Source organism: Perissodus microlepis, chromosome 1 (assembly GCF_051167445.1).
Source record: "Perissodus microlepis isolate ML-2025 ecotype Zambia chromosome 1, ASM5116744v1, whole genome shotgun sequence".
Classification (NCBI taxonomy): Eukaryota; Metazoa; Chordata; class Actinopteri; order Cichliformes; family Cichlidae; genus Perissodus; species Perissodus microlepis.
Window position 1 is genome coordinate 14,678,051 of NC_140461.1, and position 117,214 is coordinate 14,795,264.

Consider the following 117,214-nt stretch of genomic DNA (forward strand, 5'->3'; position numbering starts at 1 on the left):
ATTATTTTGCTTTTGGATTAGTGTTTAATAAGCTATTGTACCATTTCTTCTAAATATAATTCGTGCTTGGGCTTGTCTTCCCCTTTTTTTCTCTTTCTCGCTCTCTGTCGTCTCTCAGGTAGAGAAGTGGGGCAGCCTTTTGGTTTGCCCACCCATTGGCAGGTTTTCCAGTCTTTTCTGCCAGATTGTTGCCTCTTCTGTGGCGGTAATCAGGCTCTCCATTAGAGGACATGGTGCCGGGGAACCAATGGGACCCAGTCAGGTTCAGCCTGAATTAGCCACATACGTTCTCGTGGGGGCCCACCACCTACAGGAGGAGCCATAGGGTTTTGTTGCTTTGTGGATTGAGCAGTGGTTGAAGTCAGATGCCCTCCCCCCCACTGGAGAGATTAAGTCTCCCAGCTGGATAGGAAATGGATTGGTGTCCATCCAAGAGAGCTGGAGGAGCTGGCTTTGGAGAGGAACCCAGACCTCAATGAGCAACAGAAAACAGATGGATAAGTGGACAGATGGGGGCAGGAGGACCATGAGAGAGGAGGCAGAAATCAGAGAAAGGGGAAAAATCTGAGAAAAACTGGAGAAAGTTGAATAGTGAAGCCAAAACAAGAGCCAAAAACGCAACAATACCATAGAATACAGAATATAAACCAAACACATTGCCAACATTTGTTTTTTTTGATTACAAACATTTACTTCTTTACTGACAAAAAGTACTAATGACTTATAATACTTATACATGACTTACATAATACAATTCATAATTGTTGGTTAAAAAGACACCTTGTAGGGGATGTGTGTTGTCATTTATCTGTTTCCTACATACTAGTTGAAGATGAATATTCTCCACTGAATTAACCTGCTGCTGATACACTGTGCTCAACAGGAGCAGAAGATTATATGACACTGTCCATTCCACTACTATAAAACTTTTTTAAAAGAATGAACCAGCCTTTGTTTTGTACATCTTGTTAGTGTTCAAGCTTTATTTACCAAATTTTACTCTTATTTTCTTATTTGTATTTTTAACCCATTTCTTCAACCTCCAATATTTTATTTAAGATAAAGATGATTATGCCTAGTAAACTGTAGATATGTCTGTAGTGTAGATCTGTTTTGGATTGTTATATTGTTGTTGTACTTCCGTGTATACTTCACAAATAAAGGAATAAAAAACATCCCATGTGTGTGGAGGATCTGTTCAGTGTCCATTCCTGTTGATAAAATCTGGGGTCACATAGATCAGGTCCAGTGGATGGTGCTGTTACACCCACAGTTATTTTGTGGCTAACTCTCAGCACTGCTAGCAGTTACCGTAGTTTGTTATAAGCATGTTACAAAACTGGAAAAAAAATCTCAAGGCACCCTTTAAACTCTGGGGGTGCAAATAATGATAATAATAATAATAATAATATATCAGAAATAGCAGTGCTAGGAGGCCCAGCTAACACAGTGAGGCTTGATTAGCCCAGCAACCAAAGGTGTAGGCAGCAAAAAGGCCTGTTTAGTTGTTGAGGTTACCTGTATAAACAATTTTCACCTTGTATTAGAAAATCGGTTTAATAAATTAATGTTGTTAAAGCACAAATATTAAAAATGACTTTGTGGTTGTTTTGTTAACTGTGTTCCACAAATCCTAATTAACTACCATATTGTTTTAAAGAAAGTTAGCTAGAGCATGTTAACAGTCTCAAATCAAGTGTAACTCACCGAGGACAACAGCCGCCAAACTCGCAAACATAAATTTGTTCTGGAAAACATAGTTGCAGCAGTTCCTCCAGTTTCTGCAAAAGTTTCTGACGTTAACCTCTTCCCGAGTTTCCTCCATTTTTGTTGAGCTCAACTAGCTAAAAGAAGGATTAGCAAACTATGAAAACGGTTGATCTAGTTTGTCCTTTAACGGCCGAAGAGCGTGATGCCTTTAGCTTTATGTTAATGTCGTTTTAAATAAGCAGTAAGTTGCATGAAAATAAGCAACCGGTGTATGTGTGCATATTTTTAAAAAGAAAAACACCTTTTGGTTTGACTGGTGTCTCTATACATATTGCTTCTATGTGCAATTTGGGACCATGAAAACTTTAATGAATTTATAATAAAATAAAATTAAAAATTAACTATTGTTACAACATAGAGATAAACACTTATTGTTATTATTTGTTTAGTTATTTTATTGAAATGGAGAAACTTTCACCACATCTGGCACACTAGCATTTTGTTGTTCTCCTTAAAAAAGAAGCCAAAGATGGAAGCTCCCATAAAAACTCTTTTAAATGAATATAACATGTGGCCTAACAAGGAAGAGATGTTCTTTGTTTTTAAACAAAAACAAAAATCTGTGAGAATAAAATAAGAGACTCAAATGATCCATAAAAATGTTTTTAGTGGGACAAAATTCATGCACACAACTGTGGAATTTCATTCATCTGTTTTATAAGATTTTTCTGCAAAACCAACAGGGGAAAAAAAGACATGATTATTCATATCATGCTTACAGATGAAACATCTGTACCAATCGTTGCATCAAAAAGGGGATACTGACAGCAGTAGCACAAACTGCGGGGCAAAATAATAAAAACAGAAACAATCTTCGGCCTAGATGATGGTGTTCAGAAGCATTTGGGAATACATTTTTCTGTGGAATCAGGTAATCTGATGCAAGCTGACAACATGGAGGGGAAAAAAGATGCATTTGTTTCTCTTAGCCACTTACATATGAAATCCCTAATTTTATTGTAATTATAAATAATTAAACTCATCTGAAAGATTAAATAAGATGATTTCTGAGCGATCATCATCTGAACCAGCCAGATGACATGTGCAAATAAAAACAAGAGTGAGTCTGCTACCCCCTATGTCCTGGAAAAATATCCCCATATCCTTAAAAATCAATCATCAGGGTTTTGTGAGTGACATAAAGGACAGAGAATATTGTTTTGTCTATTAGGGATGCTTAGGTAAGGTAGGAATCGAATTGTCCGCCTTAAACAGAGATTTGCTTTCTTCACTTCCTGAAAAGATTTTAGGATATGTGGTTTTTCCAGGACTTTTATGGCATCCACTACTACAATAACCAAAAAGAAAAACAACCAATAAAGAAAACACCAAACATTGCATGTACACATTGAAATAACAAGGCAAAATTGAAATTAAGCTGTAAAACTGATTTCAGTAAGACTAAAATGTGCTTTACAATGAGCAGAACATAAGAGTTAAAGCACTGGGGTGTGAGAATAAAGGGTTGGTTTCATTCACAAATTTCTCTCCATGTCAAACCAGGACTCAAAGTCATCAACTGAAATGGCAAAAATGTTATCTAGTGGACTATTACGGAAGACTGAGAGTAGTTAAGTTATTTTGGAAAATAGGAAAAAAAAAAAACCCTGAAAAGATAACAGAGATGCCCAGAATCCCTAAAAACACACAGGCAGACAGTGCTTCATATGATCCCATCAAAACCAAGGCCTGAACAAATTACATACACTGAGCAATTATTGTTTTCCACGTAATTATAAAAAGGTCTCCTTGTTTACTTAAATATTTCCACACCCACTTAGCAGTCGAGTGTTTTCTGTTCAAGTGGTCTGTGCAAATATTTAGTGGATATTTTGTTTTATTAAATCAAGTCTGCATTTAGAACTGAGAGAATAATGCCTGTAGAAATATTGCAATATCTTTAAAAAAAATTGTACCGATCTTATGTGCAACAAGTTAGATATCCATTCAACAATATGTACAGAGGCGCACTGTGTTTCTGTACATGTGCTACACAGTGACAGATCTGCCTCAATTAAGTCCGTAAACTGATGTCTGCTCACTGTTAACCCGCTGTTGGTATTTTACACAGAAGAGGGTGGCAACAGGACAACCACATCAAATATGTACAAGGAGAAATAGAAAGCTGCACAGCTAACAAAGATGCAGGACTCAATCCATGAAAAAAAACAAACCCAAAACAACACCTTTAGGTTTTCAATTACAATAACTTTAGCATATTTGATAAAGGCATTCAAAATTTTACCTCTAAACTTTGAATATTTTCCAAGTTACAGGTGCTTGAAAAACAGAGATAAAACAAATAATTTTGAACCTATTTCCCCACCATTTTTAGCCCTCACAATATATATCTACATTTTTCATTCATAGCATGAAGGCAAACATTTTGCTTACCCTTCATTTAAATACACTAAAGTCAATGCAATAAAAAGGACATGTGAGGGGGGTCGGAGGGGGTCAGGAGGGTCATTTTTTTGACTGATTTATGCTATTTTCCTAATAGAACATAGTTGATGTGACTGTTTCCCATTAGCAGCTCAGTTATGACAAATACCAAAATACCCCTTCCTCTCAGCATATTTTCTGACAATATTCAAATATCTATACATTCATTCAAAACTTTAAGACATAATTAAGACATAAAGATTTCATTCCAAGTAGGAGACCACAGAAAAATTTGTTCTTGATAAAATTTTAAAAAAGAAAGAAAGAAAGAAAGAAAGAATAAAAGAATAAAAGCAACAGCAGTGGTTGCAATGTTATTAAAAATACCCACTGGGCCTCTTCCCATTTGTGCAGTGTGTCGAGGGCATCTATGTGCTCCCTAGTTAACAAACTGCATGTGTGTCTATGCAATATTTACATTTACATGTGTTACGTGTCTCAGGGAACTGATTTTGGGAGAGCAGTGTGAGCAAGTTTGTATCCAGTCATGGTTGATTATCTGTCAGTAATTTTTTAAATGGAAGTATTCTAGCTCTCTGCAATTTTATTTTTAGCTTGATAAATTAGTACATATTTAATTTGGAAAAGATTGTGAAGGGCTGCAGTTCAGTTATTTTTCTGTTCAGAAATAAAACTGACAACGTTATTTTGCAGTCTCACTCTGTCTGATCACCTTTTCAATCTAGTGTTTTAAAGAGACATTCGACCTATGACTGAGTGAACTCTGGATCTGTAGTCACAGAGCATTAAAAATGCAGTGGAGCAGGCTTAGAAACGCCAGCTGTATCTGATATAGATGTTCAGACAATAACAGTCACTTTCCGCAGATAAATAACAGATAAATAGGGACTGCCTGGCACCATGACCACAAAAACATTGTTTCAGGAAGTAGCAGAGACTACATTGAACCTACAGTGACAAACACTAAGGTCAGTGGCTCCACATTTTCTGCTATGACCCAGGAGCAAACCAGTGTTGGATCTGAGCTATCCCACGCTGTATCTGGTTAATGTAGAAGTCTGCATTTCTGGAGAAGTCCTGACAGACCGAAGACTGGGCATCGCCCAAAGCACAGTAAAGGGCGGTGCCCCCCACACTGATAAAAACAGTAACCAGGCAAAGCAGGAAGAGAAGCAGGCAGGAGTCGCCACTGCCGACATCTACAGAGAAAGAGATACAGAGAGTTATAGAGATAAATACACAGGATTAATGTGTGCTGGAAATTTGCTGGAATTCGTCAACTATTTTAAACACTCTCACAATGGACTGCCACAGCTGGTGTAATTTAACCTGTCCAGTATTAGAAATGCAGCCACTGCTCTCTTACACTATTTCTGTGTTTATAGAGCGATACGAAACTTTAACCGTCAACAATAAAAGACAAAAAACATACCAGGCTCATAGTGGTCATCAGGAACTTTAAAGCGGACACGTCGTTTGGCAGTGGGTTTCTCAGGTCGAGGGTCTGAGCTAGAAGAAGCACTCACGTCGTCTACGCAGACCTTTCGCTTCTTTAATATGGAGACAAGGCCAGAGGCGGGTGATACCTGAGAAACATAAGAACAACCAGAAATGTTAGCCTGGGTAGACACATCAATCAGTATAAGCACAACTTATATTTACATCATTAAATCTTTTCATACTCTCAGACTGAGTCTTACAGAGCGTGCACCACACCAGCCATGTCCACCAGGTGGCAGCACACCACACAATCAGCAGTGCTGAGTTTTGAACCTCTTTGTCAGTGCTTCCTTGTGACAGAAGTTAAGCACATTAGAGCTTAGATGTTGCCAAATACAGTGCAAAAGCTGTTCAAATATAGATTACAGTGGCAAATTAATTTTCATCCAGCAGTTGTACTTATCGATGAGGTAATAATTATGTCATCCAAAAGGGTGTGGTTCATGTAGGTCAAATGTTACAATTCTGCCATGAATGATAAATGTCTCTTTTCATATCACCCCCACAGATAAGCAGTTTTTATTTTTATATGCATTATTTTTGGTGCTGGAACAAAAAGACATTGTATTAAATCAAACTAAAAAAAACATAACAAGGTGTTGCCCTCACTACTGCCTCTGTTTTTTCTTGGTGGAGAGTAGTTAAATGTCAAACTGGGTTTCACATCAACAAAATAAATCCATCATGGGTATCAGTAATGGTTAGGCAATGGCATTAGCTTTGTTTCAACATAGCAACATGCCTCTGATAATGGAGGGCCTAGAAGGGCAAACACAAACTGAGTCAATCCACACAGATGAGAATGTAAAATGTCCAGCAGACAAAATCTGTTTACAGCCTGGTGTTTCCACCTAATTTAACCTTTAATAACACTGAACACAGATGCATTTTTTAAATTCAGCCTTTAGGGAGAAGTTAAGTTGCTGATTTGAATGATAGGAATTACATGACAATAACATGCCTTTCTTTTCATCCTATTGGACTAACAGAGTGTCCAAAAATTATCCAATTTAAGTTAAATGCCAGCATTACATTTGTATATTACATAACCCAATGTACAAAGGCATCTGTATGTGTGCAATGCATCTGTACATTCTATCAAACTAAACTTGCTAGCATTAACTGATGCTTATAATACGCCACACTGTTTTCCAAATTTGCTCAGCGCTGGTTTCATCAAATCAAGATCTCAAAAAGCAGGGGGTGATTTGATGGTCGCCATGTCCATCTTTAATATACAGTCCATGCAAAGTCACTGAAGACATAAGGAAATAGTGAATCTACTAACAACATGTACTCACCTCCTCTACAGTGATGAGTTTTGCCATTGCATCCAAAGAGGGAGCTTCTCTAATGATGTCAGCTTGGTCTAGATCATAGTCCTCCTCCTCTTCCACTTCCTTCCTCTCTGCATGTGGTTCCGGCTGCTTCACGTGAGCCTCGTGAGGAAGGGTTACCTCGTGGTGCAGGGAGGCTTTAGTGCTCTCCTGCAGTAATAGGATACAGATATAACTTAAATGTCAATATACAGTTATGAAGCTGTAATCCATTTTGTTGCTCTGCTCTCTGGTGTAACACACTCTGCTGTAACACTGACTGAGGCCTATGAAAGCAGTGAAAACTGTTCCATTTGTTTTGTTTTTGAATACTATTGTCCCCATAAACAAAGACAAAGGAGGCTGCATTTGCATTAAAACAGGTTTTCATGTTTGATCTTATTTTAGAAAATACAGAAACTGAATTGGCCAACACAAAGTACCAAAAGCAATGCAAACTTCATCAACGGAAGAAAACAGGTACTGACTGGGCCTTTTAACAGTGATACATTTTAGCAACCAAACAAGGAACTCCTAGATAATATTAATAACAGATACTGACTGAACTGTGTAGTTCCTTTAACTGTTTCTTTAAATATATTTAATAAAAATATGTTAAAGCTAAATGAAGTGAGTCTTAAGTAGCCAAAATCATATATACCTGCGTCTCCACATGTAGCCTCTCCTGAGCTCGGGCATCCTGATACAGCTGTTGTATCTCCACCTCTGCCCTGCTGCACACAGTCTCTACTGGGAGAGTTTTCTGACTCACGGAGGACACCCCTTCCCTTTTCTTCTCTTCCCCTTCTTCCTCCTCTCCCTCATCTTCCATTTCCAAAGCCTCCGTTGCCTCTTCCACGTCACCCCCCTCTTCTTGCTCTTCTGCCTCTGTTTCCTGTGCTGGACCTAAATCTTGTCCCTGCTGCTCTGCAGGTTTGGACTGATCCAACTCTTCAGCTGTAGAGGGGTGCAGCCCGTTTCCTGAAATGGTGCATCCTGCCCCTCCTTCTGCCTCTCTTCCCTCTCTGTCGTTGCCTTGCTCATCAGTGAGCTGAGATCCATGGAAACCATTTCTCCCCTCTGACTCCATTGGTGGGTGTTCCCTGTCCTTGCCGGAGATCTCAGGGGAACTGAGACCATCAGTCAAATTAACGGAGGGCATGACTGAACAAGAGGTGTCTTCGGCTCTTTGCTCCATCCCTCCTTCAACCTGATGGTCTGCATCAGAGAACACAGTTTTAACAGAAATGAATAAAACCAGGCATCAGTAACCTTAAAACCAACTTAAGACCAACCCAAAGCCTCTAATAAACTAATATAAATACTCTTAAATAAGAATAGACTTTAAGTGTATACTGAAGTGGAAGCTCCTTGTATCTGACTTTTTACCTTAGAGTAATTGTTTCTTCAACAAGAATTCAACAACAGCTACACTAAACAGGTTTTCTTGATCTGATAACAACATTTTTATCCTTGCATTGTATCTCCTGTTTGAGTGTGTCACAATCGCAACTATGTCCAGTTTCTCTCTTTTCAATAGGATGATGTCAATACTTTGGAAATGACAGTTTTTAAATTTAAATTAATTCCTAGGACCTTTTGAAACACAGTAGAAGCAGAATAGAGATTTCTGCTTTTACAATTTAATCTGCTTTCAAAATGTTTGAGGAAGAAAAGAAATCCTAAAAATGGGAACACTTGTATGATAGAAACACTTGTATGTCACACACACACACACACACACACGCACACACACACACACGCACTTTTTGAAATTCACACAGTAAAAAGTTAAACTAGGCCAAACTTTACCCTAATGTCTTATTAATAACACAACAGTAAGTTAAGAATAATACTTTAAAGAGAATTTAAAGAGAGCCACTAGCAACATAACAGTGGTTATTCATATCATAGCTTAATACCAAACAGCATTCAAGTTAAATTATAACCATGCAGCTAATAGTCACTGACCTGACGTACATGAATGCAGAGCACCAACTTCTTCAAATTCAGCTCTCACGAAGTTCAGAGAAGCACACTATTTGAAACCGCATACACAAATTCTTATTAAAAAAATAATACATGTGTAATTTGTAACTTTATTTAACATTGTATTGTTGATCAATGTTACAAATTAAACACAGAACACGACAATGTGCGCCCTAAATACATAAAATGGATATTTCACTGATATCGCTCAGTCTGTGCAAAATACACACAATTTGCACATTCGCTACCTGTCACTGACACACATACCAAAAATTACAAATGTCTTACCTCAGCATCTCTACTCCTTGGTCTATTAAAAAAAAGGAGAGAAACAAAGATATACGGAGCACTGACGATTAGTTCTTGTTTTTAGTAAATGAAAAGGCAAAATATGGATGACCCTTCTCTACTCTCAGTCTAATATTAGCCTGGACACATTTCCCTTGCTATTACAACGTGTGTTAGTAATACTGCATGTTCTTCTGTGTGTGTGTGTGTGTGTGTGTGTGTGTGTGTGTGTGTGTGTGTGTGTGTGTGTGTGTGTGTGTGTGTGTGTGTGTGTGTGTGTGTGTGTGTGTTAAGCAGAGTGAAACCCTAGCAGTGTGATGGCTCAAATGTCTGAAAGTGCAGCAGCAGCAGCGGACAGGGGCCATATGTTTTATCTATCACTGCAGTGCACATCACACACTAACATATTCATGCTCATAGTGATTCAAGCAGACACGTACATACACAGTCATATAATGCAAAAGGCTGTGTGTCCTGCAAGCATTCTACTCTGAGTAAAAAAGGAAACAGCAAGAAGGGGTTTCATTTCTCTGGTGAGGGACACTTGCATGAGCCAATAGCACTGCAGGACATATTTTACACAGTCCTCCGCTAATAAAAAAAGAACTCAAACAAAACACACACTCATTATCACAGAGGCGCAGATGGTAATAATGTCTGCGCCTCTGATTTGGAATCAACTGATAATTGTATTGTGAATTGTACTGCGTGTACTGGCTGTGTTGTTATTGAGTTTTTGTGACATCATTGCATCGTCTAGACTTAGCTGACTAGATCAATCAGGGCTGATGTAGTTCTAAACAGAACACCTAGTTTAGATGACATCAAAGACGAAGCTAAAAATACAAATATCATGAAAAGAAGTGCATACTGACCGATTGTGTGTCTGGCAAATGTGTTTAAGACTGTCCAGATGTTGAGCTGCCAGGTCAGAGGGCGTCGTTTTAAACTGACTCTCTAAGATGGAAGAACACACAGAGATAGAGTTAGTACCAGCGTGTTACTAGCAATATATGCTACGTAAGAAAACAAATAAAAACGGGCTTATAACTCTAAATGTGACTTGATATTATGGTGACTGAATCTATATTAAATATGTATTACTGTATATGACTGAGGTTTCCTAAATTCCATGACAGTACAGACAATGCTCCTGCTCAGCTCAACCAGGACACATGTGTGCCTACTCTTCAGTGCTTAGGTTGAGGGCAACTAGACTTTTTTTAATGTTCATGAAAATGTTTTGCTTCCCTTTCAAGAACCTCCTTCACTTCTGTACAATCCACCATATTGTATTAAATATGCAGATAAGTGTACTTATACGTTAGAAAAGCTAAGTCTTTCGAAAAGTTTAAATGCTTTAGTGAAATGAGACATAGATTTAAATTTAAAAAGACGCCAATTTAAATTACAGCTCTCTTCCCATTTTTTTTTTTTAGATGAGTCTGCCTAAAGCACTGCTCAGAGGCATTACCAACATGGCTCCTGAGTGGCAAGACCTGTTCTTATGAGGACTTTAAATCATACTGTGAGGCTGTTTTAAGCATGCTTGTTGATGCATGCAGTGACAAACACAATATTCAGTAATACAGCAACCTTGCATGTCTCGATGTTCATTTTTAAATATTATGAGCACTACTTCATCACAGCTTCTTCCCTGATGCTTATGATTGAAGAAAGTGTTTATTACTAGCATGACACTACAGGTCAACAGGTGTGTGCATTGTGTGTGTTACCCCACTGCTGCTGAAGTGCATTCAGGTTATCCAATACTCTCTGGTGATAGTCTCTCTCTAGCTGGATGCACCATAACGCCCGCTGGTCTGAACACCACAGGTTAAGAAATGTAAAAAATAAGTAAATCAAAATGGCACACATGCACATCATCACACCACACTGGGAACGCTGAAAATTGCAGTAACTTTTAAACTCTTGTGGCTATCTGTTTGAAAACCATTAGAGTTGACAAAAGGGTATTTCTGAAGAAAAAAAAAAGGACGACAGAGAGACAGAGAGCGGAGGAAGGAGAGGAAGGCCACGAGAGACAGAGGGGGAACGCAGTGCACGATTCTGTCTCATGTTTATGGATATGAGCAGCGAAAACACAATCCTTCTTTGACGTGGCTCAATGCTTTCTCTCTCTCTCTTTCTAACTAACCCTCTATACATGCATGACATAGCTAAGCTGGCTTCCCTACTCTTTGACTCTTTCTGGTTTTCCCTCCCACTGTGTATCTTTCATCAGATTAAACCTCCAGTTCTTTCTCAGTCATGCTCTTCTGCCTTTCATCTTCCTCTTACTGTTTTACACTCAATCGTCATTGACTCCAAGTGCATTTTTGAGTTTTCTGTCGGTGAAGTATTCACTGTGTACATGAACTTATACAGTCCACGTCTTGAAAAACAGGCCAACTGTCTGCACAATGAACCACTACAATAATAAGCAACCATAATGAGCATTTTCAATGAGTATGCAAAAAAAAAGACAAGAAAATGAAGAAAACATAATTATAAAATACAGACTTGACACTCAAACAATCCTGAAATTAAACTGTAGTAATAGTAGAAGTTCCACTGCTGCAAAATTAGCAAAAAAGAAATTTAAGTGGTTTTTAATCAGGTTTGAATGATTCTGAATTCTGAATATGCTGTTTTATATCACAGCGACCATTGAAATTAAAGTCATTTCACAAATGCTTCAATAACTAGAAAAAAGCATAAAAATGGCTGACACGTGGCGAAACTTGCTTCTTTCTTCTTCTTTTTTAACTAAAAGTACTCTTCTTATCCCTCAAAAATCTTATGGCGTCATGCACTAGCGTAAAAATGATCAGCCAATTAGAATTAGAATTACAATGCTATAGTTTTTCTAACTCTATAGTATGTTTGTGCTTAGAAACTTGGATGCAGCACATTGACAGATAGAGCCTGGTCAGTGCTCTGTATACGGTTTCTTTGAAGAGGCACAAATACACAGCAATGGTAGCCCAGATGACAAGTTTTGTGAAGTTGGGAGGCTGGTAGAGATGCTATAACTTCATGAGTGGGAAATTTGACCCAAGTGGGTGTTCCCATTGAAAATTATGACTCAGAATTTGGGATTTCCCACTTCAAATGTGTGAGCTGCATGTGCAGCAGACTGAGGTCAATAAAAAATTATTACTAAATGAAAGACTGAAAGATGGTGAAAGACTTCCCATTTATTCATAAATAACTTGTAAAAACAATGCAAAAATGTAAACTAGTAAAAACTCATCTGTCCTTCTCTGAAAAGTATACTCTTCCAGCATTACATTACATTTTTCTTGTCATGTCATGAAAGGTGACTGAAGTTTAAAATTTGGAGCTAATCTTTCTTTGTGTTTATCTACCTCGTAAACCTTAAGGCTTTCTTTGAAAGCCAGCTCAGATTTAAGCACGATTTCACTCTGATTCCTCCACACTTCCTCTTTTCATTTTTGCCTCATTTAATCTGTCTCTTCCTTCCTTCTTACTGTTGAGTCACATCTGCCCGGACAAGCAGGCAAGAAGCACACAGGAGAAAAGTGTGAGAAACATTTTGCACAAGTCAAAATAAAATCTTGGCCACCCCATCAACACACCAACAGGACCACAAGGATACAATCTCCATGAAGGACAAAGGCCTCAGCAATCTGTAGAGAGAGAGATTACAGCTTTTAATAAAGTGCATGTCGAGGAAACGGGTTAAATTGGGGTTTAAAACCAGACTGAAACTAATCCTCACGTAGAGGGATTCCTCAACATGACACAAGTGTCAAAAATTTCCATATAGAAAACTAGAAAAAAAATTATACAAATATGTAATTTAGAAACACAATACAGTACAGAGCTGTCCTTCTACTGCAGCAATAAATTCTATAATCATTAACCATGCCAATGAAGAAAAACATATAATCTGCTCTTTGTGACACACAACAAAGTAAGCTGTTAGGTCAGTCACACAAGTGAGTGAAAATGAGAGAGAAAAGAAAAACAGCAAGGAAGAAAAAACGAGAGACCATGGTCGACACTCTACCTCTTTTCAGTGTCTCTTGTTCAGCTGATAACAGAACAGGAGAAGTGTGTAAGAGAAAGAGAGAGCGCGAGAGGAGGAGGAGGAAAGGAGGGCACAAAAAGCTCTCGCATTTCTAATGAAGTGTGGGGTGGTGACGACTCAGTGACCTTTTCTAGGTAACTGTGCCGGGATGGTTTAGATACAAGAGGAGTTTAAAGCTGTTTCCAGTCTCCTCTGCAAATAACCATCTGTTGCACCAAAAATACGGATCAATTTAAAATGGATTTATTTGTCCCAACATCAATTATGACTAATATATAACATATTCACTGACATAAATAATTAAAATATACTTCTCCTTAAGTTTTCATTGTTCTACTTTGTGACCAAACAAAGAGCGTTTAAAGATTATACATATACTGGACTGTCTAGAAATTACTCCAAGGATGTTTCTCTGTGGTTAACACACACACAGTCATCTTTAGACTTTGAGCCTCATTTTTTTCTCCTCATTGCTCGCTGCTTTCCTTTTCTGTTTGTTGTCCTACAATTCATATTTATGCTAATGACGCTGGTTTCAAAGCTGGCAGTCATTCATGACCCCAGCCTTTCTCTCCCTCCCTCATTTTTACACCACCAATGATGTAAATCTCCCACTACAGAGGCATGTTTGCTATGCCATTTCTCCATTTGTCCCTCCCCAACAAAGCCAGAGTATGTTCCCCTTTAGTAATTCTGTTGATCTGTCAGCAGGGCAACACAAAAACCAATAAAGTGGTGCATGACCATTGTGGCAACACCAGATATTGCTCTTTAGAATTATGGGATAGGGTAAAGGACTTAATGGAGTACTGCACTCTTCAAGCACCCTTTCAGTTTGCCAATCCAGTTTTATCTTAATCAGCAGCTAAAACTTTGAGCGGCTTTATAGTTTATAAATTGAACAAAGACAAATTTAAGATGTTTAAAATAGTAACTTCTATAATCATTTTCCCAGTGGGTGTTATTTTTGTAATGTAGACAAAAGGTGTGTGCTCATGAATGAAGTGACATTAAGTGTGAGCACGCCCATGAAAAGCCTAGGAACTTTTCCATAGCAAGTCCAAAGGGGTAGCGATGCCCTGATTGACCAACAAATGACCTGAATTTGCAGATTCTGAGCATTCTCAGACCTGACTGCTGATCGGCCAGTCAGCGTCACGTGTCCAATGGCATGCTAGTCCCTTTCATTTATGTGTGATTGTCGTGTACACACTCACAGTCATCTACTAACATGTTGTGGAAGCTCTTCACTGTAAGCGAAGACACAAAGTTCACCAAACTAAGGTGTAGGGCGACCACCACAATAACATTCGTACCAACAAACCTAATCAGACTAAAGAGGCTATCAAAGGAAAGCTATCCAAAGCTCAGAAACAGCCACAAGCCAGCAGCCTCAGTATGAGCAACAGATCAAAGCAGTAGTGATGAAAATGACAAAAACCGAGTTTATCACTTCACCAGATGCCCCGATATCTGGAGAAGTAAGAAATATACGGGTGATGTAAGTAGCTGATATTTGTTTTGCTATATAAATCTGTTGCGTCTGCTTTCGTTTGTTTTGTTCGTAGGAAGCAAAACAAATGGTCCCCAATTACTCACTGTGAATGGTTTTGACCTTTACCTGATCCATTCGTACACGGGCGTGATCAGTCTCAAACTTTGGACTATGTAACTAGCAGGGTAAAGGCCACTTAATGTTTGATCCACCTGCTTCTTCACTGCAACTGCCAAGAAGTGATGTCAAAAAAAGTTTGAGGCTCCAGTGAATGTGTGAACGCAGATGTAGACACCTGTTTGCCTGGAAGTAAAAATAGGCTGGGTGTGCCTTTTAGAGATATTTAATAATCAAACTGACAGAAATATTCAAACATTCACACACCCCCAGGAGCCGCATGTTCAATCATGCAGGTCTGTGAGGGAGCATCTATGAAGATAGAAACACTCAGGATTTGTGTGTTTATCTACTGTGCATGAAGCTTTTTAGTGTACTTAAATGCATACCTGAATTTTAGTTTGTGTGTCACTGAAGACACCCCTGCTTTAGTGTACAAAGTGCCACTGCAATTATGAGGTTGAGTGATTTATTAACAACTGTGAGAGCAAAAGTTTAGAGAGACTCGAATGAGAGAAAGCAACAAAGTATTTAAGAGCAGTGAGTTCAAATGAGACACAATCAGTGATGGTAAGTGGCAGTAGTGTTTGCAGTACCTGGTGAAGGGACTGTGGAAGGTGGCTGTCATCGCCTCTTTGTGCCAACTGCTCAAGGGACTCCAACAGAGCACAGCCTGGAATAGATCCTGAGGCACAGGCGGGAACTGAGAAACAAGTGGCCACTGGAGTGGAGGTAATGTATTCCTGATTTGATAATGAAGGTCCTGTGATGGAGGTGGAGTCTGTTCCAGTAGTTGTAATCCCCATGGTGAAGTTGAGGGGCTCTTGGGATGCACTCACAGCGGATGAGGCAGTGGAAGTGTTAAACTTTGCTAACTCAGTTAACGTAAATGTCTCTGTAGCTGAGGTGTTATATCCTGCATGTGAACCAGTAGACCCTCTAGCACCTTTTGGCCCACAGTTTAAGGCAGGCTCCGTGGATGAGGTAAGTTGTTCTGTAGTGAAGTTTGTATTTTTTGCTATTCTTTTAGGAGTTTCTGTGACACATGTAGGCTCAGTGCCTGAGGTTAATATTTGCGATGTACAATCCATCGGCCCCGTACTGAAAGCAGATCCATGTGTGCAGGTGATAGACGCCGTGAAGTAGGCACCTGATCCAGTTTTTGACATACGAGTGTCCATTTCAGCATCATTCTGGATCGATTCCACTGAACTGATGGGATATACGGTTTCTGGACTGCCCGCTGGAATGACTGGGGATGTAGGCTCTGGACTGGTTCCAGGACTAAAAGGATAAGGATTCTCCAACATGCTCCCTGTGGATGTAAATAAAGACATTAGCAAACAGGAAGAAAGATAAGAGGAAAACAGACAATTACTGAGTAACTGCAAATATGCCAGTGTGTAAAGAAATTTAAAATCAACACGTTCCTCCAGAGAAGCAAACTGATTATGAGTATATAACCACAGTCATATTTTAATCACTTCAGAAGACATTAAGTTCCTTGAGACTTACCCTAATGACTTCTTCCCTAATCCTAATCTTAATTCTAACTCTAAAGACAACCATATTATTATTATCTTATTAACTGAGTCTTCATCTTAAAATTTAATGATTGACATTATAGGAACTGTTATATCCTTACAAAGCAACTATATAAACAGACTGTTTCCCTACAATTTACATAATACAAATACATTATGGCAATATATTATCCCTGTTATTATTCCATCAGTGCATGAACACACCCACCCACACACACACAGTTGTAGATAAGTCAATGCTGGCTGCTAGCAGGCCTTAAGGCTTACAACCAATAAACACACAAATGTAAATATGGGAACTGTGCTAAGCTCACAGTTTTGCAGTGGCTTGCCGACACAGCTGTTTGTGTGTTTGCAGCATGTGTGTGTACGCCAATGCAGGAGTGAACAGGAGTGAACTTGTGAGCTATCAACTGGTGTTACTCTGTTTTGACACAGACAGTGGCAGAAACTTTAAGTGTGCTTATGCCTTACTCTCTATTTGGAAGAGGATCATCTATTCTCTAATGTTAAGGCCAAGGCACTGTCTACTACACTTCATAGTTCTTATTTCCTTTTGTTTAATGTGAGCCATTTGATTTATTTCACTTTACTGTATTCTACTACACTTTTCACACAAGTTTTGTATTTTATTTAATATTTTTACTTTTACTTGCCTTTAAATTTTCTATTTAATTGAACTCTTGTTGTGTAGTGTTACCCTTATTTCATGTTTTGTTTTATATATTATACTATTTTTTAACATTATTTATTTGATCTATTCTATTGTATTTAAGCAATTTTGGGATTCAATATTTTGGCTTCTACTTCTTTTGTCTTTCTCTTAACTTATTCCTCTACTCAGATACCCTCCTCAGGCAAAAGGCAGGCAAAAGACCTGCAACTGACAAATAAAGGCTATCTCATCATCATCATCATCGCTCTACATGCAGCCGCCCTCAATTAGATTTGTTCAGGTTCTCTTTCTTGAGTCACTTTTTCTAGTTACATGATCAATGACATCATCACCCCCAGACAGACTGACCTCAATCCAATATGCTGACCACTTAATGCATTACACAAAAGGCATTTAAACAGTAAGCCTGATCCTGAGCAGAACGCTGGATTCTTCTTGAATTGTTACGCAGTAATACTTCAAACACAGCCTCTACACATTAATATTACTGAGTGTTTAGTTAGCATTTGTGAAGAAGTGTTGCACACCTAGCATTTACATGCTGAGATTGTAGGCAGGAAAACATTTAACAAACTAGATTACACTTCTAATTAAATAACTACTTTTTATAATACTTAATTTGCGTGTCACACTGTAAACTGGAATTTTTTTTAATCAATTACGTGCATAACTTAAAAAAAAAAAACATTCCTGGATTGTTAACATGTTGGAATTTTTGTATTTTTTTCATTATTTGTTAAGTAGCTACTTTAAACAAACTGAAGGATATACTAGTGGCTGTGATTTGACCTTTTGGGAGTAGACACTGACTTACATTAGTGTGGCCAGGTTTTAAAGTTTAATAATAATTTTTAACAGTAAATAGAAAAAAAATCTGTAAAAATAGACTAATGACAGCAAAATCCCCCAAAAAAATATAAATAAAATGTATCCTCTTTGTTCTGATTTTTCATTTAGTCACTCCCTCTGCCTACAGTCTTGCTTCCAGCAGCAGCATGCTGCGTTACCAATTTTACTTGAGTGATGCCTCCACTGTGATGAATCCTGTTTAGACCTGAAGTGCCTTCCTGGTGAAGGCTGAGGACACTGTTCTCAGGAACAGAAATAAGATTCTGTGATTATGTGTGCAGCTCATTGAGTCTCCTACCAGTTTCTGAATATGAAGAGTCTGTCATGGGAGTGTCTGGAGACTGGCAGCGATTTAAACAGCTCGACTCCGCCGATTCCTCCTCGTCATCGTCTTCCTTCATCGCTTCATCAATATCATCTTCCTCTTCCTTCTCTTGGTTTCTTCCTATGCATCCCTCCTTTCCCAGTCCTATTTCCTCTTCCTTCCCATTGTTGTTAAGAGCGATTTTTTGGATGGAACCACATCTTCCCTCATCCCCATTTTGTGAAGGAGAGACACTTTGAGTTTGCGTGAGCGTGTTTGTCTCATTGAGGTTTCGGGTTTGAGCAGTGAGGGCTTCAGAGTTGGGTAGGTTATCACAGAGGTCCACCACGCCCCCCTGAATCTGTGACATTGCTCCACCCTCCCTCTCAAACTGATCTAAGAGGATAAAGATAAATCAAAAATCAGCTGAAATTCTTACACAAAACAACTGAATTCTGCACAGTATTAACCTCTACACTGGTTCATCACATCCAATTTGTTGAACTTGTTGGACAAGAAAAAAATTTAACATTCATCACCATGATCCATTGAGCTCCACCCAAACAATGCTTGACCTTTGAGTTTGAGGGCCAGTGCCACCTTTTGGAACAAGCCCTTCTTCAAGCCTGCAGAGATAAGGGAGACAAGACAGAGAATAGGCATAAAGTTAAAGACGCAGAGACCATGTTAAACTCCACTGACAGTGAAAGCGAGGAACGGCAAAGGGATAGACACAAACAAGTTTGTCATCATTCCCAAAGATTCAAACAAGCCATACGGCTTAAACAGGAATGCGTCAGATGCAACACTCCTGTGTACACCTACGTGTACGGTGGTAGATTAGATGAGTACAAACAAATACACTCATTTACATAGCGATTACATGATATGAGTTGGAAGACTGTTCCCTTTAAGAGACAAAAACCTGACAAAAAAGCTGAAAACTTCAATAGAGAAATAAAAATGTATCCTGCCACTGGGTGGCTTGAACTCAAGATCTCTTCCAGGGCCTGCTTCTCGTCCTGCTGAGGTAACAGACTTCATGTATCACTGGGTTTATAATGCTGACATCAGGAGCAGACTTAGGGTGCCTGTTAACAGCCTGACAAATTATTTTTGCCATGCAACAGATGAACAAAGACCTGGATAAATGCAGCTTAAAGTTGTTGTTTATATATTTTTTTTTTCAAAATGAATTAATGAAAAAGCTGGTAATACTAATGTGTGTTCGTAGAGAAGACGCATTGCTGTCCATTCACAATATGACATAATTTGGTTATTAAGCCATCCAAACAAATACAGCTGCATTTAATTCCTTCATTACAATAATCTGATCTACACCGCACACTTTGTAAGACACAGCCTCTAGGTCTCTATGTGGAAACTACAAATTTGTTTGTCTATGGTTCATTTATTGCCCTTGTGCTGTGACCAGTTTTGATCCACAACACGACATCTGGGTTTCAGCTATGAGAAAACTCTAGAAAGAAAAAATGCCCAACTAGGGATTTAAATGCTAAATTATTAGGATTAAGGTGTAAAAATCTCACAATCTGACGGTCCTTCAAATACCAATTAAAATTGGACAACAACTGAGACACCAAGCGCAGACTAGAAAAAGAGAATAGAAAAGACACAATAACATTTACACAAGAGCCGGAACAAATGGAATAAAGGATAAATATCCCAATCCCATAACATATTTCTCTGCAAATCAAGCTGCAGAGAAATCCAAAGAATAGTAACACTACAAATGGCCCAAAAGAATGACCCCTTTCTGACAGCGTTTTACAGATTTCTGGTTTATTGTTGTATGCACTTCTGAATCGATGTACAGTGGCAGGCGACTTAGTTTTACTAGCTTATGCATTTTTAGACTGGAACTAGACAAACAGGCATGTGTGACTCATATATTTGTTGTTACTTTGCCATGTTTTGACCACAAATAACAGTATTGTCTGCAAACAAAACAGCCTCTAATACTTGTTTCGTACCCTTCCTGTTTGGCATGTGTTTCAACTACAAGCTCAATACAACCAATCTCTGGATATTACCTATACTCTTTAATGTCAACATAAGAGGTCAGCATTCAAATACTGTGAGAAAACAACTCACACAGAGCAAAAGTACTGATAAATTGACATTATTAGATGATCTAGAGTCAGGAAGTGTGAATAAGGAGCAAAAACTGACTACGAGAGAAAAAGTCTGATAAAAAGCAAAAAGAAATTTTCAGCAAATTTTCTTATTATTTTCATATATATATATATAAAAAAAAATGGCTCCCCTTAAGGCATTACTGGATGGGCAGCAACTTTGCCTCTGGTCACCAACCAACATTTTTCACAATTTTTTGACTCAGCAGAAAGATAAAATCTCAAACCTCAACAAAATGGCTAATAAAAGCCTATCTCAGTGGAATAAGGCTGTCCTGGTTTCCTGCAGCACTAATTATTCTTCCTGTAATTCTGCATTACTCTGGCAAAGACCAAACATTTAGAGAGTTAAAAGGGAATGCGTGGATAGACACACCAAACATAACTCTGATTCCCGTCTTCCATGAAATTCCTCATGGACGTGTGTGTAAAATATGGTAACAAAGAAGAAGCATGAGTGAACCAATCAGCACCGCGATGTGCTTTCTACAGATAGAGGTGAAATCCTATGGGATGCTGCACCACCTTGTCTTTATGTTGCATCCGCTCTGTATATTTAATCAAGAAAAGAAACCTTCTGTATGGGAAACAAAGTGTGCTTTAATATCTCTAAAAATAATAAAACTCCTTAAAATCACACTGAGACACAAACAGCGCTGTTACATAATTGTTGAAAGCTCTGAATGTCCCTTTGGTATACAGCGTTAATGCCCATGTACGGTCTTAATGTTTTCATGCTTCAAACAAACATCTGAGGCATTAAAAGATAAAACAATCACCAACCTAGAGAGAAACATGGATAGCTGATGATGTTAAAAAAAAAAAAAAGAGTTGCCTTTTTTTAATCACTATCTGTTAATGCACCTCTCCCACTGAGTCATTTAGCCATAAAACCATCCATCCTCTCCTCCTTTGTTTGGGCCTTACTTCACAGGGGGACCATGAATTATGAAAGACAAACGGAAAAGGGAATTCAGCCAAAAGGACAAACACAAAGGTGTAAGAAGACACAGACCCTGTCCTGTGAAAGGACCACTGCAAAGACATGAGACCTGCAGCAGTGATAGAGACAGGGGAGGCAGATAGCCAATTATGTTGACCTATAGGTTTTGTATACAATGTAGCTAAATGCATCTAGTCACCAAAAGTTGGGGATTAGTGCTGGCCAGTTTTCCAGTGCAGGGCAGCAGTCTCTTTGACCTGCGACTGAAACACTTTAGGGACCAGCCCAGGCCACTGGATAGATTTTCAATGGAATTGTAATAATTTCCTTTCGTTCATTGGTTACCTGTTGGTTAATAATTTTAGAATGGACTTTAAGGCTTTTTTTAAGAAGGCCCGCTCCGAGCTTGTACAGAAGTATATTTCAGATCTTCTGACACTACACACCCCTCATCATAACCTCCATTCTGGCCATCCCACAATTTCGGCTGAGATCAACAAGGGTAATCGAGATTTTTCTGTTTGAACAACTATTCTTTACAAGAACCTCACTGTCATCTTTTAAATTGCTCTAAATGACATCTTTTTATAAGCAAGCTTTTCCCACTATGAGTTATCATTTTATCATTTTTAATTTCTTCATTATTCCTTTATTTGCTTTTAAACCTACTTGCTTTTTACCTATTATTCATTTGTAATTGCATCTATTTCCCCTTTAGGTTTGTGCTGCACATGTTTCCCTTTTATCTTTTCTTAAGTGTTTTATTTGTCGTTTGTTTCCTAGCTTGTCCTGTAAACCTTTTTATTTTTGAAGGTGCTAAATAAAGACAAAATGCTTATCAAGATGCAATTATTACTTAGTATTATTTCTAAATAGAAAGTTAAAAGTATTTCCATAGGTTTTTATGAATTGTTTGAAATATAAACAGCACAATAAAATAGTTCTAAATACAAAACTCTACATGTGTGTGTTTTGTTCCTTTTTTATTTTTTTAGATAAACTTTGGTCTGCAATGCATTTACTTTTTAAACGTATCGCATCCTATTGATCATTAGTTCGTTTATTTGTTTTTTAATACGTTTTCCTCGGATTACATGGGGGGAAAAGCAGGTCTGGGTCGCCTTAGCGATTTGTATATGTATATATGTGGCCCTATAGGTGAAAATGAGTTGGACGAGCCTGCTTTAACCAATGTGTTGTTAGCAGCTAACCTAATTAAACCTAGCTCGACAAGTTGGTTAATATTATACTCCCAGATATTTAAGCTAATGTTATCCAGGTAAGACGGAAAATAACGTGGAGCACATGAACTGCCAGCAGACAGGAACAGTCACTTCCCGTTTTGACGCGGACTTCGTAAAAATGAACTGATTAGCAATTGTAAGTTGGTTAATTAACCGAATATTAGATGGGTTCGATGACAGGCTAGCACACGTTAAATGTAAATTAGCTCGGTGGCAATGGTTACACTTGATTTGATGTTAACGTTACGCTTCATTGCGGGCTAGTGCCGCTTCGTCAAACTGCTCGAAAATGAGAACAGCTTATAACCAACTGTTTGTGTTAGACCCACAGACTGTTAATATGCAGTAACTAGTTAGACCCGTTTGCTATCGATACTTGGTGCTGAGGTGACAAATTGGTTTTCGTACATGTTGCTATTAAGCTAACGTCAGCTAGCGCAAGCAGAGTACATTAGATCACCTTTGAAACGCACACATACGTTTACGTTACATAAAGGAGCTTGTAAGCTAGCTTTTAAAATCAGCTGACATTAGAAACAGCGGTGGCACAGAAGAGAGACATGACACTTACGGCTGAAAAGGGTGGCCGAACGATAAAAACTAACATCTGACACCTTGCCGGAGATGTTGTGAAGACTGTCACCCACAGGCAGCAGCAGCCAGGGGTCGTTGCTAACGCTGTCATCGTCGGGCCTGTGCTGCATTGTCGCCATCTCGTGTCTTTTCATTGTTAGCACAGACAGCACAGTTCTATCCACTATCTTCTGCTCTTGTTTTCATCCACAGCTACCAGACTGCATCGAACTGTAGACTCGGTAATAAAATAAAATCTCTTGTACCTCGTCCTACACAATGAGAAAAATCCCCCTGAAATATCTGAAATAGCAGCTAACATTTTTATGTTATTGTGATAGATGAAAAAGTATGCGCACAAAAAGACTGACGCTTTTTGCCATAAAAAAACAAAACAAAACAATTTTAACTTCAATTCATGCTCATCAGTTGGGAAAAAAAATACTGTAAAATTATTTATTTCATAATTGTTTGGTTTTTTTGCTACAGATGTATTACATAAAACCAGACACTTGTATGAGGTATTAGCACATTATTGTATAAACAAAACTAAAATCAACAGGTTTTCAATGATCAGGATAGCAAAGTAATTAATTTAGTCAGTCCAAACCATCTACACTGGTCCAAAAATAAAACACTTAAGTTATTTTTTTTTCCTCCATATATGAAAATTCTGATTTAATGATCAGTTTAGAAATCATCACATTCACAGCTCACACAGTCCTGAAAACATGGCATTACACACATTTTAGCTTATGGACTTGCAACTGATTACACAAAAATATACAAGACAGACGCCACTCCTTGATTATGTATCAAAACCTTGGGGGTTTTGTTCAGTAAAACTGCAGCGGTACTAGTCGTCGATTACAGCACATGCAAAATTAAGAAATTTTGTATCCTCTTTTGAACGAACCCATTTGGGTGTTAAGAGAGATTCTGGTAATAATGCAGAAACTTAACTGTTAAGACAGTTTTTTACTTTTAATTACAGTAGCATTTTTCCCCTTCTCTCATTGCTAAAGACCAAGTGTCATATTTAAGTGAGTTTCTCTGAAATCGCGCCTCTTGGGAATCTCACTTTATCGAAACATTTACTTGACGTCCTTCATCCGCGGCCCTGAAGTTTGTCACAGTCACGTTTAAATCATTTCAGTAACAAATACAACTGTGATAACATCACAACTGCATCTCTAAGTTCTGCCACATATTATATTATTATCATCATCATCTATATTACATCATCAGTATAGCACACGTGTTTGTATGCACACTGTAAATCTATACATATATGGTCTGTTTGTCTAGGTTTTAGCCCCAACCCTCCCTCTGTGTGTTCTCCAAGATTTCTTCGTAAAGCCAGCTCTGTGTGAATTCCTGGCTCTTGTCCATCAGCTGGAACAGTCTAAGATACTCCTCTGGAAAAACGTGGCCTGTCAGTATGTCCTCCGACATGCCCATCTCTGCTAACAGTTTACTGCCACTGTCTGGTGACCAGAGACTAGAAAACAAAAAATAAGAGACACAGTAAGCAATAGCAAAAGAAGCTTAAAACCCACTCACCAATGATTGGCAGCTCACAGATTCTGTCCACTGTTGCTTTCTTTAAATGGAAATGGTCCTAACTTCTGTAAGAAGCACTAAAGGCATGGTGTATTACAGTTGAAGAGACTGCACAGATAATACTTGCTCAAACTGTCCTAAATGTTTCCCCCTCTCAAGATAAAAACCATCCTGTGTAGCTTATAAATCCTGGAACTGCCCAAATATTTGAAACTTTCAAAGACATTTAAGACTTTGACAAAGATTCTGCAGAAACAGATATCTCTGGATTCAATTATGGTACTTTTCTAAGGTAAGAGCATCCACCCTGGAATAATCAAATAACCAGTACACTTTGGTTCATGGTATTAATAGCACTAAGGCTTGTTTTGTTGAATTGGAAAGAACATTGGCAACAAAAGAAGCTCTCAAATGTGTGGAAATATAGGGTTTTTTTCAAAGTAACTAGACCGGTGTTAAACTGGTGTGTGTACAGTTGTTACAGTAAGAGCACATCTCTAATACATGTGCAATATTTTGGCTATTTAATCTCAACAATTCAGTGTGTGCACTGCTTACTTGAGCCTGTCAATGAGCTTGACCTTCCTCTTTGCCAGACACTGTTTGATCATCATCAGTAGAGTTGATGCGTTGGAGGGAGTCAGTCCTGCAGAGAACAGATCTGCCCGTGGGCGCAGACGCACCAGGCACAGGTGATCATTTGGAAGCTGAGGAGAGGACGAGGGGAAATGTCAGTGCGCCCCAGGGCAGCTGTGGCTACAATTTAGCTTGCCATCACCAGTGTGTGAATGGGTGGATGACTGAATGTAGTGTAAAGCGCTTTGGGGTCCATAGGGACTAAGTAAAGGGCTATACAAATACAGGCCATTTACCATAAATATAAAATACAATCAAGGTTACCCAATTACCGTTATTGAGCCTATTCCCTTCCTTACCTTGCCTTTAGAGCTAGGTACGCCTTGCCTTGATGACACCACAAATGACTCCCACGGCGCCTACACAGAGACAAAAATAACAAACATTTCTATAAAACATCTGTTTAAATCACTGGTTTTTGCACAACTGCATTAACAGAAAGTGCTCTGCCTCATACGGTACCTTGTGCAGTAGCTCAATCTCACAGGCCATCTGCCAGAGGACGCCAAAGGCTCTGTAGTACATCATTTCACCAGGACGCGCCACCAGTTTCTGATGGAGAGATAACCGTTGTTGGATATTTTACACAAGGATTAAAGAAAGTCAGATTAATGAGTGAGCAGACACTCGTCGCAACTACAGGTTGTGTTATCAGCATGAATATGATAATGCAGGGAAGACTAGTACAGATGCAACTTAGCTTAAAGCTGCCCCTGAAAAACATCAGGAAGTACAAGAATATGTTTAATCTACATCATCCATCCAATTAACACAAAAATACAGGCTAATTTGTACTCTAACACAGTCATTTCTACACAGCTTAAAATACTGTTGTTCAATTACCAGGTATTCCTTCTCGCTTATGAAGAGGTTGAGCTCTATTCTTCCATATCTGTAGACAGACAGCCGCTCAAACAAAGCATAAACCATCTTCAGCAGCATGCCACGCTCATTACGCTGCGGCAGGATTCCCACCACCTTCACTGGGATGTCTAGACAAAGGCATTTTACCAAAAGACAATCTTTAATGGGCTGGTACAAAACTACTTCGTAAACAAAGTATGAGCTTATTTCCTTTTTTTCTTTTTTTAATATTTCAAAAAGTTCCTGTTATGAAATTTTTACATTTTGTCTGCTCCAATTAGGATTCAAGGCACTATTGAGCACAAAAGTAAGTAGTTTGCAGTGAGAGGGGAAGGATAAAAATCCTTTGTTTTTTCCTCACCGTCAGTCCAAGCAGATTCTGAGATTCCCAGGTCAGTGAAGAGTTTATCGGTGAACATAGCTGGGGGTTTCACATTGCCAAGACCAATGGGGTCTAGTTTAAAGTAGTCACAGTGAACTACTTCCAGCTGACCATCAAGCTGGCTTTCTAGCTCCTAGAAAGGGGAACATTTATTTGTGTGGATTATACATCAACGAGAAATATTAACTGGTGACATATGACACTTTACAATTTTTAGGTTAATACAAGGGACTTCGTAAAGATACAAAAAGCAGATGGAGACGAGGAGATGTTAAAGTTACCTGCAGGTCATGTAGAAAAGACCTATCACCTTCAAGAGCAACAACTCTCTGAGCTCCAGCATTTAACAGAGTCCTAGTCAATACCCCAGGACCTGAAAAAGGCAAGCACAAATGCATCAATAATAAGAATGATATATTCAAATGCTACACTAGGCGTTTAAAAAACTTACAAAAACAAACAAACAAAAATCATCATCTGTGCAGAGATGGAAGAATGCTGCCCAACACTGTAGAGATAAACCCATACCTGGATTACATTCAAAGATAACAGTTTTAGCATCTTGTAGATCAGGTCCTAGATGTTGTGCTACCAGATTAGCCAGGTCCGGGTCCACTATGAAGTGTCTGATTTTTTTGCAGGCCTGAGCCCGTCGTACATTCTCCTCTACCTCCCCAAGGTCCAGGAAATCATACTGGCACAGAGGACGACACTGGCCCTGTAAGAACACACAAATGCACACAGTGGGTCAACAGCACTGTCAGTATAAAGAGCTCAAGTTATACTAAAAAAAACTTGAGTTGTTTTCATTATTTTATGAAGAAGAAAAAAAACAACTGATGTATGCATGCATTTTCCAGGAATGCATACTTTTTTGTACACATTGAGTGGATCAAGTAGCCTTAAACAGCTACAACAACCTCAAATCCAGCAAAATATGCTGATTTTGTGCAGATTGTATTGTACCTACAGGAATGCAGATACTGTCAGATAATAGCAGTAAAAAATAAAGTTGATCATAGACCACAATGCTACATATAAGTATAATAGATACAAGTATGAAAGTGAAACATACAATTACAACCAATATAAATGCAGTATACGGCTATCGTCTTCAATCAGAGCCGAAATAAATTATCTACCTGTACAGCTACAGCAGACAGGTTCCTGTGTGTGAGTGCAGAAGAAGGGGACGTCCTTTCTGAATGGGGCTGTTGAGAGTTTGGACCAAGTGAGGGCCGACCGGGACCCAAAGACAGGGAGTCCAGACTGTAGGCCCTCCTTTGAAGCACAGACACACCAGAGGCACAGAGGCTAGAGGGACCCACAGGGGTCAACACTGCCTTGCTCAAACAAGATTGACCTCTGACAGTATGGCAGCAAGCAGAGCGGAGCAGTAGCTCCACCACTCTGCAAATCTGGGTGGACATGGTGGATGACCTTTATGAGAGGCTACAGCACAGAAAGAGAAAAGAAGAATCACAATAACTATAATGACATGAAATATTATTAAAGGCAATAATACATTTGATTTTAGGGCACACTCAAGGTCACCTTATGCAGAAGAGTTAAACACATAAGTATATAAAAAAAGAAAATATCAAATCAATAAAACAAGTTAACATATAAAAAGGTGGAAGACATGAAGAGTAAATATGCTCGTTTAAACAGGTGCATTTTCAGACAGGAAAGGGAATGGCATGGATGGACTTCAGAGGAAAACCAAAGTAATGAGTTGCAGTAATCGATGCGAGACGTTTCCAAGGTCTGAACACTCAGGCTCTTAACCCCACAGGGATGGAGGAACTGAGAAGTTTTCAAAGGGGAGGGAAAAAGTGTAACATTTGGAAAAAAAAGTCGGATTTGGTGCCTATGAGGGGAACCTCTCAAAGACGCTGAAGAACAAGGATTAGATTTCCTGAAGGCAAATACACTGGGGCGTGGGTGAGAGACCGGTGGGAGGTTTGGTAGACCGTTAGAGCTGTGTGTCAGCAACATAACTATGGAAATTGATATTAAGTTTAGGGAAGATGAGACAATAAGGGGGAGAAGAAAACAAAAAACATACGTACAAACACGAATACGTTGTAAGACAATGTCATTTCTCACACATTCTTCTTTTACCTACTCTTGCTCAGCTTGGTGGTCAAATACCCAATTTCAAGAGTGTATAATAAAATAATCGACCGCTAGCATAGACAATAGACAATTCCACGATTGCACAATTGCACTGGCAAACACCAGTGCACCCTAGTCAGAACAATCCCATCTGATAGCACGTGGGTGGGTTTTCATAAGCATATTAACACGTGCTGACTATTACTTAACCTTATCAACACCACAGTAGAGTTTACAGTGGAGCTCACACATATTGTGTGATTGTCAAAAGGGCGCAAAACAACCTGAACCCGAGAGACATTTTTAAAACCTAAAGTTGTTAGCCGAGAGGCTAGCAGTGCGCTAACCTCTCTTAAAGCTATCATATCAAACGGTTATGTAATAGTGAAAAACGCGCGCATACCTCACTGCAGATTATCCAGCAGTTGCTTCAAATCTGAAGACATCCAGACTTTAACGTTTACTCTCGTCTATCTGCTCGCTGGAAAAACTGTGACATTGAGCCAACCGCATCCTGACCTGACCCTGCGTGCCTTGTTTTTGCAACACTCGTGGTGTTAAAGACGCAGCTGCTTTCGTCACTGACAGGCGACTACTGCGTAGGCCAATCAGGACACTCAAGGAAGTAGTCGGCCTACTATGGCTAGCGCAGAAACACTTTCAAAAACAGGAATAAATCAATATAAGTTACACATATTTCGCAGAAAACTAAACAATAAATAGAATTTTGTCCTAAATATAATATAATAACTCCAGTTCCTTCGGAAGAAATTGTTTAAACAGCTAAAAACTCCCACTGCTGTCAATATCTACTAGCATATTAGCATATTATCCTGCTACGGAAGTAGACCAAGGAGCGCCGTAAAAACGCACGCAGTCTGCCAGGCTGTCAGACTGGATCCAGGATCCTGGTGCAAGGGCTGCAGGTGTCTGTGTGAGCTTATCCAGCTTGTCTGCTGTCACTATGGCGCGTGTGGAAACATCTTCAAGCAGGCCGTACCATCTGGTTATCTTCGGAGCCTCCGGGTTCACGGGTCAGTTTGTGGTGGAAGAGGTGGCCCGGACGGCGTCCGAGGGTCCAAAGGGGAGCTTGAAGTGGGCCGTGGCCGGTAGGAGCAAACAGAAGCTGGAAAAAGTTCTGGAGCAGGCCGCCGGAGCACTCAGTATGTATCCGATTGATCCCATAAGCTGTGCATATACAAGCAGATAGTCACTAAAATAAGGGTATTCTTGTTGACTTAAGCATTTTAATTAAATGAAATGAAAATTAAAACTGGAAAAACACAAATCCGTACTTACAGACTGTTTACATAATAAAATAAAGATATAGATGAAATGCATGCACTTATACTTCAATTTGTTAGCGCAAGAAGCCTGAGGAGTAGAAATGAGCGCATATGCTTATTGACGCTGGGATCTCTTCACAAAGGGTTGTTTGTGTTGTTTGCAATTTAAAAATAATAATAAAAAAATGTTTTAAATGCAGGGCTACAGTTATTGTTTTCTTAAAACAGGGTTACATTGCCAGGGTTACATTGAATTTGCTGTGACTTTGACCCTCAACTCTGAGCTCCAAAGTACAGTAAAGCTGATGTTGAAACCAAAGGTTAATCCTTAATAATTCTTCTTCTACTATAAATAAGATACTTTACTCTGTTAAAATTCAAAATCTATGACTATATTTGGTTACATGCTTAAATCAGCTTGCAAATAATCAAATGAAAGTGTTTATGAAGTAGTTTTGCGCCTTGTTGAAACAGTAAGCTGTAAATTGTTCTTATCTCGGCCTCTTATTGCTTGATCAACTAAATAAACATTATTTTAATTAACATTTCAAACAAAATAGTGCAGTTTAATTCCTTCAAGGGAAGAAACTAGGAATGTGTCGCATGATTATTTTCTTATCTAACAGAATGTCTTATTTTCCCAAACAGAAAATCCAAGTAAAATATCATCAGTTTATATGTCAAATAATCAATAGCATGTGGAATTCTGCCATTGCTGCTGCAGTCACTGAGCAGAAATAGAAATACTATTCACAGGAATACATTCAAAAATGTGGTGTGGAATAACAGATATATACTAAACATATTTAGAATGGCAGTAAGTTTCCAGGTTGATGATTTGTATCTATGCAACACGCTAAACATGGATAATTGAGTCCATCACTAGCTGAAGATCAGGGAGCTCTTCTGTTGTTGTTATAGTGATTCAAGTTTCCAAAGGATTAGATTGTTATTCTATTGTCCAATCCTCTTCGGCTTTCTCTTCAGGGAGTGTGCAACAGCTGATGGAACATACCAGTTCGCTGTACTATCCCCGTCCATGACAGCACACTAGTCCAGCCTCTCAGTGAGCACTGAAGATGGCTTATGTGTTTGTTTGTCTTCTAGAGGCTTTCTATAGTTACAGTGGCACATTTTAAAATTACACATGCTGTTTAATGTCTTAGTTATTCAAGATATTTCTTCCAGCCTGTACAGCATCTGCATTCTTTTACACTATGTTGTCCTCGTTTTCACTCGAATGGTGTACAGAGTTCTCACACATTTGCATGTCTATTGGTTAAAACTCAAACTCAGGAATAACAAACTAATATTTGACACATAAGTAATATTTTTCATATTCGTTCTCCACAGATGTGTGTCTGTGACCACTTGCTGTTCTGTCAGACTGTAAAATGACTTGGGGCCTTTTATATTCATTTGACTAAACTAGGCTAATCTCATCAGGGCAAAACTTTCATATTCCTTTAGGAGGCTGGCTGTTATAACCTGTTATAATCATTTACAAGTTCATGTTTTTATTCATAGACTTTACTAGAGTAGCTTTTTCCTGATTCCCAGTTAACACAGTTCATGTTCTGGACCTTTATGCAGTCCCTCATTTCATCCAGTTTGAAACAATCATCATAGCTCCTTCTTGTAATTTTAACAGTATGACAGAAAATGTTTACACAGACAAAAATAAGTGACCGACTTTGCATATTTGCTCGGGTAGTAGTGTTATAGCTGGGGTGTAATAGCACTGCCTGTGAATATGCTGCCAGACATATTCATTGGACTTCCATATAAACAAATGAAAGTCCAGTGAACTGGACTTTGATTGGTTTATATGAAACGAATGAAAATGCTGTTACTTATGCGACTTTGTGTGTGTGTGTGTGTGTGTGTAGGTAAGCCTGAGCTGAGGGCGGAGGTGGACATCATCGTGGCAGATGTCGGGGAACCAGACTCCCTTGCAGCCATGTGCAAACAGGCTGTGATTGTTCTCAACTGCGTCGGGCCTGTAAGTTGACAGTTCCACAGAAGCTTGTGTTTGTGTATTATTACTTGCTCCATGTCATGACATAAACTAGTTTTCTCTCACACAAACTGCCAAGATTAGTGTGATGGCATTCTGCTTTGGCATAAGAATAAGTTATCACCCCCATCTCTTTCTCTTTCTCCTTCTTTGGATCTCTGTCTTTCTCTCTCTCTCTTTCTCACACACACACACACACACACTCAGAGCAGCATTCACTTCAGCTTACATTCACACAATGAAGGCTACTGACGTGTAGCACACAATAGCTAGCATTATGTTAAAGTTGGAATGAAGAGTGGGTTTCCAGCACCACTGAATTGCATCCTGTGCATCATTCAGGTTTGTTTGTTTGTTTGTTTGTTTTATTTAATCAAATTCTTCGACTACAGTAACCACAATTGTAATGCACAGCAGCACCCTGCCAGCTTTCTTCAAACTCAGACACAGAAGCCTGTTGTTTTTATATTAGGTTTTGCTTGCGTATCTAAAATAAACCAGTGTGTTAACACCTGGCAACGAAGTGAACACGTTCAACAAGATTTGCTGCAAATTGTTTTTGTGTGAAAAGCCAGTGAGGGATCGTTTCATGTTGAACAATTAGGGGGAGCAAAGACACTGGTACCTGAGAGCAAATGCTACTTGATGTGTGTTGGAGAAGATGGATTTTCACCTGTGTAGCACAAGGATTTCGCAGTGGGGAAAATGGCCAATTTTTAAAATTGTGAAAATTAAGTAATTCAATTAGTTTCTGTCTGTGTTTATAGTACAGATTCTATGGGGAGCCAGTGGTCAAAGCCTGCGTGGAAAACGGAGCACACCATATTGACATCAGTGGGGAGCCTCAGGTTTGTACTGTAATGTATGAAGGTTTCCTCGGGTTTGATGTTGGCTTGAGGAAAACACAGATGCTGAAGCGATTAGATTTCTCCGCAGTAGTCTGTACGTTTCTAAAATTAAGGTAGACCTACTATTTCTCTTTCTCACACACACACACACACACACACACACACTGGTAAATATGATTTAGAACTGTGCACAAAGCTAACAATCAGCTTTTGTTTAGAAATAAATGGGAGATGTGCTGAGTTTGATGCTGCAGCTAGTTAGACAAAATTATTTCTCACTGGGTCCCATGACAGCAACAGCTGCCTTACTGTCAGGTGCTCATGTGTGACGCAATAAGTCCTACTGCAACACAGATGCAGACGCTTTGGTGACCCGAATTTAGTTTTTATTAGGTTTATGTGTATCCCCTGACTATTTCTCATTTCCAAAAGGTTGCATGAAAGCTACATGAAATATAACCCTCCTTAAGAATTGAGAACATGGTGTTTTTTGCATTTGTAAAAATAAAAATAAAAAATCTTTCCTCCAGCGACAGTATATTTAGGTGTTTTTGGCAAATTGTCTTGTTCATGCTTTAATTAAAAAAAATGCAAAATTTTGCAAAAAGGATTTAAAAAAAATCTTAGAAATGTAAGACTTTTTGTGCGTGCGTGCGCCCGTGTGCATGCGTGCGCCCGTGTGCATGCGTGCGCGTGTCTGCGTGCGTGTGCCTTAACTTGAGTTTCTTTCTGCTGTTATCTAGTTTCTGGAGGGCATGCAATTGAACTACAGCAGCCAGGCAGCTGAAAAAGGTGTGTACATCATTGGGAGCTGTGGATTTGACTCCATTCCTGCAGACATGGGGGTCCTCTACACCAGAGACCAGTTCAAGGGTATGCAAATAGTGACACAGTCTACACATTCAGTATACATGTTCATATACACAATATTATTCAAATTTAAGCCCTCTTTGACAGGGCTATGGAGTTAATGATTTAATGATATAAACTTGTGTATTTGTTTATCCACAGGCACACTGACTGCCGTGGAGAGCTTCCTGACTGTCAGTGCAGGAGCTGAGGTATGTATCTGTGAACCAGCTTGTTGTTCAAGCTTCATTACACACGTTCTTCTGTACTTGTGCTCAGTCATTTTTACATATGGTCTCCATATTTTCTTATTTCACGTGTGTGTGTGCGTGTTTCTGTTTTCTTCTGACAGGGCGGGTGTATCCATGATGGCACATGGCAGTCAGCCATCTATGGATTTGCTGACAGCCAGAAGCTTCAGAGTCTTAGGAGAAAGTTTAATCACAAACCTCTCCCCACGGTTGGCACAAAGCTTAAACGCAGGTACACAAAGCTAATTTAAAGTATTTTTTTGATTTGCATCAAATTGCCTGCCTCAGAGTAAATATTGCAGTGGATGAACATAAAAAACAGTCTGGAGACAGTATGAAGGATGGTTGTTAGAATTTTATTCATTCTTATGTCAATACCAGTACTTATCAGTACTCTGAAGCTGATACTATTCAGCAGTATCTGTTACCTTGACTTGAGGCTGAGATGGCTTCATGTAGAGGTATGAGGCTGCATGGAAGATGCCGGTACAGCATCCATGTTCAGATATTAAAAAAATGCATTACTTGTGGCGTTTCTACATTTATCGTGTGCAACTACATTTTTTCACAAAGGATACTAAATACTTCTGTCTGCCGCACGGCATCTTTAAATGTGATTGCTCAACACCAGCAGTTTAAACATTGTGGTGGTGGTGGGGGGTTAGTAAGTTAAAAACATAAACCATGTTAGAATGAATTAACATTACATATAAATCTTTAGCAACACCATTTGAATAAGGGATTAGCAATACTTTGGTACTGATTAGTATATACCAGTATTAATTTGTTACCTGTCCCATTTCAAGAGCATAGCTGGCAGCAGTTATGAGCCACTGTGTGCATGCAAGCAGCTAATAACACAGATTCCTCTGATAGGATGTAAACTGATGTGTAGATGCATATATGAGCGTGTGTTTGATTTAACAGAAAGATAATTTCTGTGTTAAATTCTACAGTCCCATAGTGCACAAATGCATGTATTACACCTTGCCCCACACATAATTTTGTGTAATCACTGAAATGCTTGTATTTGTAGGGGAGTGCTGTTCTACAGTAATGAGCTCCAGCAGTACTCTGTGCCCTTCATGGGCTCAGATCCCTCTGTTGTGAAGAGAACTCAGCGCTTCCTGGCAGAGGAATGTCAAGCCACTCCGGTCAGTCTTTTATTTACTAGCTAGTTTCTCTTTAATATCTTTGTTTTTATTTAACATCCGGGGACCGCTTTACACACATTGTACTTGTGTTAAATGTCTACTGCTGATTCACTTGTAAAATCTCATGTGACGACGTGGTGTCCAGGACGCAACAATTTTGTTTTTTCACATTTGTGCCGCTTGTATTTCACTGCCTCTCATCATAAACTGCAGGTCCAGTATGGCGCATATGCAGGAATAGGAGGTATCGGAAACATCATCAAAATGTTGTTTGCTGGCATGATGTTCTTGTTCTTGGTCAAGTTCAGTTTTGGACGGAATCTGCTCATCAAAGTAAGCTAACACAAAATGTGGTTTACTGCATTTATAATATCAGTCGACTGTAACTGTACAGTATGAAATACATCATGGGTGTTTGGAAATGCTGTGACACTCATCTCTGCTTTTAATCTTTGCCTTTAGTACCCAGAGTTCTTCTCCTTTGGAATGTTTTCGAAGGCTGGACCAACTAGGAAGCAGGTAAAGCACAAACAGTCTGAGGCTTGCAGACTCTACAGTTGATCTTAAATCCACGTGAAAATAAAAACGGAACAAAAAAGGTTATGTCTGCTAAAAAGAAGGTGTTCTGTTTTCTGGCATGTTTTAGATGGAGGCTTCATCCTTCCAGTTTACCTTCTATGGAGAGGGCTACACTGAGGAACAGGACACCTCCCAAGAAAAACCTAGCGCCAAAATCCGCACACGGGTTCAAGGACCAGGTAATCTGAAATTAAGGGTCATCAAAGACAAGATTTTGTCTTTGATGTAATCACCATGCAGCAGACTCTTAAGTCCTTGAAAACAGGAAACATGGCACCATTTCTCTGGAGTGAAAGGAATACAAATTAGCCCAGGTAGCCAGCCTGGCGTTTCTTTGCAATCCAAGTCTAATCCAAGTAATTTTTCTTTCTGTTATTCAGAGGCTGGATATGTGGCCACGCCCATCGCCATGGTTCAGGCTGCTCTAACCCTTCTCAACGAAGCTGCAGCCTTGCCTAAAAAGTGAGTCAACACTCCCCCACATCTGACCCGGATGTGACTTCACACTCAATTACGAACCACAACATTCATCCACCCAACCTCCCTCTCCAGCTTATAAAATTTAGGGTCACAGGGAGGGGCTTAAGCCTATACCACCTGGCATAGGATAACTAAGAGAGACAGACAACCATTCATAGTCATATTCGCATGTAAGGTCAATTTAGAGCACATGGGGAACATGCGAACTTCGCACAGGAAGCAGTGCAGCATCACTGTGCTGCTCACTCTCTGTGATAGACCTGCAATAGACTGGCGATCTCTCCAGGATGTACTCTGCCTTTATCACATGACAAAACATATCAAGTATATCTTACCAGTCTATGTAAATAATAATTTAAACTCACTCCCAAATAAAATGGATGACTACTCATAAACCAGATGGAAGTCTGCATGCTGTTAAATGCTGCTGTGAAATGTGAGGGTGTATTAGTGTAAAACGGCTTCAAAGTTCAAAATGTGTGCGTGAGAATGTGAAAAATGTCATATATTGCTTCACCATTTGAGTCACTGTCATGATTCAATATTAGTCAATGCATGAATCTCACTTGGTGACATTTCTGGGACTTGGTCTAATACAGTTAATTTTGTACATTTTCCAGGGGAGGAGTATATACTCCAGGAGCTGCGTTTGCAAAGACCACACTAGTCGACCGCCTCAACAAGCACGGCATCCAGTTCTCTGTCATCTAAAGTTTGTTCTCTCCCTGCTGCCGTTCTCCAGGTTTTTGTGAGCACTTACTAATATGCATAACAGGAAGTGAAATGTTTCCAACATTGGAAGAGAGCTGTTTAATCACAAGACAGATGAGTTTCAGATGAAGTCCTGGTATTGTTTTTTTGGGGGGTTTTCTGGTGTTATTTTTGACATTTATTCTTTTCACTTAGTCAGAAACTTGCCTGTCTCTTTTCAGCTTGAATGTATTAAAGTTCTTCTTGCAAAACAAGAAAGCACAACTGTGGCAGTGTTTTCTAGCCAAGGGCGGTAAAACAAATGGGTTTCGCATGGTCCTCCACTAACACAATTTCTGGTGACTTGAAAAAGGATTTCTGGAAAGAACCGGATTTACTTCACATCTTTAAACACAAATGGTAAAGAAAGCATGTTAAATTATAATCAGACTAAAAGAAATTGGTTAGACACATTTTCTATGTGCAACAAATGGAATAAAAAGAGTCTTGTTTAAGTTGCCAAACAACTGGGATTCACTTTAAACAGAATGGGACTAATTGGACACGAGGAAAGGGGAAAAACTGCATGCTCCCTTCAGTTTAAAACAAAGTATTACTATTTGCAGTAGATTTGTAATGATTTTCGAGGACTGCAGCTGTGGTGAACTTCATGAAACACACCTCTTTCTTGGAAAGTCAACTTCTGCACTCTAAGCGTTGTAGCATACAGTAGCTTTATATGTACAGCAGTAATACTAAGTAGCATTAACATGATAGCTGTACATATTTTATTCTGGTTGTGTGAAGTAAAGCCAATAGTAGAGGACAGAGACCTGCTGTGTGTTTATGTACATGCCTGCCTTTCCTGGCCTGTCACTGTAGTTAAAATCTTCCTTGCTTGTTGGACTAATTGCTTGTTTTATTTTTTTTAGAAGGCTAGTTCCTTTTAGCCTGAATTTCCAGGGGTTCACCTTCAAAACGGTTACCTTTGAGCATTGTCAGAATAATGAATCCAGCTGCCTGTGCATCAAACAGCATGAGTTACTCCATGAAACCGAACAGGGCTTGTAAACATCTTTTTCTTGCTCCTTTGACTAGATTAGTTTCACCTGCAGTGATGATTTTTGTCAGCGTAAACTTGTTTTTCATGTTTGGGCGTTATGTGCACGTGGCAAGCTGTTTTGGGCTTGTTTTGGTGTGCTTTGCTTTGCTCAGAAATAAAGCCAACTCCGCAAATAATTACAAGTCTTGTATCTTTTTCATGCATCACAGAAACATCACCTGCATTTCCTGTGAAGTCAGTTTACATTGTAGAGTATGCACTAGTAGTACAAGAAAGTTTAAGAGCTCTTCTACGAGCAAGTCCTGCCACTTGGCAACTATCGTGAAATGTCTTGAGATGCCTATTTGGGCAGTTATTTTTAAGTATTTTCTAAATTACATTTAACTTCAGAGACTGGAATCACAAGTGAATCCTGATTTTAAAAAAACTGAACTGATACCACCACACTTTGGAGAGTTCTCTCATAGACGATCTTTGCCACACGAGTTCACTGTCTCTCTTGTGTATCTGGAGCTTTAGTTACATAGAAAGTGATCAGTTTTATTACAGCTGTCTTCTAGTACACAAACATCCCTCAAAAACCTGAAATAATGCAGATGATTCTGATGGGCTTTCAGTATATTCAATTATTTTTACTATTGGTACAGTAATGTCTAAAATATGTATTATAATTGTTAGAAAAGCAAGGTTTTCATGCAGTAAACCTCATGTGGTTAACTTTTTTTTTTTTTCTTTTTAAGCAAGACCTGACTGAGCTCAGTGCTGTGTACTGTATTTAATGTGATCTGACAGATGATATTGGTATTAACTAAAGAAAAACACCCTGTCAGCATGAAAGCTCATCTCCTTTCTTTCTGTCCTTGCTTCAGATCTGTCTTGTCAGCATCTGTTCATAAGAAACTGGACAATTTAATAAGAAAACCTCAACAGGACTGTAGCTTGTGTAGCGATGTCAGTGATAAAACTCTAATGTGGAGTGGGATTAAAGAGAAAAGAAGTTTGTGCGATTTCAAACACCTTAAACGGCAAAAGGTTTAAACAAACAACCACAAAAGGCATTTATTCATAAAAAAATCCAATTATCTTGTTTAAACAGCAACATATTCACAATTCCAAATTGTAGGAATGTGAATTATTTTACAAACAAGTGTTCATCTCAACTATTGCTTCAGCCAAGGTGGAGCATACAGTTTTGTACACGCCACCTCACATTAGGCAGTTGGTATTTCAGTTTGAGCCGTCTTCCCTTGATCTTTTTGAGACTCATGCAGTCTCTGGGTTCAGCAGCTGATGAGAGTAGATGGCATCTTCATAGTGGTATTTTTCTGCTATGGCCATGATCGAGTCGTGGCATCTGATTGTACTCAAAACCTTTAGTAGGTCAACCACAGCAGACCTACAGCAGAAACACATGATTCTGATTACAACTTGTGGGGGTTGGGGAACATCTGCACAAACGTATGAAGATAATGACTTTATAGAAATATTGCTGTCACACTGCAGGAAAGTCTCCAATAGCTTGTGTATCAAGTGAAACAAAAAAAAATCTCTAGCAATATAAAATTAATTTAAAAAGGGCATCTATTTGATGTTGACTTATCTTACTGTTTTCTACAAAAACATGCTTTATCACCTGGTGTTGGGATCTGTGGGAGGTTGCTGTTTACAGATGGCATGAACTTTCTGAACTATGTGGTTTCTGAAATTGTGGAGCTGAGGCAAACAGCTGCTCTCCCCTTTAAACCAAGACGGGGGTAGACCATCTGCTATCTGAGGAGGGAGCGAGGAGTGATAAAGCATCATTATCAACGTCAAACTAATATGAAGAACACCAACAACTGTGATGCATTCAAATACCTCTTTGCATGCATAAACAGCATTGTTGGACAGCGTCTGACTGCACAGTGTGGTCATGAGGTATCGGTTCAACAGCTTGTCCAGCATCAGTTCCTTCAATACAGACTCGGGGAGCAGTAAATCCCACTTCCCCATATTGCCTAAGAGCTAAATGAAAAGCAATGCAATTGATATTAGCTTGAGAAGTTTCAAAATACAGTCAAAATCTGACACAACACAAATGTCTGAGCAGTACTTTTACAGCTGTCCAGAACCGCTGATCTCTGAAGTGACGCTGAGGTGAAGACGCCTCTTCAAGAAACCTGAATAGAAGATCAGACAGTATAAATAAAGTGCAAATACAACAGGTTTAAAGGACCATATCTGACTATTAACTGACAATTTTATCTAATGACTGAAGAGAGTTTTTGATACATTTCCTTATTTAATACAAGGAAGTACTATTCTTTGTATCAAATAAGGAACAAAAGGATACAAAAAGCAGGTGTTGTACTCAACACCTGCTTTTTTATTGGTTGATATTCTGATATTCATTTTTAAACACATCAAACAGAAACTCACTTTTTGGGGTACAGGGGAATAAAGACATCTTCATCTACACAGCTTCTCAGCCTGCGAACCAGAGCCTCTGTGAATGCCTGAGTGGGAGACAAATACACAAAATATGTATCTGAAAGCACGACCCAGTAAATAATAGGCACGTTTTAAATAGTAAAAGACAACAGCAACAACAGGGTTTTGTTTTGAAAAATGTGTAAGTGTTGGCTTTACCTTGACTGGCTTGGTATGCTCTCCTTCAAAGATAGAATAGTCCTCCTTCAGAGTGTGGCACACATCAGTCAGACAGACAGACTGTTGGTGGGACATGGGATCCCACACCAGCTCCACATAAGCTGGAAACAAAGACACACAAAGACAGGCAGGGTCAGTATTTGACACATCTCGTGTCTGTAGTTGAGGTTATTATAATGTGCATATGGATTTTTCAAAGACCAGCAGAGAGCAATCAATATAAAAGGCTAAGAGGAATTCAAGGCAAACCTTCGTTCCAATATAACTATACCAGGCAAGGGAGACTACTGTAAAATATTAGTTATAGGCAGAGTGACTTGGTAATTCATTTGGTATGGACTGTTAATTTTGCTGCATAAAGCTATTCTAAATCCCTAAGCTGATTCATACATTCTGGACCTAAAAAATGATTTAGATTTGATTATCCACAGCACCTGAAAAGCTGAACCAAAAAGCAAAGTAAAAGAAAAAATGCTCAGATAATACTGCCTCAGATTAAATCATGAAATGGATTTTAGTTTAAAAATGAAAAAGCAATAACCCCTATGCAGTCCTGTACTTGGACGCTTTTGCTTCTTAAATTATGGGGAGCACAGATCATTGAGTCCACAGTACCAGTCATTTTGGGTACGACGGTCCTTTCTATGACGCTGGACAGCGTCTGTCTGTCTGTGTGCTCCAGCTCTTCGTGGCCATGTCCATGACAAAAGGTCTCCACTGCTGTGAACCATGGGAGGTTTTCAAAGTCTCCACTGGTATCCTGAGACACAACAATAAATCTATGGTTATTGCTACATATTATAACATCATAACTAATGGCAGCTGTGTTTACATTTCAATTCCCCAGACATGGATTAACCCTAGTCCTGGACCACAAACTTTTTTTTTTTTTAAATGCAGGTCTTAGTCTGGGAGTAGGGTTAATCCATGACTGGGAAACCCTCTGTATGCGTACACATGTTCAAGTACTTTTAAAGGGTTCCACGCCAGCAGCTGATGCCTGATGATGGGGTTCAGCAACTTGGGCAGACACAGAGAGATATAAGCATTGTGGTAGGACTCCGAGTAGCATTCCCTCCATTCTTCAAAGCGAGACAGAATCTTTTTAACACTGCAGAAGTCTTCTTGGACATCAGAAAATACCGCCTTAGACCTCAACAGTATGTCAGCTGGAGCAGACACAGAAAGGGGAAGAAAAGAGAGACAGATAAATACACAGGCATCAAGCAAATCAGGATTATCTCAAGTTTATAGCCTAGAAATTAAAAGAGAAAGCCACAAAGAGAGAACAGAGTTGCCGTAATAAATAGAAAATATTTATATTGCAGTCTTGCAGAATTTAATTGTATTATACTTCGCTGTGTTTAAGGTACACCGTTTTAACAAAGCCTTCACCTACAAATTGATGCTCATAACAGAGAGCTGAACAACCACGCCTCACCTATGTTCTTCTGCAGCTGCTCCTGCTCTTCTGCTGAAGGTTGTGTGTCTTCAGCCATATCAAAGTCTTCCTCAGTTTTAACACCGACGCTTACCTCACTGGAACACAGAGACAAATATTAAACCCATATCTGTGCAAGACTAGAATGGAGTACCTGCTCAAATGGATGCATATACTTCCTTTTTCTAATACATGAACAGAATAAATTAGAAAAGTAACAAAGCAAACCAGGAAATGTAATCTTGAAAGGTATTTCATTACACTCACCACTGAGTTTCTGATCCATTGGCTGAACTTGCACTCTGCTCTGCTGTGTTATCTACAAATTACATCCAGTTAATTTAACCCTTGGATGGTTTAAGTCAAAAAAGGGACCCTTTTGGGTCCCTTTGGATTTTTGATTCTCAATATATCAGTCATTTTAAATATTACATCCTGAGACACACTGCACAGTAGGTTTTAATATACGTGGAGAGACACACACACACACTTCACTCACAGCTAAGCTGCTGCAGGTGGTCTGCCTGCTCCTTAATCTTCTCTCGTCTCTGAGCCAACAGCGCCTCCATCTGGTCAGACAGCAGAGTGTGCAACTCCAGCTCCAGAAAGTTGATCTCAACAACCTTCAGCAAATAAAAGGAAATTTATCTGGGATAATTTAGTCAAGTATTGAGAAAAAAAACAAACAGATAATGCTGTTCTGGTTTATATCATATGAATACACAGTAGAACAATTTAAAGCTTAAAAATAAACTACTCTTTTTTTCAGTTGTTGCTTTAAATGTTAACTTTTCTTTTCTGACCTTCTCCTGCAAACACTCCACCATGTTGTGGACATAAGTCGTCATGGTCCTGTAAAACTTAAGCTGCTTCTCTGAGGAGCTTTCCTCCAGATTCTCCAACGAGGTTTTAGCACCCTCAACATCGCCCTCCATCCTTCTGAGCTCTGCCTGGCGTGCTCTGTACACCTCCTTCAACGACTCAAGTCTAGGAAAAAAAAATATTACAAAGTGGAGGAGTTAAGTGTACAATGGGGGGGAAATGTGTGTTGCATGTTTTGGCAGCATGCAGTAATAAAAGCACAGTGTATAAATGTAATGTTTATTGGCCTCTGGAATCATGCTAATAGGAATTACTACTGCTGTACTGTGTATCATTTAAATGTCTGTGAAGGTTCTCAGTCATCCAGGTCGTCGTAGTCAAAAGAGCTTGCAAAGAAAAGCGTCTGGACTTCTTTAAGTTGCTTGAAGACTTTTCACCTCTCATCCGAGAAGCTTCTTCAGTTCGTATCATTTAAACATTTAATCCTAATCTGTTCTGTCATTAATATTTTAAATTGTTATAGTGTGTGAAATAAAGAGCAAACTAACTTTCCAGCGATCCTTCTCTTGACCGTTGAGACAGTGACAGGAGGAAGCATCTTTGGAACTTTGACTCCTGCAGATTTCTTCTTCTGTCTTCCTCTATCTCGCCTGCTTATGCTACTGCTGCTGTAGCTGCTGGACTCACTGCCAGATGGGCTCTAATGAAAAATATCAGGATAAAAGGAGGATAAAATGATGTCAACACAGCAGAACAAAGACAAAAAGCAATGACAACAGAACAATGCAAAAAGACACGCATAAAGGTATAAAACAGGTGCATAACTTACAGTAACAGCATTTATAGATATGTGCTAACAGAATAATGAGAATCAAAAACAAGATGTCAATGGGCCCTCATACCTGCTCCCCTGGTCGTCTTTTGACTCCCTTCCCAATTTGTGTCTCTTCCCAGAGTTCCTGCTCCTCCCCATCAGTCCCTGACCGACTGCCATCACTTTCTCCTAAAATACACAGAATAGGACATTTAAAATTCACGGTTTGGTTCAAATCCATACGAACTATTCAGACAGGCCTATTATGACAAATTTCACCTTTCTTTTTAACTTAAACAGCTTTAATTGTTTTATTTTCATGCTTCCCCACCTTTCTTCTTCTCTCTACACCTGCCATTTCTCTCTCTTTCTCACCTCCTCATACTATTTTTTCTGTATCCCGCCCTCTCATACCAAGTTTCTCAGCAATTCTTTCCCTGATGCTCCTCATCCGTGGGGCAAACTCGATTCTCCTCTCGTGATCATCCAGCTCATTATCATCATCGACTCTGTCATCTTCATCCTCCCTGCTGTAGTGATCTGGTGTGCTGCCAGCTGAACTCTGGCCATCTCTACTGAGGGGAATGAATTCTTTCTGTGTTCGATTGGCACGACGCCGTCTCTTGGCTGCCTCGATCTCTCTAGCATTGGGGATATTTACTGCAGGCACAAACAAAGCAGAAGAAATTTAAAAAACACAGCCATGAATCCAGATTAACAACTGATGATTTTAATCATATCATGTAGTCCTAACAAACTGAGAGTCCTTCTCTTTGACAAAAACATACCGGGCGTATAAGAAGAACTGCTAGAGTCTGAGGCTGAGCTGGCTGAAGGAGATCCCACTCCACGTTCATCGCTATCACTGTCATCATTGCTCCCATTATCCTTGTCATCATCATCATCATCGTCATCTTCGTCGTCATCATCCACAGAATGTGGCGACGCCTGACTGCTATAATCTTGCCTGGGTGAAGCAGATGATGAGACAGCACCACCAGCCCCTGAAGGTGGAAGAGAGAACAGGAAGCCATTGATTTTAACTAAAAGACATAAAAATGTTTATTCTGTCTACTCACCAAAAATGTGTTCTGGTATACATTGGATATTGCAAAGAATCTATATATGTAAACCCTTAACAGTATAATCTTAAGATTAGAAAGGATAGGAAAAATAGTAATTTTGGTTTATTTATAACCAAAAGGGACTTGAAAACACATCAATTTCTGTCAAATAAGTTACCACAGCCTCATTGCCTCTACCAAAATCATCTCTAAACTGCAGATACTAAACCAGGAAAAAACCTGTGAACACATGGATCTGTTGCTGTCACTTCCCTACTCATCACCTCCTATGGAATGGATGCATTCTTTTGGATACACATATCACACCTGTCCAGTGAGTGTATTTAATGCACATATACTGTATTCAAGATCTGTTTCTAAAAGTCCTTGTTCCCATCATGGACCTACCTGTGCTGACGATGGTCTTGGCAGGCGGAGCCTCCTTCTTCCTAATTTGGAACAGAACTGCTTTCTCAGATGACTTCTTCAATTTAAATGTAGACTCCTCAGCTATGAAAAGGTGAAACAAAACAGAATTATATGCTGTTACATTGGGCAATCACCACCAACCGCCATCCTCTGTTAGGATGATCAGACCACTACAAACTAAATGTTGGGTATTTCAGCTGCAGCTCTGTTAGTTAATCCTCACTGGGTTTCAATATGGATTCCCCCATAGATCAGCTTTTCTTCATAAGTCACACGTTTTTAGGGGGGAATCGTATGTTTTTACTTTTTCAAAGTAGAGCCACACAAAATGTGTGACATTGTCTCAATATGTGGGAAATGGTGTCTATTGTCACCTTCGGGGCCAATAAAGTAAAACACATGGGGTTCAAGAGGCATCTGGGCAGATGATACATGTGGACAAATGACAGGGAAAACAGTGACAGTGGATAAAATCATTTAGGAACTCTATGAACTGTCACTGTATCTTTGAGGTTTAGGTTCTTCACCTCTTTTACCAACAGATAACAGGAGATTAATATTTCCAAATTCCTAACGTTGCTCTAACGTTGTCAGTGAGCTGAGGAATCAAAGATATTTACCTTAAAGCGCCTCGTTTACATTTACTTACCTTCCTTATCATCGGAGAAACTCAAAACAGAGGTTTCTTTCGTTTTGGTCCCCTCCTTGTCTTTCTTTCTCTCTTCTCTTTCTTCTGTCGTTTCCACGCTCTCCCCGTCTTCTTCGTCACTAGAATCCGGCTTCGGAGGCGTCGCTTCCCGCTTGGAGCTGCAAGTGATGCCGCGGCTCTGCGCGGCTTTAAGGGGCTTATTTACCACAGCTGGAGCGGTTTTCTCCGGGTTTTCCTCTCCTTCTTCGCTCTTCTTTGGCTGGTCCTCATCGTCGCTGGAGCAGTCTTTTCTTTGCCGAAAGTTTCTCCGGGGTTTCTTGTTGAACATTTTGCTCCACTCACCATGGAGGTAGCAAAGTTGTAAACTAGCCGTAAACCGCGAAAATCGTTTGAAAATGTCGCAAAGCTGCCGCAAGTCCGCCTCAAGGGAATATGGGTAATAGAGTACATGTTTAGTTTTTCAGAAGAAAAACGCTTGCACATTATAGTAAACTAAACACAAACGATGATATTCCACAGAAATAAATAATAATAATTAATAATAGTTAGCCATCTCATTAAAATTACTACATAAAGCAGCGCTCTGTGGGAATAAACTGGAGTCAAAACAGAACCTGGGATGAAAATAGCACTTTTTTTTAACTTTACAAGGTTAGAGTAACCACACAGACACAAACAGAAAAACACAAACTATTGACAATGTGTAGCAGTGAATGATATACACAGCATCGCTATTATAGTTTTGTATTATTTATTAGTTTTTGTTTAGATATCAGTTAAATAAAAGTTCGTTGTACTTCTCAGCTGAGTTTTCCATGACCACTGTAACCAGTCATGTCCTTGCGTGTATCCATTGTAGCAGTGTTAAATAACATTACATGCATTAATGTTAAAGAACATCACATGAAGTAAAAACTATTGGTTTAACTGTAGGTGGAAAAAATATATATGTTTGTAGGTTTTAGAAGACAGACTCCTTATGTCCTTCACAGCGGTCCACTGCCTATCATTCCCCATATTTTGCAAACGATATACAAAAGACCAGACTATAATTCATTGTCTTATTTACTTAGTTACTGGGATTAAATCGTGTTTTTAAATGCAACTGCTATATCAGTAGTGGGCATGTATGGTACGTAATGAGTGTTCATGGAGGCAGGAGATCTGTTAACATTAAAATTATCATCCACTGAATTTTCTATCATTTAAAAAAATCTCTTTGCAGCCATCATGCATTCCCTCAGAGCTTGTGATCTCGTCCCACTGAAGCAGCCAAATCTGGCCAAATTACAGTCCAGGTAAGTTACTAAGAAATTTCCAACCAGTTTTGGAAATGACTGATTGCTGGACACCCAAGTGCCACCCACCTTAAACAAGATGTCTAATTTAAGGCAACAGTGTCCCTTCAAAGTCTGGATTATTTGGGTGTTATCCCAATTCTGGGCTTTGTAAATTTACACAGCTAAACCCGGTTAAAAACAGGCAATGAGTTGATTTACCAATCTAATACAGTACACTATTGGTTGGCTATATAGGCTGATCCAAATTTCCAAAGTGAGCTACTCTTTGTGACTTTAATCGCAGAGGATTTCTGAATTGTTTCTTGCAAATGGGCAGCTGTGTAATCTCAGAATATATGACTATATAATCCCAGAATATATGACTATATAATCTCAGAGTGTATGGCTGTATAATCTCAGAACACATGACTGTATAATCACAGAACGTGTACCTATATAATTTCAAAATATATGACTGTATACTCTCAGAATATCCTTATCTCATAATTTGTAATGAATAATCCCCAAGTCATACAAGGATTTTAATCTCTTCTCCATTATTCTCCAAGTCTGGCTCCATATTGTATAATATTACCCTCACTTGTCTCTTATCGCCTCCCATCCCATCGATTGTTCTCCTTCTCCATCTGTTCCACTTTTATTCCTCCCTTTCTCTCTCCTCCCACTCGCCGGACGTTAGCAGCGCCCCGCAGGCTCCAATCACTCGTCGTCAGCCATGTTGTTGGTGTGACACACCGAGCTGTCAGCAACAGGTTCTCTGAGCAGAAACGTTGGCAAACTTAACATATCTCCTGAAAACGGCAGCTCTCCGCGGATACTAAACTTTGAGAGCGTGTGTGGGAAACCGTCCAGAAGTGGTGGCTCGTCATTTGCGGCCTCTCGAAAGCTTAGAAGTTGATGTTTTTGAATCGTAGCGGTGAGAGAGGTAGGCAAGCGAAACTGCTTATCTAAGCATGACCGTAAGTTTGATGTTCTCATAATAATCCCTTTATAGACTCCCTGTTGACTTTTCGATATTTTTAATGACTTTTCCGTGTTCGTGTTTCCTTGTGTACCTTGTTTAATTTGAAAATATGAAAGGAAAAAGTGTTCTTTAAAGAGGTGATGCTTCACCGTGGATGCCAAACAACCTGGGACCGTCAGAGTTGGGTTAGCTTGCTAAGTTGTGTGTTTTCATTAAATGTTTTGTTTGTGGACAATCAGATGAGGAGTGTTTGTTGGCGCTTATTTTATGGCGAAAGTGTATCTGGGAGGTTTGTGAGAGCAGATTTGCAGGAAAGTCTCCTAAATTCCTTTTAGATCAAACTAGTTGAGCAGGTTGCAGGCAGGTCTCAGTGACTGGTGACAAGTGATCAGGGAATGCGACTCTTTTGGTTTATCTAGAGACACATACACAAAGATGAAGGTTGAAAATGACGTTACCGTCCCCAAGTGGAAATGTTTGTGTGAATTATTGGCCTGCTCGGTCTCAGTTGTGCAGTGACCTAATTAGTGAAAGCCGCAGCCCACACAAATATATTTAATGAAAGAATTCAAAATATATTTCTTGTGTTAATTCCAACTCAATAGCTGACAGGGTTACTTCACCATATTTATTATAGGCTACTGTAGATTGGTGCTGCTGCACACAATCGTTCTTCCCTGCGAAATAATCTCCGTTTTTACAATTAATTAAGACCATGAACAGTGAGCTTGGGGGGGGAGCTAACTGAAATAGTATTGGGATTGTAGAAAACTAACTATTATCCACACATCTATGCATTTTCTGAACTGCTTATCCAATTCAGGATCGTGGGGGTTCTGGAGCATGTCCCAGCTGTAATAAGATCAGAGGTGGGGTGCACCCTGGACAGGTCGCCAGTCTACCACAGGGCTAACATTAACACCTACAGCCAGCTTACAATCAACAATTAACCTAACATACAAGTCCTTGGGCTGTGAGAGAAAACCCACGCAGAAGGGTCCCAAGCCTGGAGGGTAATCCCATTCCTCCTTGCTGGGAAGTGCTAATCACTGCACCACTATGCCACTCACTAATAATAATAATTATTAAAATTTAAAATATAATGAGGGAAAATTCTTTTAGTTTTTATAAGTCTGGTCAAAGTTGGTCAACAAAACTTAAACCAGGAGGTATTCGTGCATATGATCAACTATAACTAAAGTGAAGGTAATAAAAACTTAACTGAAATAAGGGAACACAATGTGGAAAGTAACTGAACTGAAATAAAAATTAATCTGGAAACATGATAAAATCTACAAATAATATGAACTACTGTGAGTGATGATTGGAAAAAAGTTTAGTTAAAAAACTTGGGGGAAAATGCAGGATAACATATTGCAGCATTTATCTTTCTAACTTAGCAGGATGTTGTTTAAAAACCACATCACCACAAAAAATTATCATCAGTTGCTCCGGTGCTGTCTATTTCAGTGCAAATATTTTGTTATTGCATAACACTGATAAGTTGAGAGATAGTTCTTTTAGCTTTTTTTTTTTAAGAGTCTTTTACCCGAAGGCCAACCTTATTAGAGAGTTGCTTGGAAAACAAATAAGTGACAGAGATTTAGAGAAAATGTTTGAAAGGTCTGGAATGAAGTGCATGCTGAGTGTATCTGCTGTTCTTTTCTTTTGAGAAAAGCAATATTCCAGTAGCGTTTATCCTACCAGCACTGGGTAGTCATTTTGTTCCCCTAAATTGACAGGAAAATGCACAAATGTCTCTCTAATAAGGTAACAAAGACTTGTGTCCTTTAATATATGTGGGCACATCATGTTTGCGGACATCATCACCTACCAGAGTTCTGTTGTAAGCTATTAAAACCCTGAAATCATCAAAATATTAAAGTATTTAACATGCTGAGTTAGTACAGGGAGGAGTCTTACCAAGCTGCAGCTCTTTTTGTCCAATCCTAACTTGATGCTTGTCATTTTAATACTGGACACTAAGCAGCAGCCTACCGTTTTCCTCATCCAACTTCCATTTATTATATAAATATTGGTTCGATATTAACTTGTCAGTCAAACCAGACTCGCAGTCTTTTTTTAATTTGGCAGTGGTGAAGCATTGCCATGTTCCCACTGAGCCACATGCACAAGCCAAACAACAAATTTAGAAGTGTACGTTCTCCAGCCCTGTCATATTCAGATAGATGGACAAATCAAGGTGAGTCAAACCCAGGCTAAAAGAGGGAGAGGAGTGCCATGCCTCTTAAGAAAACAAAATCTGGCATTACAAACATAGTTAATCAAACCCAATCTGAAACGCTGCAGGTTTGCTTTGCAGCCCTGAGCGTGGTAGATGGGTGTTTACTGCAGAGCGGGTGGATGCTGAAATATCACTTTAATAAAACTACCCGTTAGTTGTCTCTGTATTGTGGGAAGGAATTGAAAATACACATTAAAAACAGCTGAAGAGAAAGCTTGGGTAATTTTACTGTACACAAAGGCAGACACAGAGGGGAAGAAAGGGTGTCATCGGGCAGAAACAGAACTGTGGATGGAGTTGATGTCATTGGTGTGAGGTCAGCGAGAGAGGCGGCAGAAAATCAATCATTCCTTAGAACGGCATTCATGCAGTGTTTGTCTCTGAAAAGAGCAGTGATGATGACAGGACTGGTAGGGTGCAGTTTTACATGCAAAGTTATGAGAGTTGGTGAGAAAGTTGGGGGGGGGGGGTTGCTCAAAAGATGGTCACGAATGAGGAACTTGAGCAAGGAGAATATGTTTCTGTTCTCAGTCTTGTCCCTATCCCTGACAGTGTTACATCATGTTTGTTATTTCTTGATTCACTCTAAGCAAGGGTGGAATGGCAGTGAGGTACACAGTAGCACAAAGCAAACGGTATAAACAGACAGAAAGAAAGGCACATATGGTTCAAAGTGTCTACTGAAGAAGCTAAGGTCAGAAACAGTCATGCCATTTATCCAACAGGTTTCACTGTTGTGTATGCTAACTGATAGACAAGCAGGTCCACAGCAGAACTCCAAAGAGCAAATTGATATGCATATAAACACAAAAACTCTTGATTGTAGTTTGTAAAGAAAAGCTCTTTCCGCAATGGAATTTAGACTGTTATGGTCGAAGAAAAATAAGATCTAATGTCCCACTGTTCATTTTGATTATTTCTTTCAGTATACAGTGCTTATGTGGTGTAATGGACATCAGTGTTACTGTTTTGCTGGCTGTTAGCAAGTATACTACTGTGTTTCACCACCTCTCCACCATTGTGAAAGAGCTGTTTCATGAACTGCAGGTTGGGACACTGTGAGTCACATGTCTATTTATGTACCGAACTATGACAAAAGCAATGGCTATTGCATGTGTGTTCACACCAAGATGAGTGGACACATAAAGCAGACTTATGTGTTTTGCTACCCAGGGGTTATCATATTTTCCACTTCTCAGATTTCTAGTTGTACAGACAAGCTGTATAACAGCTGTTCTTTTTTGGGTTGTTTTATTTTTAAATCCAGAACTACACAAGGTTTTTAAAAAATATTGTTCATGCACACACTGTAACTCAAAAACAGCATCACACACAAATAGAGCTAGAATTAGGAGGAAGTCAAAGTGTTGGGCATAGGAACATCAGTAGTTTGGATTCTTGCTGTTATTCAGATTTGAAGACATGCATTGCGGTTGCTGCTCTATTGTCATTACAGAGAGCTTCTGTTCACTACTACTGTAGTGCATTCAGAGGTTTTTAGACATTCAAGTTTTTATTTCAGTTTTTTTACAGAACTATGTACATTACGCCACACTTATTGTAAACTTTGGTAAATCAATGAAAATATCAAATTTTCTTTTTCATTTATATGTTGATTAAAATGTCTTTAGCAGCAGTAACAGCCTCAGTCCTTTGTGGGAATTATCACACGTTTGACACACCTTTCTTTTGGACGTTTCTACGTTTTCTATCGTTTTTCAAACTCAACACAACTCATAAGGAGTGTTGGTCCACAGTAAATTCACGGTCTATCTGAGAGCTCTGTTGGGTTTGTGCCCAGATTGTGGCAGGGTCAGTTCAAGACTGTCAGGGGAGCCACCCTGTGTTTTCTTGGCAGGATCCTTAAGGTTGTTGTCTTGTTGAAAACCACAGATCCTGAGCGCCCAGTCTCTGCCTGGTGTCTCCTGCAAATGCTGTTGGGAACTGTGGCTTTATTTAAAAGTTCATATTTCAAACCATAGACAGCATAAAAGACCTACCAGGATGTCACCTTTTGAAGTTTTGTTTTGAAGCCTTGAGATGAATGTAAATAAAGGTAGTCGTTTTCCTAATAGACTTTTATAGGATTAGAAGTTTTTTGCAACTACAGCTATCGCCATCTGGTGGCCACTAGGTAAAATCCACATTTTTTTAGGGGCTTCTTATTTTTGTAACAAGGAAGCTATGTCCATCCTCTTTACGCTCTCTGAGTTAAATTCAACAAACATAAGTAGAATAATATATAGCTCACTTAACTTGTCACGGTTTCCATCGGATCTTCTTTTCTTTTAGTTTCACAAGACTTTTTTTCAGCTTTGCGAGTTTCTCTTGTTTGTCCAGTACTATCTAAGCTCACCACCTTTCACAAATTGTATCTGCCTGCCTGTCTCCTAAATGTAGTTAGAGGTGCATTTTTCTGCTTTTCGTATTGGATAACTATCAGCACATGGCTTCTAGGTGAGTTATTTCGCCTGCTTGCAGTAATGGCACATTCCATCTACAAGGCAGCTGTCTCCTTGATAGAGCGATTCAGTTGTGTCAAAACAGTGCATCTAGCTTAGAATCTGTTTTGCTTTTCCTTTTCCTACTTGTTTTTAGATGTTTTTAAAAGGTTCTTTATCACTGATTAAGTATAAATGAGGTTAGTTTTTAAGTTAGGTGGAGCTCTGGTTGTTGATCTTCACTCTGATTTTACCTTCGGGGAGTCTATGCAAATGGTGGATCAGAGGTATTCATTTAGCAGCACAAGGCTTCTACTGAGGCAGTGTGTGTTTATGTGGAGGGCGACTCCAGAAGGTATTTGCATGAAGTTTGCAAAGCTGACTCTGCCACTGAGGTCACTCCTTTTTGCTAGCCAAGTCCGACGTTCAGTCGGTCAGTTGGTCAGGCAGCCGCCCTGTGAGGAAAGTTAGACTGCTTGCTTACTCTGGAAACAGTAAACCTTAAAGCCAACAGTCTGCTGCTTTCTTTCACTTATTCATTCAGATTCCTGTAGTGTTGGATTACCAGACATTAGATTCCATGACTTCAGTGTCAGTGGCTTTCAAATACCTCCATAAGTAAGTACATTTCTTGAAAGGAACAACCAAACTGTCCATTGTCACTGCTGATGGCAATATAGAGAGTACAATGATATGCTCTAAATTCATTTATTTATGATTGTATTTGATGCTCTCCATCTAAACAGCTAGGAAAATAGATGGGAGAAGCAGAGGAAAGAATGGATGATCAGAGATATCAAATAAGAGTATGGTCTGACTCGGGAAAGGAAGGAGAGAGGGAGAGTGACAGATGGCAGGCAGTAGATTAGCCCTCTCTTGTTATTCTCTGCCCTTGTAAGAGCGTCAGCCAGGCACTTTCTTTCTGTTTTTTTTCTCTCCCTCATTCATATTCTCATGCACAGGCTTCTTGTCACCAGATATGTCAGTAATCAGCTATAAATGACTCTTTAATCTGGAATACTGTGTCAGTTTCAACCACAGCTCTCACGCTTATTTTTTAGGACATTAAAAGCTGCCTCTCTCTCGCCAAGATCTGTGATCACTTCCTGTCAACTGATGTTGGTTAAGGAAATGCTTCTGTTCGTAGGTTAGGCAGGAAGTGCTGAGCGGAATGATTAGAATTTCTCTCCTGCTTTTCCTCCTCCACCTTCATCATGGCCGATGGCAGTGTGATGATAACAGGGAAAGCTGTCATTCTAAAGATGCGAATATGAAAGGAAAAGAGAAAATGTGAAGAAAAATAGTTGACGTACCAGTCGGACAGTTAAAGATTACATCTGTATTCAGTGTTGCATTACTACTGTTATTAATGGTTCTATAAATAAGTTCACATGTCATTCACAACTGTCTCAGATCTAAACAATTCTGTTCTGTTGTGCATGTTGTAATGATCATTTAACAGGAAGAGTGCTACAGCAGCCACAGATAAGACCTATAACTATTTCTCCAACCCAGCATAAAGCTACTTACCGGCTTCTGTCAACAAGGAGCTCATATGTGATACATGAGACATAGTCTGCTACATTTACCCTGTTATTTACATTACAATCAAACCCTGTGCACTGTCCCTATATAATAATATTTTAGTCTGGACCAAAGTACTGGGACAGACCTGCCTGATCACACAATCACATGCAATTACTTGAAACTTATAAACCCCAACCTTCAAGAAGAAGCTGAGCTTCCTACTACATAAAACAGGTTTATGCAACAATAGGCCAATTCCCACACTTTGTTTGCAAGTGCATGACTCAACAAGAGCGGTTTCAAAGCCTGATGAGATAGAGAAAGAGTCATAGTCACTGCTAACAGGAAGGCAGGTTTAAAGTCATTAAGAGTATTGGTTTGTCGCTTTAGTGTAGTAGCTTGTCTTTACTCATTTTCAACAGTTGAATGTTGACTTTACTCTAGATGGACATATCGTAATCTTATCTATAGCTACAAATTGTGGACAAAGACTGAAAGTGTATAAGCAGCAAAACAACATCTGGGCTTAGTCTTAAAGGGCGTTCACACATGAAACAGTGTGCTTGTTGAGCGTTGGTTTGTTGCTGAATATTGGTAACCAGTGGAGTTTGTTTTGTGGTTGTCTAGGTAAAGCTCGAAGGCAGGACTGGGTAATTTTCCCCAGGGGTCACACAAGAAGCTCGCACCATTGTAGAGGATAAACTCGTTCCTGGTGGATATTAACTTTAAAAATTAATTACCCACCCCTGTGCTAAGGTGTCTTTCACTGTCGTATTTCAACTAATGCTATCCTTTGATTAGACTGTTGCCTTCATGACCTGGACCCACATAAGCTTTAGAAAATAGAGAGCTGGAAATATCCTAACAGGATTGATTCTTGTATTGTGAAACTTACAGATTTTTCAAGAGTCTACAAAAACCTTTCTTCTATTGCTCTTAGGAAAAAAATGTAAATGGTTGTAATTGTAACATTTGCTATAATTAAGTAGTCCTATCATGGACTGCAGTTGAACAAAAACTTTGTGTCTATAATAATAACTTGATGGTGTTTGCATCACACTGGGGAATAAACATGAACAAAGTATAACATCGGTACATCAAACGTGGGCAGTTTTTTGAAGAAGTGGTGTCTGTTTAACACCAAAGGGCTGTAGATCCTTTGTTCAGTCTACATTAGCTGATCAAACAACTGAACAGGGGTTTGTATTCCTGGACACAGTAAATGTAAATAAGTGCGTGTCGGTTTAGCTTTTGTAGTAGCATGGATTGCACTCTGGCCACTACGACGTCAGTGTTGATAGTACAGAAAAAAGTCCATGTGGTTGAAAAGATTTGGGATGCGGCCAAAGTGAACAGGAGAAGCCCTGTTTGACTCTGCTGACCGACCAGAATCTCTCTCTCTCTCTCTCTCTCTCTGCCTGGTCTGTCTCTGTACCTCTCTCTGCCTTTTTATCTCCCTGCTCTCTATGACAGTACTATCCTCTCTTAGCTGCAGTATTGACTGATTACTGGACTGTGATTATGTGTGTTTTGCAGATGGCTGTGAACAGTAGCTGAGGACGTCACTGGGAGTTCTCCACCTGCGAAAATGAATGGTAAGACCACTGCGTTTTGTGTGTATAAAGGACAGTGTTAAATCTGTGTGGAGAATGAAAGAAAGAAAGAGGGGTGTGTGAATGTGGCTCTGCAGAGCTGCTGAGGCCAACATAAGGCTAGTTTTAGTGATAATTGGTGGGTTGTGTTTGGCCTATGTTTGTGTACATATTCTTGACCAGCTTCTTTATAGTTTGACACAGTTGTGCTAATTTTGAAGTCTGGTCCATATCTTTTCTTTTCTTTTCTTTCTTTCTTTCTTTCTTTCTTTCTTTCTTTCTTTCTTTCTTTCTTTCTTTCTTTCTTTCTTTCTTTCTTTCTTTCTTTCTTTTTTTTTAAAACCCACCAGGTATACTGATAGCTTCAGTGACAGGACTAAAGTACCCAGATTAGTATGTTTTTGGTGTTGGTGCAGTTTATATATGTTGTAGGGCTGTGCGATATGACCAGAATCTCATATCCCGATATAAGAATTCTATCATCCCGATAACGATATAAATCACAAAATGTAACATTTTCTGTAAATTCTGTGAATCTCGGGCAGCTCGACTTGCGGGAAGTGTTTCCTGCTGCGCGTCATGTAGCTGGAGTCGAGCGTTTTAACAGATGCATGAAACTATACATTTTTAGACGTAAGTTGTAACGGCCGCCGTTTTCTTTGTGAGTATTTATTACATGGCTGCGGGGAAAAGCCTGTTCTAACGTTTGAGTCTAAGGTTTATTTTTTTAGCACCTGGCGGCTCTTTTTTACTTCTCATCCGTAAATAATCTGCTCTTCACGTGATTCAGTTTATTTTGAAAAGTCTGAACAGGCTCTTGAGCTTTATTGTGAAAGGTTTATGTGGAACATAAACAAGCGGACACGCGATGGTGTTACCGTCGTTGTTGCTAACCACAATGCATAAAAACAGGCGCTTGTCTGTCAGTAGTGTGGTTATATTAAATATAAGAGAAAGAGAGAACTTTAAGAAATTAATATAGCCACTACAGTGACCATGAAAACGATGAAAAAATATTGCCTAAACAGTTTATTTTGCGACACCACGAAACAAACAATAGCGTAAAATGAAACGATAGACGTTTTTATATCGTCATCTGATATATATCATTATATCGAACAGCCCTAATATGTTGGTGTTGTTGATATATCGTGGAGTTAACAGCCTTGGTGAAGAGCAGTAAAAGTGTCTTGTTTTGCACTTAACAAAGTGAAAATTGAGCTTCATTATCACTTTGTCAATACTGGTGGATTCCCAGTGTCTGACTGCTGCTGAGGCTGGCGTCAGGGTACTCTTTATCTGTGTCAGTTGGTCTGTGTGTGTGCACCTGTCTTCCTGTTTCCTTTTTTTACGCCTGTGTAATCTTGTGAAGTGAACTGAATATCTGATAAATTAGCTGACATTAATTAGAAAAATCAAACCTGCTACTTCTTGGGGTCTATTTGCCTGGTATTATTTAATCTCACTGGCTATGACTGAAACTTTACATTTCCTTTCCCCCCCTCAGGTGGTCCAAGTGTGTGGGCAATCTCCCCAGAGGAGAGGGACAAACATGATCAGATGTTTGACTCCCTCTCCCCAACGATGGGCTACGTCACAGGTACAGACATTTAAACATGCTGTTTGTCCATGATTCACACAGTGACTGGATGCCGGTTTTCAGAGTGCTATTTTATCATGATGAAACTGGAAATTGCAAATGGCTGTGACTCAGTTGGTATCCCTAATCCCCAGCCGCTCCCCATGCTGAAGTGTCCTGGTGCAAGACATTGAATACTAGGTTCCTTCAGATGGCATGCCAGTGCCTGTGTATGGAAGTAGAAAACATTGTAAAGTGCTTTGTAGCACCAATAAAGTTGAAAAGTGCTTTATTAATGAAAACATGTGGCCCGAGGACCAGAACCGGCCTCTGGACCATCTTAGTCTGCCCTGCAACATCCTAAAAGGAAAAAACCAGGTTTAGAGGCATCGTTATCTTAAGGAATCTGGAGCTACGTGACTGCAGTGCCTCTGTATTTTTTAATTTGTGTCTTCAGTTACCTATGCAGTGCTAAACATTAAACAACTGGCAAGATGCATATAAATGTTGATGAAATATTTGGATGGAATTTTAGTGAGTGTCTAAACGAGGGTGGCCTGCTGGAGAAAATGTTACCCACCTGTGATTTACAGTAATAAACAGACACGTGCAAATACAGATGCTCAAGCAACGAGGCACATGTAAATATAACTAATATAACATATGTATTAAAGTCCAGATAGTGATGTACAACCTCATACTTGTAAACTGACACTTTTTTGTTTTCTTCCCACTCTGTCTTTTTATAGGAGACCAGGCAAAGAAGCTTTTCCTTCAGTCAGGGCTGCCTGCATCAGTGTTGGCTGATATATGGTGAGAGAAACACAGACTCACAGTGGATAAGATGCTGTGCTTGAGAGGATCTTCCTGAGAACCCATCACCGTTTCCTTGCTTATGTTTTGTGTTCTGTCTCCCAGGAGCCTGGCCGATATGAATAAAGATGGAAAGATGGACCGGCTGGAGTTTTCTGTTGCTATGAAGCTTATAAAGCTAAAACTTACGGGTACACCACTTCCCTCATCACTTCCAATCATCATGAAGCAGCCTCCAGTGCGTGCTCCCACCATGAATAACCCCACCAACCCTGCCTATGGTACGATATTATTATTACATCGTACACTGTAGCAGTGAATGTGAGTTTGTTAGAAAATTAACATTTTACTATTTGCAAATATGTGGACTTTTCTTTTAATGGACATGGCCCACAAAAACGGGAAAGAACGAGCTGCTATGGCTCCTAGATAGAAGCGAAAATAGGATTTTTTTAAAATTTTTTTATGAAGATCCTCCATTCAAAGATTTTGGAGCACTTAGACTAATCTAAACTGTGTCTGACTGATTGTTTCCATGCATGCATTTAGTCACTGTGATCAAAAATGGTGTATCTAATTGTGTCATAGGAATTGGCTCTATGGTGCATGGAACAAACCTTGCCATGTTGACTCCTATGGCCGTGTCACCTATGACACCAATGACGGGCCTCAGCCCAATGGTTCCTTCATCATCAGGAATGAACCCACTAATGATGTCCACTGCCCCCACGCCCCTGGTTCCAACTATGGGAAATACCACAGTACCAAATGGCACCATGGGTCTCCTCCAGCCAATTTCTTCTGGAGGTTTGAATACTGGTATGTGTAATTCTCTTTTCCATTAATCAGTTAGCTGTCATTTTTGTCTTTTTGATCTTGTATCTGAGAGACTTCTAACAGGAAATCTATTAGGATATTATTAAATGTGCTACACTTTAAATATTCCAGGTTATCATAGCGCTTTGTGTTATCTGATCAATGCTAGTTGATCAGGTTGTCACGGCTGAAAACTAACTAAAGAAGCAAGTCCATGAAGCACCCTAAAGGAGAACTTTGTTCTGAAGATTTTCAGTTTTTCTGTTTTAAGAGAAGTTTTTGTCCAACAACTTGAACAACTTTGGTTTTGTTTTTTTTGTTTTTTTAAAGATTAGTACATTTGGAAAAGAGTGTATTAAATATTCTGCCAGCTTTTGAACATGATAAACTTGCATTAGCTAATAGTGCGCAGGATTTGTATGCAAGCTTCACCAGGATTGGAGTTTGGCCGCAGCAGCTTGGTAGTGCTTAAGTTTTGGAGTCCACTTAAAACTAGATCTAGATCCACAAATTTTGCAACACGTCGATGCTCTTAAGAAAATACCTCAAACTAATCAGAAACTAGATATCCTTTTGGTTGGGGGTCTCGAATAATGCATGTTATGGAGGGAATGTTCACCTTTGACTTAGGTGTGATCTGTTAGACAGCTCTTGTTTGTCTTTTTGGTTATTGCTTTCTTGATGCTTATCAGCTGTTTGTTGTAGCATGAAAACTGCTGAGGAGAAATGCTGGCTGTTCTCTCATATTAAATACTGTATATTTGCTGACGATGAAGCAGTTCTGGGTATTTTAAGGGAAAACCAGGAAAATGGAATGGCTCCTGTCCTGTTTTGCAGAGTCAGGTTTCTGTCTCATCTCCATACAAATGGCCTCCCTGTCCTTGACAAGGTTACAACAGTGATCACAGTACATTAATATAAGGCCTCTGCCATTTAAGAAAACTGTAAAGACAGAACCCTCAACTTTTCCACCAAGTGAAAAAAGAACATCACATTTTGTAATTGTGGTTAAGTGTGTGAATAACATTTTGTGCCCTATTGTTGAAATATGATTAACGCGTGTGTGTGTCTCTGCTTCAGGCCTACCTCTATCTGCGACCTCTTACGCCTCTCCGCTTGGACGCGCCTCTTCTCCTGCTGGTATAAACATGGCCCCAACACTGCTAGACCTGGGATCTGGCAGGTAAGACCTGCACATATACGTAAGCATGTCTGGGCAACCTCTGACTTGTTTACTTTGTCAGTTTCTTTTAGCCCTTTTCAACTAGTACCTGCTCATCTTGACTGGGTCTGTAGGGTTTCCATTAAGTGTTAGAACTCGGTTCTAGGTACTTTTTTAGTAACTACTCAACCAGGGTCCCAAGTGATCTGAGTCAACCCAAAAATGTGACAACAACAGCTACAGACAACAGACTGCCTGCCACTGACTGCCGATTCAATGGTGTCAAAAGCGACTACTCACAAAAATCTGCTCCGTGATTCATACAAATGACATTACAGGACTTCTGGCCGCATTGCTATATGTCAGAAAAATAAAATTTCAGAAATCGAGTCGAGTCAAGATGAATAGGTATTAATGGGAAAGGGCTATTATGCGTACAAACGTAAACATTTGGTGTATTGTTTTTCAGCTCCGGTTCTTCAACCCCGTCTGTGATGTCCCCCATGAATGCTGTTCCCAGTGACTGGGCTGTGCCACATGCTTCCAGACTTAAATACAGACAGCAGTTCAACAGCTTGGATAAACAGATGATTGGATACCTCACTGGTATAATGCATTTATTTGTATGCTCACTGTATAGGTTATATAAAACCAAACTATTTATGGAATTTAGGTGTGGAGACAGTTACTGATGACTTCATTTTCCTCCCTCTTTTTTTCCTCTGTATCAACCTTTAGTTAGCTTTAAGTAGTGGAGGCTATAGTAACGGGTGTGTTCAGTCACAGTGTTTCTCAACACACACATGCACACAGTCAAGTATTTGTTTGTCCTTTTGTTCTGCAAACCTTGTAAAACCTGTTCTTATGAAAAAACAAAGATTTATTGAAATGACAATGAAGGTCGGATTTTTTTTCCAATTTTCTTCGTAATGCAACTTGACTGTTATTACGCAGTCTGTATGGTAACAAAATTACACACTGGCTTCTTTTATTCCTTCACGTTTTGTGTCCTTGTAGACCTTTGTAAAAAGCTGAGTGTTTTCATGCTGTCACAGACTGTTTACCATCATCTGCTTTTTAGAATTTTGAAACTTTGTACAGTGTCACTCTAGGAAAAATTGGTTATGGTGTTGCAACTGCTTCGTGTCGTCACCACACCTTATATGTAGATTAATTCATATATCATCAGACACTATACTATTTCACACACACCACTTCTTTCTTCTTCCACACCCCCACACCTCTGTGCTCCACAGCTCTGACATTTGTTCCTCTTCTTACCAGGTCTGCAGGTGAAGGGTGTGATGGAAAGTACGATGCTGACAAAAATACAACTGGCCTCCATCTGGTAGGATTATGTGTATATTTTGGTGTGTCTGAACATGTCTTTTGATTACTACAGTCAGGTTTGGCAGCCAGAAGTACGAAAGGTCATTCAGTTGTAGCATTATCACAATACCGCTTTCATTATTAAGGAAGTAATTGTTTTTTGTTTTAAGAATGCTGTTCCCAGTATCTATTACTTGTTAAAATGGGTTAAAACTTCTGACAATAGATTTGCTGGGTTTTTTTTCTTTGTTTGTTTTTCTTTTGTTCTACAATATTTTTTACGCAACTGATTTATCAAATCAAATGGACATGTTTTCTACAGTTAGCTACTTAATGCTATAACTGTTAATTGTTTTTACTGAATTTGGTTGAGTTAGTTTTATATGATCATGCATCTTGTGCTTCAACACCTAGTCTGGTTATGTCAGAGCAGCTTAGAAGCATTTTTAAGCAGCAAGTCCAATAGCTGTAATATTGATGTTGTAATTGTAAATATGAGGTCCAAATATTCCTGAGTAACAATATTTATTTCCCATGAATATTATTCTGCTGCATTAAAGTATGATAAGTGTACATTATGTTTTATAAAAGTCCAACTTGCAAATTTCCTGCAGGAATTTAGCAGATGTGGATAAAGATGGCAAGCTACAAGCGGAGGAGTTTATTCTGGCAATGCACCTCGTGGATTTGGCAAAGAGCGGTCAACCACTGCCATTAACACTGCCAACTGAGCTGGTACCACCCTCACAGAGGTATGTGGACACACATGTTCTGCTTGACCAAAACCTCTCCAACATTCTCTATATATAAATGCTTGACGCAAGGTTTTTTTGCACAAAACCTTGTTATTATGTGAGTGATGTTGCATGCTGTATTTTCAAAGAAACTGATTGAAATCTGTATTGCAGGAGTGCCACGAATGGCCTCAGCTCTTCCCTGATTGATAACTTGGAAATTGAACCTCCACAGAAACCAAAAATGAACAGTCAGTACTACCAAAACACAACCAACTCACACAGGCAGCAGCTTTTTTTAAACTGAGGGTTCATGTGCAGCCAGCAGCTATGGATCATAAATATTTATTTTATTTTTTTGCACACACTGAGAAATACTAATATAATGGGTGTAGTTTGAGTTTCCCCTCTTCTTGTAACTGCATTTCACACCTCAGCTTTAACCCTCTTTTTTCTCCCTCTGTTTCCTTGGTTCACTACTATGGACTTCAAATAAGATGACTTACAAAACTTGCAGCTCATCTGTGTGTTTCCCATGTAGTGCATAGATTGACTACCAAAACTACAAAAGAAAATGATGCACAGATTAAAATAATCTTATCATAAATATGAGAGAAGCTGCGCATAGTAAAATGGAAACAGTCGGTCAAACTCTAGTAATAAGTCTGAGTCTTTAAAGAACAGCATCTGGAATGTGGTGCACGTATTGGTGACTTAGGCTACAAGTAGCAGCTGGAATGTTTGGACATTGTTAAATGCTAATCCTCCAAATCTTATAAAAATCATTCACAATTTTTTTTAAGACATGATCTCAAATAAATAATCAGTATTTAGTCACATACATGTTCACAATTCTTTTCTTAATGTTACATGAAAAGTACGGTGATCAGTCATGTCTTCCTACTTTATTTTCAGTATCATTTGAAGATAAATTCAAAGCAAACTTGGAACGAGGGAATGCGGAGTTGGAGAAAAGACGACAGGCCCTACTGGAGGCTGAGAGGAGGGAGCAGGAGCGGCGTGCTCAGAAAGAGAAAGAAGAGCGAGAGAAGAGAGAGAAGGAGGCTCGGGAGGCTGAGGAGAGAAGGAGGAAAGAGGAGGAGAGGAGGCTCGAGCTCCAAAGAGAGCTGGAGAGACAGAAAGAGGAAGAACGGCAGAGGGAGATAGAGAGAAAAGAGGTGAGGTGAACGTCTCTGAATGAGTTGGTTTGTTCGCAGTGATGCGTGGTGTACTTACTTCTGTGTGTCCGTTTATTCTAGGCTGCACAGCGGGAGCTCGAGCGTCAGAGAAAAGAGGAGTGGGAGAGGAGGAGGAAAGGAGAGCTCCAGTTAAAGAAGGAACAAGAGCAGGATGAAATCACCAAACTGAAAGCTAAGAAGAGGAGCCTGGAGTTGGAGTTGGAGGCAGTGGTGAGTGCTGAGGAGACATCTCAGTCCAACATAGAGCAAAAATACTTTCTGTCTACATGTTGTGGAGGTTTTTTAAGCTGAGGGTTTATCTCATCTCTGTTCTTCTGTCTCTACCTCTTTTAGGGTGACAAGCACCGTCAGATCTCTGACCGCCTGCGTGACTTTCAGAACAAGAAAAAACTTCAGAAGACTGAGCTTGATCTTAACAATCAAAGGAAGGAGGCACGCCAGCAGGATATTAACAATCTGCAGAAACAAATTGAGGTCTGTGCTTTTTCTTCCCCATTTTTTTTCTGAGTTTCATTCAGTTCCTTGTGTATTTCTATAATATTATAATATTATGACATTTAGTGCTGAAAGTAGCAAGCATAGTTGTTTAGTAGTTTACCTGTGTATATGAGTATTGCTTTATTGAGAGGGGGTGTGTCTGTTAATCTTTTTTGAAACTCCGCCCCCCTCCAGTGATGCATTTTTTGTCTTTTCTTTTTGTTTTTTATCTGTTAGGAGTTCCAGAGAAAGTTGTCCCACTTGACTCCGGAGCAGAAAAGACTGACTGAAAAGCTGAAAAATATGTCTCTGAATAACCTGCCTGGTTAGTAGTGGAAAAATTAACATGCCAAGCTTTGGACCATCAATCATAGAAAAATGGAAAATAAAATGAAAAGAATACCTCTTATATGGCAAATTGACTCATTTTAATTATCACGGTTTTCATTATACTTGTTGTAATTATAGTTACTTAATACATGCAACCAGAAGAAGTAAATGCAAACAATTTATGGATTGTTGTCTGATAGATGTACCACCAGTTACCGCAGTGACTGTATTTTATCTGCTTGTAGCATCGACAATGTCCACCCTAAAAGTGAGCATGACGGAGAAAAAAGGGACGTGTATGAAACTGCGAGAACAGCTGGAAGTTCTGGAGAAAGAGACTGCTGCCAAACTAGCAGAAATGGACCAGTATAACAAAGACATGCAGGTAGGAATCTGTCACTACTTCAGTCTGCTTATTGGCCAGATGCGTGTGGGGCAGGAGCAACAAAGTAAATACAGGTAGAAGGTGCTGTGTTCTCGTCCTGTGGCTAATAAACTAAGCAAGCCCTTAGTTTATTTTACAGCTAGTAGGTACAGTTTGTGTTCTTTGCATGTGTGTGGTACCGAGTTATGTTGGATTTAAACGGACTAAACACTGCAGGTGTGAAAACAGCCTTAGAAAAACTCTCATGAGAAAATGTTGAATGCTTGTTTTTGCAGTGGTTGAGGTTCATGGCAGCCGTGTCCGGGAACAATAGTTAATGTCTTCCGGGAACAATAGTTAATGTCTTCTTGCAGTTCTTCTGGAATGTGTAGGATGGTTTCCATCCTTGATCAGTTAAGGACCAGAATCTCAAGCTCTGTGGTTTATATTATTTTTTTGCACTTATTCTCAGCAGTGCAAAATCGTAGAACTGTAAAGCTTTGATAAAAAGGGGCTGCTAGTTTGGATCGACTTCCTTGAAACATATTTATTTTAATTTTTTTAAGGAGACCGTTTTCCTAATATAAATTTAAAAGCAGTGATTTAACAAATTGCATATTAGACTGTGTCCTTTACAGCTGATCACTAATATTGCTTCCTGGCCCTTGAGGCCTTTTTTGTCTTTCTCCTTCCCTGCCATACTTCCTACTTTGGCATCTGATACGTCATCTTAAACTTTGATTCCTCTTTTTCCTCGTCTTCTGGACATTTCTGCTCTTCCCTACACTGGATCCTTTCCTCTCTTCCCATTCGCCCATCTCATTCCCCCTTTCAGTGTGTGGGTGCTGAGGAGTCAATACTCCAGGCTCTCCTCTCTCTGCTGGCCTGCCTCCGTAACCTCTTCTGCCTACTAAAGGTTTTTGCTTTAGGTCTCATTATTGTTCTTGCCTTGTTGTATCTTGTGTTTTGGTCCCCTAATTTATCTCTTTCTTTTCTACTTTTTCTCATGCCTGCCTGCATAATATTTAGTCAGGTGTTTGATGCTGTTTGTTTATAGTGCCCATGTCCGTCTCGCATCCTTTAATTCAGCCATTTATCTTTCAGACAGCTAGTAATTATGTGAACTGTCTTTGTTTACACCAGGAACTGAGAGAGAGCCAAAGAAATCAGCAGGCTGCACTGGAGAAACTGCGCAGCATAAAAGAAGACAAACAGCGTGAGCTCATGCGAAAGAAGGAGCAAGAAGAGGAGATGAGGAGGAAGGAAGAAGAGAGGAAACGACAAGAGGAGGAAAGGAGGCGCAGGGAGGAAGAGGAAGAAGCTCAGAGGTACACTTTGAATTTACATTTGTGTGTTATAAATATTAGTCATCAGTTATACAGCAGATGCCATATGCTCTTTTTCCAACCAACACAAAACGTATTAAGATGTTATTGAATACTGGATATAATTTGTTATTCAGTCAAGTTTGATTATGTTGTTTACTTAAAAAAAAATAACCTTTTTTGTCATGATCAAAAAGATAAAGAGACCAATAGAAAAAAATGTAACAACTCCATATACTGATAATTCACACAATTCTGAGCTGAAAATAATGTCATCAGTTCAAAAAACAAAACCCCAAAATATGCAGGATCCATATCGAACAATTTACGCTGAGATTGACACTTTAGTAGATCCAAAACTTTTAGCCTAGAAAAGGTTCCCGTGCCATCTCCAGCATCTTCTGTTTGTCCTCAGAAGTTTTTCATAATTTTGTTCTTCAAACCAGTTGAAATAGCTTTGGATTAACTTTTGAGATATTTTTCCTACATGGCCTCTTCTCAAAACATTTAAATCTTTCTGCATTTTCTTCAGTTATCTTTATATCAGTTTAACTTAGTAATAGTTCATAATTCATAACGACCAGTTAATAGTGCGTTAATTTGAGGTGTGTATGCCTTATAAACTCCACTGGGCACATTTCCAGTCCTCTGATGTGATTTAGGTCTCAAATTCTTCTGGGCTGGGGTGGAAGGTGTGGTGCACCCTGATATATTGGTGGTTGTGAGAAATAGCTTGGTTGTTTTGAATATTTTCTCACATCATCACAAAAAACTTTTTCATTTTAATGTTCAGACTTTTAAAGCTTGTTTTTTTTCTCACTTACAGGCGTATTAGGATGGAAAGGGAGCGTCAGAGAAAGCTTCAGGAAGAGATGGAGGCCAAACAGAGGGAAGAGGAGGAGAGACAGAGACAGGCTCTCATCCAGGCTGCCAAGGAGCAGGCAGAACGAGAGCTCAGATCAAGGGAGGAGGCAGAGCGGAGAAAACGAGAGGAAGAGGAGAGAAGGAAAAGAGAAGAAGAAGAGCGCCAGCGCCAAGCAGAGAGGCGGAGGCAGGAGGAGGAGAGGCGAAAGCTGGAGGAGGAGAAGAGGAAGCTAGAAGAAGAGAGGAGAAAACTGGAGGAGGAGAGGAGGCAAGAGGAGGAACGACGCAGAAGGGAGGAGGAGGAGAGGAAGAGGTTAGAGGAGGAGCGGAAAAGGTTAGAAGAGGTGCGAAGGGAAGAGGAGCGCCGAAGGGAGAGAGAGGAGGAGGAGAGGAGAAGACAGAGGGCTGCTGAAGCAGCTTTCCGAGACGCAGAGGAAAGGCGAAAGCAGGAGGAGGAGGAGAAGAGGAAGCGGGAAGAAGAGAGGAGAAGGCTTCATCAGCAGCAAGAGGAGGAGAGGAAGAGGCGTGAGGAGGAGAGGAAGAGGCGTGAGGAGGAGAGAAAAAGGGCAGAAGAGGAGAGGAAGAGAAAGGAGGAAGAAGAACAGAGGAGGAAAGCTGAAGAGGAGAGAAAGCGGAAGGAGGAGGCATCTCGTCAGCAGAAGCAGCAGCAGCAGCAACCACCAAAAACAGGAGGGAAGATTGATATTCAAGCTCTGCTGAGAGGGCTGGAGGAGCGGAAAGGTGTGAGGGACAGTTGCATGTTTTGAAACCTTTATCAGCTTCTGTTGTCTTTGCTTTATAGATCACTTCACTTTGTGATGTCTGATTTGGTGCTACAGGTGGGCAGCCGAGGGCCAAGCAGCACAGGAAGTCAGCATCGCTCACATCCTTCAAAGCAGTCTACCCATTTACTGCACGAAACAACGAAGAGCTCAGCCTGGAAGCAGATGACATCATCGAGGTAGGAATAAAATCAGGGCTTCACTCTTTTTTTTTTTTTTTTTCTGTCTTTTTTTTTTGTTGTTGTTGTTTTTTGAACCTCAGCTTTTAACTTTCCTGTCTCAAACCTTCTCTCCTCTGCTCAGGTTGATGAGACGACAGAGCGAGAGGAAGGTTGGCTGTATGGCAGCAAGCAGGGGACGATGGGCTGGTTCCCAGAGAGCTACGTCGAGAGAGTAGGCCCATCGAATACAGCTGATAGAACTGCTCCTGCTCCTCCTGCTAAACTACCGCTGCAGTCACAGCTTAGTAATGCTCTTAAGGCTGCCAAAGTGTCCGGGACAAAATCTGCCTTCACACCAACACATTCTCCAAACCCTGCAACTTCTGAGAGTCAGGAACAGGTGAGGGCTTCACACAGCACTTACTGCTCCTTACAACTGTATAATTATTATGTGGATAGGTTCAACCTCTCTGTGCTGTTATCTTTTCATCAGCGGGTGGTGGGTACCCTGTTAGCCCAGGCGCTCTGTTCCTGGACAGCAAAGACAGATAGTCATCTGAACTTTAATAAGGACGATGTGATTCAGGTATTGGAGCAGCAGGAGAACTGGTGGCTGGGAAAACTGAACGACGAACAGGGCTGGTTCCCTAAAACATATGTGAAACCTATTGGAGAAGATGAGGGTTCAAAGTAAGTACTTATGTGTGGATCTTTACTTTTTCTAAGACATTAGCAGCTTTTTCCTTCTTGGATCTTGGATTTGGATTCAAAATCTCAACAGTCTTTTATAGCCTTGGAAATGGAAACGCTTCCTGTTATTTTAGTTTCTGACATACTAACAAGCCTCATTGTGAATGATTTTTTTTCCCTTTCCTTTTAGGAGACACTTTCTTCCTGAAACTTTACTGTAATGAAATACGCAGCTTAAAGAGTAATTCAGGCTGCAAAAATGTTAATATTTGGTTTATTATGGTTTACTCTTTAAAAATGACTCTTATTACTATATCACTCTTATTACCATCACTATATATATGTATAAAAGGGGAAAAGACATCTCTTCTTGTTTAACATTAATCATTTTAACATTTTAACTTTTAGTTTTGAAGCAGATTTAATCTGAACTTCAGCCTTCATAACAATCTAAGGTTGTACACTTTGTATAATTTAGACCTCTTTTAGACCACTAATAAGCAGAAAATTCCTGTGTGAATGAACATTATTCACTACTGACACACGGTTGAATTCAAGTCTTAGTGATCATGTGAAAAATACAGTTTTTCACCTTTCACGTTCAATCAAATGTAAACATAAGGAGATATATTTTTAAGGGTTGGCCAGCCTGATTTAGACAGCCTGTTGTATGGTGGGAACATTGGCCTTGTGTACTTATGTAAAATCAGTAAAACAGACAAACATACTTCATTGTCTTTTGTTAAATTAATTAATCTCCATTAATTTGCATAAACTCTGTAATCTGAAGCACATACCTGTGTGCCTTCCATATGTAAACTTTGGTGCCATTATCTCAAACTAAATCAGTCAAGTCAAGCCACATGATAACATGAGCAGTCATGTATGTACGCATGTATGCATGTATGTACTGTAATATTGTCTCTCTGTCTTTACAGTGTGAAGAGCTCCTCTGCTGATGTTTCTGATGGGGACAGCCTGCAGCTTGAAGGTAAAGTAAAGTCTTGTGAAATGTAAACTGTGCTTCCTGATATTGAATAAAACTAAGAGTCCAAACTGTATGCAGTCTGTTTGACAGTCTGTTTGAAGAAGTCACTTGGATAAGCAACGAAACGTTTCTCCCACTGAAAACTCAACGTCCAGATGAACAGAATCAACTTTTTGGGATCATATTTTAACATTTTATAAAGATTAAATGATTGAACAGCCTTAACTACACAATTTTTCCCTTCTTGCTGTCGATTTGTTTAGCTTTTCACATTTATTTAGATAATATATGCTTCATTCAAAATTCAACATTACTGTTCATCTGCTATCATTCAGGATTTGTTGACTCTTTTAGTTGGACTATAATGGAGGTTAGTTTATCGATGTAAACAACACGTGGGCCTATAGCTGTATTGTTGTGTTTTAGTCTTTTTGATTCTTTTTCTTTTCCAGAATTTGTGGCCTTGTACACCTACGAGTCTCCACAGTCCGGTGATCTGACATTCAAAGAGGGAGATGTGATCCTGGTGAGCAAGAGAGATGGAGAGTGGTGGAACGGCTCGATAGGAAACCGCACGGGCGTCTTTCCCAGCAACTACGTCAAACCTAAAGAGACAGATGTAAGAACACTCAACATAACACACACGGGGCATGAACTGGTCTGCTGCAATAAATAATTTGGGAAGGTCTTATTTAAGACTTCAGTTTGTGACAATTTCATAATAGATTGCATTATAACATAAAGGGTTATAAAAGAACACATACTGAAATATAAACCCATATTTTATTTTCAGACATCGAGCACATCTGGAAAGAAAAAGCAAGGTAACGTTCTAAGTTTCAAACATGTTTTGTTGAAGTCCTGATTGTACATTTTTCTGAAATAAGTTGTTTGTGTTTTATGTCCACAGAGGTCGCTCAGGTTACTAGACCTCACACTTCTACTGGTCCTGAGCAGCTGAATCTGGAAAATGGCCAGCTCATCCTCATCCTCAGCAAGGATGTCTCAGGCTGGTGGCTTGGTGAACTGCAGGTCAGCGTTTAGGGGTTTTTCAAGTTATAGTCTTTTTTTTTTTCTTTTTTTTAAACTAGGCTACCACAAGCCCAAAACAGATTCATCCTTGCTGACACAAAGGCACAAAGACAACTCGAATGTCTATAAGCATGAACAACGGTGAGAAGCCCATTAACCACAGGTCCTCACAGACTGAGTGGATGGGTCACCGTATAACAAGCACACTCATGTATAAAATTCCTCATTATTTAGCTTATAGATATTTCACACACACATATTCCACTATGAGTACGTATTTTCAACATATAAGAAGTGGTTCAGTCACTCATCTTCATCTTTGAGGCCTTGCACTCAACAAAGTCATTGACAACACTCATCTCCAAAGTTGTACTCATTCTGCCTACGTTTCTCCTTCCTCCTTAGAGAACCACTTTTATCTTTTTCTTTGCTAAACATAATTTATTATACTGCTGGACAACAAACACAATGATCACACAAGCTGTTGCACAGTTGACGTCAACAGGTTCCTGCACATTTTCCACATTCCTGCACATTACAATTCCCAGCATGCCCATCCGCCTTGTTCAAAGATACTTGGTATCGGTGATACTGGGCCTATTTACTTGGTTCAAATCAGTACCAAGTTTTGCAGTATTGTACACAACTACTCGCTGGATGTTGTGTTAGTAAAATGAACTGTGCAGCAAATCACATTATTTGTCAGATAATTTAACCAAAAGCTTCTAAAAGGTACCAGCAGTGAAAAGCAGACTGAGAGGTCAGTTTTATTGACTCTGACTAGCAGAGGTGTTTTTTTTCTTTCGGAGAAAAATGAAATGATTATTTGCTCGGACATAAACATTCCTTTTGTTTTGGCATAACACTCAAGCAATCATGAACTTTGGAAAAAAAATTGTGAGTCTGATTAAAACCTCACTGAAAGCCAGTGACTGTTTGTATTTTCTGACTCCAGGCTCGTGGTAAAAAGCGTCAGAAGGGCTGGTTCCCTGCTACTCATGTTAAAGTACTGGAATCCAGCAGTGGCAAGTCCACACCAGCACCTCAACCAGGTAACGCAGACACACACAGACACCACTTTAAGTCACTGAGGGAGGGCAAAAGTCAAAGCAGCATGCATTTTACAGCATTAATAAAATACCAGCGTGGACTAGGCAAAAATAATAACCTCACTGTCCTCTTCATATTCAGTCTGCCAGGTGATCACCATATATGATTACACAGCCGCCAATGGGGAAGAGATGAGCTTCTCTAAAGGGCAACTGATCAACGTTTTAGACAAGAGTGACCCTGACTGGTGGAAAGGAGAATCCAACGGGGTTACTGGATTGTTCCCCACCAATTATGTTCAGATGACCACGGCGGATGTTGACCCCAGTCAGCAGTGTATGTAAATCTCTCTTCCATGTTGCTTCAAACCTGTATGACTAACTATTCTTAAGTGTTTGTTCATTTACCCGTACCTGCCTATCTACGACCCTTGATAGTTTATTATCAGCTCGTCTGTCACACTTTTCTTCACACTGACCGTCTTCCCCCCCTCCCAATCTGTATTTCTCCCTCTCTCTTGTTCTTCGTTTGTTTCTCTTTTTAGGGTGGTAGAAAGACTCTTCCTCCTCCACCTCTTCTCCCTCTTCACCTCCCGACTTCAGAGAGACCCACTATCACACTCTGCTCTGACGGGCTGAAGTGATTGGACACTTATCTTCTAACTTCTCCCATTAAGCAAATTTCATTTTGTTCACTATATTTAAGACAAACTCAAGCAGCAGGTGAAAAATTAAAAACGAGGGGGGCTTGAGTAAATTAACTTGGGAGTGAAGCTAGTTTTTCATGACTCTTTGTGGTGATTCTGACTTTTTGATTCCTTCGGTTCTGTTTTTTTATTGTAAAAGTTGACGCTTAGTGATAGTGGGTTTCTCTGTGGCTTCTTCTTCCTTCGGTAGGCACATTTCCTCCCTCATTCAGCCCAAACCTGTCTCTGTCATATGTTTCTCTTTTTTCCGTTATTGGCTCTCCAGTTTCTGGAGTTCTGCTCACACAAACCTAACTGTTCCTCAGAGATGTGTCTTTAATCAGACATGATGGTAAAGTGTTACTGCAGCTGCCTTAACTCTTGTTTCATACTAAAGATTGAGATCATGATAAACCTCAAAAATGTGAATAATTTTGAGGAGGATTGAAAAGGTCGGGCTGCTGTCCTTCCAGTGAAATGTTATAAAGTCTGACCTGCTGTCTTAATGAAAGTGATTCAAAAAGGGAACAAAGAATCCAGTATGAGCATATCTGCATCAAACTTAGACTACAGCAGCAAACGTTTCTAGGACTTGCCTCACCGAGGTGCATTAGATGGTGCAAACTGCAAAGCTGATGGTGGGTGTCATGTTTCTACCTCCTGCATGCTCTTTACAGGGAGTTCACTCACTTAAACCACACCAAATATGGACGCATCTGAAGAAAAATATTTCCTGGAGTGTGCCACATGTGAGAAAGGAAAATATTCTGACTTAATTCTTGCTAAATTTCCCAAAGTTCATGTGGGAAAACAGCTTTAGAGTGAGTAACCCATTAAAGACATGGCCTGTTGTCACGCATGAACTCCAGATTGAAATGTTGTCCCTTGAAGTTTTCTTTCTTTCTTGTAGCACACAACAGAAAATGGTTTCCTTCAGATGTGTTTGCACTGTCTGTTATCTCTCTGCTGGTGTTATTCCTACAAACATCAAGTGTCTAATCACATTTTTGTGATGTCTCGGTCTTGTAACTGGGGGAAAAAGTTTTTTTATTTGTTTGTTTGTTTGTTTGTTTGTTTTTTATGGGTTTCATTTGTTTGTTTGTTTTTGGTTTTACAATGCTAAACCGGTTTGTTTATCCTAAACCTAACCAAAGTGTGAAACTAATAAGTCCATATATCTAAAAGCAATAATTTCATGTTTTCTTTTGCTTTCTCAGAGTTAACTAGTGTCAGTTTAATCCTTTCAATGGCCACAACTTCATCTGTAGATGGTTTTTGTCAATACTTTTTCCACTTTAGTGATTCAAAGTTTCAGTTTCATAACAACCTGATGATTCATTTGCATTTAATAAGGTGTTACAGGTGTTTTGTTTCAGTTGATGGTACAACCATGTGGTTAAAGACCAGTTTATGTTCAATCCAGCTGCACTTGGATTTTGCATTTTCACATAGTTAAGGTCTAGAAAAGTTCAGGACTGCAGTGCATGTGTAAAAAGGATGTTACAGTAAGCCTTGTTGTTAGGGGTGATATTTAAAGATGAGTGCTGCACTTTATATTAATGAATGCTGCTTTTCTGCTGCTGCTCAGGGTGATTTTATTGTGGAAGGGAGTGAATGCATGTCTGCTGATAGTGTTAACCACAGGTTACATATTAAAATAAATAAAAAGGTACTGGTTAATGTTGGGATTGGGGATAAATTCAGGTCAATGGGTGAAAGACTTTATATCCTGTGGATGCTCTCTTGGTGCACTGACTCTAGGGAGAAATTAGAAATGGTACAAAAGAGTTTGACGACCTCTAATGCAAGAAGAGCTAATCATTGTTAAAGGGTTTGTTACGTTTTTGGGAGTGGGGAGATCCTGTATTTGTTTTATCACAGTTTATTTGTTGGGATTTCAGGTGAAAGGCTGCCATAGAGAACAACACTAACAGTGTTTGCACAACTGACTTTAAAGATATACCAAACATTTGTGCTACAAAGGTGATGGAAGATCTGTCTGGTATATTTTCTGAATCTGAAATAAAATAAATAAAATAAAGATTGTGTGTGTGTGAGTTGTGCTCAGTGTTTACATGTTCAATAAAATCCACACAATTAAGATGACCGGATAGATGAAAACCATCTCACCTTGTTTTTGTGATATTTTTTTTTTTTCTGTTTACATGCATGGATCTGATTTGTAATTTAGTCCCAAAGGATTGCTTCTTGAATAGTTTGGATTTGTTTCTCTGCTTTTGTTTAATGTTATCTATGTGACTTTGGCTAACCTGTACTACCTTATCTAAAAACATGTGAATATCCACAGCTTTATAGACTTATTATTAATGGATGAAGGTGCAGAAAAATAGAAGGTCAGGTTTATCCACCTTTTTTTCCCCCCCATTCAAGGGTGAAAAAAAAAAAGAACTTCCTTTCCTGTTTTGGTACAAACAGATTTATCCCAGCAAGAAGATAACGGCACAGAAAGAGCCAAACCTGACAGGACAGGCAGAGTACAATCAGACTGAGCAAACAGCCAGCCAGCTACAATCAGTCGTAGCAATGGATTCACAGAACAGATTTCACTTTCTAAACCTTTGGGATGACACAGCAGATGAGAGTGAAACAAGAGAGGGAGAGGAAAGAAAGGAGTTTATAGGGGATGAGCAGTCAGTTTGCATGGGATCCTCACAGTGGATGAATGGGCGCCCTGTATCAGGTAAGTGTGTGTTAGACGGTTGCCGTCTGCCACCTGCTTTTTTTTAAACCTTTCTGAAAGTAATGTATGAGAGGGTACAGAGGAGGAATCATTTTTGTTTTCCTGTGCAGACACTTCCAGCAGGAGGCAGTAAACGCAAACCTGGGCTATCGGTACAAGCAGTCATTTGTGGGTTTTGTTGACGTGGATGGACTGGTTGGTTTGTTTTCTTTTTCATGCAAACCTCTCCTCTGGGTGTTGCTCCTGTTTTTCAGGGTGTGCGGACTTGAACAGCCTGGATTCACTGAGCCCTCAAGAGAAGAAGAGGCAAGGTTACATCCATGAGCTGATAGAAACTGAGGAAAAATATGTGGAAGATTTGCAGATAGTGCTGGAGGTAATTTCACACAAATCTGCTGAATAATACATGTAAAAGCAAAAAGTAGCATTCTCAAAAATCACACCAAGAAAAGTTACACGCTGCAGTTATTACTGTGTTGTGTGTGTGTGAGTTGGGACTTGGTGTGTTTTGTAACATTTGTGGCTTTTTCCTCTGCTTGTGTAGGTTTTCTACAAGCCCATGTCTGTGTCGGGCCGGCTGAATGAGTCAGAGATGAACATGATTTTTGTCAACTGGAAGGAACTGCTGGCCTGCAACTCAAAATTTGTCAAGTAAATATCTTGTGGGCAGAGCAGAGGCGACAGTGTTTCTGATAGCGTGAGGAAATGTTGTGAAGAGTGTTTGTGCAGATTTTTTTCAGTGTGAAAAAGCATGTTGTGGGTTTGTCTTGTGTATGTGTGCAGGGCGCTCCGCGTTCGTAAGAAGACCGGTGGAGAGAACAATCCAGTGGGGATGATTGGAGATATCCTGGCTGCCGAGCTGTCTCACATGCAGCCCTACATCCGTTTCTGCTCATGCCAGTTCAACGGCGCCACACTGCTGCAGACTCGCACTGACAATGATTCAGACTTTAAGGACTTCATGAGGGTAGGAGGGATTCCCACATCTTGTCCGCTTCCAATGAGAGCTTCATGTTTTCCATTTAGAGTTTGGGAATTTTAGGGGTTCCGGTTTTGTTGAAAGACAAGAATGTATCTGTTAATCTTTTAATGTTGTCTTTTTTCTCTTAGAAAATCGCCACAGACTACAGGTGTAAAGGAATGCCGCTGTCCAGCTTCCTGCTGAAACCAATGCAGAGGATCACTCGCTACCCACTGCACATCAAAAACGTAGGCCATGGTTTTCACGAGCATGTCTGACTTTAAAGTGTGGCCTTAACTGGCTGCATTTGACTTTCTGGTTGTTTTATAAATTCTGTCATAATTGTATCTATTATTTTATTGTTAGCTGTTTTAAATATTTAGACTCACATTAATATACAAAAACAGAATTTATAAGGGTGTGGAGAGTGACGGACTATGCAAGCACTTTTTCCAGTTCTATGATACTTTTACTTTAAGTATGAATGTTCTCCCTGGAGAGTATTTTCAGCCAGAGCTTTACATTCAGGGACGTGATCAGAAGTTATCACGGTAAGCTGTCATTCTGCACCAGGTATCAGCTTGCACTGCCAGAAGTAGTCAAAATTACGCTCCAATATCTTTACAGTACATGTTCATCGACAGAATATCCAATGAAAGACACTCTTTAGTGACGGAAAATAGCTGTTAATAAAATTAACGTCAAATGTGAGCACGAATAGTTATTAGTGTATTTACTTGTGCAGATCCTGGAGTGCACTGCAGAGGGCCATGCTGACCGAGGTCCTTTGAAAGAGGCGCTGGAGAGGGCGGAGGAGCTCTGTAAACAGGTTTTTATCATCATCATTTCCTTTATTAATGAACCCAGTGAGTCGCTTAATTAGAAAGTCTTTGTGTTGTGGTTGAAAGAATCTGATGTGGTGTTTCTGGGCGATTACCTTGTGCAGGTGAACGAGGGTGTAAGAGAGAAGGAGAACTCCGACAGACTGGAGTGGATTCAGAGCCACGTTAATTGTGACGGTCCTGTCGAGGTATTGAGATTTATGGTTTTTCCTTCATGGATCTTTGTGTGAAAACATTGAAACGTTTTAAACTTTCTCGCTTTTTACAGCATTTGGTCTTTAATTCCCTTACCAACTGTTTGGGCCCCAGAAAACTGCTCCACAGCGGCAAGGTGAGTTTCACTGCAGGTTCTCATATTGGCTGGCAGGATGGGGCATAACGGATGATGAAATTTGAAACTTAATGGTTCAAATCCCAGGAAGTAGTGTTACTGGTTACAAGCCTCATACCACAAAGTAAAATCTTCAGACACCAGTAAGCTTTAAATAATTTAAAGTCGTGTTTTGCTGAAGATTTGCGAAAGTAAATCAGTTAATGTAGTTAGTTTTTTAAATGTTTAATCATACATGTGCGGGTGTATCACTCTATCGTCACAGTTGTACAAGGCAAAGAGCAGCAAGGAACTCTGGGCTTTCCTCTTCAACGACTTCCTGCTTTTAACGTACGCGGCTAAACAGTTCACCTCATCTGGACCCGATAAACTGTTCAGCAACAAGAATAACGTACAGCTAAAGATCTACAAACCGGTAAGAGATGCACACGAGTGGAAATCTCCTCCTTTGAGGCAACGTTAGACTTTGTGTTTGTGCCCGACCCTGTTTCATCTTGTGTTTCCTGTAGCCCGTCCTCCTGAACGAAGCTCTGGTCAAGCTTCCAGATCCTTCCAGCGATGAGCCCATCTTCCACATCTCACACATTGACAAAGTCTACATGCTCAGAACAGACAACATTAATGAACGGTATGTGCACACGTCGGCGTACACACAGAGAAATGTGCCAGTGAATCAGTGGCTTTTACGAATGCCTGCGTGTTTGTGTTTTTCAGGACGGCGTGGGTTCAGAAGATTAAGGTGGCGTCTGAGGAATTTATTGAGACTGAAAAGAAAAAAAGGGAAAAGGTTTATCAAGGTTTGTGTCTACACTCCAAGAGCCACATTCGTGTCACCTAAACGCGATAATCTCAAATAATCATTTAAGCTTTCTGTGCACGTGTTTACAGCACGCTCTATGAAAGGCAGTGGAATTGGCAGACTGCTCGTCACCATCCTAGAAGCCACTGAACTCAAGGCAGCAAAACCCAACGGTGAGCATGAATGCACTAAAAACAAATCATCAGCTTTTTTTCTTTTCTTTTTTTTTTCTTTGTTTTATACTTTTACACTTTTATTTTTACTTCTTCCTTTTTTTCCTTGACTCTCCTTTTTCCATTTTTTTTTTTTTGATTATCTGAATCAATCCTCAACTTGCTTTCTCTTTACCTGCTCTTACATCCTCCTCATGCCTGTCTGCTGTCTTTCCCTCCTGCAGGTAAAAGTAACCCTTACTGTGAAGTGACCATGGGAGCTCAGATCTTCACATCCAGAGCAATCAACGACACCCTGAACCCCAAATGGAACTTCAACTGTCAGTTTCACATCAAAGACATCTACCAGGACGTCCTCTGCATCACCATCAACGAAAAAGACCAGTTTTCACCAGACGGTTAGCTACCGGCTAATTACATTATTTCATTTTATTAATATTGCTAAAGTTTGTTCAGAACTCTTTCCTTAAAAGCCCATAAAATAGTTAGATTATGGTGTAAATGTATACAAATTAAATTATTATTAACACTTGTTTGTAAGAAAACAGTGGAGTTCCCACTCCAGGTTGGGAATGAGCTGCTGCTCCAAGTGCAGAAAAGTATCTTGGAGGTCTTGTCTTTGAGTGAGGAGAGGGTGGAGTGGGAGATTAGTGTGGATGCTGTACCGGTCTGTTGTGGTGAAGAGAGAACTGGCCGTGAAAGTAATGCTGCTGTTTTACACTTCAGTCTACATTCCCACCTTCACCTATGGTCACTATCTCTGAGTCACGACTGAAAGTTTAAGGTTGTGGATAGCTGGAGCTGGGTAATATCATCTGATTAAGATGCCCGAACACAAACTATGAAATGGAGAACCCAACACATGTCATGGAGCAAGCTAAGTATTTATTTACGGCAACTTTCTCTATAAATTCATTTACAACTGAGTCACTTTCCAGCAACTCTCCCCTCTGAGCTGGGTCGGCACACTTGTTAGCATTAGCTTCCTGTCTGGACTGCCCTCTTCTCCGGGTCACGGCATCCTCCTGAAATAGAGGAGGCATGGTTAGATGACGATTACTGGCTGTTCCCAGCCTCCCCTGACACTCTCTGAGCCCACTGCTCCACCCCTCCCCTGCAGCTAAGCCACAAACCACACCCCGCCACAGTGAACTACCAGGACGTAGCCCCAGGACAAACCAAGGACACAGCTGACAGATTATTTCTCTGCTCTGGCTTGGGAATGCCTCACATAAGCTTGAGGAGGTAGCTAGGGACAGTGGGGGCTAGGTGTGCCTCCTGCCCCCATGACAGGGATAAGCTGTAGAAAATAGATAAATGGTTATTTTATTCAGTGGCAGAATGACAAATCCTCTTAAGACATGGGTGTAGGGTGGGAGTGTCAAACACGAGGTCAGAGGTCCACACCAGCACATGGATCAATCTGGGGGGGGGGGCAAAAACTGTGTGAAATGAGTTGAACACACTGGTGTGGGGTTTAAAAGAAATATTAAAAGAGCATCCCATGTGTCACTGAAACTGTCTCAACACCCCCACTGGTTAAACGTTGGCTGTTGTTGTTGAATATTTTAGTTAAACTGTACACAGGATAATTACAAAAAGTATAAAAAGTTAAACATGGTTTTCTTCTTTAAAAACAGAAAAATAAATAAATATAACTTCTTCCGAACTCATGTGCTGTTGTGTTTTCTCGTGTCAGAGTTCCTGGGCCGGACCGAGGTTCCAGTGGCGACCATAAAGAAAGAGTTCGAGAACAAGGGACCAGCGACGCGTCGGCTTCTGCTGCACGAGGTCCCAACAGGGGAAGTGTGGGTCCGGCTCGACCTACAGCTCTATGGACACAAGTAGCCGCAAAGGAAGAACTGAAACAAGAAACTACATCCTCTGTAGAGACTTTCAATTAAGAACAGTTAACCAAATTTTAAAAGGCTGCTTGTTTTCACATTAACAAACTAAGATGGTTTCTCCTCTAAGCTGTAAGGAGAGACGGTCTCTTTCATCAGGCCTTAATTAATTTAATATTAACCAGCAGTAATAATACCTCTTCTGATGTCATCCAAGTCCTGCAGTAGAGATGGCCTTTCAACAATTCAAGCCACAAAATAGGAATTGGAGCTCATCTTTTGTTCCTCGGGATGACTTTAGATGGAAAGGGAAACTTGTTCACCTGCTCAGTATGGAGACTTGGTGTGTCCCACAGCTGAATGTGAGTCCTATGTAAAATTTACAACCTTCAGATGGAGTTAGGACCAGACAAAAGCTGCTGAGAAGCAGATAATTCAAAGCAATAAAACTATATGTGCTCTCCTTTAGACTCTCAGAGCTCTGTATCTCAGTCGGTTTTTATTAAGTATTCACTTTGCCAAGTCTGCTCAGCCAAGGCCATTAAACGAGCTGACACTGAACTAACTAGTGTTTTATCTTAACTGTCAAGAGATACAAGTTGACTCTTTATATTATTTTCTTCTTTTTTTTTTCTGAGGAGATCATGACTGACTGCTTTTTAGAGACTTCGCTGGCCTGCTTTGTGGCTGTCGCCAATCATAAACTGTCTGGGCTCACTTCTCACAGTGACATCAGAGACAGTAGATGGCAAATGATGGACAGTGACAACTTGGAGAATAAGTCTGTAGAGCTGGTCTGAAGTCAGTTTACTACTGTAGATCTCAGGATACGTTGTTCTGGGTTGAGTCTGTGTCACTGTAGCAACGCTGAACACTCGTTTTGGTGTTTTGTGTGTATGTTGGTATTCGTGAGTACATATCTTTGGAGAATAGAAGTATAACGATAGAGAAGCGAACAGATCCTGCAACTTTGGGAGGATACAACTTCTTGCCTTAATAAAAGTCATTTTTGACCTTTCTTTTTTAAAATATATGATTAAAATAATTTACTCTTCATTGGGATGATGCTGGGCTTGACAATAGACTATTTTTGCTTTTTCTTTAACGTGTGAAATCAGCTACGGCCGAGTAATTTCAAGTGAGTTTAAGATGATTAAGGTGAGAGTTTTGTGTTTTTATGCAAACAGTTTTGATGGCGTTAACTTTTTGAGGTAACTCAGATCGAGAGCAATAACAAACAGTATTTTCCCACTTGTATTTTTTTATGCTTTTTCAAACTGCCCGACACATTTTAAGGCTCACCCCTCTCGTCCCTGCCTGCTTACAGTAATATTGTGACCTCAAAAAGTTAAAGTTGGCGCTTACGAACGTCAGCCATGAAGACGCTGCAAAGATAAAGGGTGTAAAAGCTGCGTATTTGTGTTGTTGTTGTTTTTACTCTTACTCAGTGTGCTCAGATTATTTTCTAACTCTGCATTTAAACGAAATGTGTTGTATTTATTTCTTAATTTATGCGTGTGACTATCCAAAGTTTAGAGCGCCTTTCTGTTTCATCGTGGAGAATCGGTCGGTAATCGCTGAGTTTGTTTTGTGAGAAAGCCGGCTCAGTATCTTAAGACTTTCCACACATGAACTTCTGAGTCCAGTCAGAATATTTTCCACAGTCTTCCTTTCTCACATGTAGCACACAGCAGGAAATGGTCTGCTTCAGATTCATTCGCACTACTGGAAATGTGGAAATGTTCCTTTTGGGTCAGAGGTGCAAACTTCAGTCGGCACAGTCCAGCTTCACATAGACTTTTTACTTGAGCACACAGAAAAGTAAAGACGAGTTAACGTCTGATCCGACTGCATCAGATATTTGTGTTGTTCATTCACCTCTGCTGGGTGATGTCTAGACATCCAGGGCTGAAGTGCATGTGTGGAAATGGATTCATATACATTTTTTTCCCCCCTGATTGAGTTTTACTGTAAGGAGACGAAGTTGTTCATTGTTTTCTTAGGTCTGATATTTTGTGCTCTTGTACTCCACTGAGTTGCCCTTTTTTTTTTTTTTTTTTTTTTTTTTTTTTTTAAATTTGTGGAAGGTGTGAGACTTCCTCGTCTGCGTAGGGCTGTGAAAGCTTGTTTTCCTCTTTCATTTTCAGCCTCCTGCACTGACTGCTGAGTTTATGACCTCTCTAACCCTGACTTGCCTGTTCACAGCTGACCGGCTTGGATTCTGTAACCTGCTCTTTGTACTCACCTTGGCCTTTATATGGCACTCGCTGTATCAGGGTTTCTTAAAGCAAATTAAAGATATTAAAAGTGATCAAACTGTCAATTTAATTGTCCGGTCAAACAAAAAGGACCAATTAAAATAACTAAACTGTGAGCGAACATCCTCCTGCAGACTATGCAGTTGAGCACACCATCCTGCTGTTGTGCTTTTTCCAACTACAGTGCAGCATTTTTACTAAACTACAACAGATTTTACAGTTTTCATAAAGCCGGACGTGATTTGAAGATAAATTCTCATGTTTGAACAAGTAAAATATATATTTTTGGGGGGTAGTTAACTCTTGGTTTGCCTGGTTTCTCGTGGTGTCCGGCCACAGAGTCCGTAGAGTTCAGTGCAGAGTTGTCAGTGCGCACCAATAGCTCTCATTAAGTCCTTCTTCACCCTCCACTGGCTCTGGGGCCACAGGAGCAGCAGCCATTATGTAACCACGCTGAGTGGGTCTGTGAAGAGATGACAGCAACACACACGGCTGCGTGACTGGGGCGAGAAAGTCAGCTGAACTCTACCTTGTGTGGTAGAATGCTATGGCACTACTAATGCATTTAATGCAGCGGGGGATGTGATGATATAACTAAAGGGATTAAATGTAATTTATACTTATTTAAGTAAGTGTCATAGCATTGCCTGAAGCTTTTTATTTATTTATTTTTAAATACAAATACGATTCACTTGAAATATCAGTCAAATCCCAGAGTAGACCCAGAACTCAATGGACACATACATTGACTGCCCTGTGTACTTCTCCCAACTGGAGAGTGTGGCTGGGGTTAAGGATGTCTGGAATTCCTTGCCTTAGCATGCTTCCAGCACGGTCCAACCTCAGATAAGCAGAAGACAATAGACGGAATGTGTTTAGTGAAGGTGACCCAATTTAAAATTCACATATTCAGTAAAATAAAAGAAGCTGTAATAGGTTGACAAAATGCATACACTGATGTTTGTGGGGGTTCTTGCTGTAGTGGGTATCTCCAGGTCCTCATTCTTGCCATGATGACACAGACTAAGAGTGAAAACAATAGTGGATAAAATTGTTTCTGTCCAAACAGATTCACCGAAAAAACATGTTATGTTTTGTTTTTTTTCTTCCCTTAAGTCTCTTAAAGGAGGCTTTGGGCTACAACATGGTGCCAGAACAGTTGCAGTGGGCCTTGGTATTGATTCCACAAGTCTTATTCTGTGTTTTCATTGTGATGGGAATGAATGCTGTCGATCAGTCCAAAATCTCCCGCTGGCATTCTTCTGAAGGTCATCGATGAGTCATACTAATCAAACCATTCAGTGCTCCCCATAATAATGTATATAATCATTCAAAACAACTTTGTATGGATTTGAAGACAAGAAACATGCCAGAGAAAAAAGTCCTGCCACAGCCTGTGTAGGTACCGCAGGTTGGCCAAAAGAAGACGTTTACAATAAACAAATTTTTTTTATGTTTACTTAAATTTCTAAATATATGCACTCACAGGTCACCTCATTAGTTACACCTCATCAGCTGCTTGTTAACATATAAATCACATGGCAGCAAGTTAAGTGAATTTGAATATTGGATGTTTGTTGGTGCCAAACAGGCTGTTCTGAGTACTTCAGATGATCTACTGGAATTTTTCCACAAAACCATCTCTAGAAAAGAGAAAATATCCAGTGAGCAGCATTTTGTTTTGGTGCCAGAGGTCACAGCCTGCTTGAAGCTGATAGAAAGGCAACAGTAACTCAAATATCGCATCTCTGAACACACAACACTTTAAACCTTGAAGCAGATCGGCTACAGCAGCAGACAACCACACCTGTAAGTTCATGCAGGATCACCAAAACTGAACAATGGAAAATTAGGAGGCCGCTTCCTGATCTGAGGAGTCTCAATTTCTGCTGTGACATTTGCATGTTCAGGTCAGAATTTGGCGAAAAAACACGAAAGCATGGCTCCTGCCTTGTATTAAAGGTTCAGGCTGCTTTTTATGCTGACCATTTCCATCTCTATGACCACAGGGACACGGTGGAACAGGAGTTTGTCATTATGGGTGTGCAGCTGACAAATGTGCAACAACTGTGAGATGCAGCCATGTCAATACGGACCAAAATCTCAGAGGAATGTTTTCAGAACCTTGCTGAAACTACTGCATGAAGAAGGAAGGCAATTTAAAAGGAAAAACGGGGCCAAACCCAGTTATATAGCTGATAAAGTGAGTAGTGAGTGTATGTCAGCTATGAGAAAAAGGTCAGTCATGAGGCTGGTTTGACTTCAAGATACTCTTAAAGGATTTTTTCCTTATAGAAAAAGGTATAGTAAAGGTTCAGAGGCAGACAGAAATAGAAATGGCAAATGAAGAGCCAGAGGGAGAGAGAGTGCATGAGACAAAGTGAAAAAGAAAAGTGCAGCAAAGCAGAAGAAAAGAACAGTTTAGAGGTGGGAGGAGAAAAACAGAGACAGAGGAGAATAAACACACATGGAGACAGAAAGAGAGCGTGGAAGGAGAGAGTGACATATGCATACAGGATGAGTCTGAGAGGCCCTCAGTTCCACTTGAGTTAGTCATGGGAATGATTTGATTATCACCACATGAACAGTTGTCTTATGTAACACACACATACACACAAATACCCTCGCAAAGAAAACACAGAAATAATGAGGGATTTGTGTCCTGACCAAAAACCTACACTGAGTAAAGGTGCCCTGAAGCAGCAGACAGACAAGAGGGTGAAAGAGAAAGACCACGTCCACGTCATACAGGTCTTTTCCTAGACATTAAAACACTGAAACTCTCCACCAAAACGAGCACAAATCAGCTTTTTGCTATTGTGTTGATTTCTGATCATATTCATCAGAACACGACACCCAGCTAAAAATAAAATAAATAAATAAATTGAGGACTCACCTAAAAGCTGTCGATGAACTGATGTTGAACTGAATTAAGGTCGTGATTGTTATTATTATTTTTCAATCATTACCAAGATTGGAACAACAAGCCTCGCAAAAGTTGTCATTTTCCCATCACAGTGGGCCCAAAATCAGTGGCAAACCCACAGAAACGCATAAAAAACGATAAGCAAACTTTACCTCGCGGCAGGTTATTTTTTCTGTAGTGGGAAACGATGAAATGATAGACCTCCACTGTTTCCACAAATGCCTTTAAACACATCAGCGCAGCACTCGGTGAGATGTTAATCTGTTCCAATAACTGTGGATTTATTTTCAGATGAAGCATCCTTACAAACTGCTCAAATGTGTGTTAGTGCACATCTGAAAATAGTTCCCACTAAAGCTAAGGTACCCAGCTGTTTTATGAAATTGTTTAGTCATTTGTAAAGCTGAAAGTACAGATTTGTGGCCCATTTGGGGTTTAAGGTTAAGAGCCAAAAGACCGCTGAATATGTCCAGGTTAACCAAAGCCAGCGCACGCGAATCTTGGGACATCTTTAGCTTGGCCGACTTGTGTTTATATTGATCAGTAAATATGAATTACTCCCATCTATGATGAAGTTGATGGTGTTTTATTTTGCTGATGTGCTGAGATGAGATTGCCTACACTGACCTGAAATTTCACCCCTGAAGCTTCTTAAATAATGAAGTGAAGCACCAGTGGAGCAAAAACCCCAGCGTGGCGCAGACCCAACGTCCCCCCTCAGTACCTGAAACTCGCAGCTCCCGTCCCTCGCTATTTCAAAGAGGGTTGACAATAATTCCTGACAGAAAACACTCCACGGCTTTAAGAGAGTTAATATTTCAGCACCCTGAGCAGGAAGTGCAGAAATACATGCATTATGGATTTAAAGTGGTCTGTGTGTTGTGTATTCTGCAAAAAGAACAATGTTTAGACATTATAATCGCAAACATAAGGAGATGCTTGGCTTAATTAATATCTATTAACCTTAATTCTGCTATATCAGCGCTATAAATAACCTTCACATGTGGCAAGGAAAAAAAGATGCGTGGATTCATTTTATTTCTTTCTCTCCAGTAATTGTGCAAGAGAGGGGAGTTTGCATGTAAATGTGTTGAGATTTCAGATTGTGCAGACCTGAACACAACCAGTAACACAAGGCTTTTGTGTGATATTAAGTGTTAAACAAGCCATTAAAGAATTACAGAAATGTGAAGATGCTGATTTAATAACTTGTGCACGTGTGGACGTAGAACGGAAAACGTGATCGCAGTTTTACAAAGAGCAACGGAAAGATCCAGCAAATTTTCGACAACACGGTTATGTCAAATCTGAAACATAGATATTCTTGACAGAAGTGGAGAAACAGAAATTAGATTTTTTTTTGTTTTAGATGTGAAATCACAGAAGTGAAACTCAGCCTATCACATGTGTAAGCGCAGAGCTAAGGCCTGTAACAGTCAGCACTTGGACTAAAAGACAAAAAAGCATAATCCACTGTAACATCTGTTTGTATCACTGAGAAATAAGTTTGTAAACGGTAAATCACGGATCAAAATACAACAGGAGCAATTCTGATATTTCCACCATGAAATATTAGCTTATTAACAGCATCACAGACTGCATATAAAAGTATAAAAAGGATCCCCCAGTGTTTTGCAAAGTCCTGTTTGTGAAGACTTAAACTTTTTTGTGGTATCCAGATGTCACAAGGGTGTGGTTCACCTGACGAAAACCGAAAAACACAGAATTCCTAAATGCAGCAACATGCAGATAATTTGAATGAAAAGTAAACTGTTAATTGGTTGTTATCAACACCTCATAAACAAAAGAAAACATGTATTTAATAGTGCAAGGGGATGGATGACAGAAACACTGGGGAGAATACTTCTAAATAATATTAAAAGAAGAACAGAAATAAAACAGAAAACAAGGATCCAAACAACAACATGACTGTACTTTAAGGCTTCCCTGTGGAAGCACCTGTTTTCCCACAGACACATGCGTATTAATTAAACTAGTTGGGAGAAATACTCTAAAACTTCTGGGGTCGTTTTCATGTCTGCATATCCGACCTGTCACATCCTGCTTTTGGTCTCCAGCTGAGACCATAATTTACAAAGAGTAGACTTTCAATTCTCCCCCTGCTGGCTTTTAAAAAGAACCAAGGTGTAGCTCCACTCACATATCTTTTATATACAGTCTATGGTCAGCATTAGGTGGGGGTTCACAAGACCACTGGATTGGCTTTTAGTGATGATGTCATTGTCTGTAAGCATCAACTGCCTGTTATTTATCAATGATATAGTCATGACCTTCTGACATTTTGCAGGCAGTGGTAGAAGTTTGACTTCTGGGCCTTTTCAGGTTTCTCTGGTCGATTTTAGGCAATAAAACTATGTAGCATGAGGTTTAGGATGAGGAGGTCATGGTTCAGGTTAAAGTACACATCTTGGAGAGCCTGTCTGGGTGAAAGGCTTAAACCATGTCTGCACAGACACGCAGCAAAAGAATGAGCAAAATACTGACAGCTTAAATATACCTCAGTGATTTAATGGGTGTGTAAGACTAGTGTTGCAGTGAGATGAGTGTCATATGAGTGTGCAGCAGCGTACTACAGCTGGCTGCCTGAACAAGTTTGAGTTTTATTGTTTACACTCAGAATTGTTTTGCTGCACGTTAGGAAGTCTGGCATCTTTCTGAAGAAGTGAAAAGCCAGCATCTTTTTCCAGAGTTAACAGGACTAATAGCAGTAACAGTAACTTTAACTAAGAGCAAAGTTTTACCAAGGATGCCACTGCATGTTTTTATTTCCCTACATACCTGTTGAGTGCTTAGTACTTTGTTTAACTCAGTCACCCTCCCCAACCACAGCCCTCGAGGGTTTTTCAAACTTTTCCCGTTGCGTAACATCAGCACAAAAATAACCTGCCAAGCTGATGGGGTAGCTAATGAAAATTTCATCAGTGTTAATCTGATATAAAGTTGTTTTTGATCTTTTAGAAAAGTGTTGATTTGGTGCTAAAATATCAGCTATAAGTATTGCTGTGAGGGCACATGGTCCGACTGCAGTATAAATAAATAATGATAATAATAATAATGATAATATCCAAAGTGTGGCCATGCAGTGAGAAGGTGACTTCACAGGTGACTGAAATCCTCATCTGCCACAGCCACTCACTGTCATCTCTGTGCATGTGAAACACTGTGCTGCTCAGTTTTGAATTTTATCTCATGCCTCTTTTACTGATTAGTGAATATATATATATGTATATATATATATGTATATATATGTATATATATATATATATATATATTCTTACATATAAAAAAGCTTAGATTTACAGGGTGCAGGCATGATGTGATTTTATGAAATTTCATGTGATGTGTCTAAATAATAGCACTTTTTTTTCCAACACTGCACATGAAATATTGTATTCTGCTTGGTTTCCTGCCCCACTGTCCCTCTTCTTCTCCTCTCCTCAGTGTTTCTCTCTCCTCCCTCCTGCTGAGCGCTCCACATGAAAAACAGACCAAGAGCAAATGAGGAGAGGCAGCGAGTCTTCATTTACAACTGCACATGTGTCCTGCTGTGTGTGCGTTGTTGAGCGAAAGAGGAAAAAGCAGCAGAGTCAGAGAGGAGGGCATGCAGACGTTTGGGAAAGGGAGAGAGAGGAGAGAGATTCGGCAGACCTGTCGGGGTCTCTCATGTCACATTTCTGCCCCGAGGAGCTGACCTATGTCTCGCTCTAAAAAGAAAACTAAAACGGAATAAAGGAAAGCTGCACTCTGGAAAACAGTCGGAGCAGTGTACCTTCTCCTCCTGCCGCTTCGGCATTAAAGAAAGAAGAACTGAGGGCATGAAAGGAGAATGACTGACATTTTTAATTTGTATCTACATAAGAAAGAGAAGAGGAGACGGAGGCTTTTGGGCCTGTCTGACAACTGTGGGAGGGCAGAGGAGATTTATACTTATAATTGTACTGTTAGTCTTCTTTTGGTATTCTTTGAGAGAAAGGCAAAGAGAAGAGTGGAGATAATAGGAGAGGAGAAAAAAAGGGGAGGAGAGAGTCGAGCACAGAGTAGAGGAGTACCGAGAGGAGGAGAAAAGAGAAGACCAGAGTAAAGAGGAAAGGAGGAATGAGAGGACAGGAGAGCAGATGGGCTCTTCAGATTATTAACATGTAAGTACAAACATTTTATTTACATGTGCTGATAACTGCTCATGATGACAAGCTGGTTTTTATATCTGCTTATAATTATTATGATTTTGTAGGAAGTCTCAAATCTGTCTTTCTCACTGCTCGATTACTTTTCCCTCCATATAATTACTCTTTGTGCCGCCAAGTAAATTTTTCCTTTCTTTAATTTTCTGTCTTATTTCCGTTTTTGTTTTGTTTTTTCTAAATCTGCGTGCACACTCTCTCTCCGGTGCAGCAGCAGAGGGAAAGGCCAGTGTCACATTAGATTAGCATCAGCAGTCACACACACGGGGGAAGAAATATGCTTAAAGTGTGATGAGCATGATGTGGAGGATTGAGCCTGTGCAGGAAGAGCTTTTGTATGTTCTGTTAGTGTCGTGGTGGACTACACCACGGGTCGGAGGAACTATATAGTTTTCTCAACCACATGGAGGAAAACAAAGAGCTATTGTGCCACATAAGAATTTGGCCAGACATGCAAAAAAAGAAAAGAGAGAAGAGCATCAGTGTGTATGAAAACAAAGGCGCAACATGTTTTACACCTCGGGCTGGAGTCTAGGAGACTTCACTCGAAAAAAATTAATATATAAGGAACTTGGTATATGCCTTTATTGCTTTCATTGCAGTGACGGGACTAAAAAGATTTAAAATATAACCCTGTGGACTCTGGATAATATCTGGGAAAGGTATCACATGTATGGCCTGCAGTGACACACAGAGATGTGATCACTGAAACTTTGCATCCCCATAGAGTAAATGACTGAGCCATGGGTAGCCATTGATTGCCACACCTATTCTTACAAACTGAAGCATCATCACCGAACAAAGCTGGGAATAACTGCCCATGAAAATACCTGAAGAAAAGCACCCTTTATTCTGCCGGCTTCACCTCTGTTATCCAATACTTTGGGCAAAAATGTTCAAATGTTTAGGAAAATAAAAAATGGTTTACATAAAGTACGACTAATAATAAAATATTAGTAAAATAATAGGACTTAATATGTTAGATGATCTAAACTGTAGCTATGGGAATTTCAAAGCATTTCAATAAAGACTTTTATGTGTAATTGATTTTGCATGTTTTGAAAAGAGAGCGATGGACTTTTGATTTCTTAATTTTCTGTATTTTAAAATTAGCATTAAAGCCACTTTCAGCTGCTCCCTTATTCATACGGGGTCACCTCAGCGGGTAGTTCTGCGTGTTTAGATTTGGCGGTCTTACACCAGATGCCTTTCCCGACGCAACCTCAGAGGGAGTTCTGTGTCCTCCGGGGATCAAACCGGGGTTCTTGCTAAAAATGTACATTTATACATACAGTATAACAAACCACACAAACTTTAATCATATCATTGCAAAATTTCACATGTTCTCTGAGCCATAATCCTAGATTATGCAGACCCAATTTAAAACAAATCCAGCCAATCTGACATATGAGATATAAACTTTTAGCATTTGTGAAAACCCCTCCAAGCAAAGTCATGAGTTCAGTTAAAGTTTAAATATGTGTTTTCAATTTCTTGTCGGCACAACACAGCGATTAGAGCCGCCCTTGTAGGTAATGCCTGAGCTCTGCTCCTGAATACAGTGGCAGCAGATGTGGGCATCAAATAGGTTAAAGTCGACCTATTCGAGGGGATAAAGCTGAAACCCAGTCAAAGCAGTGAAAGTATCATGGACATCCAGTAATCTAAAAGGAGATCAAGAACACATCAGAACATGTACTGTTTAAAAAGCAGTGATGGCCAACCATTGCTCCTGTGTGCCAGATGCCCAGTCCTTGGCTAACTCCACTAACTCCTCTGTCTGGGAGGAGGGAGCTGTGTCCCAGGACATGAAAGATGCCAATATCATCACAATCTGGAAGAACAAGGAGGACAGAGGGAACTGCAAAAACTGTCATAGCATATTCATACTCTGTATGGTGAGTAAATCTTTGCTCACCTGGTGCTGAAGAAGCTCCACATGTCTCATATTTAGGGTCAGTGTGCATTCAAATCTGAACAAGCTTGGACACGGTTGGCAATCATAGGAGAAGTAGCAAAAAACAGGGACTCTACTACATTACCGTCATCGGCTTCACAGAGCATTCAACATAGAGAGCAGATACAATCTTTTCATGATCCTTGAGAAAAGCCAGCGAAGATCTCCAGCTCTGTGAACTCCTTCAGTGACAACATGAAGAAGATCTGTGACTGCGACATGCACATCAGAGTATGCAAGACTATACAAACCACACCTTTATTTTGAAATTTCAGCTATTTTGAATGTTCTTTTCTGGTCATTTGGCCACTCTACTGCGGTCATCTACCTCCACAGTGAAGCCCACAAGAAGCTGTTTGACCTACAAAGGTTAAAAGGTCAAAAAATGCCTCTTTGCTGATGACACTGCTGTTTCCACGCATGATTGCCAAAAACTGCCTCCAATAACTGATGGACTGGTGTCCTACCTCTTGCACTGCATGCTGTGGGTTAGTAGGGTCACGTAGGCACTTTATTCTAACAATCAGCATCAAAAAGATAAATATCCAGGGCTGAAATGTTGAATGTCTCTAACATATCAGCATACAATTCAATAAGTATGAAAAAAGACCTTGCAAGGTAAACAAAAACTGTGGTGAGCACATGCACCTCACATGAACACTTCCACATCAGCAGAAGGAATTTCATGCCTTGTACGTGCACTGCGTTCATTGAAAATTCTGCATTTCTTGGAAAGAAAAAGTTCCCACCAGAGATGTTTTGCCCTGAGCAACACTCCTCCAGAAACTAGGCTTTCTCTGATCATGTGCACCATACAGAAGATGGCTGAATCCCCAAATACCTCCTCTGTGAACCTTGAAGAAACACTCACCAGGGCGGCCACACCATCAACACAAAGACATGGTCACTTGAAATGCTTGAAATGTAGTTGGGTCAGGAGAGCTTCAAAGAAAAACATCTGCTTCAGTGGGATGAAAGGCGAAAGATGGCACGCACAAGTGCAAAAAGCCTGACTGAAAGACCGGCCACTGCCTAAATCTGTGAACTGTGCCCAAAGGACTGCCACGCTCTTGTACGACTTCACATTCACATGCACATGAGAGCACTGATCCAATGGTTCTGCAGGACTTCGGGTTCCCTGCGGGCTTCATGTTTATTGGACAAACAATCAGAAAGAAAGTGCTTTTAAGGAAGAAAGCAAAGAAGAGCATCGCAAATCTTAGTTTTGCAGTGCGATTGATCGACTGTGAAGTACAGAGTGAGAAAAAGCCTTTCGCATGTAGTTGAGTCATCAGTGTAAACAGCTCATTATTTCTAGACTGCTGAACAGAGTGTGACTGACTGTAATGAGCTGGCAGCAGGCCAACCGTCTCATACTAATGTCATTACATAACTGTGGCGATCAGCTGGCTGATAGGAATTTATTGCATGACTTTTCATTCACCACTCAACTCTAATACTGATGAACATCTGCTTTTTGTCCCCGGGCTTGTTTGTGAAGGTAGATAGGTGTTACATTTTTTTAAAAGGTGTGATTAATACCCATAACTATAAATTATTAATGATGGTATAATGCTATTTTTTTTTTTGTAACATACAGGAAGCTATACTGTCATATTTAAAGACAGAAAGAAAGAGTAAGCAGGGGAGTGGGCGAGAGAAGGGCAGTCACGTCCTGCAGCATTTACACACAACATCACAAAATGATCCTGACAGTCAGTGAATTTAGAAGGGCTTGGAGGTTGTGTTGTGTTTGCTCGTGTTATGTTGCACTTTAATGAAATGCGATTTGCTTTTTTGTTTTTTTATTCTTTGCTTCTGTACGTCCCGTGATGACAAGTTGCTTTTCGACTCTTTAGTTTGTTTTCTAACATAATTAAAAGCCCGAGGTGTGTGTTTTTATGCCTAACAGTAAGTAAGGAGGGGACAAAAATGACTTTCGCTTGGCCCATATTTCCAGAAATGTGACAGATAAAATGCAGATTTGTTCTCTAGTGTCCTCTTAGTTTCTCCCGACAGGTCAAGAGCACTGCGCTTCAGCGTTTTTACAGCTGAAAACATCCAGAGAAATTAGGCCAGTTTGATCTTCTCTCAGAGCTTCATCCATTTTTCATCTGTTCAAGTTTAAATTTCAATGCCGTGTCTTTACAGCTGTGCAGCTCAAGAGCACAACATTCTGTATTTGGCATCTTTGTATTTCTACACAGTTTAGATTTACATGTTTAAAAGTGTCATTGTTCATTTTTATAAACGCTGCCTTTTCATAGGCTGATATCTTTACTGTTGTTTGGCATTAAGAAAAGAGTCTTCGTGAAGTAATCTGATGGAGAACACACAACGTGTATTAAATCTGTGGGGAAATCACATTTATGAAATTAAATAAAGTTTATTTACAGCGAGATTTTATTTGAAGAAGATGCTAGAAAAGAAAAGTCTTTCTGAGGTGCTTTGCACATTTTCTGTGTAAGCATTAAGCATTGTTCAGATTTAATATGTCATTTCTGGAAATTTTGCTTAATTATTATCGTCATCCTTTTTTGCAGCTACAGAGAATAAGAGTATCTTAGGACACAAGTTTTCATTTATCTCTAACAAGACTGTAAATGTCTGCATAGCTGCGGGTGTTAATGTATAAATTCAGTTTTCTAACACTCTAGGATTATCTTTAGGAAGAGGGAGCTTTTATTAGATGGCCTAGCTGATGGGGACAGGTTTATTCTTGGTGCTGTACAAGTAAAGTCATTCAAACTCCATCATACACATTATAAGAATCATGTGAACCATTAAAACTGCAGTCTGCAGAAATACAGAAAAGAAAAAAGAAAAACACTGCTGGAATAGACAGCCCACTCGTGCAGTCATACTTCTACGCTTTAAGCAATGCACGTCCTCCATATGTGTCCTCCATATGTGCTAGGAACATGTCAGAGCTGATTTTTGGCTTCACGCAAGATATAAACCGTGCTCTGAAGGTCTTCTGTTTAACCCACTGCATCTTATTTCCTACACTGAAACATAAATGATCTGTTCTGATATGAAAAGACCCGTGAGTCTTTTGTAACAGGCGAGACTGTGCAAAGTATTTTAGAAACATCCAGACCATTTCAGACTTGAATTACAATATTCTGAAAGGTTATTCAGATTTTTTTTGTCCAAATGACACCACAAGCCACTCAAGCTTTGAGTTCAGTAACACTGATAACACAGGGGCTATGAAATTTAAATACAGAACTAAACTAGTTCAAACACAATGATTTGTAAATTTAAGCTGGTTATTTTAAAGAGTTATTGTTGTATTTCTTCTTACTATTAATTACTATTAACATTGCTTTATTGTAACTTAATAACTTCTCCCCCTGAGATTTAGCTACTCATTTCAGTGTTTAATAATCATCACTTACTGTATATGACACCAACCATCATGTCATACTCTTTATGCTTGAGCTTAAAGAAATGCCCCGGATAGCAGTCTAAGTTTGGATCTTTATGTCCAGACCAAAGGCCGTATATAATACACTCTATTCTGTGGCCTAGATAAAAATAAAAACCCCCTTACACATCTTCTTGTTAGTGTGGGTAATTTATGACATTGTCTGAAGCCCGGACTTGATGGACTGTCTCTCTGAAACAAGCACATTTCCAGGTCAGCGCCAAATGTGCGCATGTTAAAAACCACTTTCATGTTTTCAGCTCACTGACAAGAGACGGTAATAAACCGTAGAGTAAATGTAGACAATTTAAAGGAACAATTCACCACCGCTACATTTATTTTTGCTCTGGCCTGTAATTCTATGCATCCGACTGAACTGTTCTTCAAAGCAAACAAAAAATACATGTGGGGAAAAAAACTTCCCAGAAATCGGTTACTCAAAAACAAACGTTGTTGTAAGCCCTTTCATGTAGAAATCATTTTCTCTGTAAAAAAGAAGCGCATCTGTCTGTGCGAAGAGACTCATGCTCATGACAGCATGACAGGAATTAAACATTAACAATGTCCCCTTCGGCTGAGCTGCAATATTAGGTAGCAGCAAACATTTTAGCTGGAGGATGTAGTTCAGGCTGATACACTAAAACAATCTAAAAGCACGAATAGCACTGTCTGCAAGCCAAAAAACGCAAGCTTGAGTCTAGGCTGTACTTCTTTTAGGCTTTAAAAGGCACAGCATTAAAGCTGAAAGTTAAGATGATTTAAGTTACAATTCAGTGTGCTCAAAGCCAAACATCCATCTATGCAGAGCTGCAGCTAAGCTGTTTAAGTCCTGAGACATTACTGCAACCTTCTTATGCCTTTATTTTCTTTCCACACATCTGCATTGCAACTTTAGCACATGTCAAATGAGCGCTTTTCAGCATTAAAGTTGCTTTGTCAGTTATAAGCTGGTGCACAGCAGCATGTGTGTTTGAGTCTGTTGCCAGGTTCGCAAAGTCTTAATGGGAAGCCTTGAACTCCTGAGCTTTCAGCAACACTCGCAGCTGTTTGTTGCCACCTAGTGGTCGAAAAAGTAAGAAATTATTCTGAATCAAATCCTTGATGTTCAATCTTCACGTTTAAAACAATGTCCACATCTATGAACTGTTTTGTGTAAAAATAATTGGTTTTGAAAATCTCCACGCTGGCTTTCCTTTACTTCCAAACACCCTCTCTCAAGTGAATGAGCTCTGCACTAAATCGTGTGTGTTCATGTCTGTGTGCTGCACAGATATTGCAAAACTGACTTAAGTGCACAAAAGAATGTGTGAATACATGCGTGTTTTTTGTGCCAAAAACAAAATATTATCTGAGGTATGGATGCCTAATTATTGTTTTTTTTTTCTTTTAAACGCTGCAGGAAAACAGCTCAGGCATGTTGATAATGATGGTGAAAACTGGGAGGGAGGTACAGATTGATGGGTAAGGCATCAGTGTTTCCAAAGTCCTCTGTGATTAACTTTAATTTGTTTAACCACTTTGACTTGTCTCCATAAAGCCACAGTTGTGATTGTTGATAAACTGAAAAGGGTTACCAGGGGTACCTTTATTTTCCACCCTTCCCCTGTACTCACTTTAATGTGGACAACTGGCTCACATGAACGTGTGAAACGTGGTAGATTTGCTGCTGTGCTTGGTACCATTGTTCTATTTCATGATCCATTTGTGGCCAGGATTTAGGGCTAATTATCACTCCTCCACCACCGTGCTTGACACATGCGTTGTTTGCCCTGACATGCCATGTTTGTTTTTCACCAAGCATGCTATTGTACATCATCTCCAACTTTGGTCTCTTCTGTCCAAACAACATTGTTTGTTTTGAGGTTTGTTCAGGTGAGGCAAACCTAAGCCCTGCTGCCTTGTTCTTTTTAGAAAGATGCTTTTTTTCCCCCTGATAATCTCTTCTAAAAGCTGCACTTGGTTAGTCATTTTCTAACTGTATTGTCACAAAATGTAATATCATGTTAACTGAGGCCAGCAAAGTATGAGCTGTAACTCTTTTTTTGCAGTTTCACTGAGCATTGCATGGCCTTCGGTGAATTTGCTGGGACCTCCACACTTGGGAAGATCATTGCATTGTGTTAGCACTCATTTAAATGCTCTCAACCAGCAAACTGGCAAAACTATACAGGTGCTCACATTTTCTGACGATCAATCATGTGCATTTGATTAGCAACACCTATTTGCTACTTTCCCTCTTAATTCCTGTAGTGAGGGTATACTTGTTTTTCTTCTTCTGAGGATTGCATGCAGTCCTGAGAAAACAAACTTTTTCACATGAATGTAGTTTAGCTTTAGTACATGACTTATTGAAGTTACTTACGCTATTCATTTTCTAATTTGTTTCTCATTTTTATGTTTTGGGGTATTTACAGGTTTAAGAATTCAGGGAAAATCCTCCTTATCATGAGGTGCTGAACTGACTTCTGCAGGAAAAATAATAACCACAACATGAGCGCTCCAACAACAGGAAGCCCAAATATGGAAGTGAAGGTGGTGTCCCAGGAGATGGCATTGCTTAGCAACATACTGGCTGCTTACACCTTCATTGCAGGTACAGTAGGTCCAATTGAAAAAAAAAAAAAAAAAGAAGCTTTTATGTGGGATTGATGTGATGAGCAAATATTATGTGCTAATTTCTTTAACTTAGCACATAATATTAGCACATAAACCTACTAGGGATATGAAACAAAGAGCAAGAACAGGTCTGTTAAAAGTTTGACATCTGCCTTCAGAACATGTGAAAACTGCAGAAAAAAGGAATCATTTATCACACTTTGACTGTATTTTTCCACATAGGATGGATTGTGTATCAAATCATGGAGAAAGGATTAGTTCATGAGAGTGTTTGTCTGCATTGTTAGTTTAATCTGAGCCACATGTTTCACAGCTTTCTAACCGACAAAAATATTACTGCTGCTCTGTTACATTACACTGAACCAAGATGGTTCTGTAAAAAAGCTGTGCTGAAGCTTTTCTTTGATTTACGGCAGTAATATTTCTTTGTAATAACAGTAGACTGACTCAGTTTGAAAAAAGGAACATACATGCATTTTTACACTATATAAAAGAAGGAAAAGGTTTCACTGGTCTGATCTTCTAGAGACCAAAGTAGGGGCTTTAGGGCCCATGCACTAAAATTAATTTGATCTAGAAAACACAAAGCAGATACAAACATGTCAAACATGTTTCTGGCATTGAAAGCTGAAAAGGGATCAGTGACGTTGGCCCACTGGCTCAAAGACATATGTGTGGAGGTCAGAAGGTGGAAACAGTGTAAAGACAACAGACAGGTGAGGGATGTCTGAAAACGTAGTACATAAAGACTAAAGACTGTGCAGGGAGGGACTGAGAGAAGGATGAAACAGCAGTTAATTTATTTGTTAATTTATCCTGCCTCTCTTACAGACCAGCCCGAGAGGACAGCGCTTGTGTTTCTTGGCGGCGTGTGCGTTGGCCTTCTTGTCACACTGTGCGCCATCGTCTTCCAAATACACTGTCGAGCAGACTGCCACTATGGCAACACTAACAATCTTCCCCATCGCCCAAGGAACAGACTCCAACATCGTCGGCATCACAGCTGTCACCACCATCAGCCCGCAGACAGCAACCCAGACAATACTGCTGTCGTCCCCTCTGGAGAGACTGGGCCCACTGGGGAAAGTGAGTCTGAGGACTGGGATGACACAACTGATCCATCAGCCCGGAGACGCAGACGCTTTGAGAGATCCCTACTGCACGCCACCATGTTCACATCAGCTGAGGGTATCTGTGGCAGACACGTACACCACTGACGCACACCAATGTCACCATCCACACACTAAGACATCATTCACACATCCAGCAAGCTGTTTCCTTTAAAATAAGGTCTCCTAATTTGATAACCCACACATCATATGACATCATAGTAGTGCTGTGATTCAGATGATCCGATCCTTTAGATATGAATCGTAGTCCAGTGAAATGTTTTAATAAAAAGCAGTTTTGAAAGTACATTTGCTCAAATAGCAGACTTAACATAAAGTTATTGTGTTGTGCTTCTTTTAACACATGCTCCTCTGTATTTATGATTCATTATGCATCATTTTACTGCAACACAAACATCAGACAGGCATGCACTCCTAAATTGATCTCAGCTATCTGCATGGCAATTTGATTTATTTATTCATTTTATTGGCGAAAACAAGCTTTTATAGGATGTAGACACATAAAGGCAGACTCAGTGTTTATAATTTATTGGTGGATTAGAAGCCCAATAACATAGTCCACAAACTAGGCAACAGAAACCCAGACATAGCAGGAGTTAAACTTGGAAACACACAGGGAGGGTAAACTGTAGCAAAGGATAACACTGAGGGCTAATCAGGGATTAGACGCAGCTGAGAGAAAACAAGACAGTAAAATTCAAGAAAACAAGACTAAAAAATAAACAGAAAATCAAGATACAGAAGACAACTAAGTACCAAAGTAAGACAGGATATAATTAAATAAACAGAGAAACAGAGACACAAGAATAAATTTGACCTGGGGAAAGATTCAGAGGAACAGACAAAAGGAAACAAAGACGAGAGAAATAAAATAAATAAAACTAGAACTGAAGGCTCAAAATACTCAAAACATGTCAATCATAAGGTACACCAGCTCTAACGCATACCCTGTCTTATCATCTATTTTACTCTAATAAACCATCATTTATAAAATGAATGTCACACTGTAATCAGCAGGACTTCAAATTACCAACTCATCTGGAAAGTGTTTACCAAAGTCTGCAAAAGACTTATTTTCTCATAGACTTCAATACCAGCAGCCTTCTTTTTGCAACCAAAGGTCACCCCTGCTGGATTAGAATGCAAGTTTAAAGCACTTCTGGTTTCCCCTTTCAGACCTGGAAGCCATCTTTTATATACTGTTTGTTCACCCATGTTGCACAGTGTCCACAGCAATGATTTAATTAGAATAAGACTGCTGAAATCTCACACTGTGTTGGTGTGACGCTCTGGTTATGTCTCTATGAGCACGGCAGCCAGACATAATCACACACACATGCTCCTATCTTCAAATAGAATAATAAATAAATAATAAATCTGACAGTAACATGAATGGACAGTGTCCATAAAACGTATTCTGTGTGTGTGTGTCATCAGAGCTGGACCGGGCCCAGAGGCTAGAAGAGCGGGAGAGGATCCTCAGAGAGATCTGGATGAACGGACAACCAGACATCAGTACAGTCACTCAAAGTCTTAACAGATATTATTGAAACAACAGTAAACAGAGAGATGCGCAGAGTGACATACAGACTGAAAAAAGAAGGAAACAAACATATAGGCTAGCTGATGGATGGAAACGGATCTAATAGCTACATAGGTGAATAAATACTATATGACATGAATAGCCAACAGCTTACTTGACTGATGTATTGCGCCAATGTGACTCTTGTGAAACTGTCACTGACAGAAATGCCTGGAGAAGTCCCTCTACTGTGTAAATTAATGAAAACATATGAGCTGCGATAGTTCAGTCATCCAACAAGAGACGGCAATGACATTTTTGGAAGAAGAATGCCCCGAAACGTCAACTGGTAGAGACACAAAGAGCACAGATGACCACCACTGCTGCCAGCCGTAGCAGATATTTCAGAGAATCTGCGATATGTAGCTGCTGCCATAAAGTCGCTGGGATTTTCTAACTTTTCTATTATTAACAAGTGCTTTGAGAAGTATAGCAAACAGGGGGCATAACAGAGGTTACAGCTGTGTGTGAGTGTACAGTCTGAAATGAAATGATGAGATTAAGCAAGCTTTCAGCTGCTTTCTTATTCACACGGGGTCACCAAAGCAAGGATCTTGGCTTGTTAAACTGATCATAATCCAACCATCTGTACTGGACAGTATCAGCTTTTTAACAGCCCCTTTTCTATCGGTGCATTAGATTACCAATTTACTAATGGCAATGTTTTTTATTTATTCTGTCAACTTAATTTAATGATGACTGAATTTAAACAGAATCTAATGAAAGATTTTAAACAATAACTTATTGTTTAATTATTGTCAATACTATTCTCTTTAGTACTTTGTTTTAAGGCCAAATAAAAGCAAAAACATTTGCATAACATTTGGATTAATTTTCAATCAGTGGTTCTCAAACCTTTTCTGGCATGCCCCACTTAATCCTACTCCACTAACATTGGGTGATTGTCATCCATGTAACTATAGTCACATGATTTTCATTGTATTGCTTTAGAGCCTTTTTATAGGGTCCCCATGATACCTTTTTTCGTTTAATGCAGTAACTCAATGCCCCACAAGTGGCATCTACCCACAGTCTGAGAACTACTGTCTTAAACACTGGTATCAAGATACGGTCCACATTTTAGAGTTTTTGCACTTTTCTCATCTACTCTTATTTGTTTGTGAACCTGCTATAATCCCACTGTGAGTTCTGGAAACTGTAAAATTAAAGGCAACAGAAGGGAAAAAGTGTAAATGTGGTGAGATAGATGTAAAACTTCCACTCTACAGAGCAGCATAATAACTCCATGCACAGATGGAGATGCACTGGTGCTTATATTGCTAGAATTCTGAATCTCCTAATGACTGTGTACTAATAATTATGACAGAAATGGCTTAGGACGGCAGCTAATCAGCTGCAGGTCTTTTTGCATATCGCACAATGTATTAGCAGCTCATGCTCCATTTAAATCTGTGTTGAAGAGTTGAAAAAGTGAATAAACTTTAATTTCAGTGGGTTTTTTTGGTCTGTTTTGGGTCCGTGGTACATACCTCTACTAAGTTTGTTGGCAGAATCCATGATGGTGAGGGTTACAGTTTGAATGTACACTATTGAATTGTGCCAATAAAAACAACATAACGAGGGCATGTGGTCCGGGGAAATGGTGTGTACAGTCACCTTTAACGACTGGAAAGAGTCTAATTGTAATTTGAACAAAATAATTTGAACAAAAAAAATTTATGTTCCTACGGTGCATAAAATTAATTTTAGTTAAATTTATTATTGTTGAGATGATACAATCTAGCAAGGGTGGTTAGTTGCCTATATCACAAGATCACACAAGAGTTTAAACCACAGGAAAATCACTGGGTTTATAAAGACCCTTTTCCATTAATACCTACTGATCAACTCGGCATGGTTCACCACTACACCTCTACGCATATTGTTGCATATTAATTACGACAGTCATGCAGGTTAGGTTGTACTGGATTGTAATGGAAAACCATTCGATACATTTCGAGTTGTGGCGATCTGTGGCGAGTCGATGCAAGTAGGTACTAATGGAAAAAGGGCTTAAGAGGCAGAAAAATGTACACACACCACATGTATGTATGTATGAAGCCTTGTAATCATAGTTTTCCTACTTTCCTTTAAGCCCTGTTGCCTCACAGCAAGAAAGTCCTGAGTTCAAATCCTCCATCTGTGTGGACTTTGGATGTTCTCCCCATGTTCTCCCCATGTTTATGTGGGTTCGTCCTCCCACAGAACAAAGACATGGGGTTAAATTCATTGGTGATTCTAAATTACCCATATGTGAGTGCAAGAGGCCATACGGTGTTACTTGTGACAGACTTGTCCAGGGTGTATCCCGCCTCTCGCCCTCTGACAGCTGGGATAGGCTCCAGCCCACCTACTATTATACTACCAGTTATAAAACCATATGAATTTTATAAATCCATTAAATTGGAGGGAAAAAGATGTCCATGACAAGTTTTATGTTGACCAGACATTTTGTTGAACACTCCAAAAAATAATTCTTTAAATGAACCTAAAATAATCATGGAACAGATTTACACTTTAATAAATGGCTTTCTATTCTGGACTTGACTGCAGCAAATAAGTTTATTCAACATTAATCGATTAAGTTGGTCCAACTCAAGTACATTAAGTTGGAATAACAGCATTGCATGATGGTAAAATAAAGCAATTTAATCATGTGGAAATCCTTTTCCATGATTTTTTTTTATGTTCATTCAAGTAATTATTTGAATGAACACCAAAGCCCAAACACCACAGCCCTTGGCTTTGAGTGTAAGCCAAGGGTTGTGGTGGACAGGGAAGTGGTTTGACAAAGAAGAGAAGCTCTGAATGTAGGGCATAAAGCATGACAGAATCACCTAGAGAAAGGTTTTGACCTTGATATCACTACTGCAGGTACCCACACACTTAGTTGTACAAAAACGTGATCATTTAATGGACAAAAACCAGTGCAAGCAGTGCACTATATTATTTACTGTGACGCTGCTGCCACCTGGTGTCCAAAATATGCCTCTGCAGCTCATCTTGGAAAACTCAGCCATAACAGCTGTACAAATGTAATAAATAAATAAATAAATAAATAAATAAAGGGAAAGGCAAAATTAAATTAAACCAAAACAGGATAACTGTACAGTAAGCTGAAAAATATATGTCTAACATAAATGCGCAAAGCAATCATTTCACCATCATAAGATCACCCTACCTAATGCATAAATTCAGGTCAAGTGGCTTTATTGTCATTTCAACCATGTACAGTGGTACAGTACACAGTGAAGCAAGACAACGTTCCTTCAAGACCACGATGAAACCTATAATATATAACAGACAATTAACACAGGACTACATAAAGTGCAAAAACAGTGCAACACCAGACAGAACGATACAGACACAAGACACAATTCTTGACCTATGAAGTCTTATGTCTTGAATGACAAAATGTCAAAACAAAAATGACTGAGCAGAAGATTGCAGGGAAAAATCATTTCGCTTTTACAATTTCAGTCCAAAATCTTAGCTTAGAGAACAACTTCATATTTATCTGATTTGACTGTATAAAAATCTAGGCAATACCAATGCATCTTACTAAGTCCTGAAACACCGGTGCTATCGCTTTAACGGGACGAGCGCTGACGCTGGGTCGGGGACACGGGGCTGGGAGAGCGGGTTGCTGCAGCTACACTCCCGACCGAGACCAGAACAGCACGGACCGGCCTGAAGACTAGCACGCTGTTATCCCTGAAAACCTCCCTTTTCAGGGTTTAATTCCACGATGCGAGACTATTCGGCCACCCCCAGTAATGGAGGGGCCTGCATGCCGTGCTGCCAAGTTTGCGTCTTCTTCTTTACCGCATTTCTCCTGGTTGCAGAGAGGACGGCGCGTGAGTCCTACCTGGGACACATACACCTACATCCATACATGCAAAACATATGCACACACACATAACTGAGCATTATGCCTCAGTCGCTGTTTTGGCCGATTGTGATCACCTACCTGTGCGAAACGCTGCCTTTTTTTTTTTTTTTTTTACTTTATTGTGTGTGCGTGCGCGTTTGTGCGTGCTTTTCTGGCCACGGCGTGTGGATGTGCAGTGTGAGGACTACAGTGGATGCAGAGGGATGTCTGGATGAGACAGGGGGGGTTAGGGTGACATCTTGTTCTACGTTAAAATACAAAGTTGTGCATTTGTTTTTACTTCGGCGTCTCCGTTGTGCTGTCATGAATAATAGAGCCTCAGCAGAAGTCCGCAGTCACAGCGTCTCTTTCCTATTTTTGTACCCCGCTCGTTATGAAATCCTGTATGCGGCAGGACTGCTGACTCATGTCAGACTTTTCCTATAATTTGAACTGTGCCGTTTCGGGGTCTGGGTGATGTTTTCTGCATAAAAACAAAGGGGAGCCATGTTGTCATATTTCAGCGCTCTTTTTTGGAGGTACATGAATGGACGGAGGGGATGGGCGTACCCCAGGACGGGGCCTAGTCTGTCCGGACAGCCCGCCTGTTTCGGAGCTGAAACGATTCAGATTACATGTATGCAGGGATGGAGGGAGGCAGAGCTGCAGAGCCTCAGAGAGTGTGATGTGGAGAGGCATCAGCCGGCCTGTTGTCAATGAAACTTGGGTGGGATGAAGTGCACAACAGAGGTCAATGAGAAAGTGTTGAGACACACTGCAGACTGAAATGTGCATGTTTTGGCAATGATCCACTGATCACATGCTTTAGGTTACTCCTGACATAAACAATCCTATAGAAGAGAGTGCAACGTTTGCATTAACACATGCACACAATATATCTAAAATCAGAGTCAGTGTAATGCCAAGAGATCAGCTGTTCTTAGAATGGGTGTATGTGGGTGTATGCACTGCAGTAATGTTGTAGTTTATGAGGTTGGTATAATCACTCTGCCCTTCTATTCAAGACTAGGGTGGTACAGCAAGCAACAAAGCTGCCCCCAAAATATGAATCCCAGCAAAGAACACAAGACAAAAAAAACAACACTGAACCATTATTCTGTGTGGCAAAGATTAAAATTTATTAACCAAGTACTAATAAAGAGGATCCAGCAATGTTACAGATGCAAGAAGAAAGAAAATGCCATGTAAAAAATAAAAATAAGAATTTTCTTTGTATTAGAAGTTCAGTTATCTGCACAAAACATTTAAGAAAGTAATTAAAATAAATGGGAGAGAATCATTACAGAGCTTCCTTAGCTTTATTTAAAAAAAAAAAAACACTTGCAAAAACTGGAAACAGTTTCAAAAACTGAGCTTCACAGAGCCGCAACAGGTTACCTGCAGGACACATAACTGTAGTAAAGCAGAACAAACAGAAAGCTCAGCGGCCCAATGAGGAGGAACACTTGATCTCAGGATTTAGATGCATCTCCACTGCTGAGCAGATGGTGTTCAGGTGTCTGAGATCAGACAGTCAGTGAATGCAACAATCATGCTAATCATATAATTGCATGTGCTGGTGAGGCTCATCCAAATAACATCTGGTTTAGGCAGTATCGCTCACTCATGTGAAAGTAAAGATATGAGATTTGAAAGGACAAGGACATGGAGAATTTTACTTAATTAAATGTTTCTTACATGTACTTATTACGCAGGAGAGCAGAACCATGTTACTGTGCACATTGTTTTGTTTCGATGACCATTTGAATTTGACAAAATTGATCTTATTTTAACAACTTTCTGTACTGTTTGATTTGTGAGTTGTTATATTTTATAAAAAAAAGGTCAAGCGTGTTGTGTGCAAAGTCATAATCAGCTGAGTGCATGTTCATGTCAGAAAAGAATTTAGGTAGAAATGGATCAGTATACTGACCAGTGATGATTGATTGGCTGATATTGATATAATGGTCAACTGGAATTCTTTTACCAGTATTTATCTGTTCTTTCACATTAATTTTGCTCTGGCCAAATATTCAAAGAAAGGAGAAGAAGAGATGAATGCTGTGAAAACAAAATAAGCAAAAAGGGAAAAATATTGGTATTTTTATTTTGCTGTTAGGTTTGTGGGATAAATTATTATTTTTAATATCTATATTGTCCCAGAGTTTCACAGTTACACAGTTCATTGTTAAACCTAAGAGCACTTTATATCATGTTATGTATGCCACTGTGAGATGTAGCCTATTGTACAAAACAGTGTATTTAAGTAACACTCTTAAATATACTTCGCTCACTACTTAAATAAATGCCTGCATGTGTATTTCAGGATGTATGGCAGTTTTTGTTTTTGTCTGAGTGTTTGCAGCCTGTAAGCGTGAGATGCTATAGGTAACATCTTTCCCTTTCTCCTCAGTGATCTACTGCTTCGTGTACTATCTGTGGATCGGTCACAACTACAACTATGGCTATCTTGCTGGCTTCACTGCCCTGTTCCTGCTGCCTGGTGACAACATCTACAACAAACAGATCAATAAATAACTCTAGAAAAACAAATTGTTATTCATTTTTATAATTCTTTATGATCAGGTTGGGGTCCCCAGTGGCTGAGTTACCTTTGGTACCTGTCAGACGGACGAATTCGCAGGAAGTCTCTCACCTGGACACACATACTGCATCTGGGACTTTTCAAAAGGTAATAATTAATTAATTTAATCAGTCAGTGTCCAATAATCAGGTTTAGGTTCCAGATTTGTACGATCATAAATGAGAAAGGTCTCTCTCTCTCTTTGTATAACTCTTAATTTATTTTCATCTTTGGTTTTCACAGGCTGTGGGAGTGCATGCGCCTGCCAGATGAGGATATGTACAGTGAGATCATGCAGCAGGCTGATGCATCTGCCATACGTCTGTTCGAAGCCTTGGTCGTCACCCTCCCCGAGACGCTGCTCCACGCTTATGTGCTAATTTGTACTGATATAGGAGTCAAATCTCCAGGTAGTCAAAAACCAGAAAGCATGTGTTCAAGTTTGATAATAAGATCAGAAAAAGGACATGTAATTAAACTTTGACTCTTTATTGTCATTGCAAAGTCATAATTTCTACAATAGTACATAGGAGTAGGAGTACTGTCTCAGATTGGCGGTAAAAGAAAAGCAAGTAGTAATCACAATAAATAACATATTTACAGAATAGAATGTGTAATATGTGCAGAATAAAATGCACAAAATATGGAGAGATAAAAATATATAATGAAAAAATAAAAGGAGGTAATCAGTTGTTGTAAATTTGGAGTCTGGATAGTATTTGTTGGTGGTGATGTTACTGGTAGCCAGTAACATCACCACTTACTGTCAGAGTGTACCTATGCCTATCTTACAGCAGTGGATAGGTTCATAATGCCTCTCTTATGGCCTTTGGCTATGTAATCAAGATTAAATAAAAATTTAATGTGAAAGTGCTGCAACAGGACTAACAACCTTCAGCTATAAAAATCTCAGTGTTGGATAATTGTTGTAGTCTTTTCTAGTTTAGTCTGCCTGTTCATTTTTTTGTATTATTTCCAGATGGAACATTGAGCTATTAGTGAAATAAATCCATTGTGTGTTATCTACTCACTGCTAAGCAACGGATAAACAAATTTACTCTCAGATAGTTTTGAGAAGATGGTAGGGACTTAAATTAAGATGAATAAGAGAGACCTTAGCTGGCTGTAAGGTCTCTCTTATTCAGAGAGTTTTGAGATTAATGTAGTTTTTTTTTAAATAAAAATATTCAAATTGTTAGCTTTGAGATTAAAGAAAGGTGTGCAACAGGGCTCTTTTCTAGGACCACTTTTATTCTCAAGTTAAGTGATCTAAGGTTAAATTTAGAAAATGTACAGTTTAAGTGTTGCTTCACGGTGTAGTCATTTACACTTCGGCCTATCACATCAGAAAATATCCCCAGTTCCTGAACTGGAGGAGACAGATTCCTTAGGGGTTAGATCACAAAGGGCATGTGCTCTAAAAGTCATCTACTATGATCTACTATGGCTTGTGTAAAACGGAAAAGCTGAAAAAAATCTTTAAATAAACAGTGTCATTTCATATTTGACAGTACCCTCAGCTGACCAGGTAGTTCATAACATACTTGTTTTGTGATTTATTTAAAATAATAATGTTAAAGTAAATGTTGACAGAGAACTAATTCAGAATATACCCTTTTAACTGGTATTGCTGCTGTAAACCTGATTAATTCCAGCATTATGCCTGTGACAGTTTTGTATCTTGAAGTCTTGTATGATTCAGTATTTCAGTGTACTCATATTTCTTGTCCTTGTTCTCTTTCTCTCTCTCTCTCTGTCTCACTCTGACACACACTGTTTCTCTCTCTCGCCAGCCTCAGTGTGTTTTGCAGTGTGTTTGGTTTCTCTTGGCTGGGCCTTAGTGCTCTATGCCAGAGCCTGTTCACTCATCAGACCAGGACATTTGCAAATGACACCAGCTGCCATGCTCTGTCGACTGCTGTGGAGGGTGGGCATGTTTAACAGCTTTCCCAACAAGCAGTGTTTACAACATAGTATCTAACAGTATCAGTAATGCTACTGCGTCTGTGTTTGGCATGTCATAAGCATGTGTTTTGTTGTTTTGCTTGTGTTTTTGGTACACGTATGGTTTCTCTTTCTGCAGGTCAGTATGTTGGGATCCAGGTTTGCCATTCTCATGCTCTTCACACGTATCTTCAAACAGTGGATCCTCGGGGTCATCGGTGAGTCTTCACAGCCAGTTGTGGGCAGCTAGGGATAGCCTCTGTCTTTGACATCACACAGAACGAACAGTAGAAAAACTGTTTGAAACTTTGACCCTGTTTAATATGAGCATCCATCACTGTAACAGTGTACAAAAAAAAGAAAAAGCATAATAGGACTGTGTCTGTTTCAGGTGTCCACTGGCTGGGAGCAACTTTTTGGATGGTGTCCCAGCAGACGGATATCATAAGGTCAACAAGCCGATGGAGGCTCTTCAATCTTGTTCTGGGAGCTATTCACATCTTCCTCTTCCTCAACGTGAAGTACGGTCAATCTAGATACCGCATGGCTGGGTTTTATCTGGTATGTGTGTTTGTGTTCACTTCAAGCTTGTCTGTTCATGATATTGTGGGTTTAATATGCCAGGGGCTCTGACAAAACAGAGACACTGTAACAAAGCTGTAAGTTTAGTACATCATCAGAAACCTGAAAGCATACATAATATTTGAAAATGACTTTGAAAATGATTGCATTTCAGCTGTGCAGAGCTTTGCTTTTTACTTTAGCGTTTAGGTGGAATACATGAAATGCTGAAAATTTCACATTAGTACTTTTTTCACAGACGGCTTTTTACCGTGCTAACAAAGATAGTTACTCGCATTATTGAGATCATAGAGTGTTTTTCAAATGTTTAATCTTTAATATTATTTGAGGGGAAAAACATCCAGCAGATGCCATGCATTAGCTATAAACGATTCAAATGTCAAATCAGTGTAATCTTGATTTGGGATTGGATGTCTGTTTATTCTTCCTCAGGTTATGTTCTTAGAGAACGCTTTTCTTCTTCTGGCATCCTCCTGGATGTTTGCCATGGTTTCCTGGGATACCGTGGGAATCCCAGCTGCAGTGTTCTGCAGCTTCCTCATTGGTGAGACGCAGAACATGTGCAAATTCAAGTTATAAAAAGGGAACACAACAACTTTTTCAAGGCCTCAATGTTCCTCTTCCTGACACTTGTTTTTTTTTGTCTTTAGGAGTGATAGCATTGGTGCTGTACTATCGTTTCCTCCATCCAAAGTCTTTTGAGATATTCCAGAGTATTCGTCACAGGGGAATAGCCGGGGCCTGCATGGAGCGTGGCTCTACACTCTCATTAGAGGAGAAAGTCACGCCCACTTTTCATCGACATGCAACACTGTCTGGTCTGTTGCTATCTATCTATCTATCTATCTATCTATCTATCTATCTATCTATCTATCTATCTATCTATCTATCTATCTATCTATCTATCTATCTGAAGAATGACTGTGCATCTTCTGTTAAGGAGGTGGGACTCTCATGGACCTTCCTATCCAATGGGAGGGCTGGAAGCATCACCACTGGCTGCTGATTCGCTTAGCTCTGAAGACAGGGGATGTTTCAAGGATCTGGTCTGCATATGGTGAGGGGGGACTGGCTGGACTGATGGGTCTGTCTGAAGAAGTTCACTCTCCTGATGACCTACGTGTCCATCGGGTTAGTTGTCTTTTTGAGTTTTACATCTTAGTAACTGGACTTCTTAAAACTTACTGTTTTGTTTTGCTTTGTTTTAAGGTGTGACTTTGATCAGTATGATAAAATTTTGTTTTTCCAAACCTGGCCCCAATGCTAAGAAAATGTGATTATATAAAAAGGAGTTTATTTTCATACTTTTGATGTGATTTGTCAGATTCCACCAATTCAGCCACAGCTTTCTCACCACGCACAACCAGCTTCTCAACCTGCTGCTGCTGCTGCTGCTCAACCTCCTCCTCCACCAGCTCCTTCACAGGTTTCACAGGCAAGAGTTTTGTTTAACATCTTATGTAGACCACCATAAAGGGGGACTGTGTCTATTCTAAACTAAGAATACAGTACATTGTTTATTTAAGCCATTTATGAGCTGAAACCTGGTGGGTTAGTTCAGTAGGACAATAGGCATTTAGTGTGGTCATGAGAATAAATATCAGTAGTATCAGTAGACATCAGGATAACTACTAAAAGGCTTGTTTTTCTGTAAAGGATACATTATGTTTGCTTGTTGTAGTCTGAAGCTCACGTGTCTGTAATGTATCCAGGTGAGAGAGGTGGTCCAGCCACCAAAGCCAGCTCACTGCACTATAGTGGCCCGACCAGTGAGAAAAGCTCCTCCCACAACTATTCAGGATATGAGAAGGTTTCCAGAGATCATCCCAGTCCAGGAGGTCATCTTTGAAGAAACTGCAGAAGAAGACTCCAGCGTGGCACTATCAGAGGGAAAAGGTTAAATTACTTTATATTATACACAGTTTTCTATGGATTGTCTTCAAACATCAAAACAATAAACACTTTCTTCGGGGACATGGGAACCTAGGTTAGCTAAGCATTTGACTTGACCTTCATTGTTAGTGCCCAAGGTCGGAGTTGACCTTGAAAAAAAGTACAAAAAGCCATATCAAGTAATATTTCATATGAAAAAGCATGGACAGAGCTTTACAACAAACTTTCTTTTTTCTTTTGCCCTACGACACAAAAGTGATAATTATGCCATAAATGACTGTATTTTAAAATTTTAAGTAACAGCTTATAGAAGTTAAAGATTTCAGCCAATTCTGCTCCAATCATGTGGGTAAAGATGATAAAATGCACCATTTTAGTATGTAATGCATCAAGGTCAAAGGTCAGACATCAGCTTGTTAATCTAAAAGCAGGCTAACGTCAGCATGTTGCAATACAGACAGACTGACGTCAGCATGTTGTAACAAAAACATAATAAAACATCGATGTTTTAGTGTAGTCTCTGCGCGTTGGGGAATTTTGTTCTAGAGTGCTTCTGTTTTCTTTTGTCAGAGGGTTAGATCAACTCTAATGACAAATATCGATCTCTTTAGCAGCTCAATGCTCTGCTGTGTTCACTGGCAAGCGGAGTTATTATAGTTTTTTTTTATTTTTGTTTTTATTTCAGTTTAGTTTGTGTTAGTTTCCACAGTGGGTTTTCTCATTTCTGTTTAGTTTTTATTCTTTGAAAGTTTCACCAAACTGACCTGACAAAGACTAAAATTAAGAACACCTCCTCAATGTTTTCTTTTTATTTTAGCTTTCTAAGATCCCAAATGCACATATTTTTTTAGTTTTTAGTTTAGTTTAGTTTTACGTAACTATAAGAATCTTGCCAGAAAGTTAGTAACAGTGTCTGTCTGCTGTTTGGAGCTGAGCAGAAAGTGTGCAGTAGTGTGTAAAGCAGGAGAGCAGTGCAGCACTCTCTTTCTTTGTAGAGTCAGATTTCTCTACACTATGTCTATACCCTGAACATACCAGAGTTACGTTGTTCATTCTTAGCTAAAAGAAAAATTAGGATATTACAGGCATTATAAGCTATGACCTTTAGTACAGTGCATTTATTATTTATCACAGAGACAGCAAATATATAGACTGCACTATGTTTCTTACCTCTAGCACTGACTCCCCTGCAGTATACGTGTGTATTGTTTTAAACTGACTTTTCTTTCCAATGTTTTATTTTTTTAAGGTGATGAGGATTTCCAAAGCGCTGCTTATGGCTCACCGTCGCTCTCGTCTCCTCAACAACCAGGAAGCCTCCGCCACATCGACAGCAAAGAGGCGACTCTGACTGAGGCCTCTTCGGTGGGTTCTTTAGACATCAAGACTCCCGGCTGGTCACCTGAGCGGCGTTCCCCCCTCCTGATTAGTTCCCCAGATAAAAAATCAGGGGTCCCTGGAGAGTCAAGCACTACATTGTATTTTAGTGCAGATGCGCAGTCTCCCTCCAGTGGGAGCTATCTTGGCTGGGGCTCAGAGCTGTCACCCATTTCCACCTACCGAAGTCCCTACCGGATCAGGGAGGCCCGATTTGTCACATCCACACCCAGATTGGAGCCCCGTGTAGAACAAGAAAGCCTGGGCCCCACCCCTGTCATCGTCATCCCTGCCACTCCTGGTACAACACCGGGTGCTACCCCAGGTGGGACCCCTAGTGCTTCAACTCCTGTAAGTTCAACTCCTGCAGCATCAACTCCTGTAGGTTCAACTCCTGTAGGTTCAACTCCTGTAGGTTCAACTCCTGGCGCTTCGACTCCTGCCGCTTCAACTCCCAGTGCTTCAACTCCTGGCGCAATTACACCTGGTACACCCATTGTTCCTCTCACTCCAGTTATCTCCCACGCTCGCAAACAGATGGTCCAGTTTGTGGACAGCAGAGAGAGGGCAGTGTAAGTAGGATGGGGGTACAAGGAAAAGAAAAGCCTGGGTGGAGGATGGTGTATTTTCCAGTTTTGCTGTTCTCAGCATTAGAATCTTTTAAGTTAACTTATAACTGTCATAGAAAGAGATTGGTATAATATTGCTCATGTTTTCCCCTTGTGTGCAGCTAGACAGGAAATAATTGCTGAAAGTGTGTCACATTGACCAAAATATCAATCAAAAGAGACAAATCTTCAGTTTTAATAGCAGGACTTTGAAGGATTTGTATTAAAGTATATTCCTATGCAAGCCATGAGAGAAATTTGAGGAAACATCTGAAGCTAATATATGTGAGAGGGTGAGTTGAAATTTTGTAGATTACAGAAGTTAAAATCTGGACTACTTACCAAAATAAAACAATAATCCTTCAAACTACATTTTTAACTATTACTCTATAAAAATAAAAAACCTACACCTAAGTGTCATCTGAGGTAACCTTGGATAGGATGTAAGAGAAATCAAAATGACTATAAAGTAGCTATGGCTTGTAATTAAAATTTAAAGCATGAGCAGTTATTGAGCTGTTGGATCCTTTATACCAAAAGAAACAATACAAAATCACCAGTTTACAATAACTCAACATGCTGTCTGCCAGGCTGCTGTGCAGAATTTCTTATAACATGACACACCAATGCAAAAATCTTAATGTAAATCAACTCAGCTTCAGGCAAACATTTACGTTTCTTGACATTTCTTTTCTGTCTTTCCTTTTTTTAATCACAAGGCGATTGATGTTGGATGTCTCATCCACTTTTTAAGAAACTACTTATACTTGCAGTGAATTACATATTAGTATTTACCTACATCACATACACACTGAAACAGGCCAATTCAGGAAGGGAGAGTAATTAGATAGAATATTGAATGAGTAAAATAGTGATCATGAAGGGTTTATGTTTCATTTATTAGATGCATTAAATTTTTTATATAACTTGCTTTTAGGTTTTACTAATCAAATATCTTTGTGCACTGATTATAACAACACTTTTTGAGCTCTGAACTTTTGCAGACGAAAGAAGGGAAGTGCGATAAAATATGTGTGACGCAGGATAAGGAACTAGAGGGAACTTTACCATTTCTGTGCACTGTTAAGATCAATGATAGGGGCGTAAGAAGATATATTTTCTGTGTGGGAGTTAAACTTGCACAGTTCGAGCTAACACTTCAGATTAATACAAGTACTTTCAAGTTTTACATTTTAATTTCAAATCTTAAATCTCGCTTCACTGCCTACTTATTAACTGGTGTAATATCAAAATGTACTGTGTGCTGTCCTGTGGACTGTATTCAAAATGCAAGACAGATTATGCGCTTCTAAAAAAGGGTACACAGTCCTTGTTAGCAAAGACCCGCTTTGTTATGAAATTATACACAGCACTGAAACTAATTTTTCATACTTGTCCTACCTGAATAGCTGCACCTCTACTTGTGCTACAAAGGATTAACTATATCTAGTAATCTGTGTCACTCCTCAGTCTGTCCATCAGTTAAACCACCTACCTCAATACAGTTGAACTTCCGTGTTGCAATTTTATCTTAAAACATTAAATAATGTAGCTAACAGAAGAAGATGTGGTACAGTCAAAAGTAATTCAAAATTATGCGCTGCTATTAGTCTGAAGTGGTCAGTACCTGTATTAACGTCATGAAACCTGTGTGCGAAGTTAAACTGTAATCGCAGAATAATGTATTTGACAATGTCAGTCTTCCATGTGACTTTATCTATTTATTTATTTTTTTTACTGTGCTGGATTACTTTTATTGCTTTGTGTCAAAACAAAACAATAACTGTGCAGTAGTAACTATGAGGTCTGTTTCTTTAATGTGCAGGAAGGAGAGGAAACACAAGCAGGACTTTAGGATACTGAGAAACTGAGTTCATGGAGCAAAGTAGTGATTTTAAAACTAGAAACTTGATTTTGGTAGAAACTGCTTTTTCAAACTGGTGTCCATTTACTGCAGCTTTCTGATAGTTAAGTCACTGCATGATGCTCATTCATACAGGCAGACTGAGAGTTATATCTACTCCCATAGAGAAAGAAGCACTCACATTACCTACACGTTACTTAATGTAACTGCACATTACCGTTTTTTTTAACACATGCTAGAATGTATGTGTATGCAACAGCAATAAGCTAGCTAATGTATTTAGTGCACTTATGAAAAAATATCCACACTCATGCTTTAAATGCGTCATCGCTTTGCCTTGTATGAAGACAGCTTTAGCTGCCACGCTTGCCTCATGTATGCATATCGCTTTGAAATAGAAATAACATGCTTTGCTTTGTGTACGCGATGTATACGATAATATCTACTTGTGTTTGTAATTTGATTCATTTTGTACTTTTAAAAGGTTCTTTTATATTTGATCACATTTACTGTTCATGAAATGATCTGGACAAGGTTTTGTGTTAAAGTTTGAGGATGTTTAGAGAGCAGATAGTTATCACTGACAGACTCGAGTTAGTTTGCTGATTCATTATAACCGCATCACCTTGTCACTGGACGACCTCCTTTCATTAGTACAAATCACCTCATCTCTGAGAGGATTTCCACAAAAGAGCTGTGGATGGTAGTCGTGACTCATTAAGTGTGCTGTTGATATGACAAAAATAAAGCCATTTGCCATGATCAAAGTCCAGTGTGCTGGGTTTTATTGCTTACCAGTGATTAATTTATCATCACTATGATTCTGAGAAATAGACACATATCAGTGGAAGTGCAGCAGCACGAGCTTTATCCTAGCACATCTCTGGAAACTTTCTCAAAGGTCATCAAATGTAAAGATCAAAACATCTCATACACTCATCAAAGCATTATAAATAACGTGCAAAAGGCTATAGCTTGTTCAAACCTTTAATTTCATGTGTCAAAATCAAGTTTTGGTGCCAAAATATAAATCACTGCTGCAAAATGAAACATTTCTTTGACACTGTGTAAACAAAGATGCTCAAGATGTTTAAATAATTCATCAGAATGCCAGCAGACTCAAGAAGTGCAACCCCCGAGTGCGTATTTTCTCTGAGACTGCATGTCTACTGTATCAGACTGTTATTTATCTCAGCCTAACCCACTGCTGTTGAGCTTTACGGTGAATGCTTTTGAAAAGTAAAAGGTTTTATTCTCTACTTTTTAAAGAAATAGAGCGCTTACATTTTTTCATAATGGAAGGGCCCACGGTGTGTAGTCCAGTTATAAAACAGATTGCTGGCCAGCCTGTTTCTGTTATCTCTCTGGACACTGACCAAGTCCTCACACAGTTTTGTCCCTTGTAGCCTAGCATGCACGCTATTGCTCAATAAAATGGATGTTTGAGTCGCTCCTCAATGCACCCAAATTGTTGTAACCCTGTTGTAACACAAGAAGGATAACTATGCTTTACAATACTCATAGTCCTGACATACACCCCTTCAATGAGCAGATTTTTCCTTTTTTTAACTACATGAATTATTCTACATGTGCAGACTTATAAAATAAAGCAATGCTGGCACATTTTGGAGTGGTCTCTATTTTGCACTCAAAGACATTTGTAAATAATATTTGTTCAAATTGTGGCCAATTTCACTTAGTCATTTTCTAAACTTTCCTTTTTAAACTTCAAATTGTTGTAAAATATTTTACATAAAGTTCTAAAAACTTCGGCTGTCACTCAAGAATTTAGCCAAAGGAGCTGAGAAGTGAGATCTATGTCAACAAACAGTTCCATAATAGACGGTTTCATCATAATATCATAAAAATATGATTGCTCTGAATTATTAATGCACAAAAACATAATTATTTTCAAAACTAGATAGTCCTTTGACAAACTGTAACATGACCCCAGACTGTTGCTACCGTATGTGTTCCTTAATACAGTCTAATATTCCTATGTGAAACTGAGTCACCTGCTCTGGTGAAAGCACTTTTTTGTTAGAATTAGGATGTGCTCTTATGCCACTTACTTGGTAAAACAATGATTACATTTGATGTGGTGTGCTTGCGTTATTTTTCCCAACTCATCACTTTCAAAGTCAGATGACAGTCTCATAAAAGGAAGAGAAAGCAGCTGGACAATCATCTTGTTCTCTGTGGTCAGTGATCAAAAGCACAATAGATCATGAGTGGCCAAAAAATAAAATTAAAAAATGCCTAATCAGGGTCAAATCACAGGATACTACTCAAATGAATAAAACTAGATGTAAAAATCACATGAAAACCAATGTTGGCTCAAAAACACATACACATGCAGTACAGAGATAATATAGAAAAAAAAAAAGATAATTTACACAGTCTGTGTATTTATT

The 117,214-nt window shown here is 39.6% G+C and overlaps 7 protein-coding genes across 13 annotated transcripts; 4 read left to right on the forward strand and 3 right to left on the reverse strand.

Annotated features, from left to right (window-relative positions):
* Window positions 1–2,407: 2,407 nt before the first annotated feature.
* cnsta (consortin, connexin sorting protein a) lies at window positions 2,408–23,485 on the reverse strand. Of its 2 annotated transcripts, none has more exons than XM_084931182.1 (13): window positions 23,226–23,485; window positions 18,851–18,937; window positions 18,306–18,707; window positions 15,535–16,253; window positions 12,892–12,922; window positions 11,006–11,092; window positions 10,145–10,226; window positions 9,270–9,291; window positions 8,973–9,030; window positions 7,654–8,210; window positions 6,978–7,163; window positions 5,609–5,762; window positions 2,408–5,375 (listed from the first exon to the last, which is right to left on the reverse strand). In XM_084931182.1, the coding sequence occupies exons 1-13, from the start codon at window positions 23,380–23,382 to the stop codon at window positions 5,167–5,169; spliced, it is 2,751 nt and encodes a 916-aa protein (XP_084787308.1). In that variant the 5' UTR covers window positions 23,383–23,485; the 3' UTR covers window positions 2,408–5,166. The 2 variants fall into 2 exon arrangements, with proteins under 2 accessions (XP_084787308.1, XP_084787299.1); XM_084931173.1 differs by having other exon boundaries at window positions 8,964–9,030; window positions 23,226–23,481.
* A 184-nt stretch (window positions 23,486–23,669) lies between these two features.
* Window positions 23,670–29,337, reverse strand: tfb2m (transcription factor B2, mitochondrial). Its single transcript, XM_084931213.1, has 10 exons — window positions 29,194–29,337; window positions 27,815–28,124; window positions 27,201–27,390; window positions 26,954–27,045; window positions 26,652–26,805; window positions 26,270–26,418; window positions 25,889–25,978; window positions 25,726–25,785; window positions 25,349–25,497; window positions 23,670–24,728 (listed from the first exon to the last, which is right to left on the reverse strand). Exons 2-10 carry the CDS (start codon window positions 28,100–28,102, stop codon window positions 24,539–24,541), a joined length of 1,362 nt encoding a protein of 453 aa, XP_084787339.1. The 5' UTR covers window positions 28,103–28,124; window positions 29,194–29,337; the 3' UTR covers window positions 23,670–24,538.
* A 305-nt stretch (window positions 29,338–29,642) lies between these two features.
* Window positions 29,643–38,183, forward strand: LOC146393570 (saccharopine dehydrogenase-like oxidoreductase). Its single transcript, XM_084931227.1, has 12 exons — window positions 29,643–29,953; window positions 31,966–32,078; window positions 32,861–32,941; window positions 33,685–33,814; window positions 33,953–34,002; window positions 34,143–34,273; window positions 35,078–35,195; window positions 35,409–35,528; window positions 35,658–35,714; window positions 35,842–35,953; window positions 36,155–36,236; window positions 36,875–38,183. Exons 1-12 carry the CDS (start codon window positions 29,755–29,757, stop codon window positions 36,963–36,965), a joined length of 1,284 nt encoding a protein of 427 aa, XP_084787353.1. The 5' UTR covers window positions 29,643–29,754; the 3' UTR covers window positions 36,966–38,183.
* Window positions 38,184–39,036: 853 nt separating this feature from the next.
* gcfc2 (GC-rich sequence DNA-binding factor 2) lies at window positions 39,037–46,270 on the reverse strand. The gene is made up of 18 exons (XM_084931198.1): window positions 45,876–46,270; window positions 45,206–45,307; window positions 44,522–44,737; window positions 44,148–44,393; window positions 43,822–43,922; window positions 43,468–43,619; window positions 42,901–43,084; window positions 42,597–42,720; window positions 42,365–42,416; window positions 42,098–42,195; window positions 41,626–41,825; window positions 41,272–41,416; window positions 40,636–40,757; window positions 40,426–40,502; window positions 40,100–40,166; window positions 39,865–40,011; window positions 39,641–39,777; window positions 39,037–39,403 (listed from the first exon to the last, which is right to left on the reverse strand). The coding sequence occupies exons 1-18, from the start codon at window positions 46,201–46,203 to the stop codon at window positions 39,271–39,273; spliced, it is 2,631 nt and encodes an 876-aa protein (XP_084787324.1). The 5' UTR covers window positions 46,204–46,270; the 3' UTR covers window positions 39,037–39,270.
* A 1,586-nt stretch (window positions 46,271–47,856) lies between these two features.
* On the forward strand, window positions 47,857–82,292 carry itsn2b (intersectin 2b). 3 transcript variants are annotated; one of them, XM_084931238.1, is made up of 41 exons: window positions 47,857–48,101; window positions 55,890–55,948; window positions 57,453–57,545; window positions 58,274–58,337; window positions 58,443–58,618; window positions 58,926–59,156; window positions 60,234–60,336; window positions 60,785–60,921; window positions 61,600–61,663; window positions 62,259–62,396; window positions 62,553–62,629; window positions 63,294–63,556; window positions 63,638–63,787; window positions 63,911–64,051; window positions 64,292–64,379; window positions 64,630–64,769; window positions 65,584–65,664; window positions 65,892–66,076; window positions 66,900–67,678; window positions 67,777–67,898; window positions 68,023–68,280; window positions 68,374–68,570; window positions 69,509–69,561; window positions 70,011–70,177; window positions 70,352–70,382; window positions 70,469–70,590; window positions 71,546–71,642; window positions 71,782–71,976; window positions 75,281–75,402; window positions 75,571–75,677; window positions 75,810–75,993; window positions 76,137–76,235; window positions 76,733–76,816; window positions 76,934–77,017; window positions 77,098–77,160; window positions 77,426–77,575; window positions 77,670–77,788; window positions 77,875–77,957; window positions 78,049–78,132; window positions 78,357–78,530; window positions 79,832–82,292. In XM_084931238.1, exons 2-41 carry the CDS (start codon window positions 55,942–55,944, stop codon window positions 79,978–79,980), a joined length of 5,661 nt encoding a protein of 1,886 aa, XP_084787364.1. In that variant the 5' UTR covers window positions 47,857–48,101; window positions 55,890–55,941; the 3' UTR covers window positions 79,981–82,292. The 3 variants fall into 3 exon arrangements, with proteins under 3 accessions (XP_084787364.1, XP_084787382.1, XP_084787372.1); XM_084931256.1 differs by having other exon boundaries at window positions 68,467–68,570; XM_084931246.1 differs by lacking the exon at window positions 65,584–65,664.
* A 6,399-nt stretch (window positions 82,293–88,691) lies between these two features.
* On the forward strand, window positions 88,692–101,533 carry eva1ab (eva-1 homolog A, regulator of programmed cell death b). 3 transcript variants are annotated; one of them, XM_084931267.1, is made up of 6 exons: window positions 88,692–89,320; window positions 96,149–96,210; window positions 96,798–96,919; window positions 97,164–97,342; window positions 98,197–98,553; window positions 99,933–101,533. In XM_084931267.1, exons 4-6 carry the CDS (start codon window positions 97,240–97,242, stop codon window positions 100,043–100,045), a joined length of 573 nt encoding a protein of 190 aa, XP_084787393.1. In that variant the 5' UTR covers window positions 88,692–89,320; window positions 96,149–96,210; window positions 96,798–96,919; window positions 97,164–97,239; the 3' UTR covers window positions 100,046–101,533. The 3 variants fall into 3 exon arrangements, with proteins under 3 accessions (XP_084787393.1, XP_084787402.1, XP_084787411.1); XM_084931276.1 differs by having other exon boundaries at window positions 96,149–96,919; XM_084931285.1 differs by lacking the exon at window positions 96,798–96,919.
* A 2,131-nt stretch (window positions 101,534–103,664) lies between these two features.
* Window positions 103,665–115,567, forward strand: xkr5b (XK related 5b). 2 transcript variants are annotated; one of them, XM_084931297.1, is made up of 13 exons: window positions 103,665–103,934; window positions 106,362–106,451; window positions 106,535–106,640; window positions 106,776–106,942; window positions 108,326–108,459; window positions 108,616–108,694; window positions 108,868–109,037; window positions 109,491–109,602; window positions 109,709–109,876; window positions 109,999–110,189; window positions 110,383–110,493; window positions 110,771–110,954; window positions 112,201–115,567. In XM_084931297.1, the coding sequence occupies exons 1-13, from the start codon at window positions 103,826–103,828 to the stop codon at window positions 112,902–112,904; spliced, it is 2,325 nt and encodes a 774-aa protein (XP_084787423.1). In that variant the 5' UTR covers window positions 103,665–103,825; the 3' UTR covers window positions 112,905–115,567. The 2 variants fall into 2 exon arrangements, with proteins under 2 accessions (XP_084787423.1, XP_084787432.1); XM_084931306.1 differs by having other exon boundaries at window positions 110,002–110,189.
* Window positions 115,568–117,214: the final 1,647 nt, after the last annotated feature.

Excerpts from the sequence above, each read along its gene's own strand:
- cnsta (XM_084931173.1), bottom strand. The coding sequence starts at position 23,382 with ATGAAAAGACACGAGATGGCGACAATGCAGCACAGGCCCGACGATGAC. Across the intron at positions 12,923-15,534 it reads TTCCACAGTCCCTTCACCAG|ATTGCTGAGGCCTTTGTCCT; the intron begins GTACTGCAAACA and ends CTCTCTCTACAG. Across the intron at positions 5,376-5,608 it reads TGATGACCACTATGAGCCTG|ATGTCGGCAGTGGCGACTCC; the intron begins GTATGTTTTTTG and ends CTTTCTCTGTAG.
- tfb2m (XM_084931213.1), bottom strand. The coding sequence starts at position 28,102 with ATGTCCACCCAGATTTGCAGAGTGGTGGAGCTACTGCTCCGCTCTGCT. Across the intron at positions 27,391-27,814 it reads TGTCTGCTGTAGCTGTACAG|GGCCAGTGTCGTCCTCTGTG; the intron begins GTAGATAATTTA and ends GTGTTCTTACAG. Across the intron at positions 26,806-26,953 it reads CTTTTCTACATGACCTGCAG|GAGCTAGAAAGCCAGCTTGA; the intron begins GTAACTTTAACA and ends TCCCCTTTCTAG.
- LOC146393570 (XM_084931227.1), top strand. The coding sequence starts at position 29,755 with ATGGCGCGTGTGGAAACATCTTCAAGCAGGCCGTACCATCTGGTTATC. Across the intron at positions 35,529-35,657 it reads GACGGAATCTGCTCATCAAA|TACCCAGAGTTCTTCTCCTT; the intron begins GTAAGCTAACAC and ends CTTTGCCTTTAG. Across the intron at positions 35,715-35,841 it reads CTGGACCAACTAGGAAGCAG|ATGGAGGCTTCATCCTTCCA; the intron begins GTAAAGCACAAA and ends GGCATGTTTTAG.
- gcfc2 (XM_084931198.1), bottom strand. The coding sequence starts at position 46,203 with ATGTTCAACAAGAAACCCCGGAGAAACTTTCGGCAAAGAAAAGACTGC. Across the intron at positions 42,721-42,900 it reads TGGAGTGTTTGCAGGAGAAG|GTTGTTGAGATCAACTTTCT; the intron begins GTCAGAAAAGAA and ends TATTTGCTGAAG. Across the intron at positions 42,196-42,364 it reads AATGGATCAGAAACTCAGTG|TGAGGTAAGCGTCGGTGTTA; the intron begins GTGAGTGTAATG and ends TCTGTGTTCCAG.
- itsn2b (XM_084931238.1), top strand. Across the intron at positions 65,665-65,891 it reads ACCTCTTCTGCCTACTAAAG|GAACTGAGAGAGAGCCAAAG; the intron begins GTTTTTGCTTTA and ends TGTTTACACCAG. Across the intron at positions 75,403-75,570 it reads ATTTGCAGATAGTGCTGGAG|GTTTTCTACAAGCCCATGTC; the intron begins GTAATTTCACAC and ends CTGCTTGTGTAG.
- eva1ab (XM_084931276.1), top strand. The coding sequence starts at position 97,240 with ATGAGCGCTCCAACAACAGGAAGCCCAAATATGGAAGTGAAGGTGGTG. Across the intron at positions 97,343-98,196 it reads TGCTTACACCTTCATTGCAG|ACCAGCCCGAGAGGACAGCG; the intron begins GTACAGTAGGTC and ends CCTCTCTTACAG. Across the intron at positions 98,554-99,932 it reads CATGTTCACATCAGCTGAGG|AGCTGGACCGGGCCCAGAGG; the intron begins GTATCTGTGGCA and ends GTGTGTCATCAG.
- xkr5b (XM_084931297.1), top strand. The coding sequence starts at position 103,826 with ATGCGAGACTATTCGGCCACCCCCAGTAATGGAGGGGCCTGCATGCCG. Across the intron at positions 110,190-110,382 it reads ATGACCTACGTGTCCATCGG|ATTCCACCAATTCAGCCACA; the intron begins GTTAGTTGTCTT and ends GTGATTTGTCAG. Across the intron at positions 110,494-110,770 it reads CTCCTTCACAGGTTTCACAG|GTGAGAGAGGTGGTCCAGCC; the intron begins GCAAGAGTTTTG and ends TAATGTATCCAG.